A 121,896-nucleotide genomic window follows, 5' to 3' on the forward strand; every position below is an offset into this window, starting at 1 on the left:
TGTGTTGTACCGTCCACCAAACAGTGATGACTCCATCTACATCTCGCTGTCTGATGATATGGACCAACTTCTATCTACTCATCCCAACTCTCTCTTCCTCATATGTGGTGATTTCAACTGTCATCATGCCAGTTGGCTGGGTGTGGGTACCTCTCTCACCAGCCATGGCTCCTCAGCAAAGGACTTCTGCGACTCACTGGGACTGACACAATCTGTGAATTTCCCGACCCGGATCTCAGTCAACGGAACATCTTCTCTTCTGGACTTGGTTATGACTAACTTCCCTGAAAATGTCTGCTGCTCTTCTTCTGCTCCGATCGGATCATCTGATCATGTCCTTGTTAAAGTGGACATCTCTCTGACCATCCTCAGGGAGCCTGCTCAGCGTCGACGAGTCTGGCATTTCACTCAGGCCAACTGGCACGGTCTTCAAGCAGCCATCAATCATCTGGACTGGTCTCCCATCTCTACCACCTCTGACATCAACTCATCCTGGGAATTCTTCCAAAGTAAATTGCTCTCTCTCATGCACAGATTTATCCCATCTCGTCTTCAGTTGTCATACCCTTCCTCCCGTCCATGGTACATGGAATCTTATGGTGAGGCTGTTGCCCAGAAACAACTTGCCTTCGTCTCCTGGAAAGCAAATCCAACGGAAGGAAATCTCATTTCCTTTCACAAAGCCCGAAACAAGTGTGTGTCCACCCTCAGGAGAGCCAGGAAACAATATCTCTCCGTTCTCAAGACCGAACTCTCTTATCTGTCTCCCTCTTCCAAATCCTGGTGGCGTCTGGTCAAATCCGTTTCTGGTGTTTGTTCCCCCTCCATCCCCTCCCTTACCTCAAACGGCTACACAGCTGACTCCGCACGTGAAAAAGCTGAATGCCTCAACTCTGTGTTTGCCTCTAAATCTTGTGTCCCAAACCCATCCCTCTCTGTACCCACCATACCCAGTCGTACCCTGCTGCTCCTGGACTCCGTGTCCTTACCTCCTGACAAGGTGGAAAAGTTTCTGTCAACCCTCGACTCTGATTCTGCAACTGGACCCGACGGCATCAGCCCACGGGTCCTAAAATCCTGCTCTGCTGCTCTATCTCACCCTCTCTCTGTTCTCTTCACCCTCTCTTTTGCTCAAGGTCAACTGCCATCTGCTTGGAAATCAGCCAACATCACCGCTTTGCACAAAAAAGGTGCAAAAACAGATCCTAGCAACTACAGACCAATCAGCCTTCTCCCAATTATCAGCAAAGTCATGGAATCCATCATTGCTTCGGATATGAAATCTTTCCTCTTCTCCAATGGCTTGATCTCTGATCATCAATTTGGTTTCAGACCAGGTCACTCTACTCTGGACATGCTGCTTCTGCTGTCTCAACAATGGATGGAGGTCCTCAATGCCAAACAGGAAATTAGAGCTGTCTCCCTCGACATATCACGTGCCTTCGACACGGTCTGGCACCCCGCTCTGCTCACCAAACTCTCCTCCTTTGGTATCCATGGAAATCTCCACGCATGGCTGGCGGACTTCCTCTCTAGTCGTCGTCAACGTGTGGCCCTGAATGGGTTTCTCTCATCTCCTCTTCCTGTTCAGGCTGGAGTTCCCCAAGGCAGTGTTCTGGGCCCCGTGCTTTTTCTGGTCTTCATCAATGATCTCTCTGACTCTCTCGAAAATCCTCTCTATCTCTTTGCTGATGACTCCACTCTCTGCCGCTCCATTCCTCTTCCCTCAGATCGGCAGTCTGCTGCCTCCTCACTCTCTGAAGACCTGGACAAAATCACAGACTGGTCAAACAAGTGGAACATGTCTTTCAATCCTGACAAATCTCACACTCTTACTATGTCTCTCCGAAAAGATCGACTGGACAACCCTCCCATCTACTTTCTCAACAATCCTCTCCAAGAAGTTCTGTCGCTCAAGATTTTGGGTCTCACTATCTGCCATGATCTTTCTTGGGAAAACCACATTTCCAAGCTGGCCTCCAAAGCCAGTCGCCGACTGGGCATCCTCCGTCGTGCGAAGTCCTTCCTCGGCACACCTGAGCTCCTCACCACATACAAGGCTTTCATCCGCAGCTCAATGGAATACTGTTCTCCCCTATGGGCCGGTGCTCCTGCCTCACACCTAGCTCGGCTTCACGCTGTTGAAACCAAAGCTTTCAGAATTATTGGAATCTCCCGCGATGAAGCTATCTCTGAGGGCCTTTCACTCACTCACCGCAGGCAGGTAGGTGGTCTTTCTGTCTTCTACCGACTCCTCTCCGGCCTTGCACCCCCAGCTCTCTCTGTGCTCTGTCCCCCAAATATTCCTACAGGTCGCACAAGATATGCCAGCAACCCTCTGATGGTTAAACTGCCGAAATCTCGGCTCTCTGCTCACCTTCACTCTTTCATTCCTCTTTTCTCCCGCCTCTGGAACAAACTCCCTCACTCCCTTCAATCCCACTCCTCCCTCCAGGTCTTTAAAACAGCTGTTCACCACCATCTCTTATCTTCCCCCATCCAAAACCTTGATCTTTTCTACCCCCGCTAATTCATCCCAGATCCACCTTGTTTGAAATTCCAACTTCTTTCCTGGAAGTCCTGGCAGTGTCCATATGTTTTATACCTCTCCCACCGCCCCCTTCCCATGCCCCCCCCCCCAAAGCCCTCGCCCTCTCTCAGATCTCTCGATGTCTCCATGTCTCTCGGTCCCTGCTCTCAAATGTTGTGTTTGTGTCCTTCCCCCTCTCTCCCCATCTTGGCTACCGCTCCCGATGTTATATGTTTTATGTGTCGGTTTGTCTTTGTGTGTGATTAATGTTCGCTCTTTCACGAGCCTCGATCTTGTATAAAAAAAAAAAAAAAAAAAAAAAATTCCAAAGGGTAATTCTAAAGGGTGATTCTAAAGGGTGATTCTAAAGGGTAATTCTAAAGGGTAATTCTGAAGGGTGATTTTAAAGGGTGATTTTAATGGGTAATTTTAAAGGGTAATTCTAAAGGGTAATTCTAAAGGGTGATTTTAAAGGGGGATTTTAAAGGGTAATTCTAAAGGGTAGTTCTTAAGGGTAATTCTAAAGGGTAATTCTAAAGGGTGATTCTAAAGGGTAATTCCAAAGGGAATTCTAAAGGGTGATTCTAAAGGGTAGTTCTTAAGGGTAATTCTAAAGGGTGATTCTAAAGGGTGATTTTAAAGGGTAATTCCAAAGGGTAATTCTAAAGGGTAATTCTAAAGGGTGATTTTAAAGGGTGATTTTAAAGGGTGATTTTAAAGGGTAATTCCAAAGGGTAATTCTAAAGGGTAATTCTAAAGGGTGATTTTAAAGGGTGATTTTAAAGGGTGATTTTAAAGGGTAATTCTAAAGGGTAATTCTAAAGGGTGATTTTAAAGGGTAATTCTAAAGGGTAATTCTAAAGGGTAATTCTAAAGGGTAATTTTGAAGGGTAATTCTGAAGGGTAATTCTGAAGGGTAATTCTAAGGGGTAATTCTGAAGGGTGAATCTGAAGGGTAATTCTGAAGGGTAATTCTGAAGGGTAATTCTAAGGGGTGATTCTAAAGGGTGAATCTGAAGGGTAATTCTGAAGGGTAATTCTGATGGGTAATTCTAAAGGGTAATTCTAAAGGGTAATTCTGAAGGGTGATTCTAAAGGGTGATTCTGAAGGGTAATTCTAAAGGGTAATTCTAAAGGATGATTCTAAAGTGTAATTCTGAAGGGTAATTCTGAAGCGTGATTCTAAAGGGTGATTCTAAAGGGTGATTCTAAAGGGTGATTCTGAAGGGTAATTCTAAGGGGTAATTCTGAAGGGTGATTCTGAAGGGTATTTCTGAAGGGTAATTCTGAAGGGTAATTCTGAAGGGTAATTCTAAAGGGTAATTCTAAAGGATGATTCTAAAGGGTAATTCTGAAGGGTAATTCTAAAGGGTAATTCTAAAGGGTAATTCTAAGGGGTAATTCTGAAGGGTAATTCTGAAGGGTAATTCTGAAGGGTGATTCTGAAGGGTAATTCTAAAGGGTGATTCTAAAGGGTAATTCTAAAGGGTGATTCTAAAGGGTAATTCTAAAGGGTAATTCTAAACGATGATTCTAAAGGGTGATTCTAAAGGGTGATTCTAAAGGGTGATTCTGAAGGGTAGTTCTGAAGGGTATTTCTGAAGGGTAATTCTGAAGGGTAATTCTAAAGGGTAATTCTAAAGGGTAATTCTAAGGGGTAATTCTGAAGGGTAATTCTGAAGGGTAATTCTGAAGGGTGATTCTGAAGGGTGATTCTAAAGGGTAATTCTAAGGGGTAATTCTGAAGGGTAATTCTGAAGGGTAATTCTGAAGGGTAATTCTAAAGGGTAATTCTAAAGGGTAATTCTAAGGGGTAATTCTGAAGGGTAATTCTGAAGGGTAATTCTGAAGGGTAATTCTGAAGGGTAATTCTAAAGGGTAATTCTAAAGGGTAATTCTAAGGGGTAATTCTGAAGGGTAATTCTGAAGGGTATTTCTGAAGGGTAATTCTGAAGGGTGATTCTGAAGGGTAGTTCTGAAGGGTATTTCTGAAGGGTAATTCTGAAGGGTAATTCTAAAGGGTAATTCTAAAGGGTAATTCTAAGGGGTAATTCTGAAGGGTAATTCTGAAGGGTAATTCTGAAGGGTGATTCTGAAGGGTAATTCTAAAGGGTGATTCTAAAGGGTAATTCTAAAGGGTGATTCTGAAGGGTAATTCTAAAGGGTGATTCTAAAGGGTAATTCTAAAGGGTAATTCTAAACGATGATTCTAAAGGGTGATTCTAAAGGGTGATTCTAAAGGGTGATTCTGAAGGGTGATTCTGAAGGGTATTTCTGAAGGGTAATTCTAAGGGGTAATTCTGAAGGGTAATTCTGAAGGGTAATTCTGAAGGGTAATTCTGAAGGGTGATTCTAAAGGGTAATTCTAAAGGGTGATTCTAAAGGGTAATTCTGAAGGGTAATTCTAAAGGGTAATTCTAAAGGGTGATTCTGAAGGGTAATTCTGAAGGGTAATTCTAAAGGGTAATTCTAAAGGGTGATTCTAAAGGGTAATTCTGAAGGGTAATTCTAAAGGGTGATTCTAAAGGGTAATTCTAAAGGATGATTCTAAAGGGTAATTCTAAAGGGTAATTCTAAACGATGATTCTAAAGGGTGATTCTAAAGGGTGATTCTAAAGGGTGATTCTGAAGGGTGATTCTGAAGGGTATTTCTGAAGGGTAATTCTGAAGGGTAATTCTGAAGGGTAATTCTAAAGGGTGATTCTAAAGGGTAATTCTGAAGGGTAATTCTAAAGGGTGATTCTAAAGGGTAATTCTAAAGGGTGATTCTAAAGGGTAATTCTAAAGGGTAATTCTAAACGATGATTCTAAAGGGTGATTCTAAAGGGTGATTCTAAAGGGTGATTCTGAAGGGTAATTCTGAAGGGTAATTCTGAAGGGTAATTCTGAAGGGTGATTCTGAAGGGTAATTCTGAAGGGTAATTCTGAAGGGTAATTCTAAAGGGTAATTCTAAAGGGTAATTCTAAACGATGATTCTAAAGGGTGATTCTAAAGGGTGATTCTAAAGGGTAATTCTGAAGGGTAATTCTAAAGGGTGATTCTAAAGGGTAATTCTAAAGGGTGATTCTAAAGGGTAATTCTGAAGGGTAATTCTAAAGGGTAATTCTAAACGATGATTCTAAAGGGTGATTCTAAAGGGTGATTCTAAAGGGTGATTCTGAAGGGTAATTCTAAAGGGTAATTCTAAACGATGATTCTAAAGGGTGATTCTGAAGGGTAATTCTGAAGGGTAATTCTGAAGGGTAATTCTAAAGGGTAATTCTAAACGATGATTCTAAAGGGTGATTCTAAAGGGTGATTCTAAAGGGTAATTCTGAAGGGTAATTCTAAAGGGTGATTCTAAAGGGTAATTCTAAAGGGTGATTCTAAAGGGTAATTCTAAAGGGTAATTCTAAACGATGATTCTAAAGGGTGATTCTAAAGGGTGATTCTAAAGGGTGATTCTGAAGGGTAATTCTGAAGGGTAATTCTGAAGGGTAATTCTGAAGGGTGATTCTGAAGGGTAATTCTGAAGGGTAATTCTGAAGGGTAATTCTAAAGGGTAATTCTAAAGGGTAATTCTAAACGATGATTCTAAAGGGTGATTCTAAAGGGTGATTCTAAAGGGTAATTCTGAAGGGTAATTCTAAAGGGTGATTCTAAAGGGTAATTCTAAAGGGTGATTCTAAAGGGTAATTCTGAAGGGTAATTCTAAAGGGTAATTCTAAACGATGATTCTAAAGGGTGATTCTAAAGGGTGATTCTAAAGGGTGATTCTGAAGGGTAATTCTAAAGGGTAATTCTAAACGATGATTCTAAAGGGTGATTCTGAAGGGTAATTCTGAAGGGTAATTCTGAAGGGTAATTCTAAAGGGTAATTCTAAACGATGATTCTAAAGGGTGATTCTAAAGGGTGATTCTAAAGGGTGATTCTAAAGGGTAATTCTGAAGGGTGATTCTGAAGGGTAGTTCTGAAGGGTATTTCTGAAGGGTAATTCTGAAGGGTAATTCTAAAGGGTGATTCTAAAGGGTAATTCTAAAGGGTGATTCTAAAGGGTAATTCTAAAGGGTAATTCTAAACGATGATTCTAAAGGGTGATTCTAAAGGGTGATTCTAAAGGGTGATTCTAAAGGGTGATTCTAAAGGGTAATTCTGAAGGGTAATTCTAAAGGGTGATTCTAAAGGGTAATTCTAAAGGGTGATTCTAAAGGGTGATTCTAAAGGGTGATTCTAAAGGGTAATTCTAAAGGGTGATTCTAAAGGGTGATTCTGAAGGGTAATTCTGAAGGGTAATTCTAAAGGGTAATTCTAAAGGGTGATTCTAAAGGGTGATTCTAAAGGGTAATTCTAAAGGGTAATTCTAAAGGGTGATTCTGAAGGGTGATTCTAAAGGGTAATTCTAAAGGGTAATTCTAAAGGGTGATTCTAAAGGGTGATTCTAAAGGGTGATTCTAAAGGGTAATTCTAAAGGGTGATTCTAAAGGGTAATTCTAAAGGGTAATTCTGAAGGGTGATTCTAAAGGGTAATTCTAAAGGGTGATTCTAAAGGGTAATTCTAAAGGGTAATTCTAAACGATGATTCTAAAGGGTGATTCTAAAGGGTGATTCTAAAGGGTGATTCTGAAGGGTAATTCTGAAGGGTAATTCTAAAGGGTAATTCTGAAGGGTAATTCTGAAGGGTAATTCTGAAGGGTAATTCTGAAGGGTAATTCTAAAGGGTAATTCTAAAGGATGATTCTAAAGGGTAATTCTGAAGGGTAATTCTAAAGGGTGATTCTAAAGGGTAATTCTAAAGGGTGATTCTGAAGGGTGATTCTAAAGGGTGATTCTGAAGGGTAATTCTGAAGGGTAATTCTGAAGGGTAATTCTAAAGTGTAATTCTAAAGGGTAATTCTGAAGTGTAATTCTAAAGGGTAATTCTGAAGGGTAATTCTGAAGGGTAATTCTGAAGGGTAATTCTGAAGGGTAATTCTGAAGGGTAATTCTAAAGGGTAATTCTAAAGGATGATTCTAAAGGGTAATTCTGAAGGGTAATTCTGAAGGGTAATTCTGAAGGGTAATTCTGAAGGGTAATTCTAAAGGGTAATTCTAAAGGGTAATTCTGAAGGGTAATTCTGAAGGGTAATTCTGAAGTGTAATTCTGAAGGGTAATTCTAAAGGGTGATTCTGAAGGGTGATTCTGAAGGGTAATTCTGAAGGGTAATTCTGAAGGGTAATTCTAAAGGGTAATTCTGAAGTGTAATTCTAAAGGGTAATTCTGAAGGGTAATTCTGAAGGGTAATTCTGAAGGGTAATTCTGAAGGGTAATTCTGAAGGGTAATTCTAAAGGGTAATTCTAAAGGATGATTCTAAAGGGTAATTCTGAAGGGTAATTCTAAAGGGTGATTCTAAAGGGTAATTCTAAAGGGTAATTCTGAAGGGTAATTCTGAAGGGTGATTCTGAAGGGTAATTCTAAAGGGTGATTCTAAAGGGTAATTCTAAAGGGTAATTCTGAAGGGTAATTCTAAAGGGTGATTCTAAAGGGTAATTCTAAAGGGTGATTCTAAAGGGTAATTCTAAAGGGTAATTCTAAACGATGATTCTAAAGGGTGATTCTAAAGGGTGATTCTGAAGGGTAGTTCTGAAGGGTAATTCTGAAGGGTAATTCTAAAGGGTGATTCTAAAGGGTAATTCTAAAGGGTAATTCTGAAGGGTAATTCTAAAGGGTGATTCTAAAGGGTAATTCTAAAGGGTGATTCTAAAGGGTAATTCTAAAGGGTAATTCTAAACGATGATTCTAAAGGGTGATTCTAAAGGGTGATTCTGAAGGGTAGTTCTGAAGGGTAATTCTAAAGGGTAATTCTAAAGGGTGATTCTGAAGGGTAGTTCTGAAGGGTAGTTCTGAAGGGTAATTCTGAAGGGTAATTCTAAAGGGTAATTCTGAAGGGTAATTCTAAAGGGTGATTCTGAAGGGTAGTTCTGAAGGGTAATTCTGAAGGGTAATTCTGAAAGGTAATTCTAAAGGGTAATTCTGAAGGGTAATTCTAAAGGGTGATTCTGAAGGGTAGTTCTGAAGGGTAGTTCTGAAGGGTAATTCTGAAGGGTAATTCTAAAGGATGATTCTAAAGGGTAATTCTGAAGGGTAATTCTAAAGGGTGATTCTAAAGGGTAATTCTAAAGGGTAATTCTGAAGGGTAATTCTAAGGGGTAATTCTGAAGGGTAATTCTGAAGGGTGATTCTGAAGGGTGATTCTAAAGGGTAATTCTAAAGGGTAATTCTGAAGGGTAATTCTAAAGGGTAATTCTAAAGGGTAATTCTAAAGGGTAATTCTAAAGGGTAATTCTGAAGGGTAATTCTGAAGGGTGATTCTGAAGGGTAATTCTAAAGGGTGATTCTGAAGGGTAATTCTGAAGGGTAATTCTGAAGGGTAATTCTGAAGGGTAATTCTGAAGGGTAATTCTGAAGGGTAATTCTGAATGGTAATTCTAAAGGGTAATTCTGAAGGGTAATTCTAAAGGGTGATTCTAAAGGGTAATTCTGAAGGGTAATTCTAAAGGGTGATTATAAAGGGTGATTCTAAAGGGTAATTCTGAAGGGTAATTCTGAAGGGTAATTCTGAAGGGTAATTCTGAAGGGTAATTCTAAAGGGTAATTCTGAAGGGTAATTCTGAAGGGTAATTCTGAAGGGTAATTCTAAAGGGTAATTCTGAAGGGTGATTCTAAAGGGTAATTCTGAAGGGTAATTCTGAAGGGTAATTCTGAAGGGTAATTCTGAAGGGTAATTCTAAAGGGTAATTCTGAAGGGTAATTCTGAAGGGTAATTCTGAAGGGTAATTCTAAAGGGTAATTCTGAAGGGTAATTCTGAAGGGTAATTCTGAAGGGTAATTCTAAAGGGTAATTCTGAAGGGTGATTCTAAAGGGTAATTCTGAAGGGTAATTCTAAAGGGTGATTCTAAAGGGTAATTCTGAGAGGGTAATTCTGAAGGGTAATTCTGAAGGGTAATTCTGAAGGGTAATTCTAAAGGGTAATTCTGAAGGGTAATTCTGAAGGGTAATTCTGAAGGGTAATTCTAAAGGGTAATTCTGAAGGGTAATTCTGAAGGGTAATTCTGAAGGGTAATTCTAAAGGGTAATTCTGAAGGGTGATTCTGAAGGGTATTTCTGAAGGGTAATTCTAAGGGGTAATTCTGAAGGGTAATTCTGAAGGGTAATTCTGAAGGGTAATTCTGAAGGGTAATTCTGAAGGGTAATTCTGAAGGGTAATTCTAAAGGGTGATTCTAAAGGGTAATTCTAAAGGGTGATTCTAAAGGGTAATTCTAAAGGGTAATTCTAAACGATGATTCTAAAGGGTGATTCTAAAGGGTGATTCTAAAGGGTGATTCTGAAGGGTAGTTCAAAACGGTAATTATAAAAGGGTAATTCTAATGGGGTTTAAACGGTAATTCTAATGGGTTCTCAAGATTAATTATTAGGGTAATTATAATGGTTTTGAAAGGGTAATTCTCATGGGTTCTAAAGGGTAATTCTCATGGGTTCCAAGGGGTAATTCTCATGGGTTCCAAGGGGTAATTCTCATGGGTTCTAAAGGGTAATTCTCGTGGGTTCTAAGGGCTAATTCTCATGGGTTCTAAGGGGTAATTCTCATGGGTTCTTAGGGGTAATTCTCATGGGTTCTAAAGGGTAATTCTCGTGGGTTCTAAGGGGTAATTCTCATGGGTTCTAAGGTGTAATTCTCATGGGTTCTAAAGGGTAATTCTCGTGGGTTCTAAGGGGTAATTCTCATGGGTTCTAAGGAGTAATTCTCATGGGTTATAAGGGGTAATTCTCATGGGTTCTAAAGGGTAATTCTCATGGGTTCTAAGGGATCATTCTCATGGGTTCTAAGGGGTAATTCTCGTGGGTTCTAAGGGGTATTCTCATGGGTTCTAAAGGGTAATTCTCGTGGGTTCTAAAGGGTAATTCTCATGGGTTCTAAGGGGTAATTCTCATGGGTTCTAAAGGGTAATTCTCGTGGGTTCTAAAGGGTAATTCTCATAGGTTCTAAGGGGTCATTCTCATGGGTTCTAAAGGGTAATTCTCATGGGTTCTAAGGGGTAATTCTCATGGGTTCTAAAGGCTAATTTTCATGGGTTCTAAAGGGTAATTCTGAAGGGTAATTCGAAAGGGTAATTATAATGGTTTTGAAAGGGTAATTCTCATGGGTTCGAAAGAGTAATTCTGAAGGGTAAGTCTGAAGGGTAACTCATGGGTTCTAAAGGGTAATTCTCATGGGTTCTAAAGGGTAATTCTCGTGGGTGCTAAAGGGTAACTCTCATGGGTTCTAAAGGGTGATTCTCATGGGTTCTAAGGGGTAATTCTCATGGGTTTTAAGGGGTAATTCTCATGGGTTCTAAACGGTAACTCTCATGAGTTCTAAAGGGTAACTCTCATGGGTTCTAAAGGGTGATTCTCATGGATTCTAAGGGGTAATTCTCATGGGTTCTAAGGGGTAGTTATAATGGGTTCTAAGGGGTAATTATAATGGTTTTGAAAGGGTAATTCTGAAGAGTAATTCTAAAGGGTAATTATAATGGTTTCGAAAGGGTAATTGTCCCCCGTCGCACAGTGGAGCGAAAGGGGGACTATGGTTTTCCTGTCCGTCTGTCCGTCCGTCCGTCCGTCCGTGCGTGCGTGCGTAAGCGAAGGACCGCATTCGAATTTGATGTGTGGGTGCAACCCACGTCAAAATCCAAGATGGCCGCCGCCATGTATGTCTGATGCCATGTATGTCTGAACCTTGTGAGCGGAATATCTTGAAAAATAAGCGAAGTACCAACTTCTAATCTGGTGTGTAGGTGTATCTTGGCATAAGGAAGAAGGCCATTGAAAATTGGGTCGCCACGTCAAAATCCAAGATGGCCGCCTCCATGTATGTCTGAACCTTGTGAGCGAAATATCATATCATAGCATGTTTTCTGCGTCTTCCACTTTGTCAACTCACATCACTTACCCGACGGGGGACCTAGGCGTAACGCTTGTTCTCATGGATTCTAAAGAGTAATTCTGAAGGGTAAGTCTGAAGGGTAACTCATGGGTTCTGAAGGGTAAGTCTGAACGGTAATTCTCATGGGTAATTATAATGGTTTTGAAAGGGTAATTCTCATGGGTTCTAAAGAGTAATTCTGCAGGGTAAGTCTGAAGGGTAACTCATGGGTTCTGAAGGGTAATTCTGAAGTGTTCTAAAGAGTAATTCGAAAGGGTTTAGTTCGTTTCTCGGCTTTGCCAATTTCATATTAAAATGGCAAACTGAACCACTTCCTTCGGACACGGCTGTCATTTTATACTTTCCACCACTCAAACACCTTTGGTCGAGTGAGAGCTGGACGCACATCTCAGCCACCTGGGAATGCTCATCACCCTTGGACTTCATCTCGTTAATTTTCCTTCACAAGAGTCAAGACCCTTCATTTATACCCTCCATAGCACGTGACTCGCTATTTGCCACCATCTTGGAAATACCCAGAGAGCTTTGCGCCACTGTGACGCTCCTCACATAGGAATTGCTACACGTTTGTACAACAATCCACAAATTGTGATGGATCTTCCATCCTTGTAGTATAATATCTACACCAAAACGGGCATGAGATAGCTTCAACTACCCTTGTTGATGATTCGATGAGAATGTCAAACAGGCCACAACAACCTTGCCCTCAACCTTCCCTTTATATCCTCGTTTCCACCTCTATTGATATTGCTTTTTATACCCCCTATCATCTTACTCGAACGTGACCACGAGTGTCTCACCTGTACCTGTGACCTCTCCGGTAACGATCCACATTCATGTCAACTTGCACAATTGCAATGTTTTTACATTGTTTATTATTAGTTAATATTTACAATTGAATAGTGTGCCTATTGTTTGTAAATATTCATTACCTGCTTAAATAAAGGTAGTTTTATCCACCTAAGTATAATGGCTTGTTTATAACCTGCTGGTCATACACCCACCTGTAAAGAATGTTGTTGTCATGTCCTCCACCCTGGGCATTTTGAAGCTCCTTGCAAAAACTGCACAACAATTTCTGGTATGTGATTGATGATGTTACCTTTTGTGTTTTTATGTCCAAACGTAGACGTCACTCGAATAAATCTCATATTACAATTGATAATTCGTGATATGAATGATCTATTTAAGAGCATAATTAAACCAATCCTGTGGGCCTTTTATGAAATGCTGGTATTCTGAAATTTGAATGTAACAGGACTGTCGCGTGCTGATCGGCAGGTGTGGCCAGCCGCAGGCCCCAGGTAGCAGTTGGGCGCTTAAGAGATGATAACCACACCCCAGGTCAAAGAGCCGGTTATGGCCGGATTTGGAGTGGTTGCAGTAAACAAGCCGTTTCATCAAATACTAAAGGAACAGGAATCATGCCACGATTTTGGTGATGGTAAACTAAATGTATTTACAATTTACACATTTTAACCAAATTGCCCAAATTATCTTAAATGTATCCTAAATAAATGCGCAAAATCAACAGTACACCAAAATGCGTCAGCACACTCGGAATTCTGAAACCAGAGCATGGGTCACATAATGTAACATGTCAACATGTTCACACGTATTATCGATTGGAAGGTGCTGTGAGATGTGGAGGGAGTTGCATCTCACATCTAATGAAGCTGTGTATGGCTGACTTGACGGCGGAGTGAGCAGTAGACGCAATTGTTGTAACATAAGCAGGACTCCAATGTTAGGCCATCCGGTCCGTGCCGGAAGTCTGTTAATTTTTCTGGGTCCCTCGGGATAACCAACAACAACAACAACAACAACCAACAACAACAACCATATAGTTGCTCCTCAATTGCAGGCACTTCAAACATACGTCACTGTGAGCTGTGGAGGGAGTTGCAGCTCACAGCCAATTAAACTGTGTATGTTTGACTTGACGGTGGAGTGAGCAGTAGACGCAATTGTGACAAATTGATAACGAATGCAATTTTGAATGAGATGACAAACTACTAAAAGCAGATCTTACGATGTTAAAACGTTGTGCTTTATTTAGTTTCTCCTTGCAAAGTGTCCCGGTCTATATTGATCACCTCAGTCTCGCCACGGAGAGCCTCTTCAGCTGTGATGAGTCATCAAATCAATGTGATCAGTGGGCCAACATGAGCTTGAAAGCCTTGCAGAACACCATGAGACCAAACAAAGGATGCTCCAGACAGCCGAGTCCGTCCCACTGAGGCTCATGGAGCTTTGATGAATGCCGAACCTCCGAGACGGTTCCCGCTTTGAAAGCAGAACCCGCCCAAACGACACGCAATGCGATGGGATCCAGCAATGCAATATATATATATATATATATATATATATATATATATATATATATATATATATATATATATATATATATATATATATATATATATATGTATATATATATATAATATATATATATATATATATTGTTACGGATTTCCGACGTCGGCTCTCCCCTTATCAAGAGGGGGTTAGTCCCCTTGTCCTTTTATCTGGCCGACGCGAGTCCTGGAAGTTATAACGTTCCTTCCGGTCAGTGGTAAATAGGGTTGTTGGTCGATTTTTATTCCTATTACCTAATTACTACCACCGACCGTAAAGCAAGGGAATAACTCCCGCTCGAACCACGGATATTGATGGGATATGCCGAGCAGATAGCAATCCGCGATCCGAGCTGTTAACAGGTGACTAGACCCGATTCGAAGCGGTTGCGATCGTGCCACGCTTACCCAATTAGAGAAAAGACTAGGACGATCGGATAAGAGGAAACCAGGAAAATAGGAAGAACAGATGGGTTTATTAACAAATGTACAAGAAAAAGAGGAAACGAAAGAAATGTACATGAAAGAAAGAGGAAGGAGAAGTACACAGGGCAGTCTTAATTACAGTCTTATCTTACTCCCTGGACAAACGGGCCCGTCTCACACACAGTCACTCACATGGGGAATTGCAGATGGTAGGTTGGAAGGTCACCAGCGCGTCCAGGCTCCATTCCGGCTCCAGTCCAGGCGATGAAAAACCTGGCAGGCAGATCTTCGTATAGCGTAACGCAACGCGAACGGACAATTATATCACGGGGGAAGGCTGGTATATTGCGTAAGTACTCTGTGCACAACTCTCGCCAAACGCCGCCTCCCAATGTCCTGTACGCAAGCGCCAATTGTGCAAGTCCTGTCCTCTCCGCACCGTCCTAATGTCGACCTTCGCACCATCCTCTCATCAGCGCGCTTCCTGGCAGTCCTCTTTAACGAGCGCTCTTCTCATCAGTCCTTTGGTAATCAGCGCCAGCGAGTAAGTCCTTTTCACAAGCGTGCTTTCTTATAGTCCTCTTTAACGAGCGCCGCTGCATAAGTCCTGGACAGTCCTGTTTAACGAGCGCTCTTCTCATCAGTCCTGTGGTAATCAGCGCCAGCGAGTAAGTCCTCTTAGCAAGCGCGCTTCCTCATAGTTCTCTTTAACGAGCGCCACTGCATAAGTCCTCTAATCAGCGCACTTCCTTCCAACAAGTCCTGCAAAAGGGCTTTGTGCGCTGGCTTTTATAAGTGAAGCCAGCGAACGCTCCGCGAGCCCCAACCACGCCCTGTCAGGCGATGGCACTCCAGTCCTGGTTGGCTGGTTATCGCTTACCGGCCCCGCCCTGACGGCTGGGTGACGTGGCCACACCTTCTTCCTGGTGCTCCGCCCCCTTTTTCCGGGCTTCACCTCGTGGCTTATGGCGGCGTTTAGCGAGCTCACGCTCAAGGGCAGTGAACGCTGCTAACAAAGGCGCGTAACAAATTGGGAAGGGCCATGGGGCACAGACTGGAGCGCGCCTAATGGCGTCGCTTGGAGCGAGGCTGCAAAATGGACGGAAGGGCCTACTCTTATTTGATTGACGCAACGCAGATTCAACTTTTGGGAAAATGGCCTTATCTAACACATACTAAGGAATAACTGATGTCCTATGGTGACCTACGTGTTGCTTGTGGCCTATGTATGGGGTGCTACCTTTAACCTTTAATGATGTTATATTTATTTACAAGTGTGGGTTCTCAAACCCGCAACAATATTTTGAATGCAACATCGAGGCTCATGTAAGAGCTAATATTAATCATAAATAAACATAAACGAACACACAAAACATACAATAAAGGGAGCGGGAGACAAAATGGGGAGAGAGAGGGAAGCAAACAAGTACAACAGCAGAGAACAGGGACATCAGGAGATCTGTGGGAGGGAGAGGGCTTGAGGGGAGGGAGGAGGCATGCAAAGGGGGGAGGGGAGGGATGGGATGGGAAAGGTATCAAACACATGGCCACTGCTAGAACTTCCAGGAAAGAAAGAAGTCGGGATTTCAAAACAAATGGATCTGGGGTAAATTAACGGGGGTAGAAAAGATCAAGGTTTTGGATGGGGGAAGATAAGAGATGGTGGTGAACAGCTGTGCTAAAGACCTGGAGGGAGGAGTGGGATTGAAGAGAGTGAGGGAGTTTGTTCCAGAGGTGGGAGAAAAGGGGCATGAAAGAGTGAAGGTGAGCAGAGAGTCTTGATTTTGGCAGTTTAACCATAAGAGGGTTACTGGCAGATCTTGTGCGACCTGTAGGAATATTTGGGGGACAGAGCACAGAGAGAGCTGGGGGAGAAAGGCCGGAGAGGAGTCGGTAGAAGACAGAAAGACCACCAACCCGCCTGCGGTGAGTGAGTGAAAGGCCCTCGGAGTTAGCTTCATTTTACTGTCTTTGGTAAACTTCACTGTCTTTTAACTGTTTTCTGTCATTGTCATCTCTCTTCACCTCTGGTTCATGTTTTTTACCAACTGCATGCCACACCTCTCAAGGGACAATCACGTTGCTGCCCTGGTGTGCAAGGTCGCAACCTCTCAAGGGATAATCACGTTGCTGCCCTGGTGTGCAAGGTCGCAACCTCTCAAGGACCAATCACGTTGCTGCCCTGGTGTGCAAGGTCGCAACCTCTCAAGGGACAATCACATTGCTGCCCTGATGAGCTAAGGTCGCAACCTCTCAAGGACCAATCATGTTGCTGCCCTGGTGTGCAAGGTCGCAACCTATCAAGGGACAATCACGTTGCTGCCCTGGTGTGCAAGGTCGCAACCTATCAAGGACCAATTACGTCACTGCTCTGGTGTGTAAGGTCGCAACCTATCAAGGACCAATTACGTTTCTGCCCTGGTGTGCAAGGTCGCAACCTATCAAGGACCAATTACGTTGCTGCCCTGGTGTGCAAGGTCACAACCTATCAAGGGACAATCACGTTGCTGCCCTGGTGTGCAAGGTCGCAACCTATCAAGGGACAATCACGTTGCTGCCCTGGTGCACAAGGTCGCAACCTATCAAGGACCAATTACGTTGCTGCCCTGGTGTGCAAGGTCACAACCTCTGAAGAGACAATCAATGTTGCTGCCCTGGTGTGCAAGGTCGCAACCTATCAAGGGACAATCACGTTGCTGCCCTGGTGTGCAAGGTCGCAACCTATCAAGGACCAATTACGTTGCTGCCCTGGTGTGCAAGGTCGCAACCTATCAAGGGACAATCACGTTGCTGCCCTGGTGTGCAAGGTCGCAACCTATCAAGGACCGATTACGTTGCTGCCCTGGTGTGCAAGGTCGCAACCTATCAAGCAACAATCACGTTTCTGCCCTGGTGTGCAAGGTCGCAACCTATCAAGGACCAATTACGTTGCTGCCCTGGTGTGCAAGGTCGCAACCTATAAAGGACCAATTACGTTGCAGCCCTGATGTGCAAGGTCACGACCTATCAAGGACCCATCACCTTGCTGCCCTGGTGTCCAAGGTCACAACATATAAAGGGACAATCACGTTGCTGCCCTGGTGTGCAAGGTCGCAACATATCAAGGGACAATCACGTTGCTGCCCTGGTGTGCAAGGTCGCAACCTATCAAGGACCAATCATGTTGCTGCCCTGGTGTGCAACGTCGCAACCTATCAAGGACCAATCACGTTGCTGCCCTGGTGTGCAAGGTCGCAACCTATCAAGGACCAATTACGTTGCTGCCCTGGTGTGCAAGGTCGCAACCGATCAAGGACCAATTACATTGCTGCCCTGGTGTGCAAGGTCGCAACCTGTCAAGGGACAATCACGTTGCTGCCCTGGTGTGCAAGGTCGCAACCTGTCAAGGACCAATTACGTTGCTGCCCTGGTGTGCAAGGTCGCAACATATCAAGGGACAATCACGTTGCTGCCCTGGTGTGCAAGGTCGCAACCTATCAAGGGACAATCACGTTGCTGCCCTGGTGTGCAATGTCGCAACCTATCAAGGGACAATCACGTTGCTGCCCTGGTGTGCAAGGTCGCAACCTATCAAGGACCAATTACGTCACTGCTCTGGTGTGTAAGGTCGCAACCTATCAAGGACCAATTACGTTTCTGCCCTGGTGTGCAAGGTCGCAACCTATCAAGGACCAATTACGTTGCTGCCCTGGTGTGCAAGGTCGCAACCTATCAAGGGACAATCACGTTGCTGCCCTGGTGTGCAAGGTCGCAACCTATCAAGGGACAATCACGTTGCTGCCCTGGTGTGCAAGGTCGCAACCTATCAAGGGACAATCACGTTGCTGCCCTGGTGTGCAAGGTCGCAACCTATCAAGGACCAATTACGTTGCTGCCCTGGTGTGCAAGGTCGCAACCTATCAAGGGACAATCACGTTGCTGCCCTGGTGTGCAAGGTCGCAACCTATCAAGGACCGATTACGTTGCTGCCCTGGTGTGCAAGGTCGCAACCTATCAAGCAACAGTCACGTTTCTGCCCTGGTGTGCAAGGTCGCAACCTATCAAGGACCAATTACGTTGCTGCCCTGGTGTGCAAGGTCGCAACCTATAAAGGACCAATTACGTTGCAGCCCTGATGTGCAAGGTCACGACCTATCAAGGACCCATCACTTTGCTGCCATGGTGTCCAAGGTCACAACATATAAAGGGACAATCACGTTGCTGCCCTGGTGTGCAAGGTCGCAACATATCAAGGGACAATCACGTTACTGCCCTGGTGTGCAAGGTCGCAACCTATCAAGGACCAATCACGTTGCTGCCCTGGTGTCCAAGGTCACAACCTATCAAGGACCAATTACGTTGCTGCCCTGGTGTGCAAGGTCGCAACCTATCATGGACCAATCACGTTGCTGCCCTGATGTGCAAGGTCGCAACCTATCAAGGACCAATCACGTTGCTGCCCTGGTGTGCAAGGTCACAACCTATCAAGGGACAATCACGTTGCTGCCCTGGTCTCCAAGGTCGCAACCTTTCAAGGACCAATCACGTTGCTGCCCCGGTGTCCAAGGTCACAACCTATCAATGACCAATCACGTTGCTGCCCTGGTGTGCAAGGTCGCAACATATCAAGGGACAATCATGTTGCTGCCCTGGTGTGCAAGGTCGCAACCTCTCAAGGGACAATAATGTTGCTGCCCTGGTGTGCAAGGTCGCAACCTATCAAGGGACAATCACGTTGCTGCCCTGGTGTGCAAGGTCGCAACCTATCAAGGACCAATTACGTTGCTGCCCTGGTGTGCAAGGTCACAACCTATCAAGGGACAATCACATTTCTGCCCTGGTGTGCAAGGTCGCAACCTATCAAGGACCGATTACATTGCTGCCCTGGTGTGCAAGGTCGCAACCTATCAAGCAACAATCACGTTGCTGCCCTGGTGTGCAAGGTCGCAACCTATAAAGGACCAATTACGTTGCTGCCCTGGTGTGCAAGGTCGCAACCTATAAAGGACCAATTACGTTGCAGCCCTGATGTGCAAGGTCGCAATCTATCAAGGACCCATCACTTTGCTGCCCTGGTGTCCAAGGTCACAACATATCAAGGGACAATCACGTTGCTGCCCTGGTGTGCAAGGTCGCAACATATCAAGGGACAATCACGTTGCTGCTCTGGTGTCCAAGGTCGCAACCTATCAAGGACCAATTTCGTTGCTGCCCTGGTGTCCAAGGTTGCAACATATCAAGGGACAATCACGTTGCTGCCCTGGTGTCCAAGGTCACAGCATATCAAGGGACAATCACGTTGCTGCCCTGGTGTGCAAGGTCGCAACCTATCAAGGACCAATTATGTCGCTGCCCTGGTGTGCAAGGTCACAACGTATCAAGGAACAATAACGTTGCTGCCCTGGTGTGCAAGGGCGCAACCTATCAAGGACCAATCACGTTGCTGCCCTGGTGTCCAAGGTCGCAACCTATCAAGGACCAATCATGTTGCTGCCCTGGTGTCCAAGGTTGCAACCTATCAAGGACCAATCACGTTGCTGCCCTGGTGTGCAAGGTCGCAACCTATCAAGGACCAATTACGTTGCTGCCCTGGTGTGCGAGGTCGCAACCGATCAAGGACCAATTACGTTGCTTCCCTGGTGTGCAAGGTAGCAACATATCAAGGGACAATCACGTTGCTGCCCTGGTGTGTAAGGTCGCAACCTATCAAGGGACAATCACGTTGCTGCCCTGGTCTCCAAGGTCGCAACCTATCAAGGGACAATCACGTTGCTGCCCTGGTGTGCAAGGTCGCAACCTATAAAAGGACCAATTACGTTGCTGCCCTGGTGTGTAAGGTCGCAACCTATCAAGGGACAATCACGTTGCTGCCCTGGTGTGCAAGGTCGCAACCTATCAAGGACCAATTACGTTGCTGCCCTGGTGTGCAAGGGCGCAACCTATCAAGGACCAATCACGTTTCTGCCCTGGTGTCCAAGGTCGCAACCTATCAAGGACCAATCACGTTGCTGCCCTCGTGTGCAAGGTCGCAACCTCTCAATGTTCCAGTCAAGTTAGCTAAATTTTCACAAAACCCACCACTAATTGCAACAGAAACGAAACGTGTTGGAATTTGTTTAGTTTGGTACCCCAAATTATACATCAAAAGTCTTGTAAAGTCTTTGGAGTGGAACAGTATTTTTTTACACGTGAAGGTGGGATCATGATGTAATCACGATGTATTAAAAAAGCAAAGTACAAAAATAGCTTGCTCTGTCTGTTGCTCTGTCTGTCGTGAGGCAATCAAAATACTTCTGGTGCCCATACCTATGTTTTCAGGGTCTGCCTTCCACATGAAGATGTTTTTAAAGTGATGTAGGAGTTCCTTATGCCATATTTGGGGGGTGCACTACCCCTGACAATGCCTGCCCCCTTCATGGCCCTGTCCAAAGTATTAGGTTTCAATTTTAGATGAAGTGAGAAAATCTTGATGCTCCCCAGGATATCTTATTAATAAATGGCAGCACCTTCCTTTGAAGTGATCAACGAATTAGAAAAGATCATGATTGTCTAATTTTCAACAATTTCACTGACTAGCAAGAATGCAATTACGATGTAGACAATCTACACAAGGTAAGGGTCTCTAAGAATGATAAACACACACCTTTTATAATTGTAGTAGTAGCATAGGACACTTGATGGCAGGAAGAGGTCTTCAAGAGCTTCTGGAAGTGATCTTCGCTAGAAACACAGTTTCTCACATACTCAGTGGAACAGCTGTCGGACGTGCCATCCATGGTCACTTGCTTCTAGATTCCGTCCTTCATAAACTTTTGCTCAGCAATGTATTTGGAAAAGAGTTGTCCTTGTCAAGTGACAATGTTCCCTTGGAACTGGAAGCAATAGCGGACCTCTACGATGATCTGGTTTCTGGTAAAACTACGATGCAGGAAGTTGAATCATCTGTTGACTTACAGGCTCCACAAAGGAAACTTGAAACTTACACAGAAACACTCGAGTCGAAATACCCCACTGCCAAACTATGGCTGAATTACGTGGAAATGGTCGACATCATGAGGGCATTCATCTGATCTGAACGAGCAGGGGATTGATCTCTCAACCTGGGAACACTGCAAGAGATGCTATCGTACCTGGCAGCATCTGGCCATAACCTCTACACTAAGTCCCTGCACGTGTACCTACAACAGATGACCAGGTTGGAAGACACGTATCCCAATGTTCACAGGCAGTTCACTCAGAGACTGCATGTCGTCAGGAGCAGTGACCCATTTTGGGGAGGGTTATCCCCAGACCTTGTGATTGAACAGGAACTAATGAGGAGCCTGAAGACGAGTGGGGGTCTCATGAGAGGAAGGGGCATGACGGAAACCCAGCGACTTGTTTGGTGTTTGTCAAGGCCTGCCTGCGCGGAAGTGAACATTGCGATGCAGCAGGTGACATCAGTCACATATCAGATGAGTGAACAACCTAAAGACATATCACAGGCTCGGCAAACAAGGGATACTGCTGATTCAGAAAAGCTGATGTCCTTCATTGAATGAAGGCCTCCATTTGACGCAGATTCCTCACTTCGGAACAAAGTCAGTGGCATCACAGCTGGACCAGAAGTTAACGTTGATCATGCGAAACACATTTGAGAGGCCATTCTTAATGAAATGGTTGGACAACCTGTGCTCAAGCATTATTTCAAGAGGAAAGCCCAAGCTATAACCTTTGATTCAAAGGCGGCAGCCAAGGTTGGCGATGACGAAGTCCAGATAGATCCTCTACTTCTATTCCAACGGCTCATCATCTCAGGATCTCAGGAAAATTATCTGGCCAATGCTCTGACCTATGAACTCTGTAACTATCCTCCAGCATTGTTCGAAGGAAAGGACAGACTCTTAAAAGCCGTGAAGCCACAACTGGCTGATGCTATCTGGTCTAAAGTACCACTAGAACAACCACCAAGTCAGAATTTCAAATACGTACTTGATGGAGGCGCTCTTCTTCATCGCATTCCCTGGCAACTTGGTGACACATATGGCAAAGATATTACAGGACGACAGCAATTATGTGACAAAGCACTATGGTCAGGCAGTGGTCGTGTTTGATGGGTATGAGGTATTGAGGCAGGGCCTTCAACGAAGGACAGCACTCATCAGCGCTGAGTGGGATATGAGGGCCGGAAAGTGACGTTCAATCTTTCCATGAAATTGCAGATGAGAAAGAATGACTTTCTCTCTAATCAAGAGAACAAGCAACGGTTCCTTGGCCTTTTGGGAGAAGATCTAGCCACGCGTGGTTGTGAAATAGCCTATGCCACAGGGGACGCTGATTTACTTATTGTGCAAGCGGCAGTAAAAGTCTCAGAAACCTGTGAAGCAGGACTGGTGAGTGATGAGACTTAGACTACGGATTTTTATGTTAAGAAAATAGGCCTTTTATGTTTTGAAAAGCGGAATATATATTTTTTTAAGTGAAAAAATCCCGAAATATTTTTTTCCCCCGTTTTATTCATTTTTTATTATTACCAAGTTTTTCAGAAATCAGTCAAAAAAAGAACAAAAAATGGTAAGCTTTTTCCTGCACAACATTAAGCACTCTGGGCTAGTAAACAGGTAAAAAATGACGTTCAGGTACCTTTATTGCAACCGCATTGTTTGATAAGTAGAGGACTAGAAGAAATTGACAAAACCCTTTTAGGAACGGTTAAAGTAGGTGTTTGAAATCATTATCTTGGTAATGTTCTCCTTGGTGAGGCGGTGTCGGCGGTTGGTGAGGACGTTTCTGTAGACGGAGAAGGACCTTTCCACGTCGACGCTGACGATGGGGCAGTACCTCAAGAGGGGGATGTCGGCAAGCTTGACTCCAGCCGGCACACCAACCTCAGATCCGTGCTGATCTCCATCCAGGATCAAAGCCACTGTCCTCAGCACACCAATGTCGGGATTGCGCTGCAGCACCGCCTTGAACTTGGTGAGCAGGATCTCCTTACGGCAGCCTCGGATCTTTTCGAGCTCCTCCTTGGCCTGATCAAGGAGCTGGAAGGCCTTGGCCAGCTCCATGCCGGCCTCCTCCAGCTGCTTAAGGATCTTCGGGATGAACGACACATGGGCATTTAAGAAGACCAAACTGAGCTTGATTTCCGCCTTTCCGAACAGGTCCTTGGCACTCCGGATTGCCATCGCGTCATCATCGTTCAGCTGGTCCACAATGTCCTTGACGGCCTCGAAGTGCTCGGCGTAAAACACCGCGGCGTCGATCCACGTCCCCCACCGAGTCAGAATGGGCTCCGGGGGGAGAGAAAGATTGGGCTGCTGCTCCTTCCAAAAGACAACACGCGACGGGGCTTTGACGAACACCTTCTTCGTCGTGGCAATCAGGTCGTTGACGTCCTTGAACATTTCTCGGACTGTCTCACAGACACGGTGGAGCGCGTGGGCAACGCGAGTCACATGCAGCAAGTCCGGGAAGAGTTCCTTCAGGGCATGGCCGGCCTTGATCATATAGGCCGCGGCGTCGCTGACGAGGACCTTGAGGCACTCCGGCTTGAAATCAGGCCAAAGATAGCGCAGCGTGTCATTGACTGCACGCACGATCTCCCCGGAGTTGGTCTTCTCCAGAAACATGCACTGGACGAGGTGGGGACGAAAGTACCCCTCCTTGGACAAGCGTCCCGCGATGATGTTGGCCACATATCGACCTGCCGAATCGGTCGTCTCGTCGACGGACAGCCAGATGGGCTGCTGTCCGAGGTCGGCACGGATCCCCGCCAAGGCCTCGTCGTAGCACTTGTCGAGGTAGTGCTTTCGAATCCAGCTTTCATCGGCGATCTGGAGAGTGATGTGCTTCTCCAGGAACGACCGGAGGGCAGGGTTTTCCAATTTCGACCATGGGATGCCAGCGGCCAGCATGGCCTGGCACAGCTCCTGAGCCACGACGTCGCACTTGTGCCTCTTTTCGCCACCAAAGTCCTCCATGGTGGCTTGCGTGACCGTCCTCTTCTTCTTCAAGGCCAAGTTGCTCTTGTGGCGGTCTCCTCGGACATGTTGGGCCAGCTCAGACTTCTGCTTCGCCCGGAAAGTCTTTTCACAAGCTCGACAGAAAGCCGTGTCACTCGACACGTACTTGAAGGTGGCCCCATCGCCGCCAGCGTTGAATTCCTTCAGCCACTTGTCACGAAGAGCAGCACTCATCTTGATAGGAGACTTGTTCACACTTTGTGTACACTCTCTCACTGTAGTACACCGCCTCACTGCTGTACACGCTGGGGACGCAACGCACGCAAGTGGACGCAACGTTTTGTTTTTGAGATCGATCGCAGTTTAAAATTTCGATCGCAGTTTAAAATTTCGAAAAATTCCCTAATTTTTTTTAGCGTTGCCAGACATTTTCGACCAAAAAGGGCATTTTATTTTATTTTTCCCGAAAAAGGGCGAAATTCTTTTTTTCTCCGAAAATAGCAAAATAATTTTTTTGCGCGCAAAAAAGCCGTTTTATGTGAAAAAATATTTTTTATTTTTTCACATAAAAATCCGATGTGCAGTGATGACACTGACCTCCTTGTTCTCATGATTCATCTTGCTGATGAAAACAAGCATTATATCTACTTCTGACCCGAACCAAAGAAAGGAGAGCAGCCCTCGGGTGTATGGGAGTTAATTCGATAAGGAACAAACTTGGGGAGCACATCTGTTGGAATATCCATTTCGTACATGCCTTCCTTGGGTGTGATACTACATCCAGGTTATTTGTGATCAGGAAAGCAGCTGGATTGAAACTTGTAAAAGAGAATGAGACATCCCGTGAACAAGCTGAAGTATTCAGAAGTGTGAAGTCGTCGACGGATCAGGTCATTGCAGCTGGTGAGAAGGCCATGGCCATCGTGCAGAAAGGGAAGCAGACTGACCACCTTGATACCATGAGATATCACCGCTTCCAGGAGCTAGTCACCACCAGAAAAAGGCCATCCAACCCAACATGTTGCCACCAACATCTGCAGCAACGAAGTACCACAGCCTCAGAGTGTACCATTAGGTCCAACAGTGTAAGGGGAATGCTTTGCAGGCTGAAGATTGGGGTTGGAAGCTTTCTGAAGGGAGATTGAAACCAGTGAACTCGGACTTTGGCCCAGACCCTCAATCACTTCTGGAGCTTGTGAGATGCACCTGCAAGACTGGCTGTGGGACATTACGGTGTGGGTTTCCATTGAAAGGACTAATGCCAAAAACATTGGTAAAAACACTAGGTTGGGTGGATTATGATGAAATAATGAGAAGCTATGCCATATTGTAATTCTGGGGTGCTGGTCAAAGTTCGGGGGGGGGGGGGGTACCCTGAATGCGGGCATTAGAAGACTCTTAAAGTATTTTAAAATGTTTCCAAATGAAAGGTTGACTCCAGAAACATTGGTAAAGACACCAAGTTTTTGGGGGTATGATGATTGGTTGAGAAGTTATGACATTTGTAATTCTGAGTTGTGAAGCAACAGGTTTGGAGTAGGGGTACCCCCATATATGGCATAAGGAATCATCCAACATTACTTTTAGTAATTCCATATGAAAGATTGCCCCTGAAAACCTCGGGAAAGGTGTTGATTTTGTTGGTTCATCTTGAAAATTGACCGAGTTATGCCTATCTGAAAATTCGGCAATTTAATGGAAAATGAGTTAAAATTGACAACTTTCGTCCATGAAATTCATCATGTTCCACTCCAAAGACTTTAGAAGACTTTTTGTATGTTATAAGGTTGACTTATCTTAGACAGATACATGTGGTTTCATTTCTGTTGCAATTAGTGGTGGGTCTTGTATATTGACTGGACTACAAGGACCAATCACGTTGCTGCTCTGATGTCCAAGGTCGCAACCTATCAAGGACCAATCACGTTGCTGCCCTGATGTCCAAGGTCGCAACCTATCAAGGACCAATCACGTTGCTGCCCTGATGTCCAAGGTCGCAACCTATCAAGGACCAATCACGTTGCTGCCCTGATGTCCAAGGTCGCAACCTATCAAGGACCAATCACGTTGCTGCCCTGATGTCCAAGGTCGCAACCTATCAAGGACCAATCACGTTGCTGCCCTGATGTCCAAGGTCGCAACCTATCAAGGACCAATCACGTTGCTGCCCTGATGTCCAAGGTCGCAACCTATCAAGGACCAATCACGTTGCTGCCCTGATGTCCAAGGTCGCAACCTATCAAGGACCAATCACGTTGCTGCTCTGATGTCCAAGGTCGCAACCTATCAAGGACCAATCACGTTGCTGCCCTGATGTCCAAGGTCGCAACCTATCAAGGACCAATCACGTTGCTGCCCTGATGTCCAAGGTCGCAACCTATCAAGGACCAATCACGTTGCTGCTCTGATGTCCAAGGTCGCAATCTATCCGGGCTGGCCTCCACTTGCATGGGCAAACCTATACTATCGTCCCATATGACTGGTTGCCTCTGGCATGTGGTGTGTTGCTATAGTAATGACGTAACGTGACATTCATACAATGATTATCCACCGAGCTCACATATCTCTGCTTAAATAACATTGCAAAATGAGCGACTCCATTGATTAAACAACAATAATAATAATCATCATCATGCATATACAAGGGGACGTGGCAATTGGCACAGTGTGTATATATGTGTGTGTGTGTATTTGTGTGTATGTCTGTGTGTATTTATGTCTGTATGTGTATCTGTGTGTGTATTTGTGTCTGTGTGTGTGACTGTCTTTCTGTGTGTGTGACTGTCTTTCTGTGTGTGTGACTGTCTTTCTGTGTGTGTGACTGTCTTTCTGTGTGTGACTGTCTTTCTGTGTGTGTGACTGTCTTTCTGTGTGTGTGACTGTCTTTCTGTGTGTATGACTGTCTTTCTGTGTGTATGACTGTCTTTCTGTATGTGTGACTGTCTTTCTGTGTGTGTGACTGTCTTTCTGTGTGTGTGACTGTATTTCTGTGTGTGTGACTGTCTTTCTGTGTGTGTGACTGTCTTTCTGTGTGTGTGACTGTCTTTCTGTGTGTGTGACTGTCTTTCTGTGTGTGTGACTGTCTTTCTGTGTGTATGACTGTCTTTCTGTATGTGTGACTGTCTTTCTGTGTGTGTGACTGTCTTTCTGTGTGTGTGACTGTATTTCTGTGTGTGTGACTGTCTTTCTGTGTGTGACTGTCTTTCTGTGTGTGTGACTGTCTTTCTGTGTGTGTGACTGTCTTTCTGTGTGTGTGACTGTCTTTCTGTGTGTATGACTGTCTTTCTGTGTGTGTGACTGTCTTTCTGTGTGTATGACTGTCTTTCTGTGTGTATGACTGTCTTTCTGTATGTGTGACTGTCTTTCTGTGTGTGACTGTCTTTCTGTGTGTGTGACTGTCTTTCTGTGTGTGAGACTGTCTTTCTGTGTGTGAGACTGTCTTTCTGTGTGTATGACTGTCTTTCTGTATGTGTGACTGTCTTGCTGTGTGTGTGTGTGTGTGTGTGTGTGTGTGTGTGTGTGTCTGTGTCTGTGTGTCCGGTTTATTAATTTTTTCCAAAAGCCTAAACGCACAAATAAACTTCTGCTTGAATGAGAAAACACATGGAACTATAACCACGTGATTAAATTATATCTCCCATGTCAATAGGTGTGGTGTTTTTGGAAATGTCAGCAACATCAAACAGGACGGTACAGAGGTTGCACACTTACATTTAAGCTATCTGGCCTGGGTTCGATTCCCAACCTAACTATATAAACTATGGCACAACTGCTTTGCTTTCAGCAAGTTACATCTCAAGGTGCATCTTCCCTCGGATGGACTTTATATAAGCCAGGTGTCTGGCAGGGTTAGGTCGTGGACGTTCCAGATCTCAAGAGGTGCTTTGCGAAGAGTAGGCGAGTTATTACCGACAGCCTGAACAATTTAACTCCTGTCACCTGCAGTTGAACGTTTAGCCTGGCCAACAGGTTCTTGAAAGACTTGGACCAAACACGTTCCCCAGCCATTCCAAGGTGGGACTAACTGGGGCCATTAAAGTAGGAATATAACATATTATTGTCATAAAAAATAACAATTTTTTGTCAATCAATGTCTATTTTCAGTCACATTGATGAAATCCATCGCTGCGTGTAGGAGGAGTTCCAAGAGAATGGAAAGGACATCATTGAAACCTGTGGCCTTTCCCACAGCCAAATGAAGCAGGTGCCCTTCCCACAAAATGCATTAATTTCCAAACAAAAGGAGGTTTGGTCCACAAAGAAAACATTTCCCCTCCCACGTTTATCTCTTCACATACAGACAGGAAAACGCACACCCAAAGCCCAGAGGGCGGTCTTGACATCTTTACGATGAACACCTCAAGTTCTCAGCTGCTGCTGCTTCTTGCGGGTAAGGAGCATCGAGTGTGAGGGGCACTGTATGCTTGGGGCTACTGGGTGAATACTGGCAATGGGTGAGGAGACCTGGAACCTTCCATTGGGCACCGGGTAAAGGAACTTGCCAATGGACACTTGGTGATGGGACTTGCCAATGGACACTTGGTGATGGGACTTGCCAATGGACACTTGGTGATGGGACTTGCCAATGGGTACTTGGTCATGAGACTTCGCAATTGGTACTTGGTAATGGGACTTAGCAATTGGTACTTGGTGATGGGACTTGGCAATTGCTACTTGGTGATGGGACTTAGCAATTGGTACTTGGTGATGTGACTTAGCAATTGGTACTTGGTGATGTGACTTAGCAATTGGTACTTGGTGATGGGACTTAGCAATTGGTACTTGGTGATGGGACTTAGCAATTGGTACTTGGTGATGGGACTTAGCAATTGGTACTTGGTGATGGGACTTGCCAATGGCACTTTGTCATGAGACTTCGCAATTGGTACTTGGTTAAGGGACTTAGCACTTGGTACTTGGTGATGTGACTTAACAATTGGTACTTGGTCATGAGACTTCGCAATTGGTACTTGGTGATGGGACTTAGCAATTGGTACTTGATGATGGGACTTAGCAATTGGTACTTGGTGATGGGACTTGGCAATTGGTACTTGGTGATGGGACTTAGCAATTGGTACTTGGTGATGGGACTTAACAATTGGTACTTGGTAATTGGACTTAGCAATTGGTACTTGGTGATGGGACTTGCCAATGGGCACTTGGTCATGAGACTTCGCAATTGGTACTTGGTGATGGGACTTAGCAATTGGTACTTGGTGATGGGACTTAGCAATTGGTACTTGGTGATGTGACTTAGCAATTGGTACTTGGTGATGGGACTTAGCAATTGGTACTTGGTGATGGGACTTAGCAATTGGTACTTGGTGATGGGACTTAGCAATTGGTACTTGGTGATGAGACTTAGCAATTGGTACTTAGTGATGGGACTTAGCAATTGGTATTTGGTTATTGGACTTAGCAATTGGTACTTGGTGATGGGACTTGCCAATGGGCACTTTGTCATGAGACTTCGCAATTGGTACTTGGTTATGGGACTTAGCACTTGGTACTTGGTGATGTGACTTAACAATTGGTACTTGGTCATGAGACTTCGCAATTGGTACTTGGTGATGGGACTTAACAATTGGTACTTGGTCATGAGACTTCGCAATTGGTACTTGGTGATGGGACTTGCCAATGGGCACTTGGTCATGAGACTTCGCAATTGGTACTTGGTGATGGGACTTAGCAATTGGTACTTGATGATGGGACTTAGCAATTGGTACTTGATGATGGGACTTAGCAATTGGTACTTGGTTATTGGACTTATCAATTGGTACTTGGTGATGGGACTTAGCAATTGGTACTTGGCGATGGGACTTAGCAATTGGTACTTGGTGATGTGACTTAGCAATTGGTACTTGGTGATGGGACTTAGCAATTGGTACTTGGTGATGGGACTTGGCAATTGGCACTTGGTCATGAGACTTCGCAATTGGTACTTAGTGATGGGACTTAGCAATTGGTACTTGGTGATGGGACTTAGCAATTGGTACTTGGTGATGGGACTTAGCAATTGGTAATTGGTGATGTGACTTAGCAATTGGTACTTGGTGATGGGACTTGGCAATTGGCACTTGGTCATGAGACTTCGCAATTGGTACTTAGTGATGGGACTTAGCAATTGGTACTTGATGATGGGACTTAGCAATTGGTACTTGGTTATTGGACTTATCAATTGGTACTTGGTGATGGGACTTAGCAATTGGTACTTGGTGATGGGACTTGGCAATTGGCACTTGGTGATGAGACTTGCCAATGTCCAAGCGGACTTGCGGACTTGCCAAGCGGACTTGCCATTGGGCACTATTTGTGCCAACTGCTCTTTGTATCTTGCACTTGGAATGGCAAATGATGTAATAAATCTGTAATTGTGAAGTTAACCATGTTAACCAAGCGGTTTATGTGTATACTAGTATAAAGCCCGTTAAAAATGACGGGTTGGAACAGTTTATTTGACGGTGCAGGCACGTGAGCGTGCCAAAGTCTGAAGCCTGGGCCTCGTGTCAGGTGTGCTTATATCTTCTTTATTTATTAGATATCTTACAGACGTAAATGGACACTCTGTTTACTCTGCGCACTTTGCACATCATGTTCAGCGAATGTCATCTCCCTGGCCTTGTATTTATTGTGATTTAAATAAAAACGCTTCCATACACCGACCTTGAGGCTTGGTTTGCAAGCCACCATCTACAATTCCAATGTAAGAGACATAATTACTCTTCTTTTGGGTCTTCAGAGTCCTCGGGGTCTTTTGGGTCCTCTTGTTCATTTGGGACTTTTGGGTGTTCAAGTTTTTTTTGCATCCTTGGGATATTTTGGGTCTTTTGTGTCCTCAGGGTCTTTTGAGTCATTTGAATCTTTTGGGTCCTCTGGATTTTTGGGATCCTCAGGTAGTTTCGGTCATCTGGATCTTTGGGGGTATTTTGGGTCTTTGTGGTCCACTGCACCCTCAGGGTCTTTAAGGGTCTTTTTGTTGTTTTGTATTGACATCCTACAGATGTAAATGAACACTCAGTTTACTCTGAGCACTTTGCATGTCACGTTCAGAGAATTTCACCTCCCTACGTATTTATTGTAATTTAAAAAAACCACTTCCGTACACTGACCTTGAGGCTCGGTTTGCAAGCCACCGTCTACAATTCCAATGTAAGAGACATAATTACACTTCTTTTGGGTCTTCAGAATCCTAAGGGTCTTTTGGGTCCTCTGGTTAATTTGGGTATTTTGGGTGCTCAAGCTCTTTTGCATCCTTGGGATCTTCTGGTTCATTTGGGTCTTCGCGGTCTTTTAGGTCATTTGAGTCCTTTGGGGCCTCTGCATCTTTGGGGTCCTCTGGTCTTTTCAATCATCTAGGTATCTTGGGTCTTTAGAGTAATTTGGGTATTTCGGTTCCATGGGGTCCTCGGGGTCTTTAAGGGTCTTTTTGGTATTTTGGATTGTTTGGTTCTGTGGAGTTGTTAAGGGTCTTTGGGGTATTTTGGTTTTGCAGGGACTTTTTGGTCTTCTGGGTCTTTTCGATTTTTTTGGTCTTTGGGATATTTGGGGTCTCTGGGGTCTTTGTTGTCTTTTTGGTGTTTTGGGTCTTTGATGTATTTTGATTCTTTGGGGTATTTTGGGTCTTTGGGGTCTTTTGGGTTTTTGGGTCTTTGGGGTCTTTTCGGTCTTCTGGGTCTTTAAGAGTCTTTGAGATATTTTGGGTCCTTGAGGTATTTAAGGGTCTTCTGGGTCTTTTGGATCTTCAGGGTATTTTTTAGTCTTCAGGGTCTTTTGGGTCTTCTGGGTATTTAAAGGTCTTTGAGGTCTTTAGATCTTCAGGGTATTTTGGGTCTTGGTGGTATTTTGGGTATTTAAGAGCCTTGGGGTCTTTTCAGTGTTTTGGGTCTTCGGTGTCTTTATGAGTCTTTGGGGGAATTTTGGGTCTTCAGGGCCTTTTAGGTTTTTGTTGTCTTTTGGGTCTTTAAGGGTCTTGCAGTCTTTGGGGTATTTTGGGTCTTTTGGGTCTTCTGGATATTTAAGGGTCTTTGGGGTTTTTGGGGTCTTCATGGTCTTTTGGGTGTTCGTGGTCTTTTGGGCATTTAAGGGTCTTCGGGGTCTTTTGGGTCTTCGGGGTATTTTGGGTGTTTGGGGTCAATTGGGTTTTCAATGACTTTTCTGTCTTTTGCATCTTTGTGGTCTTTTGGGTCTTTAAGGATATTTGGTGTATTTTGGGTCTTTGGGGTCTGCGGGATATTTAAGGGTCTTTGGGGAATTTGGGGTCTTCAGTGTCTTTTGGGTTTTGTGGTCGTTTCGGTATTTAAGAGTCTTCGGGGTCTTTTGGGTCTTCGGGCTATTTTGGGTGTTTGGGGTCAATTGGGTTTTCAATGAATTTTCTGTCTTTTGGGACTTTGGGGACTTCTGGGTCTTCATGGTGTTTTGTGTCTTTAACAGTCTACAGGGTATTTTGGGTCTTCCGGTATGTTGGGTGTTCAGGGTCTATTTGGGATCCAGGGTCTTCTGGGTCATTGAGGTCTTAGGATCTTTTGGGTCTTTGGGTCTTACCAAAATTTTGGTATTTGGGGTCCATTTGGTCTTTCGGGTATTTTCAGTCTTTTGGGTCTTTGGGGTCTTTTGAGTCTTCAGCGTATTTTGGGTCTTTGGGGTCTTTTGGGTGTTTGGGGTTCATTGGGTCCTTGGGGTTGTTTGGGTATTTTGGGTTTTCAGGGTCTTTTGGGTCTTTTGGGTCCATTAGGTCTTCAGGGTCTTTTCAGTATTTTGAGTCTTTGGGGTCCTTTGGGTGTTTGGGGTATTTTGGGTCTTTGGGTTATTTTGGGTCTTCAAAGTCCTTGGGGTCTTCATTATATTTTGTGTCTTTAACAGCCTACAGGGTATTTTGGGTCTTTGGGTATTTTGGGTGTTTGTGGTCAATTGGGTCTTAGGGTCTTTGGGTCGTACCAAAATTTTGGGTCTTTGGGGTCCATTGGGTCTTCAGGGTCTTTTCAGTCTTTTGGGTCTTTTGTGTCTTTGGCGTATTTTTGGTTTTTGGGGTATTTTGGGTGTTTGGGGTTCATTGGGTCTTTTTGGTCTTTTGGGTCTTCGGGTTATTTTGGATCTTCAGAGTCCTTGGGGATCTTTTGGGTCCTTTTTGTCATTTGGGTCCTTGGGGTTGTTTGGGTCTTTTGGATCCTTGGGGTCTTTTGGGTCTTCAGGGTATTTTGGGTCTTTGGGGTCCTTTGGGGTCCTTTGGGTCTTTTGGGGTATTTTGGGTCTTTGGGGTAATTTGGGTCTTCAGAGTCCTTCGGGTCTTCTGGGTCCTTGGGGTCTTCTAGGTCTTCATTATCTTTTGTGTATTTAACAGTCTACAGGGTATTTTCGGTCTTTGGGTATTTTGAGTGTTTGGGGTCCATTGGGTCTTTGGGGTCTTCTGGGTCCTTGGGGTCTTTTGGGTCCTCAGAGTACGTTAGGTCTTTACCGGTGGACACGCAGTCGTGTTCAAAGATTGCCCCTTAAACCCCCAACTCAAATCCCTCCTCAAGCACTACTCAAAGCCTTTAAAACCGAGCCTTATGAACGGGGACAGACACACAAACACACACACATTGTGTTTTATATGGTAGAGATGTAATGTCGGGAACAGTTCATAATGGGAAATATAAAATTCAATATAACATGTTGATGGACTGAAGGATAATAACTAGAAAGAGCATTCAGAGATTGCAGACCCTCGCCAGGACGTGTTTTCAGTGGTTTTAAAGGCTTTTGTGTTAAAACCAATATGGCGCCGATCCACGTGACTGATGACGTCATCATTCAATTTTTTTTCTCCACCAATTTATTCCGAGATGACGCTCAAGAAAGTTCATCTTAATCAGATGAAGTTTTGTACTTGTCGGAGTTATGCATCGAATCAAGGTGACAATTAGGCGTAGTGTTAAACAGCAGTAGTGACTGTTTCAAAAAGGTAATAATATGTTTGTGGTTTTAATATATTTAAATCTTCCATCAACCATGAACACGGATCCATGTGCCATGCAGTAACTTGAAAGAGATTTTTGTTACAAAGAGCCCGTCGGCATCTGCTTTGTAATCTCGACTTCTTCTTCTTCCGTATCATAAACATGACGAAAACAGCTAAAAAAAAATACAAAAAGAATGCTGATTTTAGGCCACATTGACCATTTGACCTCGAAAGTAATAGGCTTAATTGAACCGGGATGCAAACCTTGCTCACATTTCAAGTCAATCTGATGAAATTGACGATTTTGTGACCTTGACCTTTGACCTTCTTTTAAAAAATCGGCTCAGCCTTTTAATGGTGAACCAATTCAATTACCTGATAATTTTTACCTGATACCTGATATGCAAACCCTGTTTAAATTTCAAGTCAATCAGATGAAATTGACGATTTTGTGACCTTTTGACCTCAAAACAATTGACTTCTACCTTTTGATAAGTGAACCAACTCAGTGAGGCAATATGCAAATTCTTAAAACTTCGGGTCAATTGGATGAAAAGTGGCAATTTTATGTGACTTTGATCTTTTGATTAGATTGTTAATTTATCTTCTCCATTTATTCTCATAATAATTGTCTTCTGCTGCGCGGGGGACGGGCTAATAAGCAAGTTGGAAAATCCTGACTCGATATCCGGCGTCATGACGTCATGCGTTAGTACTCGGCGTCATGACAGGGCGGCATCTTCAGAATGCATCCCATCGGTAAAACGTTTATAATTTGCTCCATAGCAGTAAAAGCGAGAAATTCTCCAAATATAAAAATCAGAACATCGAACTAATACCCCGATGAGGATGTGTTTGTAAAGCTCGCTTTGTCTTCTGCCGACTCCTCTCCGGCCTTGCTCCCCCAGCTCTTTCTGTGCTCCGTCCCCCAAATCCACCTCTTTCAATCTCCAACTTCTTCCTGAAATTCCTAGCAGTGTTCATTTGTTTTAAAGCGTGTACTCGTGATGGGAGAAACGAGGCTTTCTGAAGCTTTGAAACTCCGCACACTGGCGACCTCTGTTGGTCAAATGGGTGTAAATGCAACGGGAAGACCCCCCCAAAAAACACCTACAATCATTCAACGATTTGGAAGTTTCTTGCATATATTTTAATAAAATTTAATTAAAGAGTCTATAACATTCTGATATAAATAGACCTGGATGTATGTAGAATATGTAGGCCTTCATATATAAGTAGGCCTTTATATGGTTATATTTTAATCATTTTCATTAAATTATTTGTGTATAAATAAAGTATGTGTGATAATAGTATAGTTTATATACAATGTTTATGTTCTATTTGTAGACTTTCCTATATAAGAAGGCATTTATATGCTTATACCTTCATTCGTGTTTGAGGTTTTGAAGTGTTTCGAGTCCGCCCATCACTACCTTGTACCCATCACTACCTCCCCATCTCCCCCAAGTGTCAGAAGTTTGGCCAAACTGCTCCATCATGTAGAGGTGAATGTTCGAGTACTAAGATGTCCTGCGCCAACTGTGGCGGGGAGCACATTGCAGCCCATAGGGGGTGCTCCGAATTCCAGAGGGCATCCAGATCCAGCAAGTCAAAACAGCAGGGAAGCTATCTTATGCGGAGGCCGTTCTTAAGATCCCCAAGGTCAAGGCCTCTGCAAAAGGCGCCACCTCAGCCCCCATAATTGTCGCCCATGACAAAACCTCAACAAGGTCGGTGGGAGTCCAGAGCAAGACCAGTGACCAAGAATGCCAAACCGAGGGTCCAAGAATCAATGTGGGCATTTTCCAAAATGGGGTTCATTGGCTTCATTGCAGAAGTTGTCATTTGCGTAGCCCAAGCCAAAAGGAGAACAGAGAAAACAAAGGTAATCTCTTCCGCAACCCTGAAACATTTGGGCTGGGAGGGGATTTCTTCCAAGGAGATCAAACGTCCGGCGCTACGAGCAGCTCGAAGGAGCAAAAACAGTCACAGGGCCATGGAGTAATGGAGATAATTATTCAATGGAATGCAAAAGGTTTAGCAGCTCATGGTGATGAATTTAGAAAGTTCATCAATGACTTAGCACCCAAACCGGACATCAAATGTATATAGGAAACCTGGCTTAGAAGTCCCAAGCAATTTCGGATCCCTGGCTCTGCCTTCGTCCACAAGGATAGAGTGAGGGGGAGTGAAGGAGGTTGTGGGGCTTTGTCAAGCTCGGTGTTTCCTTCGAGGAAATAGAATGTGCTGCCGAACTGGAATTTATTGTTATCAGGATTCCTGCCTTTAGCAAAGGTTTATCAATTTTAAATCTCGATAATTCTGCAAGTTATTGAATCCCGGTCTGCTCCAGAAGGTGTTTAGGAAGTGTGAAGGAGTTGTTATCCAGCGTGGCGACCCCAATAGCCATAATTTTCTTTGGGGCTCCAATAACACAGACAAAAATGACGAGTGTATTGAAAATATATAATTTTTATAATGTTGTAAAAAAAAAAATTAGAATTATTTTATAATGATTTTTTTTTTTTTTTTTAACGGACGCGTTTACGATTTTTACGTAATTTTTATTTACGGACGTTTTTTTTCATTTACAGACATCATTGTCGTGTTTATTTCACAGTTTATAGTTATATCAATTACAATTTTCAAATACTAGCCATCAATTGGGGTTTTATTAATGTATGATTTTACGGTTATTTACGTAAATTTTCATTTGTGGACGCCTTTTCTTTTTTTCATTTATGGACATTATTGTCGTTGTTATTTCACAGTTTACAGTCATATAAATTACAATTTTCAAAAGCTAGCCATCGATTGAGATTTTATTACTGTATGATTTTACGGTTATTTATGTAAATTTTCATTTGTGGGCGCATTTTCTTTTTTTCATTTATGGACATTATTGTCGTTGTTATTTCACAGTTTACAGTTATATAAATTACAATTACCAAAAGCTAGCCATCGATTGAGGTTTTATTACTGTATGATTTTACGGTTATTTACGTAAATTTTCATTTGTGGACGCCTTTTCTTTTTTTCATTTATGGACATTATTGTCGTTGTTATTTCACAGTTTACAGTCATATAAATTACAATTTTCAAAAGCTAGCCATCGATTGAGGTTTTATTACTGTATGATTTTACGGTTATTTACGTAAATTTTCATTTGTGGGCGCATTTTCTTTTTTTCATTTATGGACATTATTGTCGTTGTTATTTCACAGTTTACAGTCATATAAATTACAATTTTCAAAAGCTAGCCATCGATTGAGGTTTTATTACTGTATGATTTTACGGTTATTTACGTAAATTTTCATTTGTGGGCGCATTTTCTTTTTTTCATTTATGGACATTATTGTCGTTGTTATTTCACAGTTTACAGTTATATAAATTACAATTTCAAATGCTAGCCATCGATTGAGGTTTTATTACTGTATGATTTTACGGTTATTTACGTAAATTTTCATTTGTGGGCGCATTTTATTTTTTTCATTTATGGACATTATTGTCGTTGTTATTTCACAGTTTACAGTTATATAAATTACAATTTCAAATGCTAGCCATCAATTGAGGTTTTATTACTGTATGATTTTACGGTTATTTATGTAAATTTTCATTTGTGGGCGCATTTTGTTTTTTTCATTTATGGACATTATTGTCGTTGTTATTTCACAGTTTACAGTTATATAAATTACAATTTTCAAAAGCTAGCCATCGATTGAGGTTTTATTACTGTATGATTTTACGGTTATTTACGTAAATTTTCATTTGTGGACGCCTTTTCTTTTTTTCATTTATGGACATTATTGTCGTTGTTATTTCACAGTTTACAGTCATATAAATTACAATTTTCAAAAGCTAGCCATCGATTGAGGTTTTATTACTGTATGATTTTACGGTTATTTACGTAAATTTTCATTTGTGGGCGCATTTTCTTTTTTTCATTTATGGACATTATTGTCGTTGTTATTTCACAGTTTACAGTCATATAAATTACAATTTTCAAAAGCTAGCCATCGATTGAGGTTTTATTACTGTATGATTTTACGGTTATTTACGTAAATTTTCATTTGTGGGCGCATTTTCTTTTTTTCATTTATGGACATTATTGTCGTTGTTATTTCACAGTTTACAGTTATATAAATTACAATTTCAAATGCTAGCCATCGATTGAGGTTTTATTACTGTATGATTTTACGGTTATTTACGTAAATTTTCATTTGTGGGCGCATTTTCTTTTTTTCATTTATGGACATTATTGTCGTTGTTATTTCACAGTTTACAGTTATATAAATTACAATTTCAAATGCTAGCCATCGATTGAGGTTTTATTACTGTATGATTTTACGGTTATTTACGTAAATTTTCATTTGTGGGCGCATTTTATTTTTTTCATTTATGGACATTATTGTCGTTGTTATTTCACAGTTTACAGTTATATAAATTACAATTTCAAATGCTAGCCATCAATTGAGGTTTTATTACTGTATGATTTTACGGTTATTTACGTAAATTTTCATTTGTGGGCGCATTTTATTTTTTTCATTTATGGACATTATTGTCGTTGTTATTTCACAGTTTACAGTTATATAAATTACAATTTCAAATGCTAGCCATCAATTGAGGTTTTATTACTGTATGATTTTACGGTTATTTATGTAAATTTTCATTTGTGGGCGCATTTTCTTTTTTTCATTTATGGACATTATTGTCGTTGTTATTTCACAGTTTACAGTTATATAAATTACAATTTTCAAAAGCTAGCCATCGATTGAGGTTTTATTACTGTATGATTTTACGGTTATTTACGTAAATTTTCATTTGTGGACGCCTTTTCTTTTTTTCATTTATGGACATTATTGTCGTTGTTATTTCACAGTTTACAGTCATATAAATTACAATTTTCAAAAGCTAGCCATCGATTGAGGTTTTATTACTGTATGATTTTACGGTTATTTACGTAAATTTTCATTTGTGGGCGCATTTTCTTTTTTTCATTTATGGACATTATTGTCGTTGTTATTTCACAGTTTACAGTCATATAAATTACAATTTTCAAAAGCTAGCCATCGATTGAGGTTTTATTACTGTATGATTTTACGGTTATTTACGTAAATTTTCATTTGTGGGCGCATTTTCTTTTTTTCATTTATGGACATTATTGTCGTTGTTATTTCACAGTTTACAGTTATATAAATTACAATTTCAAATGCTAGCCATCGATTGAGGTTTTATTACTGTATGATTTTACGGTTATTTACGTAAATTTTCATTTGTGGGCGCATTTTCTTTTTTTCATTTATGGACATTATTGTCGTTGTTATTTCACAGTTTACAGTTATATAAATTACAATTTCAAATGCTAGCCATCAATTGAGGTTTTATTACTGTATGATTTTACGGTTATTTACGTAAATTTTCATTTATGGGCGCTTTTTCTTTTTTTCATTTATGGCACAGCAAATTTCAGCTTTCTACGACACCGGAAGGTACCGAACATTAATATCAGTCAGTCAGTCAATGGTCAGAAAGAGGTTTATATATTAGATAATAAACTTTTTTTTTAATTCGATGTTAATTAATTTTATTACCTTGTCGATAATATATGAAAGTCCCATTAGTAATTCGGAATACAGACTTCTACCTATTTCGACGACAGAAGGCAGGCAGTGTGATTACGTCATCGTGTATACATTGCAGTGGCTGCTTGAAATGAAGAATCTGGTTTCTTCCTTGGTAGGCTACATGATACCCAGTGGCGTAGTGATGGTTTGTGACGCTCGGGGCGAAGGTCAAAAATATCGCCCCCTGCAGGTACTGACATAGTCAGAAATTCCTATTGGGGGGGGGGGGGGGGGGGGACATATGAAAGAGCTCGAAGCTTCCCCAGCGGGATCAGCAGCAGAGCCCTGGAACCTGTTCAAAATGAGAATATATTTAGTTATGATCTCCTGAGATGATTCGGCTAATTAACTACAAATAATCCGGAAAAATTCCTGTTTCTAAACACGCGCCATGTTAAGGTGTATAGAGCAGTTTAATAGGTTCTTCCATGACATGGTAATCCTATTACCAAATAAATAACAAATACAATGATAACATTGTAACAAAACATTTATTAATACTAATACTAATAACAACAATAATAATATTCGTACCATTTGGCAATAATAATACGAAGGAAAAATCCCCGACCTGGTCCAAGCATACCTGGACTTGGTAAAAGGCAAAATAGTGCTGAAGCAGTTCAGCAGGCAGGTATGCTCCAAGGCCGTTAACAAAAACTACATCAAACATGCATGCAGCAAGGTGTGGTATTTCTATGCAGCAAGGTGTGGTATTTATATGCAGCATGGTGTGGCATTTCCATTCAGCATGGTGTGGTATTTATATGCAGCATGGTGTGGCATTTCCATTCAGCATGGTGTGGCATTTCCATTCAGCATGGTGTGGCATTTCCATTCAGCATGGTGTGGCATTTCCATTCAGCATGGTGTGGTATTTATATGCAGCATGGTGTGGTATTTATATGCAGCATGGTGTGGCATTTCCATTCAGCATGGTGTGGCATTTGCATTCAGCATGGTGTGGCATTTATATGCAGCATGGTGTGGCATTTCCATTCAGCATGGTGTGGTATTTATATGCAGCAAGGTGTGGTATTTATATGCAGCATGGTGTGGTATTTATATGCAGCATGGTGTGGCATTTCCATTCTGCATGGTGTGGTATTTATATGCAGCAAGGTGTGGTATTTATATGCAGCATGGTGTGGCATTTCCATTCAGCATGGTGTGGCATTTCCATTCAGCATGGTGTGGCATTTCCATTCAGCATGGTGTGGCATTTCCATTCAGCATGGTGTGGCATTTCCATTCAGCATGGTGTGGTATTTATATGCAGCATGGTGTGGTATTTATATGCAGCATGGTGTGGCATTTCCATTCAGCATGGTGTGGCATTTGCATTCAGCATGGTGTGGCATTTATATGCAGCATGGTGTGGCATTTCCATTCAGCATGGTGTGGTATTTATATGCAGCAAGGTGTGGCATTTCCATTCAGCATGGTGTGGTATTTATATGCAGCAAGGTGTGGTATTTATATGCAGCATGGTGTGGCATTTCCATTCAGCATGGTGTGGTATTTATATGCAGCATGGTGTGGCATTTCCATTCAGCATGGTGTGGTATTTATATGCAGCAAGGTGTGGTATTTATATGCAGCATGGTGTGGCATTTCCATTCAGCATGGTGTGGTATTTATATGCAGCATGGTGTGGCATTTCCATTCAGCATGGTGTGGCATTTCCATTCAGCATGGTGTGGTATTTATATGCAGCAAGGTGTGGTATTTATATGCAGCATGGTGTGGTATTTATATGCAGCATGGTGTGGCATTTCCATTCAGCATGGTGTGGTATTTATATGCAGCAAGGTGTGGTATTTATATGCAGCAAGGTGTGGTATTTCTATGCAGCAAGGTGTGGTATTTATATGCAGCAAGGTGTGGTATTTATATGCAGCATGGTGTGGTATTTATATGCAGCAAGGTGTGGTATTTATATGCAGCATGGTGTGGTATTTATATGCAGCAAGGTGTGGTATTTATATGCAGCATGGTGTGGTATTTATATGCAGCAAGGTGTGGTATTTCTATGCAGCAAGGTGTGGTATTTCTATGCAGCAAGGTGTGGTATTTCTATGCAGCAAGGTGTGGTATTTATATGCAGCAAGGTGTGGTATTTATATGCAGCAAGGTGTGGTATTTATATGCAGCATGGTGTGGCATTTCCATTCAGCATGGTGTGGCATTTCCATTCAGCATGGTGTGGTATTTATATGCAGCAAGGTGTGGTATTTATATGCAGCAAGGTGTGGTATTTCTATGCAGCAAGGTGTGGTATTTATATGCAGCATGGTGTGGCATTTCCATTCAGCATGGTGTGGCATTTCCATTCAGCATGGTGTGGTATTTATATGCAGCATGGTGTGGTATTTCCATTCAGCATGGTGTGGTATTTCCATTCAGCATGGTGTGGTATTTCCATTCAGCATGGTGTGGTATTTCCATTCAGCATGGTGTGGTATTTCCATTCAGCATGGTGTGGTATGTCTATGGCCTAGAGACGAGCTGATAAGACCGAGCAGCAGAGGAAGACAAGGAAGTTAAATAACTCACTTGACACGTCATCATGGCCGTCGCGGATTGGGACATAACACCATAAGATATCTAGATTTGATCGACGTAATTACATAACAAACGTCCAACAGTTACACCCCTCCATCCCTTGGGCCAATGGGAAATCTCCATGTTACCGAGTGCATATTAAACCTCATTATACAAGATAAGAGATCTATGCAGCAGGCAGCCCGATCATTACTAACACCATAACACGGATTTATTTACTTTGACAGGTGATAGAAATAGGAATTTAGTCCGGCAGCTAAGCTAAATATAGCATAACAATTGTGCATTTTGTGAGGAAAGCACCAAATTTGGCACACTAGTAGACTATCATATTATGAAAAGATCTGGGTATTGGGCCATCTCAGATTCAGAGATTTGATTTTTGCAAGATTTGCATATTTTGCAGATTTGCAAGCTGAGATTGCAACGCCAGGGACGGCCGACTCCTTCCTGCGCGCTGCCCACGTCACCCGCACAAGAAGAGCTCATCAAATCACTGCAGCGGCACTGCACATCCTGCAACACCGTGCGTATGAATGCCACTGTATGACATATGCTGATGATGCAGAAGACCTGCCTGAGTTCGAAGACTGGTATCACCAGAGAGGAGAAGACATTCCCAACTTTCAGTACTGGGCAACTGTGCTGGAACTAGAGATGTTGGTACTGGTCTACGTGCGTTCTCTGCGGCAGGCTTCATTCACGATGTACCTTGATGCCCTGACGGAACTGGTCCCATGGTTCCATGCCTTAGACCACACACACTATGCCAGCTGGGTCCCTGTTCACCTGAGGGACATGGTTGCACTCCCAATGAAGCACCCAGATGGAGCCAGAGAATTCAGGGCTGGCAACTTCACTGTACAGAAGACGAAGAAGGTGTTCTCTTCGATCCCAATCGAATCGAAATCTTGCAAAAATCAAATCTCTGAATCTGAGATGGCCCAATATCCAGATCTTTTCATAATATGATAGTCTACAAGTGTGCCAAATTTGGTGCTTTCCTCAGAAAATGCACAATTGTTATGCTAAGTTGCCCCACTAATTATTGGGCGTAATATGTGGATGTTTCATAAATGTGTAATTATTTCATAAACTCCACGCTAACCACTGATTTCACTGATTTACTCACCTGCTTTAACCTCACTCAACATGTCAACTTTCCTACCCATAACCGTGGTCACATTTTGGACCTTGTCTGCTCTACTGGACTAATTTTGCACCATCTCTCTGGCTCCGACCTCACTCTCTCTGACCACCTAGCCATCACTCTGACCATCAACATCCCCACCCCAGCACCAAGGCATTATCGCACTATCAACTTCCGTAAGCTAAACGCTCTTTCACCTACCTCATTCTCATCGACCCTCTCTGAAAAAATGTCCACTTCTCCCTTCGTTGACCTCCACACCCCTTCTGACCTCACTGACTACTACAACCACACTCTCTCCTCCTGCCTTGACCAACTTGCGCCTATAAAAACCAAAACAGTTTCTTTCACCCATTCTGCTCCCTGGTTTACCCCTGAACTCCGCCTGATGAAAACTCACGCTCGCCAACTTGAAAGACTCCGCAATAAAACAGGTCTCACAGTTCACTCCCAGGCCTACAAGGACCACATACAACACCATAAAGATGCCCTCTCCCGCGCCCGCTCCGCCTACTACTCTCAAATTATCCACTCTGGCTCCGGAAACCCAAAAGCACTCTTCTCTACAATAAACAAACTCCTCAGCCCCCTGAACACCACCACCCAGTCATTCACAATAGACAACTGCATCTCCTTCCTTTCATTCTTCCAACGCAAAATTGAAAACATCTACAACAGCTTGACCACCGCCGCACCCGCTCCCCCTCAAACCACCTGCCCCCCCTTATCCTGCCATCTCCTGTCTCAATTCTCCCCAGTCTCCCCTACTGACCTCTCTGAACTCCTCATCGGAATGAAAACTGCCACCTGCACTCTTGACCCCATCCCCTCCAGCTTTGTCAAGGCCTCCCTTCCTGCTCTCTCTCCACTTATCATTGCAACAATAAACTCCTCCCTGTCTACAGGCATCGTCCCACCATCCCTCAAAATTGCTGCTGTTACCCCCATTCTGAAAAAACCTGGACTAAACCCTGACACCCTAAATAACTTCAGACCCATCTCCAACCTACCCTTTCTGTCAAAGGTTTTGGAACGCGCTGTAGCCACTCAACTCAAACATCACCTCTCTGCCAATAACCTGTATGAAACATTCCAATCCGGATTCCGCTCCAACCACAGTACTGAAACTGCTCTCCTCAAAATCACCAACGACCTTCTCCTCTCCTCTGACGCTGGCAACCTCAACATTCTCATCCTCCTCGACCTCAGCGCCGCCTTTGACACCATCGATCACACCATCCTCCTCACCCGACTTGAAACCACCTTTAACATTACCGGCACTGCCCTCTCTTGGATTAAATCATACCTCTCTGACAGACGTCAGTTCATCTCCATCAATAACTGCAAATCCCCCACTGCTCCCCTCCCCCAAGGTGTCCCCCAAGGTTCAGTTCTTGGCCCCCTCCTCTTCATCCTTTACCTGTCCCCCCTCGGTCACTTAATCCGCCGTCATAGTCTCCAATTCCACTGCTTCGCCGATGACATCCAGTTTTTCATCTCCACCAAGTCCATCTCCACCGCCACCCACTCTATCCTGACAAACTGCATCACTGAAATAAAATCCTGGCTTCAAATCAACTTCCTCAAACTTAACTGTGATAAATCTGAAATAATCATCATTGGCCCAAAAACGCTCACCAAGTCCACCCATAACTTTGCCCTCAACATCGACGGTTTCCCAGTATCCACCTCCCCTCACATCCGGAATCTTGGCATCATCTTTGACCAAACCCTCTCCTTCGACAAATACACTAAACAGATCACAAAGACAGCCTTCTTTCACCTGAAAAACATCGCCCATCTCCGTCCGTCCCTCTCCTCCGTGGCTGCAGAAACCCTCATCCACGCCTTCATCACTTCCCGTCTGGACTACTGCAATAGCCTCCTTTATGGTTCACCCTCAACAATCACCAATAAACTCCAATACATTCAGAACTCCGCTGCCCGTCTACTCACCCATTCCCGGACCCATGACCACATCACCCCCGTCCTTTACAAGCTTCACTGGCTCCCCATCCCCCAGAGAATCCAGTACAAAATCCTCCTCTTGACCTACAAAGCCCTCCATAACCTGGCCCCATCCTACCTGGCTGACCTCCTCTCCAGACACACTCCCACCCGCAACCTCCGCTCTGCTGGTACCAACCTCCTGACCCCCCCCCCCATCCGGACCAAATTTAGATCCTGGGGGGACAGGGCCTTCTCCATCGCTGCTCCCACCCTCTGGAACTCGCTACCTCACACCATCAGAGACTCCTCCTCACTCACCACATTCAAAACATTACTCAAGACCCACCTGTTCAACACTGCATTCAACATTTAACCCACAGCATCTAACCCCTGACTATCTCCTCTCCTTCTCCCTCCTTTGTGCTTTGAATATTTCCCTATTGATTCTTGTTTTTTTGCAATTGTTTTTATGTTTTGCTTTGCATTATGTTTTGCACTCTGTCAAAGCGTCTTTGGGCTTCCTGAAAAGCGCTATATAAAATAAATGCATTATCATTATTATTATTATTATAATTAGGAAAAAAGTGAATCCGGATGGAAAGGAGTTTGTAAACATCGACCTGACACATTGACACGTATCACGGAGTTTAAACTGTAAAACGTGGTAATGAAAGTTGCTTCTTGTTGTCTCACGAGTTATTTGTATAATAAATTATATACAATACAATCAAATGGAGCATGAAACGTTTTTTTGGAGGGTGTCATTTGGTGCCCCATCCGCTTCACGCCTGGTGTGGTCGCCCCCTCCCCACCCCCCCCCCCCCCCCATCCCTTACGCCACTGATGATACCATCGTGTGTTATGCTTTGTGTCTTGTTTCACTTTTGCAGGAATAATCAGCCGCTCAAAGTGACCTTCTCAATGAGTTTTCTTTCCACCTGCAGGTGTACTCGTGGGAGGAGCGATGGCCGGAGAGCCGACGTTGCTCGCTCGGCTGGCGAACACTCTCTTAGAGAACTACACCGTCAAGGTCCGACCAGTACGGAACTGGACGTCCACCACGCATGTTTTCCTGGACTTCTCCATCTACGCTATCCTCAAAGTGGTACGAGTGAGAAAGGCCAGGGGTGTGTTCTGTTAGCAAGCTCCCCAACAGATCGGACCACTCGACACCGCTTAACAATATGGCGGTTTCCATGGAAACATTGCTATTGTGGTACTCGAAGAAACGCTGTCCGGGCCGTCGTTTTTCAATTTTACTCGATCCCCTTGTGACAACTTCCCCAAACAAATTTATTCCGTGAGCAGCGGCTACAGAATACGAGGCCGAGGGAAAGAAAGACAAATAAATGGAGAGTCAGAAGGAGAAGCCCCCTGCCAAGCTTATCTATGGCGACTTACCACTGTGTATTTTGGGAAAGGTTTTGTATGTGTGCAGATCATAAAGAATTAGGTTAAAAAGTAGAAGTAACCAGAGCGTTCATAGATCACCTTACCCCACGCTGTTTTGAGAAATAGGGACATGGGCAGCAAATTCTACGGTCTACGAGCAGCAAATTAGATTCGTCATGATGACGTAAAATGCTGTAATATTTTGTCCAGGTACGGCTAAATGGAAGGGTATTGAAAGTGCCAACAAGGTGATTTCTGTTCTATAGTGTTCAAGTACATAATTCAATTTAAATAAAATAACGATTTTAAAGGGTGTTAAACAAATTCTGAAAAAGTTTACTGCCATTTAGGTTTTAAAAAATAATAATAAATTTTTAACGCTGTTGAAACGGCATCTTTTACATCACTTTATTAAATACGTTAAATTCGTTTTTCATGCCTGTTGTTTGTTTCCTTTATGACGTCCTTACAAATATCAAGTTTCCTGATTGGAATGAGTTTCAATTTTGTTTGACTGTCAGACAGGCAGACAGAATACAAATATTCTCACTGCCCATTTGCAATCGGGGAAAACTTCAGAACCAAAGTACTGTTGAACTGGCAGGTTCGTTTTCCGGTTGATGTTTCGATTCATGTTCAAAATATAACACTCAATTGAATTCTTCCTCGATCATAAACCGACGTTTGTAGATGGATAGCAGAAGTGAACCAATTGCTTAACCCTGCCATTTGCTTCCCGTGTGCAGGGTAACAATAAATGTATGAAATTCACGTTTTAATAATTAGAAACTCCCGTGCCCAACAGGAGCAACTGGGATGTGGGTACGGGAGGGGGAGTCGTGTGGGGGAAAGGGTAGAGGGAGGGGGGGGGGGTCACGTGGACGTGCACACCATGCGGACGGCAGTTTGGTAATATTCTTCTAACTCTTTCAGGCCACAATTATTCCCACATTAATGTGGGGTTGCATGGGGGAAGATTGGCCCAAGTCTTTCACGAACCGGCTGGCCAGGACTGTAGTCTAATAAGGTTAAGGCAGGGTTTCTATAATTTGTTCAGGGTGCCACCAGTGGCTCACATACTCTTTGTGAAGGACACCGTGGGATTTCTAACCCTAAAAAGACTGGACTTTTTCGGAGGCTCAAAAGACTGGGGGGGGGGGGAGGGGGGGAGTGGGTAACATACGATGTAGACATTTCTTACTGGCAGCCACAGCCGTGGGGGGTATCACCAGCTCCAGTACACGTTTGTGTAGTTCTGCGCCCTGAATGTCGCAATGTTCAGCTTCAGTGTCGCAATGTTCAGCGCAATGTTCAGCTCAATGTTCAGCTTCAGTGTCGCAATGTTCAGCGCAATGTTCAGCTTCAGTGTCGCAATGTTCAGCGCAATGTTCATCGCAATGTTCAGCGCAATGTTCAGCGCAATGTTCAGCGCAATGTTCAGCTTCAGTGTCGCAATGTTCAGCGCAATGTTCAGCTTCAGTGTCGCAATGATCAGCGCAATGTTCAGCGCAATGTTAAGTGCAATGTTCAGCTTCAGTGTCGCAATGTTCAGCGCAATGTTCATCGCAATGTTCAGCGCAATGTTCAGCGCAATGTTCAGCTTCAGTGTCGCAATGTTCAGCGCAATGTTCAGCTTCAGTGTCGCAATGATCAGCGCAATGTTCAGTGCAATGTTCAGCTTCAGTGCCGCAATGTTCAGCGCAATGTTCAGCTTCAGTGTTGCAATGTTCAGCGCAATGTTCAGCTTCAGTGTCGCAATGTTCAGCGCAATGTTCAGTGCAATGTTCAGCTTCAGTGCCGCAATGTTCAGCGCAATGTTCAGCTTCAGTGTCGCAATGATCAGCGCAATGTTCAGTGCAATGTTCAGCTTCAGTGCCGCAATGTTCAGCGCAATGTTCAGCTTCAGTGTTGCAATGTTCAGCGCAATGTTCAGCTTCAGTGTCGCAATGTTCAGCGCAATGTTCATCGCAATGTTCAGCGCAATGTTCAGCTTCAGTGTCGCAATGTTCAGCGCAATGTTCAGCTTCAGTGTCGCAATGATCAGCGCAATGTTCAGTGCAATGTTCAGCTTCAGTGCCGCAATGTTCAGCGCAATGTTCAGCTTCAGTGTTGCAATGTTCAGCGCAATGTTCAGCTTCAGTGTTGCAATGTTCAGCGCAATGTTCAGCGCATTGTTCAGCGCAATGTTCAGCACAATGTTCAGCTTCAGTGTCGCAATGTTCAGCGCAATGTTCAGCTTCAGTGTTGCAATGTTCAGCGCAATGTTCAGCTTCAGTGTTGCAATGTTCAGCTTCAGTGTCGCAATGTTCAGCTTCAGTGTCGCAATGTTCAGCTTCAGTGTCGCAATGTTCAGCGCAATGTTCAGTGCAATGTTCAGCTTCAGTGTTGCAATGTTCAGCGCAATGTTCAGCGCAATGTTCAGCTTCAGTGTCGCAATGTTCAGCGCAATGTGGAGATCTCGCCAGATCACGGCGAGGTCACGTCTTTTCAAAGCTGTCCCATGCGCTCACGCTTTCGAAGCTAAGTGATTTTTCTCAATTGTGTTTTTGTCGAGACTGTATCTATCTTTCGGTGTGTGTACCTATAGCGTATCTTTTGGAAAATTTTCGGTGCTAATTTTTCGTACATGTATACACAATCGTCGGTGAATGCGTATCGAGTATTCTGCGGCCTAGTTCTCGTAGGCTTGGCTACCGTACCGTCTCCGACCTTGTGGTTTTGTTTTTCTCTTAGCGATTCGTCGAATGCGCTGCAATTATTTTCGTTCTCTGTTTCGTCCCAGTCGTTCACCCCGAACCTCCTTGTTTAATATCTGTACTCACAAAAAAAAAAAAAACCCCAAAAAAATATTTCCTTCCCAGGTCTTATTCGTTTATTTGTTGTTCTTATATGTTCGTTCATTCTTCGTACGCGATCACGTGGTTATAAATGTATAATCTCTCCCCTGAACAACGATTTTCTCTCATATATTATAACACCCTTTTCTTCTTTTCCTACAAAAGGATGCTTTCGTCTTGCTCACCAAATCTATTCATTCCAAAAAATATATATAATACTGTGGCGGACACAAAAGCCCACTGGCGTGGTGACATCATTCCACGCACCAAGTGGGCGGTGGCCACGCCCGAGGGGTAGGCGTGGCCTCATGATATACACCGGGCGACCAGCCCGGAGCATTTCAGTGTTACAGTGTAGTCTTACAATAAAGACGTTTATATGTTACCGCTTGTCCGCTTCCTCCTTGCTCACAAGCAGCGCGCGTAACGCCGCGCTTTACTGGTGACCCTCGACGTTGGATCTGCCGTAGCGATCCTTCTGAACACGACGCCATTGCAATGGCCAACGACAAGGCAATGGCGATTAAACTTCCCGAATTTTGGGAGGCCCAGGCCGAAGTCTGGTTCGTTCAAGCCGAAGCCCAATTTCAGCTTCGGCGCCTCACCAACGACGACCCGACCTGCGCTACTGCCATGTCACCGCCTCCCTCGGACCCGGCACGGCCGCTCGAGTTGTGTCCGTCCTTCGCCACCCACCGGACGGCCACAAGTACGAGGCACTCAAGCGGCTACTCCTAGCCACGTTCGGCCTCTCGGACGACGCACGGGCCGACCGCCTCCTGGATCTCCCCGAGCTCGGTGAGACGCGCCCGTCGGTCCGAATGGACCATATGCTGTCACTGTTGGGCGACGAAGCCCCCGGTTCGCTATTCCGGGCGCTTTTCCGGCGCCAACTTCCAGCGCAGGTTCGCCTCGCGTTGGCCGGGACCGAGCTAACGGAACCCCGAGCATTGGCCGCCAAGGCGGACAGGTACTTCGCCGCTTCGGACATGCGGGCGAGCGTCGGCGTGGCCGTCACGGCCCTCGACGCTGATGTTCAGCAGCATGTTCCACAGCATCAGCTTCTACAGCGCGCTGATGTTCAGCAGCATGCTGATACGCACCTCGTGAACGCCGCCACGCCCCGCCCACCGCCGCGGCGAAAACCGCCACCGCGGGGAAACCCGCCAACTCCACCGGCCTGGCGGAGCCAGCCGCGCTCCTCCAGCTCCACCACCTGGTGCTGGTTCCACGCCAAGTTCGGCCACGAAGCTCGGCGGTGTCATCCGCCGTGCTCCTTCAACGGGTCGGGAAACGCCCGGGCCGGCGCTCAATAGTGGCGATGAGCGCCGGCCGTTCGAGCAGCCTGCTGTTCATAACGGACACCTTCTCCGGGCGCCATTACCTGTGCGACACGGGAGCGCAGGTGAGTGTCATTCCCGCCGGCACGTCAGACAAGCACGCCGCGGGTGGGGGCCCCGCACTGCTTGCCGCGAACGGGACGCCCATCCGTACGTACGGAAAACGCTGCCTCTCTCTGTGGTTTGGAGGGCAGGTTTTCCGATGGACGTTCGTCACCGCCGACGTGCCCATGGCACTGCTTGGCGCGGACTTCCTGTGCGCTAATGGGCTCCTGGTCGACGTCAAGCGCAGACGGCTTGTCCAGGCCGAGACGTTCAGCTCGCTCGCTTGTGCGTTGCCCAGCTCAACGAGCGGCTTGCCAAGCGGCTTGCCGAACGATTCGGTTCCGGCCACGTTGGTCTGTACGCTTCCGGCAGCGGACGCATTCACCCGCCTCCTCGCCGGCTTCCCGGCCCTCACGCGGCCCACCTTCTCAGCGGGGGCCGTCAAGCACGGGGTGGCCCATCACATCCCCACCGTCGGGCCACCGGTCTACGCCCGGGCACGCTGCCTCGAGCCGACGAAGCTGGCGGTGGCAAAAGCGGCGTTCGCTACCCTGGAGCGACTCGGCATCGTTCGGCGCTCAGAGAGCGCTTGGGCGTCGCCGCTGCACATCGTGCCGAAGCCCGGCGGGGGATGGCGACCGTGCGGGGACTATCGCCGTCTCAATGACGCCACGACTCCCGACCGCTACCCCGTCCCCCACATTCAGGACTTTTCCGCCCGTTTGGCGGGCAGGTCCTTCTTCTCGAAGGTGGACCTCATACGCGGCTACCATCAGGTCCCCGTCAGGCCGGAGGACGTCCCGAAGATGGCGGTCATCACGCCATTCGGACTCTTCGAGTTCCTGCGCATGCCCTTCGGTCTGAAGAATGCGGCTCAGGCGTTCCAGCGACTGATGGACAGCATCCTGCGCGACTTGGATTTTGTCTACGTCGACCTGGACGATATCCTCGTCGCCAGCGCGTCCCGCGAAGAGCACCTACGCCACCTCCGCACGCTCTTCGAATGCCTGGGCCCTCATGGCCTGATTGTGAACCCCGCAAAGTGCCGGTTCGGCGCCGCCACAATCGATTTTCTGGGGCACCGTGTCACCAGGCACGGAGCCGTCCCCCTGCCGGCCAAGGTGGAGGCGGTGAAGGGGTTTCTGCGCCCCCGCACGATCAGAGGGCTGCAGGAGTTCCTGGGCATGGTGAACTTTTACCATCGGTTCCTGCCCCGTATCGCCCAGCTCCTGCGCCCCCTGCACGAAGCTCTCCGAGGTAAGCCGGGCAAAGGCGACGTTACCTGGACCGAGCAGATGGACACGGCATTCACGGGCGCGAAGCTCGCCTTGGCTAACGCCACCATGCTCGCGCACCCGGCGCCCGATGCACCGATCGCCCTCACCACCGATGCCTCGGACTACGCGGTGGGCGCGGTGCACGAGCAATGGGTGCGTGGAGCTTGGCAACCGCTGGCGTTCTTTAGCCGGCAGCTTCGCCCACCCGAACGCCGTTACAGTACCTTCGACCGCGAGTTGCTCGGACTTCACTTGGCGGTCAGGCACTTCCGCCATCTGCTCGAGGGCCGGGCGTTCACTGCCTTCGTCGACCACAAGCCGCTGATCTTCGCGATGGGCAAGGTCACCGAGCCGTCGTCGGCCCGGCAGCAGCGTCACCTCTCGGCCGTGTCCGAGTACACGACGGACATCCAGCACGTCGCGGGGAAGGACAACCCGGTGGCGGATTGCCTTTCCCGGGCCGTCGCCCACGCAGTCCACCTCGGCATCGACTATGCCCGGATGGCAGCGGACCAGGCCGCTGACCCCGACGTCCAGGCCTTGCGGACCGCCGTCACGGGCCTCCGCATCACCGAGGTGCCGTTCGACGGCGCGGGCGTGGCCCTCTTGTGCGACGTCTCCCTCGGGCGTCCTCGCCCCATCGTGCCCGCGGGCTGGCAGCGCCAGGTGTTTGACGCCATCCACGGCCTGTCCCACCCGGGCGCGAGGGCCTCCCAAAGGCTGATCGCCGACAAGTTCGTCTGGCATGGCCTCCGGAAGGCCGTCCGCGGCTGGGCCAGGACGTGGCTCGCGTGCCAGCGTGCCAAGGTGCACCGGCACACCCAGGCCCCGTTGGCCCCGTTCACGGTGCCGGAACGCCGGTTTGACCACGTCCACGTGGACCTGGTGGGACCTCTGCCCCCCTCGCGAGGTTTCACCTACGTCCTCACCATGGTGCACCGCACCACCCGGTGGCTGGAGGCCGTGCCCTTGGCGTCGAAAACGGCGGCCGATGTCGCGCAGGCTTTCATCGCCACCTGGGTCGCCCGGTTCGGCGCCCCCTCAGACATCTCATCCGACCGCGGCCCCCAGTTCACCTCGGAGCTCTGGGGGGCGGTTGCGCAGGGGCTCGGGGTCCGGCTGCACCGAACCACGGCCTACCACCCCCAGGCTAATGGCCTGTGTGAGCGATTTCACCACTCATTGAAGGCCGCGCTCCGGGCCACCCTCCGTGACGGTGGCTGGGTCGACAGGCTCCCCTGGGTCCTGCTGGGCCTCCGGACGGCGCCCAAGGAGGACCTGAGCGCATCCGCGGTGGAGTTGGTCTTAGGGCAACCGCTGCGGGTGCCGGGCGAGTTCCTCCCCGACTCCACAGCACCATGGTCCGCGGCACAGCAGCGCTCCGCTCTGCAAGAGACCGCCCAGAGGTTCGCCCCGGTGCCAACGGCATGCCACGGGCACCCACCGCCGCACGTCGCCCCGGAGCTTCGCACGGCGGAGTACGTCTTCGTCCGCCACGATGCCCATCGGACACCACTGCGGCCCCCGTACGACGGGCCTTTCCGCGTGCTGGAGACCGGGGCGAAGCACTTCACCCTGGACATCGGCGGTACTCCTGACTGCGTTTCGGTAGACCGCCTCAAGCCGGCCCACCTCGATGTGGACCATCCACCGCCAGTGGCCCGACCCCCACGTCGGGGCCGCCCTCCTGCGGGCGGACCCCCGGCACCGCCCAGCCCCGCCGCCACGCCGCCCCCCGGTCCTGCACCCATCCCAGGGGCAGCCAGGGGCATCCCACCTGGCATCCCTGCACCCCGGACGCCGCCGATCGCCAGGGGGCGCTTCGGCCGGGTCATTCGTCTGCCCCGCAAACTGGCCCTCCAGGTGCGCGGGAATTCTGGGGGGGCGCGTGTGGCGGACACAAAAGCCCACTGGCGTGGTGACATCATTCCACGCACCAAGTGGGCGGTGGCCACGCCCAAGGGGTAGGCGTGGCCTCATGATATACACCGGGCGACCAGCCCGGAGCATTTCAGTGTTACAGTGTAGTCTTACAATAAAGACGTTTATATGTTACCGCTTGTCCGCTTCCTCCTTGCTCACAAGCAGCGCGTGTAACGCTGCGCTTTAATACCATCTCTTACAGTTCCTCCTTTCTACATTCCCTAAACTATCCAGAACTCCACCCCTCCTTCAGTGTCCTCAAACGTAGTTTTGACTCGAAGGTCTCAAACTCATTTTGCAAAAATTGTTCGTTTCCCATGAATCGTACACTTTCTAAAATCCAATCTCACCCCTCCCCTCCAAATCTTCCCCATCACCCCTTCCCTCAAAAACTTCCCCATCATCCCTCCCCTTCAAAACTTGCCCATCACCCCTCCCCTCCAAATCCACCCCCTTGCCCCTCCCCTCCAAATCTTCCCCATCACCCATCTCTTTCAAATATTCCTCCTTGCCCCTCCCCTCCAAATCTTCCCCATCACCCATCTCTTTCAAATCTTCCCCCTTGCCCCTTCCCTCCCCTCCCTCCTAAACTCCCCCCACACTCCTCCCCTCCGAGAATCTCCCTCGCTCCTCCCCTCCCCTCTCACCCCTCCTCAAAGCATCCTCCCTGCTTCTTCCCCCTTCCAACTTTCACCTTCATCTCCCCCAACCTTCTGCCTCGCTCTTCCCCCTCCTCAAATAACGCCTCACTGTGCCTCACCCAAACTCCATCAAACCTTTTGTCCGCCCCATTCTTCCCTTTCTCCAAGCTATTCTGAAATCTCTGAAATCTCTGACACACCTTCAACAGCTCTCCCTACCTCTTCCTCCTCTTCCACATCTTACCCTACCCCTACCCCCCCTGTTCTGGACCCGATGCTCCCCCTTCCTCTTCATTAACGGTATGGACCTCAAACATCCGGGGCCTCCGCTCAAACTTGACTGATCTCTCCATACAGGTTGCTTCTGACAAACCAGATGTGATCTGCTTAACAGAAACTTTCCTCCTTCATGATGTCTCTGATGCCTTGGTATCTCTCCCAGGTTACTCCCTCCTCCGGTATGATAGACCTGAGCCTCGTCCTGGAGGTGGGGTTGCTATCTTTATAAAAAACACTCTTCCTCACTCGCCCTCCACTGCCCTCTCTCCACCTCACCCCCAGGAATACCTTTGGCTACGGCTTCCCCTTCGCTCCCACCTTTTGTTCATATGTGTGTTGTACCGTCCACCAAACAGCGATGACTCCATCTACATCTCGCTGTCTGATAATATGGACCAACTTCTATCTACCCATCCCAACTCTCTCTTCCTCATATGTGGTGATTTCAATTGTCACCATGCCAGTTGGCTGGGTGTGGGTACCTCTCTCACCAGCCACGGCTCTTCAGCAAAGGACTTCTGCGACTCACTGGGACTGACACAATCTGTCAATTTCCCGACCCGGATCTCAGTCAATGGAGCATCTTCTCTTCTGGATTTGGTTATGACAAACTTACCTGAAAATGTCTGCTGCTCTTCTTCTGCTCCAATCGGCTCATCTGATCATGTGCTTGTCAAAGTGGACATCCCTCTGACCATTCTCAGAGAGCCTCCTCAGCGTCGACGAGTCTGGCATTTCACTCAGGCCAACTGGCACGGTCTTCAAGCAGCCATCAATCATCTGGACTGGTCTCCCATCTCTACCGCCTCTAACATCAACTCATCCTGGGAATTCTTTCAAAGTAAATTGCTCTCTCTCATGCACAGATGTATCCCATCTCGTCTTCAGTTGTCATACCCTTCCTCCCATCCATGGTACACGGAATCTTGTGGTGAGGCTGTTGCCCTGAAACAACTTGCTTTCGTCTCCTGGAAAGCAAATCCAACGGAAGGAAATCTCATTTCCTTTCACAAAGCCCGAAACAAGTGTGTCCACCCTCAGGAGAGCCAGGAAACAATATCTCACCGTTCTCAACACCGAACTCTCTTGTCTGTCTCCCTCTTCCAAATCCTGGTGGCGTCTGGTCAAATCTGTTTCTGGTGTTTGTTCCCCCTCCATCCCTTCCCTCACCTCAAACGGCTTAACGGCTGACTCCGCACGTGAAAAAGCTGAATGCCTCAACTCTGTGTTTGCCTCTAAATCTTGTGTCCCAAACCCATCCCTCTCTGTACCCACCATACCCAGTCGTACCCAGCTGCTCCTGGACTCTGTGTCCTTTCCTCCTGACAAGGTGGAAAAGTTTCTGTCAACCCTCGACTCTGATTCTGCAACTGGTCCTGACGGCATCAGCCCACGGGTCCTAAAATCATGTTCTTCCGCTCTTTCACTCCCTCTTTCTGTTCTCTTCACCCTCTCTTTTGCTCAAGGTCATCTGCCATCTGCTTGGAAATCAGCCAACATCACCGCTTTGCACAAAAAAGGTGCAAAAACAGATCCCAGCAACTACAGACCAATCAGCCTTCTCCCAATTATCAGCAAAGTCATGGAATCCATCATTGCTTCAGATATGAAATCTTTCCTCTTCTCCAATGGCTTGATCTCTGATCATCAATTTGGTTTCAGACCTGGTCACTCTATTCTGGACATGCTGCTTCTGCTTTCTCAACAATGGATGGAGGTCCTCAACGCCAAACAGGAAATTAGAGCTGTCTCCCTTGACATTTCAAGTGCCTTCGATACGGTCTGGCACCCTGCTCTGCTCACCAAACTCTCCTCCTTTGGTATCCATGGAAATCTCCACACATGGCTGGCGGACTTCCTCTCTGGTCGTAGTCAACGTGTGGCCCTGAATGGGTTTCTCTCATCTCCTCTTCCTGTTCAGGCTGGAGTTCCCCAAGGTAGTGTTCTGGGCCCTGTGCTTTTCCTGGTCTTCATCAATGATCTCTCTGACTCTCTTGAAAATCCTCTCTATCTCTTTGCTGACGACTCTACTCTCTGTCGCTCCATTCCTCATCCCTCATCCCTCAGATCGGCAGACTACAGCCTCCTCACTCTCTGCAGACCTGGACAAAATCACAGACTGGGCAAACAAATGGAACATGTCTTTCAATCCTGATAAATCTCACACTCTTACGATGTCTCTCCGAAAAGACCGACTGGAAAACCCTCCCATCCACTTTCTGAATAATCCTCTCCAAGAAGTTCTGTCACTCAAGCTTTTGGGTCTCACTATTTGCCATGATCTTTCCTGGGAAAACCACATTTCAAATCTGGCCTCCAAAGCCAGTCGCCGACTGGGCATCCTCCGTCGTGTGAAGTCCTTCCTTGACACACCTGAGCTCCTCACCACATACAAGGCTTTCATCCGCAGCTCTATGGAATACTGCTCTCCCCTCTGGTCTGGTGCTCCTGCCTCACACCTAGCCCGTCTTCACGCTGTTGAAACCAAAGCGTTCAGAATCATTGGAATCTCCCGCGATGAAGCTAACTCCAAGGGCCTTTCACTCACTCACCGCAGGCAGGTTGGTGGTCTTTCTGTCTTCTACCGACTCCTCTCTGGCCTTGCCCCCCCAGCCCTCTCTGGGCTCTGTCCCCCAAATATTCCTACAGGTCGCACAAGATCTGCCTGCAACCCTCTTATGGTTAAACTGCCAAAATCAAGACTTTCTGCTCACCTTCACTCCTTCATTCCTCTCTTCTCCCGCCTCTGGAACAAACTCCCTCACTCTCTTCAATCCCACTCTACCCTCCAGGTCTTTAAAACAGCTGTTCACCACCATCTCTTATCCTCCCCCATCCAAAACCTTGATCTTTTCTACCCCCGCTAATTTCTGTCCCCATGTGTTTTATACCTCTCCCCCCCGCCCCCCCCCCCTCCCCTTCTCACGCCTCCTGCCCCCAAGCCCTCTCCCTCCCACACTTCTCCCTGCTCTCAAATGTTGTGGTTGTGTGCTTCCCCTTCTCTCCCCATCTTGGCTTCCGCTCCCTCTTTTGTGTATTTTGTTTGTCTGGTTGATTTGTTTGTGAAATAAATGTTAGCTCTTTCACGAGCCTCGATTCAGTATACAAAAAAAAAAAAAAAAAAAAAAAAAGGTTCATCGCAATGTTCAGCACAATGTTCAGCGCAATGTTCAGCGCAATGTTCAGCGCAATGTTCAGCTTCAGTGTCGCAATGTTCAGCGCAATGTTCAGCTTCAGTGTCGCAATGATCAGCGCAATGTTCAGCGCAATGTTCAGCTTCAGTGTTGCAATGTTCAGCGCAATGTTCAGCTTCAGTGTCGCAATGTTCAGCATAATGTTCAGCTTCAGTGTTGCAATGTTCAGCTTCAGTGTCGCAATGTTCAGCGCAATGTTCAGCTTCAGTGTCGCAATGTTCAGCTTCAGTGTCGCAATGTTCAGCTTCAGTGTCGCAATGTTCAGCTTCAGTGTCGCAATGTTCAGCGCAATGTTCAGCTTCAGTGTCGCAATGTTCAGCGCAATGTTCAGGGCAATGTTCAGCGCAATGTTCAGCTTCAGTGTCGCAATGTTCAGCGCAATGTTCAGCGCAATGTTCTGCTTCAGTGTCACAATGTTCAGCGCAATGTTCAGCTTCAGTGTCGCAATGTTCAGCTTCAGTGTCGCAATGTTCAGCGCAATGTTCAGCTTCAGTGTCGCAATGTTCAGCTTCAGTGTCGCCATGTTCAGCGCAATGTTCAGCTTCAGTGTCGCAATGTTCAGCTTCAGTTTCGCAATGTTCAGCGCAATGTTCAGCACAATGTTCAGCTTCAGTGTTGCAATGTTCAGCGCAATATTCAGCTTCAGTGTCGCAATGTTCAACGCAATGTTCAGCTTCAGTGTCGCAATGTTCAGCGCAATGTTCAGCTTCAGTGTCGCAATGTTCAGCGCAATGTTCAGCTTCAGTGTCGCAATGTTCAGCGCAATGTTCAGCTTCAGTGTCGCAATGTTCAGCGCAATGTTCAGCGCAATGTTCAGCTTCAGTGTCGCAATGTTCAGCGCAATGTTCAGCGCAATGTTCAGCTTCATTGTCGCAATGTTCAGCGCAATGTCAGCTTCAGTGACAAACTCGTCCAATGTTTCACTAGTCTTTTGCCTGTATCGCATCAGCTCTAACCTATGATGTGTGAAATAACTTGAATCTGTAGTTGCCTCTCAAATAACATCCATAATTTGTTAGGATCATTTGGACCATCATCTGTTAAGATCGACAAATGTATTCTTTTATTTTTATTTTTTACTAGTAGAAGTACCCGGCATTGCTGGGCGGGGGAGGGGAGAGGAGGGGGAAGAGGAGGGTAGGGGAACGGGGGGGAGGGGAGGAGAGGGGGGGAGGGGCGGAGAGGGGGGGGAGGAAGGAGAGGGGGGGAGGGGAGAAGAGGGGGGGGAGGTACCCGGCATTCAGTGTATATGTTGGAACCCATCTGTGGATCGGTCCCATCGGCCGATGGGTCTGACCCATCTGTGGATGCACGAGAAATGACAATGCAGACCCATCGGCCGATGGGTCTGCGCCATCTGCGGATGTGTTGTTCACCTTGAAGGAATGTGTTGACAGAATGGTGCTCTTCAATCAGGTACACAGTCATTGGAAATACCATGATGTAGGAATTTAACAGAGATTATTTTTAAATGTTTTATTATCTATTTCTACCCATCTATTTATACATTTTGTCAATCCATTTTGTAATTAACAGATACATGGCAGTTTTAGTAAAGCTTTACATAACATACTCAACATTGGAATTACATTGGAATTACATGTGGTAGGAATTTTTAAATGGAGCGACATTATCTTATTTTTATCTTATCGACAAACGGTTATCGACAAACCACATGTCACGGACTGCTTTATAAACATTTATGACATCAATTGCTTATTTTTAGGTTCAAATAAACATACTCATCCACCATTGATGCATACACATTCCTTCAAGGTGAACAACACATCCGCAGATGGCGCAGACCCATCGGCCGATGGGTCTGCATTGTCATTTCTCGTGCATCCACAGATGGGTCAGACCCATCGGCCGATGGGACCGATCCACAGATGGGTTCCAACATCTAAACGTGAGGGAGAAGAGGGGGGAGTGGGAGGGGGAGGGGGAGGGGGAGGGGGGAGGAGAGGAGAGGGGGGGAGGGGGGAGGAGAGGGGGGAGGGGAGGAGAGGGGGAGGGGGAGGGGGGAGAGGAGGGGAGGGGAAGGGGGAGGGGGAGGAGGAGGGGGAGGGGGAGGGGGGAGGGGGAGGGGAGGGGAAGGGGAGGGGAGGGGGAGGGGGAGGGGAGGGGAAGGGGAGGGGAAGGGGAGGGGGAGGGGAAGGGGAGGCGTAAATAAATTCCTTACTCATGGCGTAAATAAATATACTGCCGTAAATATGGTACATTATTAAAAAATAAATGTACTACAATATTTTTGAAAATTTCGTTGGTTGCTAGGAGACGGCAGCATGTAAAAACCGTTTGAATATTTGAAATACAGTTTGATCCAGAGGTAAGTGGTATGGTCTTGCTGGTTGGTGGACACGATATGTGCAAGGGAAATTATTTTGGTGTCCTGTATCTGGTCGTGCTAGTTGGTGAACACGGTAAATTTAAGGGAAATGATTTTCTGTCATTCTTCTGAGTGGTTGCTTCTCCTTCCCCGTATTTTTGTTCATTTTATTGTTTTTTTCCACTCTCTTGAGTTGTGGGCCTTCCTTGAGTGGTATTACATTTATCATCATCATCATTGGAATGTCTGTTGTAAAGATACGGACATCAAGTCCGTATCTTGATGCAGAGAGCATCAAGCACCATCTTTTTATACCAGGCAACGGCAACGGCAACGCACGAACGCAGACCTCGCTCGGCCCCGCCCACAGCGACCTCTCTCGGCCCTGCCCATAGCTGCCTCGCTCGGTCCCACCCACAACGACCTCGCTCGGTCCCGCCCACAGCGACCTCGCCCGGCCCCGCCCACAGCGACCTCGCTCGGTCCCTCCCACAGTGGCATCACTCCGCCCTACACGGCACTATCGATATATTATTCGTACAATGCCGGGTAACTTCTGCTCGCTGAAAAAAAATCTATGTGAAACATGCTACTATCTATGCTAAATCATGCTAAATCATGCTAAATGCTAATCATGCAGAAGTACCCGGCAAGAAGGCAATTGCTTTTTGCTCTGAAATACGTGCGAACGCGTAACTGAGTTAATGGCGGCAACGAACATCACGTGATCGCTCTGAGCGAATCAGCGCGCTGCTCTGCTTCCGGTCAGATTCCGGTCATAATATTTCACGCTGAGGTAAAAATATGGTAAAAATATATTATGAAATCAATTTTTAGGTCGGCCATGTTCGTCCCAGGCTCAATGGCCATGACTGTGCCAAATATCAAGTACGTGAGCCTCTCCGTTTAGGAGTCTACCGGTAACATTACACACACACACACACACACACACACACACACACACACACACACACTGTTTTATATATATAGATTTTCAGCTAATTTAATTTTCACTGCTGTTTTCCTCTGGTCAGTTACATCATTGTCCACCAGGCACAGACATTCGCTACTTAAAAAGCTTCAATTAGAGAGAGATGAGACAGAGAGAGAGACAGAGACAGAGACAGAGACAGAGAGAGAGAGAGAGAGAGAGAGAGAGAGAGAGAGAGAGAGACAGAGAGACAGAGAGACAGAGAGAGAGAGAGAGAGAGAGAGACTTTGTGTCCTTTTATTATAAACAATGTAAAGCCATTTCACAAAGCAGTTGTAAAAAAAACAAAGCAACCAGTTTAAAGAAATTGCATAAGGATCATGAAGACACCACAAAAAGAGCAAAGGGTATTTAAAAGAAACCAGCAAATATACAAAAAAGATATATTTTACAAACCAAAGGTGAAGACACAAACAAAACCACAACCAATTTTAAAGGAAATGCTCATGCAAGAGCTATAAATACATCAAGAGCAAATTAAGCGAAAAAGTAAGAGAGAGAGAGAGAGAGAGAGAGAGAAATGTATTCAAGGACACAGGAAGAAACATATATGCAAGCAATCAGTTCCAAAGAAAAAAAGTCAAATCAATCAGGAATTATAAAGTAATTACCACTTTTGAATCATCGACTGAGCACAAAACATTGCCAATACACCACTTTCTCTCAAAAAGTTGGACGTTTCCATTACTGACAAAGAAATCAAATTCTAGCTTGAGTTGTGTTGAGACAAACCCTTTAAAAATAGAAATAGCATCAGAGCCATAGCCGTTATCTATTTTAATTTTCCGAGATTTATATATTGCATATTTTGCAACAGCAACCAAAAAATTGAGAAGAACACCCACATCTCTACATGTGGGCCTGAAAGACACACCAAATATAAACATATGCATATTGAAAGGGAAGGACAGTTGGTGAAAAAGATATTCAAGGAACAAGAAAAGCGATGTCAGTCTGCGACACTGTACATAAGCATGAAACAAATCCTCCTCCTGATCACAGAAAGGACAAGTTTCCGGCAGTGAGCTGTTAATACGGTGAACAAAAATATTGGAGGGAAGCGCCCAGTGTGCTAACCTCCATTGTATATCCGCTAACACACCATGTATTGGTAAGGTGTACATGTGAGGCCAAAGGGGGGTAGACGGAGACCCCGACCCTAACCGCTCTGACCACAAAGCTACTCGTGTTCTCCCAGAGAGGGGTACATTCTTATTTTGTCGAGAGAGATCACGGATTCCAATCTTAGTTACAAGATGAAAAGGGGGGGTATGTTCAATCTCCGGCTGAAGAGAAGACGAAAGGAGCACTTTGATTTCAGGGAAACCTAACCGAAAGTCCTCAATGTTACCAACACCTTCCCAGCCGATGTTTAGCTGTCTAAATTTTCTAATGACTATACGTACAACTTGGTCTACAAGTCAGACAGACCGAGATCCAACTGAGGTTGCCACCAAACCAGCAGGTTTCCACTTAACTCCAGATGAATCTCTCAGATCACATACTTTGTTAATCCCTCCTTGGATAAATTTTTTAATCAGGGCATGGCTATGAGGGATACCAGGAAAAAAGTTATTGAAGAAAAGGGGTTCTTGAAGGAACATTCGACAATTATAGCCCTCAAGGAAGCGGTGGACGTCAAACCTTTTCCAAGTGTCCAATAAACTCTGATAGAATCTCGGAAGAGAGGCAAAATTTATATGCTCGAGGTCTATCAAAAGAAGCTGCCGATCATATCTCAGTCTACCAGCCTGTTGTAACAGAAAAAATGCAAAGGGCCGCCAGGGCAGCTGTTCAGCGAACAGTAATCTCTGCAGAGACTGCAGCCGAAAGGCCACAACCCGACCAGAGATATCAACAATGCCCTGGCCACCTTCCTTCCGGGGGTAGTACAATATCTCAGGCCTCAGCCAATGGTAGCCACTCCAAAAGAAGTTTACTAGCATTCGCTGAGTAGCCATAATTAGTTGGTTTGATGGCTGTAAAGCAATAATTCTGTGCCATAATTTTGTTGCAACCAGATTGTTTATGACAAGGGTACGGCCTCGATAGGAGATGGACCTCAGCAGTCCTTCCCATGCTTTCAATCTGTGCATAATTTGTTCCAACACTCCTTCCCAATTTTTCATTTCTGTTTCACGATTACCGATATGCACTCCAAGATATTTAACCCCGTCCGTTCTCCAGACCAGGTTGTGTGGGAGTGAGGGTGGTGATACACAAGAGAGATTGCCTTTGCCACACCATAATGCTGTACTTTTATTCCAATTGATCCCACCGGAAGAGGCTGCAGAGAAATCTCGCATACAACGTTGTAAAGCAGAGACATCATTGGAGCTTCTAATCAAAACACAGACATCATCAGCATAGGCCGTCTGCACAAATTCTGCTCCTTCTATACTTCTCATTCCCTGAGGTATGTGCTGTCTAATAGACCGAAGGAGTGGTTCAAGGGCGACTATATATAAAAGCCCAGAGAGGGGGCAACCTTGGCGAATACCCCGTTGGAAAGGAAAGGGAGAGCATAACCTATTGTTGATCTTCATCATACATTGAGTATTAGTATACAGGAGTTTCACATAAGAGGTGAAAGTTTCACCAAACCCCATTCCTTTCAGGACAGAAAAAGGTACTTGTGGTCAACACGATCGAAGGCCTTAGTTTGATCAAGAAACAGCAATCCAAAATCGTCACGCAGGAAATTATTGCATGAAATAACATCTCTTACCAAAAAAATATTATCATAAATAGATTTTCCAGGCACACAGTAGGTCTGGTCCGGGTGTATAACTGAACTGATCACAGTCTTCATACGATTAGCAAGTACTTTAGAGAGAATCTTGTAATCAACACACAATAAGGAGACAGGTCGCCAGTTATCAACCAGTTGAAGATTCCCAGCTTTTGGTAGCAAACAAACGACTGCTCGTCTACAAGACATTGGAAGTTCTCCGACACGTATGCTTTCATCGAGTACATCGAGTAAGTCAGGTCCCACAAGGGCCCAGAAGGTCTTGTAGAATTCTGTGGGCAGGCCATCTATTCCAGAAGCTTTCCCATCTTTCAGGCTCCGCACAGCTGCTTCAAGTTCATCAGCCGAAATTGGGGAATCGAGCATGCATCGCTCATCCTCCTCGACACTCGGAAGCCCAGCAGTTAACTCTCGTATCACCTCATTGTCCACATTCTGAGGAGAATACAAGTTAGAATAGAACCCTTTCAGAGTACACCTGATAGCCTGCTGGGAGGTCACCAGCGACCCATTGGGAGTGAGTAAAGTATGAATTTGTTGTGACCTTTTGAGGGAAGACTCTAACTTAAAGAACTCTTTGTTTGGCATGTCCAGAGTTAAATAGCTCATTCGCATTCGGACCAAGGCACCCATCGCCCGTTGCCGTACCGCTTCCTCCAGCACTGCTTTCTTTGCCCATATTAGTTGGTCACGTGCACCTCTCCCAACCTCGTCAACATTCTGTTCTAACGATATAATTTCAGATTTTAACTGATCGATTGATATTGATTGGATTTTGGTGGTGTATGCACTATATTGTTGACAGAAATTCTTAATTTGGGATTTTGCAATGTCCCACCACAGCCGGAGACTATCATACTCAGGTCTAGAGGAGCGAATTTTCTCCCACACGACGTGAAAGGCCTCATTAAATTCCTTGTCATGTAAGAGACGAGTATTCAAAGACCAGTAAGCACTACCACCGGGTGGAAAGGGTAACTTAAAGGACATTGAGATTAAACTGTGGTCTGTGAATCCAGTTGGTAAAATTTTGGAGACAGACACCACATTCAACATTGGCTTGTTCACATAGAATCTGTCCAGCCTTGCCATTGACATAATACCATCATTGCATCTACACCATGTATAACACCGTGAGAGTGGGTGTTGTGATCTCCACACATCCATAAACCGAAAGATGTTGATGGTGTCCTCTAGAGCTTTTGTAGAGGCAACATGAGGCTCATGACCATTCCTATCAATCGACGGACAAATTGTGCAATTAAAATCTCCCACGATACAGATAAAGGCTGTTGGGTCCAGAGTTTTTACAAAATCCCGCAGAGTGGAAAAGAAAATTTTCCTCTCCATTGGGTCACAAGGTGCATAAACATTCACTACTATAATCTTTTGGGTATTATAAAGAAAATCTACGGAGATCAAATGCCCTTTATAGATTTCTTTAAATGAAACCTGTTGAGCACAAATCTTATGATTTAGGCAAATGGCAACACCGGCCCGAGGTATAGGGAACCCACTTAGCCACCATTGCCCTTTAAAAAGTTTCCCCCAATCGGCTACTTGAGCACTAGTAGCATGGGTCTCTTGTAAGAGAATAATGTCAGCCTTTTCTTTTCCAACCGCTTGAATGGTTTGCACCCTCCGTAAGGGGGCACGACCCCCATTTATATTTAAGGATACAACATTTAGTTCCATAGTTGATTCTTCTGGGGGGTGAAGTCCTCTTCCTCATTTAATTCCTTGTTTGCCTTCGTGATGGATTTCCTCAGCCGCTGAAATTCAGGTTCGGAGATTTCCACATGCTCGCTCCTTTGCAGCAAAGGTTTTGCGGCTGCAAGGAAGGCCTGGATATTAGGAAAATGATCCTTAATTCATACATGCCTTTGTCTGAAAGTTTCCTTCAAAAATCTGACAATATTTTCTTTTGAGATCTCCAAAGGCTGTTCTTCCTCCTGAGGGGGGAAAACCCTGTCAACCATTGCCACTGGCTCCTCATGGCCGATCAGTGTCTCGGTAGTTAGAATTCCCTCAGTGACGCTAGTAACGAGTTCCTCCTGAACCTGTACAGAAACACCTGTTCCATCCCCATCTACCTTAGGTTCTTCATCCTCTTTATCCTCATGCATCATTGCAATGGGGGGGGGGGGAGGAGTCGTTATTAGCAGTAATGGGTATTTTGCATTCCCCATTAGAATTGATATGGTCATCAGTAGGCTGTTCGGTTTCGCAGGTTAATTTACAAACTTCAGGAAAAGGTTCCCCTTCATCCTGAGCAGGTGGTATCATGTCAGCCATAGTTTCACCACCTTGCTGATCTTCATGTGAAGGACTGTCTGAATCGTTTAAACTGCTTCCTGTCTGCACCACCAACACTTTAACACCTTTGTCCTCATTCCTCGTACTTACAAGTGACCGTTTCAGATTTTTCCGAGACGCCGCATCTACAATCTGCTGCTCCTCGCAAATCATTCCCTCTACAGGTAGAGGCTTCTCCCTTACATTTGCTGACTCATCGGTTGCACGATGGCCAGCTGTACTGGATGACTCATCGCTTACACGTAGCACATCCGTATGGGTCTCATCGGCACCACTCTTAGCCGTACCTTGATGGTCCGATGTAGATTCCCATACTGAAGGCGAATCATCTATAGAATCCTCCGTAGTGGTCATGGGGGGAGCTGGTCCAGCTGCTGCAGCATACGTTTTCTCCCCATCAGGACAATACTGCCTGGTGTGTCCATGTGCACCACACCCGTAACAAATCAACCTCTCCGTTGCCGCAAAAATCCTGTGCTCACGTTTTGACGACTTAAAAATGAGAGAGACATTCAATTGCGTCAAACCATCCTTCAAAACAACATAACAAAACCGTCTAAACGTTTCGATATGCTTCAGCTTCCCGTCTGTGGTGCGAATGGAGGCTTGGATAATTCTCGACACCACAGTACCGGACTGACCGAGCTTCTGAAGAATCTCCTCATTAGACAGCGTCGGTAGAACGTTTGATAGTATTACCTTCGAGGCCGGAGTGTTCCATGGCGAAACCGGAACAAACTGGTCATTACCCAAGGTGAGTCCGTTCTGCACGACGATGCGCGCGAGACGGACACGTGAGACGAAAACAACCACCTTGTGGTGCATTCGGGACGCTGCCCGGATGTTCTCACAACCGATCAATTCTCCGATTGCGAGGAGCGTCTCCTCCAGCGAGACATCTTCCGGTGGGACAAAACACATGCCGTGTTCATCTGTTAACACCTCATCGGCGTCACGACCGGCATTACTTCGACTATTCTTGCTATAGTGAGGGCATTTTATGAGATATTTCACAAATCTGTTAACTAAATTGTTACCAAAAAATTTCTTCACCAATATGTTTGTAAAGGTGTGTAATAACATGTGTTAAGATGTTGAAGTTCAACTCCCGTGGGAAACCCAGAAAAAAAGCTGTTGAATTCGGGTACTGAAAAATTATTTTCGAGAATTTTTTTTTTTTTAAATCGGCCCTTAAGTAACTTATGAGGGGTCAAATAAGGGTTTTTCATGATTCTGAGTTGATTGTTAACATTTATATTTTCACTTTTACATTTACACACAAAGTAGCTTTTATTTCACATACATATATAATACTCAAGAGTTATTTCTCATTCACAATGTCAGAAGTTTCAACAGTCATTGTCTATGTCTTCTTCAGACTCAACAACATCATGACTGCAGTTTCTGCATGTAATGCCATTACAGACTCCACAGGCCGAGATGCACGTGACCCCATTCTTCTTGCAGCTGCATCGCCGGTTGCTGCAATCTCCATGACAATTACAGCTCGTGAACTGCAATAGCTCCTCAGGAGCCGTGGGGTCCAGTGTTGGAACTGGCTTCAATGGATTCTCTTCATCCAGCCATTCCAGTTGGAGTGTGGGAACTCAGGATCGTTGGCTTTGATCACCCACCCCGCTGCCCAGAGTGTGTCACCTGGAGTGAGGAGTGGCTGATCATGAGCCAGGGAGGACGAAAGCTCAGCGAGGGGGAGAAACATGATCGCGTTCGTTCCTATCTGTTTCCTGTTCGTAAATGGAATAATCTTTACTTCAGTTCCTCTCAGGATCTTAGCTTTGTCGAGTGCCTTCAACTTCACCCGGGGGAAAGCTGCTGTTGTCTGTGGATCTGGCAAAGGTGGTGCCGGAGAGGTGACTTCGATCCAACCCATTGAGTGAAAGGGAGTGTTTCCGTGAATAGAGACAATGTTTAAATCTATATTGTCTCCAACAAACTGAGTGACTGCATTGTTTGTTTCCCCAACCTCCATAAAGACCACCTGATCATTACTTGACAATTCACTTTCACTGGCTGGCACTTTGGCTGTCATCACTGATTGATCCTCGAGCGCAGCATCAACCGCAACCTCATCATTAATCTGTTCATCGGTTTCCTCCACAATGGTGTCAAGAGTGCCAGAAGTATCTGGAACATCATCTCCACTCCTACTATTAAGGAAGCAGTATTTGTAGTTTTGTGTCTCCGTGTAAGACTCAGTGTATCCCAGCCGGTGGAACTTGTTGAGCATCCATTTTGACCCAAATCTATGATCAAGTTGTATGGCAAGCCCCATTTGGTGTGGCAATACTCCAGACCGAGGTCGACAGGCCTTAATAAAATTCTGCCCCCAAACGGCAACTCTTTCGTCTGTCTTGACAATCGGTCTCAAGAACATCTGAAGGCTTGCAGGAACAAGTGTCAGCTGACTATCGATGTCAGTCATACTGTGTGTGGTGGGGTATGACTTTGGACCTAAATCAATCAAGGCAATATCATTGGATATGAACTTGAGTGCCGTCTTTATGATCTGAGTCTTCTCATCTCCATGGTCAAGATTAGCATGATGCTCTCGCAGAATATTGTCGGTGCCATCTTTGAGACAGAGTACATCTGCCCTTCTTTCCTGTGTTGTGTAATACAAGGTGTCTTCGTATTTCTCTAGAAGTTTTATCTTTAGCCAATGCTTTGAATAAGAAAGGCTCTTCTCTGGTGACTGATCAAACTCCTGCAGCTTTTCATGGACTTGGTCCATGTTCATTACCCCATGCTCTAATTCTGAGTCTAACCATTCGCAGAATTCAATAAAAACTGCCTCTCGCTCCTCATCAATACTCCTCTGTCCTCTCTTCCTTTTTCCTTCCTCATCAGTCTTGGACAAACTGTCACCTCTCGCAAACATAAGTTTGCATCGCAAATGGTACAGTGTTTCTTCTGCTACCAAGTCGTTGATCCCTTCCAGGCGTCCAGTGACTTCAGTGCCCCAGTCATCCCCGCGACTCCGTGCTGTCTTCAGCAAGCTTGCCTTCAGTGTATCTGCAGTCAAATTATCTGGCACTCTGTATTTCTTTCTAGCTTGTGCTGGATTATTTTTGTAGAGCTGGGCTGGTTGGTTGCAAAGAATGCATACATCCTTATACAGGAGGTCAACTGACTGTGATCTTCTAGAACTGCAGCCAGTTGATGAACTGAACTCACAAGTAGTGCGTCTTCTCTTCAACTTTGATGACTCTTTCTCTGCCTTTGATGCTTGAGCTGACTTCTTGGTGGTTGCAACAAAGTTGTTGTACAGATCATTTTTACACTTCTGGTGGTACCTCAGTTTTCCTTCCTTTTGAGCCTCCTTCATACGTTCCACAACAGTAACATTTTCGACAGTTTCTGCTTGTTTCAATAAAGTTGAGTATCCCTTTGGAGTTGCCTGTATGAGCCTTTCAGCTGGTGTATCCGAGCGTGCACAGATGAAGCAATTGAGCACAGGTGGAGTAACGTCTTCATCCATATTGCTAGACTCCATGTCCTGCAAAGTAGAAAATGAGATTTATTTAGAAATTATTTTTCCACAAAGGAGTGTCTGTGGTGAAATATAAATGTTAACAATCAACTCAGAATCATGAAAAACCCTTATTTGACCCCTCATAAGTTACTTAAGGGCCGATTAAAAAAAATAAAAATTCTCGAAAATAATTTTTCGGTACCCGAATTCAACAGCTTTTTTTCTGGGTTTCCCACGGGAGTTGACCTTCAACATTTTAACACATGTTATTACACACCTTTACAAACATATTGGTGAAGATTTTTTGGTAACAATTTAGTTAACAGATTTTCATATGTTTCCCTTACTACTAGCCATTTGAAGTAACTAAACGAAAAAATATAACCAATAAATGGTACAAAGGTTTATAAAGCCTAAATAAATGAAAAAAATAAACAACAACAACAATAACTGGGAAATAAATAAATAAATCCCGTTAACCACCTAAAGTGGATAACTTTAACCGCGCTGTCTCTCCCTCTCTCGCTCAGTAGACAAGACGATAGAAAGGGACACCGACACTCGGACAGCAGAAAGGACCAAAAGGTAGGAAGAAAGGAAAAAGCAACAAGAGACACAGCACGTACCGCCAGTGACTGAGCAACAGACCTGGCGCTCGCACGTGCGTGCTAAGCGAGCGGCAGCTGTGCAAAGTGGGAGGAGAGAGAGAGAGAGAGAGAGGAGACAGAGAGAGAGGAGACAGAGAGAGAGGAGACAGAGAGAGGGGAGACAGCGAGAGAGAGAGGAGACAGAGAGAGAGTAGACAGAGAGAGAAGAGAGAGAGAAGAGAGAGAGAGAGAGGGGAGAGAGAGAGAGGAGACAAAGAGAGAGAGAGAGAGAGAGAGGGAGAGAGGGAGAGAGGAGACAGAGAGAGAGAGCGGAGACAGAGAGAGAGAGAGGAGACAGAGAGAGAAGAGATAGAGAGAGAGAGAGAGAAAGGAGACAGAGAGAGAGAGAGAGGAGACAAAGAGAGAGAGAGAGAGAGAGAGAGAGAGAGAGAGAGAGAGAGCGAGGGAGAGAGACAGATAAGAGGGAAAGGGCTGGTCCATGGAGACTGATCGGCACTCTGACCGTGACCCCACTGCCCTGATACATCCGTGCAGCAGGGAAGAACGGGGAAGATTTAGATTTGGCCCCCAAGTTGTGTTGGGTGGGGGGGGGGGGGAGAGGGTGGGGGTGGGGGTACAACCATCATGAAGAGGCGTCCCTGATAGTTGTACAGGAATATGTTGACGGTATTGATGAAGAACAGTAAAAAATACCAATGAGAGTATCGGTGGTGCCCTCATTATATCAGTATACTGGTACAAACAACTATGCCAACTGAATGCTATAAATGCATAAGAGTTAATTCCATGTTTTCAAAAACACATTCCATAAAAGGCAAGATTTAGGTGTTGTTGATGAAAGTCACAGTCAAAGTTCACTTTTATCGACGGACTGGTACATCCGTGATCCCTGCGTTGTGGTTCTCTAACTCTGGAAGAGTTGAACTCCCAAAACTACATTGTTTTGGAGTTTTTCAGGTTCAGTTCTGCCACAGATTCCCTCTGATATGTCCTTTCACCACTGTTGCCATCTATGTAGTGATACATGTTAAGGTGAACAAAATAGAAACGGACAACCACAGACAGAGTCTGAGTGGTTTACTTCCAAATCCAGGAGTTACAAAGAGGTCCGCCTCGGACCCCCTTACAGCCATGTATAAAGGTGCATAACAGCCATGTTCAAGTAGTTCCTTGGCATCAGTACAACCACCAGTAGTTTGGCAAAACCAAGAAAACACCTGGCTTGAGGGAGAGTACCGATTCTGCGTTAGGAGTTAGAGGTCAAATATTTTGGTCTGCCCAAGAGATGAGGGTGAGAGGTCGAGGTTTCAGGGCCAAAACATCTCTAAGAGTTGATGAAACATGAGGAAAAGCGGATTTGGTCTTTTCAAAGAGACATTGTGGGATTATACCGAGAATAGCAAGTCGCAGGTATACAGTGTCAGGTATGATCAGCAAAAGGTGTGATTAACATTTGCAATCAACTACATTGTAGATGTTAGGATAGCGTTATAGAAAATTGTGTTGTTGACTTGTAGTCCACTAGAGATGGATGACTTCATCCAGCCCAGTCTGAGCGCTGTCCCATAAGCTGTTAGTGTTAAGCTTAAGTATGGATGATGAATACTGCCACGTTCAAAAGAAGCAAGAAATAGCGTTTCACCAGTAGGCTAATTCAGCGTCGCATCCACAAAATATGATTCACTCAGGCTTCATAAATGACCAGCGTCCGTGAAAATAAGCTGCTCGCCAAAAGATGCTCGATGACAGTCCCGCGGGTAAAAGGAGCGAACACCCACTGAAGATAGGGCTGCGAACGTGACACATGGTACGAAGCTCCGTGTGGGTAAAAGGAGCGAACACCGACTGCAGATAGGGCTGCGAACACGACACGTGGTACAAAGCTCTGCGGATAAAAGGAGCGAACACCCACTGAAGATAGGGCTGCGAACGTGACACATGGTACGAAGCTCCGTGTGGGTAAAAGGAGCGAACACCGACTGCAGATAGGGCTGCGAACGCGACACGTGGTACAAAGCTCCGCGGGTGAAGAGAGCGAAGACCCACTGAAGATAGAGCTGTGAACGTGACACGTGGTGCGAAGCTCCACTTGTAAAAGGAGCGAACACCCACTGAAGATAGGGCTGCGAACGCTACACGTGGTACAAAGCTCCGTGGGTAAAAGGAGCGAACACCCACTGAAGATAGGGCTACGAACGTGACACGTGGTACAAAGCTCTGCGGGTAAAAGGAGCGAAGACCCACTGAAGATAGGGCTGCGAACATGACACGTGGTGCGAAGTTCCGCGGGTAAAAGGAGCGAACACCCACTGAAGATAGGGCTGCGAACGCTACACGTGGTAAGAAGCTCCGTGGGTAAAAGGAGCGAACACCCACTGAAGATAGGGCTACGAACGTGACACGTGGTGCGAAGCTACGTGGGTAAAAGGAGCGAACACCCACTGAAGATAGGGCTGCGAACGTGACATGTGGTATGAAGCTCCGTGGGTAAAAGGAGCGAAGACCCACTGAAGATAGGGCTGCAAACGCGATGCGTGGTACGAAGCTCCGTAGGTGAAGAGAGCGAAGACCCACCAAAGATAGAGCTGCGAACGTAACACGTGGTACGAAGCTCCACGGGTAAAAGCAACGAAGACCCACTGAAGATAGGGCTGCAAACGCGACACGTGGTACGAAGCTCCACGGGTAAAAGCAACGAAGACCCACCAAAGATAGAGCTGCGAACGTAACACGTGGTATGAAGCTCCACGGGTAAAAGCAACGAAGACCCACCAAAGATAGAGCTGCGAACGTAACACGTGGTATGAAGCTCCACGGGTAAAAGCAACGAAGACCCACTGAAGATAGGGCTGCAAACGCGACACGTGGTACGAAGCTCCACGGGTAAAAGCAACGAAGACCCACCAAAGATAGAGCTGCGAACGTAACACGTGGTATGAAGCTCCACGGGTAAAAGCAACGAAGACCCACTGAAGATAGGGCTGCGAATGCGACACGTGGTACAAAGCTCCGCGGGTGAAGAGAGCGAAGACCCACTGAAGATAAGGCTGCGAACGCGATGCGTGGTACGAAGGTCCGTGGGTAAAAGTAGCAAACACCCACTGAAGATCGGGCTGCGAACACGACACGTGGTATGCAGCTCCGCGGGTAAAGGAGCAAACACCCACTGAAGATAGGGCTGCGAACGCGACACGTGGTAAGAAGCTTCGCGGGTGAAGAGAGCGAAGACCCACTGAAGATAGGGCTGTGAACGCAACACATGGTACAAAACTCCGCGGGTGAAGAGAGCGAAGTGCTGCTGAATAAAGGGTTGCAACAAGGTTTAACTCCAGTGAACTTTAGATTAACTCCAGCGAAGCTTGAGTCCGTGAGTTGTTTACACGTTGGTGTAAATAGCGAGCCGCCAGGCAAGAAGGTGTCCTCACTCCCGATGAAGCCTTTCTTCTGTCTGGCCCCCCTAAGGGGAAGGTCATCGAGCCCGGTAGTCAAGTGTGGGTCAAAACTATTGGTTAGAAACCAGACATAAACCACGCCTACACTACACTGCCATTGGTTGGACAAGTAAATGGAACAAAGTTCCTGATGGAAAAGTACTACCAAGTTGACACCGATGCAAAGTTCGCTACAGAGGCCTTGTGTTTTATTCTGAGTCAGGTTGACCATTGGTCTTGATTGATTAAAAGTTTTATTTGTGCCATTAACATTTTGGAGGATCTGCACCAATGTCAATATAAACATGATGAGTGTGACATGTGGATGTTGTCTTTGTGTAGATGGTCATGTACATGGCTCTTACGAACTCTCGTGAGCACATCGATGACATGCAAAGCAGGTAATAATGACGCACAAACACGATGTTTTGTCCATTTGCAGGACGTAAAGAACCAAATGTTGACAACCTACCTTTGGTACCGAGCGGTAAGCCTCAATTCATTCATTTTGAATCACCTCGTCACTTTCTCTTCCCTATAAAGTCTGAAGAGCAGACAGATAATGACATCATTGAGCTAGTTTTCTGTCTTTCTCGAATGACTTGCTTTCATACTTTTAATGATTCATTACTTGTACTAGCTATTTATTATCATTGAAAATTCGTGTTAACTGAATTCGGTTCCAGTACTATCTCGTTATTTGACGATGGACGGACCCAAGTGGTGCTCCAGCAATATAAGTGAGAAGCTTATCCATTGAATGCTCAATGAACATGAAAAGGGCAATCTTGATCCAGGGTCCTTCATTGAAGATGTTTATGGGCTCTTGGCATGATTGGTTGGATGGGGGCAGTGGTGTATATAGAATAACTACATTTGTACACATATGTGGAACACTGTCAAGGGAAAGCAGAGCATTTTCCATTAAAGAAACTAGTGGATTAGAAAGTCGAACGGTAGAAAAAGGGATTGGAGGCCTTCATATTGAGAGAATTGCAAACAGGGTAGGAAAATTCAGGCAGGTAAAAAGACAAGATAGAGAGATGTCGGGAGGGACAGAATGGGAAAGTTTGAGATGTTGGGAGGTACAGAATGGGAAAGTTGCAGAGATGTTAGGAGGGACAGAATGGGAAAGTTGGAGATGTCAGGAGGGACAGAATGGGAAAGTTGTAGAAATGTCGGAAGGGACAGAATGAGAAAGTTGGAGATGTTGGGAGGGACAGATGGGAAAGGTAGAGATGTCAGGAGGAACAGAATGGGAAAGGTAGAGATGTTGGGAGGGACAGAATTGGAAAGTTGGAGATGTCAGGAGGGACAGAATGGGAAAGGTAGAGATGGCAGGAGGGACACAATGGGAAAGTTTGAGATGTTGGGAGGGACAGAATGGGAAAGTTGGAGATGTCGAGAGGGACAGAATGGGAAAGTTTGAGATGTTGGGAGGGACAGAATGGGAAAGTTGGAGATGTCAGGAGGGACACAATGGGAAAGGTAGACATGTCAGGAGGGACAGAATGGGAAGGTTGGAGATGTTGGGAGGGACAGAATGGGAAAGGTAGAGATGTCAGGAGGGACACAATGGGAAAGGTAGAGATGTTCGGAGGGACAGAATGGGAAAGTTGGAGATGTCGAGAGGGACACAATGGGAAAGTTTGAGATGTCGGGAGGGACAGAATGGGAAAGATGGAGATGTCAGGAGGGACAGAATGGGAAAGGTAGAGATGGCAGGAGGGACAGAATGGGAAAGTTGGAGATGTTGGGAGGGACAGAATGGGAAAGTTGGAGATGCCAGGAGGGACAGAATGGGAAAGGTAGAGATGTCAGGAGGGACAGAATGGGAAAGTTGGAGATGTCAGGAGGAACAGAATGGGAAAGGTAGAGATGTCAAGAGGGACAGAATGGGAAAGTTGGAGATGTCAGGATGGACAGAATGGGAAAGGTAGAGATGTCAGGAGGGACAGAATGGGAAAGTTGGAGATGTCAGGAGGGACAGAATGGGAAAGTTGGAGATGTTAGGAGGGACAGAATGGGAAAGTTGGAGATGTCGAGAGGGACTGAATGGGAAAGTTAGAGATGTCAGGAGGGACAGAATGGGAAAGTTGGAGATGTCAGGATGAACAGAATGGGAAAGTTGGAGATGTCAGGAGGAACTGAATGGGAAAGTTGGAGATGTCAGGAGGAACAGAATGGGAAAGTTTGAGATGTCAGGAGGAACTGAATGGGAAAGTTGGAGATGTCGAGAGGGACAGAATGGGAAAGTTAGAGATGTCAGGAGGGACATAATGAGACAGTTGGAGATGTCAGGAGGAACAGAATGGGAAAGTTAGAGATGTCAGGAGGGACAGAATGGGAAAGTTGTAGATGTCAGGAGGAACAGTATAGGAAAGTTAGAGATGTCAGGAGGGACAGATTGGGAAAGTTGGAGATGTCAGGAGGGACAGAATGGGAAAGTTGGAGATGTCAGGAGGGACAGAATGGGAAAGTTGGAGATGTCAGGAGGGACAGAATGGGAAAGTTGGAGATGTCAGGAGGGACAGAATGGGAAAGTTGGAGATGCCAGGAGGGACAGAATGGGAAAGTTGGAGATGTCAGGAGGGACAGAATGGGAAAGTTGGAGATGTCAGGAGGGACAGAATGGGAAAGTTAGAGATGTCAGCAGGGACAGAATGGGAAAGTTGTAGATGTCGGGAGGGACAGAATGGGAAAGTGCATGCTAAATGAGCATTATTGCCATTATTGCGTCTTGTACGATCCTTACATAACTTCCTGACCTGTCATGTTACAAAGAGCAGACCCATCTCTATAAGTATTTGATGTATCTCACAGTTTTACTATGCGACACAGGAAGCACCAACACATCAATGACCTCAACAAGAACCCCACGTGATGTGTGATGTGAATAGAAAATGGTGCTTGCGCCCTTCATTTGGAATCTGATGGATAAGCTTCACCTTTTTGGGCCGGAGCACCTTTAAGCATGAGACGGTGAACAGGTCACCATGATCTACCAAGCCCGGTGGTGACTATTGAAGTTTTGCAATCAAACACCTTTCTCCAAGTTCATTTCACTGATCTTTTCTTCCTCCCACCAGGCCTGGTTTGATGAACGCCTGTCATGGGACCCTGCCAATTACGACAATGTGGAGAAAATTTCACTGCCAATCGAAAGCATCTGGACACCTGATATAGTCATCAACGAGGTGTAAGCAAAAGTCATTTTTACCCTTAAAGTAGTTTTTAACCAATCGAGCATGGTTTATATGAACACTGAAACAGCAAGTCACGTGATTTATAAGACACCTGGAGGCAAGTAACTTTATGAAGGAAACCTAAGCTGATGCAGGGAAATGTTGCTAATACAAGAAGAACTGGCCAACCCTCCCATCTACTTTCTCAACAATCCTCTCCAAGAAGTTCTGTCGCTCAAGCTTTTGGGTCTCACTATCTGCCATGATCTTTCTTGGGAAAACCACATTTCCAAGCTGGCCTCCAAAGCCAGTCGCCGACTGGGCATCCTCCGTCGTGCGAAGTCCTTCCTTGGCACACCTGAGCTCCTCACCACATACAAGGCTTTCATCCGCAGCTCAATGGAATACTGTTCCCCCCTCTGGGCTGGTGCTCCTGCCTCACACCTTGCTCGGCTTCACGCTGTTGAGGCCAAAGCTTTCAGAATCATTGGAATCTCCTGCGATGTAGTCAACACCGAGGGCCTTTCACTCACTCACCGCAGGCAGGTTGGTGGTCTTTCTGTCTTCTACCGACTCCTCTCCGGCCTTGCTCCCCCAGCTCTCTCTGTGCTCTGTCCCCCCAATATTCCTTCAGGTCGCACAAGATCTGCCTGCAACCGTCTTATGGTTAAACTGCCAAAGTCTAGGCTCTCTGCTCACCTTCACTCTTTCATTCCCCTTTTCTCCCGCCTCTGGAACAAACTCCCCCACAACCTTCAATCCCACTCCTCCCTCCAGGTCTTTAAAACAGCTGTTCACCACCATCTCTTATCTTCCCCCATCGAAAACCTTGATCTTTTCTACCCCCGGTAATTCACCCCAGAGTCCTTGCAGTGTTCATATGTTTTATTCCTCTCCCACCTCCCCCCAAGTCCTCCCGATGTCCCTGCTCTCAAATGTTGTGTTTGTGTCCTTCCCCCTCTTCCCCCTCTCTTTTGTGTCCTTCCCCCTCTCTCCCCATCTTGTCTGCCGCTCTCCTTGTTTTTTGTGTTTTGTGTGTCGGTTTGTCTTTTTGTGTGATTAATGTTAGCTCTTTCACGAGCCTCGATCTTGTATACAAAAAAAAAAAAAAAAAAAAAAAAAAACCTGCTTTGTTCAACTCGAACAAACCCGATGAACAAGCTCGAAACAATGCTCGAAACAACAAGCTCGAAACAACAAGCTCCAAACAACAAGCTCGAAACTATGCTCGAAACAACAAGCTCGAAACAATGCTCGAAACAACAAGCTCGAAACAATGCTCGAAACAACAAGCTCGAAACAATGCTCGAAACAACAAGCTCGAAACAATGCTCGAAACAACAAGCTCGAAACAATGCTCGAAACAACAAGCTCGAAACAATGCTCAAAACAACAAGCTGGAAACAACAAGCTCGAAACAACAAGCTCGAAACAATGCTCGAAACAACAAGCTCGAAATTATGCTCGAAACAACAAGCTCGAAACAATGCTCGAAACAACAAGCTCGAAACAATGCTCGAAACAACAAGCTGGAAACAACAAGCTCGAAACAACAAGCTCGAAACAATGCTCGAAACAACAAGCTCGAAATTATGCTCGAAACAACAAGCTCGAAACAATGCTCGAAACAACAAGCTCGAAACAATGCTCGAAACAACAAGCTCGAAACAATGCTTGAAACAACAATGCTCGAAACAACAAGCTCAAAGCAATGCTCGAAACAACAAGCTCGAAACAATGCTCGAAACAACAAGCTCGAAACACTGCTCGAAACAACAAGCTTGAAACAACAAGCTCGAAACAATGCTCAAAACAACAAGCTCGAAACAATGCTCGAAACGACAAGCTCGAAACAATGCTCGAATCAACAAGCTCGAAACAATGCTCGAAACAACAAGCTCAAAGCAATGCTCGAAACAACAAGCTCGAAACAATGCTTGAAACAACAATGCTCGAAACAATGCTCGAAACAACAAGCTCGAAACAACAAGCTCGAAACAACAAGCTCGAAACAATGCTCAAAACAACAAGCTCGAAACAATGCTCGAAACGACAAGCTCGAAACAATGCTCGAATCAACAAGCTCGAAACAATGCTCGAAACAACAAGATCGAAACAATGCTCGAAACAACAAGCTCGAAACAACAAGCTCAAAACAATGCTCGAAACAACAAGCTCGAAACAATGCTCAAAACAACAAGCTCGAAACAATGCTCGAAACAACAAGCTCGAAACAATGCTCGAAACAACAAGCGCGAAACAACAAGCTCGAAACAATGCTCGAAACAACAAGCTCGAAACAACATGCTCGAAATAACAAGCTCGAAACAATGCTCGAAACAACAAGCTCGAAACAACAAGCTCGAAACAACAAGCTCGAAACAACAAGCTCGAAACAATGCTCGAAACAACAAGCTCGAAACTATGCTCGAAACAACAAGCTCCAAACAATGCTCGAAACAACAAGCTCGAAACAACAAGCTCGAAACAACAAGCTCGAAACAATGCTCGAAACAACAAGCTCGAAACTATGCTCGAAACAACAAGCTCGAAACAATGCTCGAAACAACAAGCTCGAAACAATGCTCGAAACAACAAGCTCGAAACAATGCTCAAAATAACAAGCTCGAAACAATGCTCGAAACAACAAGCTCGAAACAATGCTCGAAACAACAAGCTCGAAACAATGCTTGAAACAACAATGCTCGAAGCAACAAGCTCAAAGCAATGCTCGAAACAACAAGCTCGAAACAATGCTCGAAACAACAAGCTCGAAACAATGCTCGAAACAACAAGCTTGAAACAACAAGCTCGAAACAATGCTCAAAACAACAAGCTCGAAACAATGCTCGAAACAACAAGCTCGAAACAATGCTTGAAACAACAATGCTCGAAGCAATGCTCGAAACAACAAGCTCGAAACAACAAGCTCGAAAAAATGCTCAAAACAACAAGCTCGAAACAATGCTCGAAACAACAAGCTCGAAACAATGCTCGAAACAACAAGCTCGAAACAATGCTCGAAACAACAAGCTCGAAACAATGCTCGAAACAACAAGCTCGAAACAATGCTCGAAACAACAAGCTCGAAACAATACTCGAAACAACAAGCTCGAAACAATGCTCGAAACAACAAGCTGGAAACAACAAGCTCGAAACAACAAGCTCGAAACAACATGCTCGAAATAACAAGCTCGAAACAATGCTCGAAACAACAAGCTCGAAACAATGCTCGAAACAACAAGCTCGAAACAATGCTCAAAATAACAGGCTCGAAACAATGCTCGAAACAACAAGCTCGAAACAATGCTCGAAACAACAAGCTCGAAAAAATGATCGAAGCAACAAGCTCGAAATAATACTCGAAACAACAAGCTCGAAACAATGCTCAAAACAACAAGCTCGAAACAACAAGCTCGAAACAATGCTCGAAATAACAAGCTCGAAACAATGCTCAAAACAACAAGCTCGAAACAATACTCGAAACAACAAGCTCGAAACAATGCTCGAAACAACAAGCTCGAAACAATGCTCGAAACAACAAGCTCGAAACAATGCTCGAAACAACAAGCTCGAAACCTCAAGCTCGAAACAATGCTCGAAACAAAAAGCTCGAAACAATGCTCGAAACAACAAGCTCGAAACAATGCTCGAAACAACAAGCTCGAAACAATGCTCGAAACAACAATGCTCGAAACAACAAGCTTGAAGAATGCGCAAAACAACAAGCTCGAAACAATGCTCGAAACAACAAGCTCGAAACAATGCTCCAAACAACAAGCTCGAAACAACAAGCTCGAAACAATGCTAAAAAAAACAAGCTCGAAACAATGCTCGAAACAACAAGCTCGAAACAATGCTCGAAACAACAAGCTTGAAACAATGCTCGAAACAACAAGCTCGAAACAATGCTCGAAACAACAAGCTCGAAACAATGCTCGAAACAACAGGCTCGAATCAACAAGCTCGAAACAATGCTCGAAACAAAAAGCTCGAAACAACAAGCTCGAAACAATGCTCGAAACAACAAGCTCGAAACAACAAGCTCGTACCAATGCTCGAAACAACAAGCTCGAAACAATGCTCGAAACAACAAGCTCGAAACAATCCTCGAAACAACAAGCTCGAAACTATGCTCGAAACAACAAGCTCGAAACAATGCTCGAAACAACAAGCTCCAAACAATGCTCGAAACAACAAGCTCGAAACAACAATCTCGAAACAATGCTCGAAACAACAAGCTCGAAACAATGCTCGAAACAACAAGCTCGAAACAACAAGCTCGAAACAATGCTCGAAACAACAAGCTCGAAACAATGCTCGAAACAACAAGCTCCAAACAACAAGCTCGAAACAACAAGCTCGAACCAATGCTCGAAACAATGCTCGAAACAACAAGCTCGAAACAACAAGCTCGAAACAATGCTCGAAACAACAAGCTCGAAACAACAAGCTCGAAACAACAAGCTCGGACGAATGCTCGAAACAATGCTCGAAACAACAAGCTCGAAACAACAAGCTCGAAACAACAAGCTCGAAACAACAAGCTCGAAACAATGCTCGAAACAACAAGCTCGAAACAACAAGCTCGAAACAATGCTCGAAACAACAAGCTCGAAACAACAAGCTCGAAACAACAAGCTCGAAACAATGCTCGAAACAACAAGCTCGAAACAATGCTCGAAACAACAAGCTCGAAACAACAAGCTCGAAACAACAAGCTCGAAACAATAAGCTCGAAACAACAAGCTCGAAACAACAAGCTCGGACGAATGCTCGAAACAACAAGCTCGAAACAACATGCTCGAAACAACAAGCTCGAAACCATCCTCAAAACAACAAGCTCGAAACAACAAGCTCGAAACAATGCTCGAAACAACAAGCTCGAAACAACAAGCTCGAAACAACAAGCTCGATGAACAAGCTTGAACAAGCCCGATGAGCTGATGCAGGGAAATGTTGCTAATCCAAGAAGAACCTGCTTTGTTCAACTCAAACAAGCCCGTGGCACGGAGATCTCCCAGGAGCGACTCACAGATTCCCCATAACCACAATGGCGGATCCCCTTCCTCTCCTTCCCCTCTCCCTGGAGATAGAGAGAGAGAGAGCTGCCCTGGCGAATCCGGGCAGCAGGGAAGAATGGGAAGGTTTGGCCTCCGACTAGCATTGGGGGACACAACCACCACGAAGAGGCGTACCCGATAGTTGTTGGGAAGAGGTAGTTCTGTTTGGCCTGTTCGCATGGAGCAATATCTTCATAGATGGGTAACTTGAACTGGGAAATGATGATGAGATGATGGGAAATGATGGGATTGGAAATGGGACCACGGTGGATGTGAAACCAAGAAGGTTGATTTTCTGATCACCTGCCACCAAGTAGTCATATCTCCTACCAGGACCAGCCACTGCCACTGTGAACGAAGTAATTTGATGCATTTACACCAACCAATACAGGACGTTCAAAAATGGCAGATGAATTCAAACGTGGCCTTTTCCACATGTGCTTTGTGCGCGTTTTGAGTGACCCACTTCTGCTAGCCGGGGCACTTTTAATCTGCCTTTGCTGGCACAAAATCTGTAAGTCAAATATTATTTTAACATACTTTTTCAGCATTTAAAAGAGTGCCAATTTCAAGATGGCTAACCGGAATTGTTGTGTTCCTGGACGCAAATCGGATTAACGGAAATATGGGAAATATCCGTGAATGACAAGGGTTGAAATTTTGTATTTTTTTTGGATACAAGATCGAGGCTTGTGTAAGATCTAACATTAATCACGAAAAAAAAATGGACACACAAAACATACAATAAAGGGAGCGGGAGACAAGATGGGAAGAGAGAGGGAAGCACACAAGTACAACAGCAGAGAATAGGGACATCGGGAGATCTGTGGGAGGGAGAGGGTTTGGGGGGAGGAGGCATGGGAAGGGGGGGGGAGGAGGCATGGGAAGGAGGGGGGTGGGAGAGGTATAAAAACACATGGACACTGCTTGGACTTCCAGAAAAGAAGTCGGTATTTCACAAAAGTGGATCTGGGGTGAATTAACGGGGGTAGAAAAGATCAAGGTTTTGGATGTACTTCTTATAGTCCTAATACTTCTTATAGGTGGCACCGTTCACATCCTATAAGGAAAACATGCGGACAGGATCATTGCATGGACAAGACGTGATGAACCTGAAACTTGGGGATTTGTCCAAAACCTTTCAGGAAGTAATCATTGATTAACAAACATGTTTCATATCTACACTGCTTTCTACTTGACGGTCATATTGATGATTATAAGGGTTCGGCGTGACTCTAATATTTAACCTACCTCTTTTCCAATATGTGCTTTCACCCCCATAGAGTTGAGGAGTATAAATCTGAGGAAGTGCCATATGTGTACGTCAACGCATCTGGTTATGTCAATCAGCTGCGACCTCTACGTGCTGTCACTGCATGCATCTTGAACATCTTGACTTTCCCTTTTGATAGACAGAACTGCTCCCTCACATTCGCACCTTGGACCTACAGTGGTATGATATTCGTTTTGTGGGAGAATGCCTAATGCTATAACGTCTAAATGCGCCTCGAGTAAACATATACAACTGCTCGGTGTACATTTCCTGCTAATGTGGCGGTTAGTTTTAGCTGCAGTCAGAACTTTTCAAAAGGACTTTGTACAGGGTGGCCTACAACATGATGACCGGATTGCCCCCTATTTCAAATTGCTTGCTCCGTACTTCGCATCATGTATATATATATATATATATATATATATATATATATATATATATATATATATATATATATATATATATATATATATATATATATATATATATATATACAGTATATATATATATATATATATATATATATATATACAGTCATGTGAAAAAGTAAGTACACCCCATGTAAAGTTTTGACTTTTTCAACATATTTCAACATACAGCTATTTGATCTTCATTTCAACAATATTGATAGATAAAGGTGATATAATATAACAAATATCATGAAACATTTACATTTTGTTGTGAAGCTATGCTCGCACGATAAAGCCGGACAAAATGGACGACACCAGGAACGAAGCTTCACTGAGCTATTTATTCTAGCTCAACTCGAAAGAACTCAAAAGCACTGAATAGCCCGTTAACACGGGCGGCAATTTATACACGGGCGGCAATGGAGCGGGGGCGCGGGAAACTTGTGACTGCCTCCACCTTGGTAGGCAGCGGGACGCCCCGCGCTTCGTGATGCGGTGCCCCAGGAAGTCGACGGCCGTTACGCCAAACTGGCATTTCGCCAGGTTGATGATGAGGCCTTGCTGGCCGAGGCGCTCAAAAAGCGTGCGCAGGTGGATGAGGTGCTCCGCCCAGGAAGTGCTGGCGACGAGAATGTCATCCAAGTAGACGAAAAGGAAGGTGAGGTCGCGCAGCACGCTGTGCATCAGCCGCTGGAAGGCCTGGGCCGCGTTCTTAAGGCCGAACGGCATGCGAAGGAACTCGAAGAGGCCAAAAGGTGTAATTACCGCCGTCTTCGGCACGTCGGCCGGCCGGAAGGGTACCTGGTGGTAGCCCCGAATGAGGTCGACCTTGGAAAAGATCACCCGCCCCGCCAAACGGGTGGAAAAGTCCTGTATGTGTGGTATCGGGTACCGGTCGGGGGTGTTGGCGTCGTTGAGGCGGCGGTAATCGCCGCATGGTTGCCATCCGCCACCCGGTTTGGGCACGATGTACAGGGGCGAGGCCCACGCGCTATTCGAGAGCCGCACAATGCCCAATCGCTCCAGCGCATCGAATTCCACCTTCGCCATTGCGAGTTTGGTCGGGTCGAGGCGACGAGCCCTGGCGTAGACCGGTGGACCTGTGGTCGGGATGTGGTGTTCGACGCCGTGTTTGACGGCGACGGCCGAAAACGTCGGCTGCGTGAGGGCGGGAAACTCGGTGAGCAGGCGGGTGAAATCGTCCGCGGCCGGGAGAGCGCAGGCTAGCTTGGTTGGTGCGGAGCCGCTCAATGAGCAAGCGAGCGAGCTGAAGGTTTCCGCGTTGATGAGCCGACGCCATTTGACATCCACCAAAAGCCCATGCGCGCACAGAAAATCTGCACCCAGCAAGGCCATGGGCACATTCGCCGTGATGATGTCCCACCTGAAGCGCTGGCCCCCGAAGCAGAGTGCGACACTGCGCGAACAGAAGGTGCGGATGGAGGAGCCGTTTGCGGCGACCAAGGCGGGGCCGCAAAGCCTGGCCTGTTTGTCCTGCACCGAGGCGGGTATCACGCTCAGCTGAGCGCCGGTGTCACACAAAAAACGACGCCCGGACGCTGTGTCCATGATAAACAGAAGGCTGCCTGAATGGCCGACGCTCATGGCAGGCAGCGAGCGCCGGCCTGGTCATTTCCCGACCTGTCGAAAGTGCACGGTGGGTGGCACGTTCTGGCCTTCTGCCCGAACCTGGCGTGGTAGTAGCACATGGTCCGGTCTGGTGGAGGCTCCGGCGGTCGCGTCGGGTTCGGTCGATGGGGCGTCGCGGCTGCCGCCAGTGGCGCTGACTTGGCCGGTGGTGGCGCCGGTCGTGGCGTGGGCGTTGCCTCGATCGGCCCAGGGTTCCAGGCGGCCGCTCCGACGTGTCGCCTGGCTGAGAAAAATTTATCGGACCCCTTGGCCAGGGCGCGAGGGTCCGTGATGGGCGAGTTAGCCAAAGCTAACCGTACCTGCCCGGGTAGTTGCCAGAGGAACAGCTCGCGAAGAGGAAATCCGGGCTGTGGTCGCCGAGTAGAGCCAGCATGTGGTCCATGCGCTCAGATGGATGGGCCTCACCCAGCTCCGGGAGGTCGAGCAGTTGTCGCGCGCATTCGGTCTCTGTGAGTCCAAACGCACCGAGGAGTAGGCCTTTGAGCGTGCCTTTTTTTTTTTTTTTTTTTTTTTTTTGTATACTGAATCGAGGCTCGTGAAAGAGCTAACATTTACTTCACAAACAAATCAACCAGACAAACAAAACACACAAAAAGAGGGAGCGGAAAACAAGATGGGGAGAGAAGGGGAAGCACACAAACACAACATTTGAGAGCAGGGAGATGTGTGGAAGGGAGAGGGCTTGGGGGGAGGAGGCGTGGGAAGGGGGGGGGGGAGGTGGAGGGAGAAGTATAAAACAGAAGGACACCAAGGACTTCCAGGACAGAAGTTGGTATTTCAAAAAAGTGGAATTGGGGTGAAATTAGCGGGGGTAGAAAAGATCAAGGTTTTGGATGGGGGAAGATAAGAGATGGTGGTGAACAGCAGTTTTGAAGACCTGGAGGGTGGAGTGGGATTGAAGAGAGTGAGGGAGTTTGTTCCAGAGGCGGGAGAAAAGAGGAATGAAGGAGTGAAGGTGAGCAGAGAGTCTTGATTTTGGCAGTTTGACCATAAGAGGGTTGCAGGCAGATCTTGTGCGACCTGTAGGAATATTTGCGGGACAGAGCCCAGAGAGAGCTGGGGGGGCAAGGCCAGAGAGGAGTCGGTAGAAGATGGAAAGACCACCAACCTGCCTGCGGTGAGTGAGTGAGAGGCCCTTGGAGTTAGCTTCATCGCGGGAGATTCCAAAGATTCTGAATGCTTTGGTTTCAACAGCGTGAAGACGAGCTAGGTGTGAGGCAGGAGCACCAGCCCAGAGGGGAGAGCAGTATTCCATTGAGCTGCAGATGAAAGCCTTGTATGTGGTGAGGAGCTCAGGTGTGCCAAGGAAGGACTTTGCACGACGGAGGATGCCCAGTCGGCGACTGGCTTTGGAGGCCAGATTTGAAATGTGGTTTTCCCAGGAAAGATCATGGCAGATAGTGAGACCCAAAAGCTTGAGTGACAGAACTTATTGGAGAGGATTATTCAGAAAGTGGATGGGAGGGTTGTCCAGTCGGTCTTTTCGGAGAGACATCGTAAGAGTGTGAGATTTGTCAGGATTGAAAGACATGTTCCACTTGTTTGCCCAGTCTGTGATTTTGTCCAGGTCTGCAGAGAGTGAGGAGGCAGCAGACTGCCGATCTGAGGGATGAAGAATGGAGCGACAGAGAGTAGAGTCATCAGCAAAGAGATAGAGAGGATTTTCAAGAGAGTCAGAGAGATCATTGATGAAGACCAGAAAAAGCACAGGGCCCAGAACACTGCCTTGTGGAACTCCAGCCTGAACAGGAAGAGGAGATGAGAGAAACCCATTCAGGGCCACACGTTGACTACGACCAGAGAGGAAGTCCGCCAGCCATGCGTGGAGATTTCCATTGATACCAAAAGAGGAGAGTTTGGTGAGCAGAGCGGGGTGCCAGACCGTATCGAAGGCACGTGATATGTCAAGGGAGGCTGCTCTAATTTCCTGTTTGGCATTGAGGACCTCCATCCATTGTTGAGAAAGCAGAAGCAGCATGTCCAGAGTAGAGTGTCCAGGTCTGAAACCAAATTGATGATCAGAGATCAAGCCATTGGAGAAGAGGAAAGATTTCATATCTGAAGCAATGATGGATTCCATGACTTTGCTGATAATTGGGAGAAGGCTGATTGGTCTGTAGTTGCTGGGATCTGTTTTTGCACCTTTTTTGTGCAAAGCGGTGATGTTGGCAGATTTCCAAGCAGATGGAAGATGACCTTGAGCAAAAGAGAGGGTGAAGAGAACAGAGAGAGGGAGTGAAAGAGCGGAAGAACAGGATTTTAGGACCCGTGGGCTGATGCCGTCAGGTCCAGTTGCAGAATCAGAGTCGAGGGTTGACAGAAACCTTTCCACCTTGTCAGGAGGAAAGGACACAGAGTCCAGGAGCATCTGGGTACGACTGGGTACGGTGGGTACAGAGAGGGATGGGTTTGGGACAGAAGATTTAGAGGCAAAGACAGAGTTGAGGCATTCAGCTTTTTCACGCGCGGAGTCAGCCGTGTGGCCATTTGAGGTGAGGGAGGGGATGGAGGGGGAACAAACACCAGAAACAGATTTGACCAGATGCCACCAGGATTTGGAAGAGACTTGCTTGTTGACACCAGGATTTGGAAGAGACACCAGGATTTGGAAGAGACTTGTTTGTCGGCGTTCGGCGGGTTCTGTAGGAAGCTCAGGACCCGGGCAGCAGTGGAGGCGTTGAGCGTGGAGACCACATGGTGGTAGCACGTCGTGTCCTCCATGATGTTCCGCAGGGCGAAGAGAGAATCTGCCTGGGCGAACCAGACGGCTGCGTGTGATTCCCAGAAGCCAGGGAGCTTCAAAGCTACAGATGACTCCATCGCCGTGTTCTCGAAAAGGAGTCACCAATTGTGGAGCTATGCTCGCACGATAAAGCCGGACAAAATGGACGACACCAGGAACGAAGTTTCACTGAGCTATTTATTCTAGCTCAACTCGAAAGAACTCAAAAGCACTGAAGAGCCCGTTAACACGGGCGGCAATTTATATCAAAAGTTCACCACACAAAAGCCACGCCACTCAGGCGGGGCGTGGTATGCAAATAAGTCAGCCACGCCTCTCAACGGGGCGTGGTATGCAAATCGAGAGTCCGCCCGGGCAAGGCAAGTCCGGACACGTCTGGGCGAGTCCGGGCAAGTAACCGCCCGCTGGTTACGTCATCGGCCGGTGCAAGGTGATTGTGTCATGCTTCCGGTAACCGCTACATTGTCGTCCATTGTATCATTTAAATAAACATAAATGCAAATTTCGCATGTGGAAAAAGTAAGTACACCCTTGGCTCTAATAGGTGGTATTGCCCCCTTTGGCAGAAACAACCTCAAGTAGGAACTTCTTACAACTGTCGACCAGTTTCTGACATCAACTGGGAGAAATTTTTGCCCACTCCTCCATGCAGAATTCTTTCAGCTGTGCAATGTTTGAGGGGTTTCTTGCATGCACAGCTCGTTTCAAATCCCCCCACAACATCTCGATGGGATTTAGATCCGGGCATTGACTTGGCCATTCCAGAACCCTCCATTTCTTTCTTTTCAGCCATTCCTTGGTGGATTTACTGGTATGTTTAGGGTCATTGTCATGTTGCAAGGTCCACCTTCGGTTGAGCTTCAACTTTCCGACAAATGGCCTCACATTATCCTCAAGCACCCTCTGGTACAATGAAGAATTCATAGGGGATTCTATGATGGTGAGCTGCCCAGGCCCTGATGCAGCAAAGCTGCCCCAAACCATAATATTTCCACCACCATGCTTTACAGTTGGTATCAGGTTCTTGTGGTCAAATGCTGTCTTTGGATTTCGCCAAACAAGTCTTCTGGTACTGTGGTAAAATAGCTCTACCTTTGACTCATCTGTCCAGAGCACATTGTTTCAGAAGTGCTGGTATTTGCCTAGGTGTTCATTGGCAATCTTTAGTCTTGCCCTGATGTTCTTTCTGGACAGCAAAGGTTTCCTCCTGGCACACCTCCCATGTAGATCAAATTTTAGCAGCCATTTAGCAGCAGGTCAATTCTAATGGTAGACTCGTGCACTTTGACGTCAACAGTGGCAAGAGCTACCTGTAGGTCCCGTGATGACATTCTGGGGTTCTTAGAGACTTCTTTCAGCATCTTGCGGTCTGCTCTCGGGCTGAACTTGCTGGGGCAGCCTGGCCTGAACAAGTTGGCAGTTGTTTGGAATCTTCTCCACTTGGAGATGATCTTCCGGACAGTCGAATGATTGATTTCAAATTGTTTGGAGATCTTTTTAAATCCCTTCCCAGACTCCTAGGCATCTATAACCTTCTTTCTGAAGGCCTCAGAGAGCTCTTTTGATCAAGGTATGGTGGCGCCACACACTTCAACAACAAAGAGCAAACCAAACTAAATGTCCGAGGTTTAAATAAGACAGGTTCCTCCAAGATCCTCTCTAATGATGTTTTAATCATTTGCACCTGAGCTGGTGCACCTGATTCTAATTTTAGGTATTTGAAGTAGTGATAAATGAAGGGGTGTACTTACTTTTTCCACATGCGAAATTTGCATTTATGTTTATTTAAATTATACAATGGACTACAAAATGTAAATGTTTCATGATATTTGTTATATTATATCACCTTTATCTATCAATATTGTTGAAATGAAGATCAAATAGCTGTATGTTGAAATATGTTGATAAGTCAAAACTTTACATGGGGTGTACTTACTTTTTCACTTGACTGTATATGTCTGAACCTTGTGAGCGAAATATCTTGAAAAATAAACATACATAGATACAGCAGATTTCAGTTGATGTAGAGTGTAGTGCATCACCTCAGCAGATTTCAGTTGATGTAGATCGTAGTGCATCACCGCAGCAGATTTCAGTTAATGTAGATCGTGGTGCATCACCACAGCAGATTTCAGTTGTAGATCATAGTGCATCACCACAGCAGATTTCAGTTGATGTAGATCGTAGTGCATCACGACAACAGATTTCAGTTGATGTAGATCGTAGTGCATCACCGCAGCAGATTTCAGTTGATGTAGATCATAGTGCATCACCACAGCAGATTTCAGTTGATGTAGATTGTAGTGCATCACCACAGCAGATTTCAGTTGATGTAGATCGTAGTGCATCACCGCAGCAGATTTCAGTTGATGTAGATCATACTGCATCACCACAGCAGATTTCAGTTGATGTAGATCGTAGTGCATCACGACAACAGATTTCAGTTGATGTAGACCATAGTCCATCACCACAGCAGATTTCAGTTGATGTAGATCATAGTGCATCACCACAGCAGATTTCAGTTGATGTCGATCGTAGTGCATCACCGCAGCAGATTTCAGTTGATGTAGATCGTAGTGCATCACCACAGCAGATTTCAGTTGATGTAGATCGTAGTGCATTACCACAGCAGATTTCAGTTGATGTCGATCGTAGTGCATCACCACAGCAGATTTCAGTTGATGTAGATCATAGTGCATCACCACAGCAGATTTCAGTTGATGTAGATCGTAGTGCATCACCACAGCAGATTTCAGTTGATGTCGATCGTAGTGCATCACCGCAGCAGATTTCAGTTGATGTAGATCGTAGTGCATTACCACAGCAGATTTCAGTTGATGTCGATCGTAGTGCATCACCACAGCAGATTTCAGTTGATGTAGTTCATAGTGCATTCTAAACTAAACTACCATCTAAACGGTGGTAGTTCATAGTGCATGTGGTGAGTGTGACTAGAGTGAGTGATAGGTTGTTAATGGTGAAAATGATGATTGGAAAGCTCTTGGTGAACGGCATTTCGGGATATGCTCCACAGGTTGGTCGGAGCGATGAAGAGAAGGACAAGTTCTGGTGTGCGATAGAGAAGCTGATGGAAAACGTGAAAGATGAGGAAGTTGTTGTGGTAGGAGGAGACCTAAATGGACATGTGGGAAGGAGTATGGACGGTTTTGAGGGAGTTAATGGGGTTATGGATATGGTGTGAGAAATGGAGAAGGTGAAAGGATTTTGGAGTTTGCTGATGGAGCTGATTTGTTGATTTGTAATACTCAGTTCCAGAAAGGGGATAATAAGCTTGTTACATCCACGTCAGGTGGGTCGACGACAACCGTTGACTACCTGCTGGTGCATAGGCGAGATAAGGGGCACCTCTGGGACACAAAGGTGATCCCGGGGGAGGAGGCTGTTTCACAGCACCACTTGGTTGTCTGCGACATGAGGGTGAAAGGTGCGAGGAGAGCTCGACGGGTGAAGTACCAACCGAGAATGAAGGTGTGGAGGTTGAAAGAGGTGACACTAAGGGAGGCATTAAAAGAGAGGCTGAGTAGGGTAGAGGATGATGTGGTTGAGCTTGAACGTGGTTGGATGTCAATGAAAGATAGTCTGTTGGGAGCCGTTGGTGAGGTATGTGGATGGACAAAAGGACCACCGAGGCACTCGGAAACATGGTGGTGGGATGATGAAGTTGAAAAGAGGATTGACAAGAAGAGGAAGAAGTTCAAGGAGTGGCAGAAGGCGAAGGGTACAGGAGCAGAAAAAGCAGAGCATGAAAGTTATAAGGCAGCCAAGAAGGCTGCAAAGAAAGAGGTAGCAAAGGCACAGGAGGCATGTAGGAAAATGTTCGGAGAACGCTTGGATTCGGAAGAGGGTCAGAGAGCGGTTTTCAGGATTGCAAAGCAGATAGCGAAAGAGAGGTGTGATGTGATGGGGGTGAGTTGCTTGAAGGATGAAGTGGGACAAATCGTTGTGGACCCAGATGGAATTAAAGCAAGATGGAAGGAAAATAAATATGGAAATGCTGTTGAATACAGAGAATGAATGGGATGGCAACATAGAGAGTAACCCAGTTTTAGGACCGGCAGAGAAGATAACTGAGAAGGAAGTTGAGGAAGCGATAAAAGCAATGAAGAGTAGAAAAGCGGGAGGGCCGACGGAGTTGTGGGAGATATGTTGAAGGCAGCAGGAAGTTGGGGTGTGAAGAGAATGACAGAGATCTGTAATCGGGTGGTGAAAGAAGGTCGCATTCCAGTGGATTGGGAACTGAGAACCCTCGTCCCTCTATACAAGGGGAAAGGTGACCCTCTGGAGTGTGGCTCGTACCGAGCGATAAAGTCATTGGAGCATGGAATGAAGGTATTGGAAAGGATGTTGGAGAGGAGGATAAGGAAGAAGGTGAAGATCGACGAAATGCAGTTTGGATTTATGCCAGGAAGAGGAACGACAGACGCGCTCTTTATTGTGAGGCAGTTGCAGGAGAAGTACATGGAGAAGAGGCAGAAGATGTTTCTTGGGTTTGTTGATCTGGAGAAAGCATTCGATGGGGTTCCACGTGAAGTATTGACATGGGCATTGAGGAAGTTAGAAGTGGAGGAATGGTTGATCAGAGTTGTGATGGCAATGTACAAAAGAGCGCGCACAGCTGTAACGACGAAGGACGGGAACAGTGGTGAGTTTGAGGTGAAGGTGGGAGTGCATCAGGGGTCGGTACTAAGTCCATTACTATTTGTAGCTGTGATGGAGGTGCTGGCTCAGAACGTAAAGGAGGGTTTACCGTGGGAGTTGTTGTATGCAGATGATCTGGTGTTGATTGCGGAAAGTATGGATGGGACTGAAGGAAAAGATGAACAAGTGGAAGGAATGTATGGAGACAAAAGGTCTGAAGGTGAATATGGGAAAGACAAAGGTGATGGCAAGTGGTAAAGCATGTGGTGAGGTGGAAAGAACTGGGAAGTGGCCATGTGCTGTGTGCAGGAAGGGTGTCGGAGTGAACTCCATTCAATGTACAATGTGCGCTGAGTGGGTTCATCAAAAATGTAGTGGTCTGACAGGGTCATTAACCTGTGTGGCAGCTACATTCAAATGTAAGGTGTGCACAGAGGGAGCTGCAGATGGAGGAAATGTTGAGTTGGATCTTGGAGACGGCGTGAAGCTGGAAGGTGTGAAAACATTTTGTTTCCTCGGAGACATGCTGAATGGTGAAGGTGGTTCAGACTCGGCAATGGTTGCTGGAGTGAGATGTGCATGGAAGAAGTTTCGGGAACTGAGTGGCGTGCTGATGAGCAGGGGAGTGTCGTTGAAGCTGAAGGGAAAGGTGTATGCTGCATGTGTGAGAAGTGTTATGATTTATGGGAGCGAGACATGGGTCATGAATGTAGAGCAGCAACGAAGGCTGGAAAGGGTGGAAATGCGAATGGTTCAGTGGATGTGCGGAGTATCGTTGAGAGAGAGGAAGACAAATGATGAATTGCGAAAGATGATGGGAATAGAGCCTGTGATTGATGCTGTGAAGAGGAACAGGTTGAGATGGTTTGGTCATGTGTTGAGGAAGGATGAAAGTGACTGGTTGAGAAGAGTGATTGAAATGAATGTCGAAGGAAGTAGAGGACGGGGAAGACCGGGAAAGACTTGGCTAAAGATAGTGGAAGAAGAAATGCGGGCAAGGGGGTTAACAAGGGGAGATGCAGAAAATAGGGCAAAATGGAGAAGATTGTCATGGGGACCGCAAGGCTAACCCCCGCTCTAGCAGGGAAAATGGCCTTAAAATGCATGTTGTTGTTGTGTTGTTGTAGTTCGTAGTGCATCACCGCAGCAGATTTCAGTTGATGTAGATCGTAGTGCATCACCACAGCAGATTTCAGTTGATGTAGATCGTCGTGCATCACCACAGCAGATTTCAGTTGATGTAGATCGTAGTGCATCACCACAGCAGATTTCAGTTGATGTAGATCGTAGTGCATCACCACAGCAGATTTCAGTTGATGTAGATCATAGTGCATCACCACAGGAGATTTCAGTTGATGTAGATCATAGTGCATCACCACAGGAGATTTCAGTTGATGTAGATCGTAGTGCATCACCACAGCAGATTTCAGTTGATGTAGATCGTCGTGCATCACCACAGCAGATTTCAGTTGATGTAGATCATAGTGCATCACCACAGGAGATTTCAGTTGATGTAGATCGTAGTGCATCACCACAGGAGATTTCAGTTGATGTAGATCGTCGTGCATCACCACAGCAGATTTCAGTTGATGTAGATCGTCGTGCATCACCACAGCAGATTTCAGTTGATGTAGATCGTCGTGCATCACCACAGCAGATTTCAGTTGATGTAGATCGTAGTGTATCACCACAGCAGATTTCAGTTGATGTAGATCGTAGTGCATCACCACAGCAGATTTCAGGTGATGTAGATCATAGTGCATCACCACAGGAGATTTCAGTTGATGTAGATCGTAGTGCATCACCACAGCAGATTTCAGTTGATGTAGATCGTAGTGCATCACCACAGCAGATTTCAGTTGATGTAGATCATAGTGCATCACCACAGGAGATTTCAGTTGATGTAGATCGTAGTGCATCACCACAGCAGATTTCAGTTGATGTAGATCGTCGTGCATCACCACAGCAGATTTCAGTTGATGTAGATCGTCGTGCATCACCACAGCAGATTTCAGTTGATGTAGATCGTAGTGCATCACCACAGCAGATTTCAGTTGATGTAGATCGTAGTGCATCACCACAGCAGATTTCAGTTGATGTCGATCGTAGTGCATCACCACAGGAGATTTCAGTTGATGTAGATCGTAGTGCATCACCACAGCAGATTTCAGTTGATGTAGATCGTCGTGCATCACCACAGCAGATTTCAGTTGATGTAGATCGTCGTGCATCACCACAGCAGATTTCAGTTGATGTAGATCGTAGTGCATCACCACAGGAGATTTCAGTTGATGTAGATCATAGTGCATCACCACAGCAGATTTCGGTTGATGTAGATCGTTGTGCATCACCACAGCAGATTTCAGTCGACCACCGACTATGACGACCGCGACACGAAAATCGAAATATTGCACTCCGCAGAGGGCGGGGCCCCCAGTCCATCGGGACGGGATGCAGCCGGCGAAAGGCAACGGGGAGGCAGTTAATTTTTGTTCATCGTGCGCTTTTTGCATAGTATTTTATATAGTATATGTACGAGGAGAATATTGTGGAAAACGTTTGGGTGCATATTATAAAACACTATGTTTCATTGGTGCACTCTCATTGATTCCAAATTAATGGAGAAGATACTTAATCCGACCTACTACCTTGCTTTGCTTCAAATCCACTTTGCATTGCGTTTGTAGAATGAGGACCTTGACAAGAACAAACAATAGTTCATCCAGGATGGTACGACTCTTAATAGTGCTGGAGCTGTCCTCGACTTTCTCCATTTTGAAACTCCAGAATGACAGTTTGTTGCTGGGTTGGGATTTTAATCCAGGTTAGTTGCAGGTTAGAGCGAGTGTGCATGCCACTAGGCCATCCTTTCAGTGCAGAATACAGGTGTGTGGGGGAAATAAACTTGGCAGAGGATTGAATGACACTGGACATCAAGGATTTAAATAACAGAGCAAAAACCTATAAATACCATATCAGAATAAAATTATATAGAATGTGAAATAGGTTTACCAAACCTTGGAGTTGTGGGAAGTCAGATATAATTGGAAGTCACCCAGTGACTATGGGCCTTATCTAAGTTATCTTGGAGTTGTGGGAAGTCAGATATAATTGGAAGTCACCCAGTGACTATGGGCCTTATCTAAGTTATCTTGGAGTTGTGGGAAGTCAGACATAATTGGAAGTCACCCAGTGACTATGGGCCTTATCTAAGTTATCTTGGAGTTGAGGGAAGTCAGATATAATTGGAAGTCACCCAGTGACTGTGGGCCTTATCTAAGCTATGTTGGAGTTGAGGGAAGGCAGACATAATTGGAAGTCACCCAGTGACTATGGGTCTTATCTAAGTTATCTTGGAGTTGTGGGAAGTCAGATATAATTGGCAGTCACCCAGTGACTATGGGCCTTATCTAAGCTATGTTGGAGTTGAGGGAAGGCAGACATAATTGGAAGTCACCCAGTGACTATGGGCCTTATCTAAGCTGTATTGGAGTTGAGGGAAGTCAGACATAATTGGAAGTCACCCAGTGACTGTAGGCCTTATCTAAGCTGTATTGGAGTTGAGGGAAGTCAGACATAATTGGAAGTCCCCCATTGACTATGGGCCTTATCTAAGCTATATTGGAGTTGTGGGAAGTCAGACATAATTGGAAGGCCCCCATTGACTATGGGCCTTATCTAAGCTATATTGGAGTTGAGGGAAGTCAGACATAATTGGAAGTCCCCCATTGACTATGGGCCTTATCTAAGCTATATTGGAGTTGAGGGAAGTCAGACATAATTGGAAGTCCCCCATTGACTATGGGCCTTATCTAAGCTATATTGGAGTTGAGGGAAGTCAGACATAATTGGGAGTCACCCAGTGACTGTGGGCCTTATCGAAGCTGGCTTGGAGTTGTGGGAAGTCAAATATAATTGGAAGTCCCCCATTGACTATGTGCTTTATCTAAGCTATATTGGATTTGTGGGAAGTCAGGTATAATTGCAAGTCACCAAGTGACTATGGGCCTAATCTAAGCTAGCTTGGAGTTGTGGGAAGTCAGACATAATTGGAAGTCACCCAGTGACTTTGTGCCTTATCTACGTTATCTTGGAGTTGTGGGAAGTCAGACATAATTGGAGTGTCACCCAGTGACTGTCGGCCTTATCGAAGCTATCTTGGAGTTGTGGGAAGTCAGACATAATTGGAGGTCACCCAGTGACTATGCGCCTTATCTAAGTTATCTTGGAGTTGTGGGAAGTCAGACATAATTGGAAGTCACCCAGTGACTATGGGCCTTATCTAAGCTAGCTTGGAGTTGTGGGAAGTCAGACATAATTGGAAGTCACCCAGTGACTGTGGGCCTTATCTAAGCTATCTTGGAGTTGTGGGAAGTCAGACATAATTGGAAGTCACCCAGTGACTGTGGGCCTTATCTAAGCTAGCTTGGAGTTGTGGGAAGTCAGACATAATTGGAAGTCACCAAGTGACTATGTGCCTTATCTAAGCTATCTTGGAGTTGTGGGAAGTCAGACATAATTGGAAGTCACCAAGTGACTATGTGCCTTATCTAAGCTATCTTGGAGTTGAGGGAAGTCAGACATAATTGGACCCAGTGACTATGGGCCTTATCTAAGCTATATTGGAGTTGTACATCATGCAAACTTGTGCATAAAGTGGCTCTTTCAAGAGCACCATTCCAATGACTACTCTTGTATCGTGCGGTTTTTAGCTACAGAGGTGAGTCTCGACCTGCAACGTTCGGTTGAGGAGCTCAAGAATGACCGCCTTGTGTTCGTGAGTGGAGGAGAATGGAGCCTTCTCGAGATCGAGCCATTCATGCATGAGGCTACAAACCAAAAGGGAACATCATTCTCATTTTACCGTTTCAATGTAAGTCCAACACTCATACTTCCGTCTCAAATGCATTCTGTTACATTCTGCTTTTGCAGGTCCTTTTCATGTTGATTATGGCCAAAATGGAGTTTAGGTGATTCTGGATAATGGCCTGCTTTGTCTCGCCTTCCCACTCAGATGATCATCAAGCGGAGACCCTTGTTCTATGTGGTCAACTTGTTGGTTCCAAGCTTGCTTCTCATGATAGTCGACCTGGCAGGGTTCATGCTGCCCCCGGAGTGTGGGGAGCGCGTTTCATTCAAAGTCACCATTTTGTTGGGCTACTTTGTCTTCCTCACGACTGTTGTTGGAATCCTCCCTGCAACTGCCCAGGGCACTCCGCTCCTCGGTACGTCTTACAACCCGACCCAAACATGTCCTTTCACCAGGCCAAACTCCAAATGTTAATGCTAGGGCGATTGCAATGTTATTCTTGGCTTGACACTTCTGTTGGAGAATTTGTACAAATGAAATAATAATTGTCCCATTTTCAGTTTCAGTCACAGTTAATATCACGCCCACATGGGTTGGCAGCATGGTGTGGAGGCAGCACGTTAGAGATCCCGAGTGACCGATGAAGGTTAAGTTAATCTATCAATTTCAATTGTTTAATGGAATTTCAAAAGGTTATTTGCATTGCACGCTTTATTTCATTCACAGCCAAAGCTCTGAACTACTTATACCGCGGCTACCACCCACCGCAAAATGGTGGTGCACCATCGGGCGGTGGAGGATTGTCTAAAAAGAGCAAAATATCCTGCTTGTGAAATTAAATTTGACATCAATATTATTCATGCCTGTTCTCCCGCCATTTAAAAACTGATGGTTGATCTTTTCAAAAGCAACGCAGGAAGCGGCCACTGTAAACAGGAGACAGACAAACGCACGGACATACACCACTGATCGCAATATATAATTAATAGATGTCTTCCCTGAACTTCAATACCGAAATAAACTATTGGACCCATCAAGCCTGCAGGAAACGTCTCCCCCTCTCCCCAACTTTCACCCTCCTCATATTTCTCCTACCTCCCTACCTCTCTCCCAACTAATGTCGGTAGACGGAACACCCCATTTAACGTCGATCATAGGGACAGCACACATTGATGATTCACCAAGTCTATCATACACCAGGATGACAGTTAATACCTTGGCAGAGATTCGAACTAGACAGCTTGGAAGCGAGTGTGCATACCTTGAAGCCATCCTATCATCCCAGGTCTTCTCTTAGGCACTGCTATAAACAAATTGTGAGTCCATGTTGCATTTATACATTTAAAATGTACCTCTTTTGGTGCAATGCATTTCTTCTGGTTGAACGTTGAGTTTTGCCCGAGTGCAGAGCTTTTCAAAAGCATCGCGAAAGCGGTCGCCGGAAACTGGAGGCAACCAAATGTGCGAACGCACGGACAAAAACCACACTTCGCATTATATTATAGAAAGAACCCGCACCGGTTCCAAAGCCCACACCGGTTTCAAAGCCCACACCGGTTCCATTGCCCACACTGGTTCCAAAGCCCGCACCGGTTCCAAAGCCCACACCAGTTCCAATTCCACCGCACCAATTGTTACGGATCTGGGACGACGGCGCTCCCCTTGCCAAGGGGGGTTAACCCCTTGTCCTTTATACTGGCCGTCGCCGATCCTGAGGGTATGATGTCATGCCCAGTCAGCGCTGGGTAGGGTATTAGGCCTATCCGTCCTATGACCTAAGTACCAGCGCCTTCCGGGACGCAAGGAAACACCCCCGCCATGCCGCAGTGTAATTTGGTTGGTTGCACCGAGCGAGCGAACTGCGGCGCGGGCCGTTAACAATGACTAACCCGATTGTGAAGCGCTGGCCGAAATCGCACCACAGGTACTCAATGGGGGAAATCACAAAGACGATCGGATGTGAATGAAGAAACCAAAGGTAAGAAATAACAGGGATTTATTACTATTTATACAAAACCAAAGAAGAAGAGAAGAAATAAAATAAGAGTAATATACAGGGAAATGGAAGGAGCAGAAGGACACAGAGCAATTCCTAGCTTATCTAGTTCTATAAATTATGTAATTCTTCGCATTACATAATTTATAGAATAGTTAATGTATTTTCTTTATTGCAATGATGCCATTGTACCTTTCAACAATTAATTTTATTACTTTCACAATGATTTGAAAAAATTAACTACATTGACTTTTGACAACAATAAATCCGGAGCTCATGAAGCAAAATACGACGATTTTCCTTCAATTATTCATCTCAAACAAAGACGATCGATCTATGCCTGTCCAACCTAGAGAATGTGCATGAACACCTGAACCGAACACCTGGACCAGGAATGAAACTTCACATCAAGCTAAAGGAAATCCAACGAACATGCGGCCAAAAATAGAATGTGAATCTTTTTGTCCCCAGTCGCACCGCGGGGCGAAAGGGGGACTATGGTTTTCCCCTCCGTCCGTGTGTGCGTGCATCCGTGCGTGCGTGCGTGCGTACGTGCGTGTGTACGTGCGTGCATGCATGCGTAAGTGAAGGACCGAATTCTAATTTAGTGTGTGGGTGCAACCCACGTCAAAATCCAAGATGGCCGCCGCCATGTATGTCTGAACCTTGTGAGCGGAATATCTTGAAAAATAAGCGAAGTACCAACTTCTAATCTGGTGTGTGGGTGTATCTAGGCATAAGGAAGAAGGCTATTGAAAATTGGGTCGCCACGTCAAAATCCAAGATGGCCGCCTTGCGTCTTCCACTTTGTCAACTCACATCACTTCACCGACGGGGGACCTTGGTGTCACGCTTGTTCTTCTTCTTTTTTCCGATACAATCTGGCATCCCGCCTTGTTCTCCAACCACTCTTCCTATGGCATCCAAGGCCAACTCTACACATGGGTCACTGACTTCCTCCACTCTCGTAGTCAACGTGTGGCACTCAACGGAATCCTTTCATCTCCTCTCCGAGTCAAGCCTGTAGTTCCCCAAGGCAGTGTTCTGGGCCCAGTCCTATTCCTAATCTCTCTGACTCTCTGGAAAATCCTCTTTATCTATTTGCTGATGACTCCACCCTCTGCCGTAACATCCCTCATCCTTCAGACAGGTATGCTGCAGCGTCTTCCCTCTCTTCAGACCTTGACATCATCACAAATTGGTCTCCAAAGCCAGCCGCCGACTGGGCATCCTCCGTTGTACAAATTCCTTCCTTGACGCACCTGAACGCCTACCCACCGACAAGGCCTTCATCTGCAGTTTGATTGAGTACTGGTCCCCCCTCTGTCCTGACTCCCCTGCCTCACATCTTACTCAGCATGATGGCGTAGAAACCAAGGCCTTTCATATTCGGACCAAACTGCTATTGGAATTCGATTTGGTGGTGGAGAAGACCCTATGAAGCAACACCTTTCCTCAGATCATCTGGCTGGTTGTTCGCAAACACAAAAAGGTAAATAATACCAATAACATCTTCACCTCTCTCTCTCTCTCTCTCTTGTGAAGTAAGTTGTCATATTGAACTGAAACTGGCCCTGCTCTATCCTACAGACCTTCACATAAACATCTGGTAATGTAATCCGACTGGGGTCCATTTTCTCAATGTCCATGACAGATGTAATTTTCAAATGCACCTTCTCTGATGTACTGCACGTTGAAATCTTGTTTTCCCCAAGGCAGTGTTTGAGACCTCTTCCTTTTTTGATGTAAATGACTCCTCCACTTCATCAACTCTTCCATTCACTAACGACTCAGATCTATGCAGTAAACATGTCTTCACCCCCACACAAGCTTCCACCCATGATCAGTTGATCTAGATATTACAATTTGTTCTGTTACCTATAACATTTTAGTTAGCCTCAGAGCATACCTGTGTACTTCCTTGATGTGTATTCCTGCTGGTGTGACCCACAGGTGTCTACTTCGTGGTGTGCATCGCCCTGCTCGTAATCAGCCTGCTGGAGACCGTGCTTGTTCTACGAGTGCTCTACGGACACCGCGGTAATCCAGAAGGTGGAGCGTGGGCCATGCTGTTCACTTCCCTTGGTCTGTCTTCCAGTACCACGAGCGATGATTCAAATCAGAACCCGAGTGGCGACAATGGTATGTTTGATAGAGCCAGGTAACTGGATGTATTCCCAAGGTACAGAAATTTAAATGATTTTGGTAGACATGGTTATTTATTACTCCCGCTAGGGAGTAATGCATTCGATCGTGTCCGTCCGTGTGTGTGTGTGTGTGTGTTCGTATGCTCATGTGTTCGTGTGTTTGTGAACAAGATATCTGGAAACGTTCTGAACGGATTTAGATGAAAGTTGGTGGGATGATTGTCCTTGGGATAAGGAAGAATTGATTAGTTTTTGGTGAAGCTCAGTGTCATGTATGAAGCTGCAAATATTCACCGTTGTATCCCTACACCGTGACCGCGTTGTATCCCTACGCCGCAGCTCGGATGGCGTTGCAGTTAATCGGGCCTGTATCAGCAGAGTCAATAAACGTGTGCTACAATCAATCGTAGTCTGTCGAGATACCTTACATGGCTATCCCACCATCGTCGCCAAGCGGTGTACAAGCGTCGCGGTGTACAAGTGGATACAGAGTCCGAGGTGATTCCTTTTGTCTCCACGAAGGGTGTCGCGTTCGCAGAGGTTTTCGGGCCATCCGAGCCGGCTGGAGCGGCCACGACGATCTCCGGCAGTGGCGGGTCGAACTGTTGTTCTGACTGTGACGATGCTGCAGGCTCTATCGACTCACAGTGACGGTAGGTTATGTGGTCCTGATGTCGACGAATTTCACGGCCATTCTGCAGGCGAATCACACAGGACAGTGGACCTGGCTTCTCGATAATGTCCCCCGGTAGCCACGTCGCACCTGCACCAAAATTTCGGGCAAACACTGGATCTCCGATGTTGATACAGCGACTGTTGGACGTCTTATCGTGCACCAACTTTTGATTAAGCTGGCTCTGATAAACATTCGATGATGTGTCTGGTTTGAGATTGTCAAGTGTCGATCTCACGTGTCGTTTCATCAATAACTCAGACGGAGCTGCACCGGTTGTTGATTGTGGCATGATGTGGTATTTGAACAGGAGACGAGAAAGCTTTGTTTCCAGGGTTCCCTCCTGAAGTTTCTACACTCCGGATTTGATGATTCCCAGGGATCGTTCGGCCAAGCCATTTGAAGACTGGTGATGTGGGCTGACAAACTTATGTTTGATGCCGTTCCGACGTGTGATCTCGGCCAACTCAGAACTGGAAAAACACGAACCGTTATCACTCACGATCATCCTGGGCAGACCATGAGTGGCGAAACAGCGTCTGAGTCTTTCGATGACAATGGCTGACGTAGTACCACGCGTCATATCGGCATCGATCCATTTTGTCCGTGATGATTAGAATCATGCTGCCGTTAATAGGCCCGGCATAATCGAGATGTCGGCGATGCCACAGTTCGCTGGGCCATTCCCAGGGATGCAGTGGCGCTTTCGCAGGTGTATTCCGGGTGCTCTGGCAGGGGTAACAATGTCGAACATGATGTTCGATATCAGCATCAAGATTCGGCCACCACACATAGTTTCTAGCGAGTGACTTCATCTTCACAATCCCAGGGTGACAGTCATGGATTTCATCCATGACCCTGGAACGCAGATTTTCCGGGATCACGACATGACATCCCCAGAGTAGGCAACCATTTTCCATGCTGAGTTCGTTTTTACGTGCTTTAAAAGCCGCAAAATCTGGGTCACCCTCAGGTAGCAAATGCCATCCAAGCTGTACAGCCGGGACAGTTCTGGACAGAACGGGGTCTCGTCGAGTATGAGTGCGGATCTGGCCGGAATCGACAGCACAATCTTCCAGATGATCCATCAGTGCGATAATGGATCCTGGTGTCGGCGAATCATCAACGGATTCTGGAAGGGGTAACCGACTCATGGCATCTGCATTTGTGATAGACGAACCGGGCTTATAACATATGGTGTAGTCATAAGCAGCGAGAAAGAGGGACCAGCGGATGATCCTGGGCGATAGTGTGTCAGATGTCGCCTTAGTTGGACCAAACAGACTGATCAGCGGCTTGTGATCAGTGCGAATCGTGAAATGATGTCCAAGAAGGTACTGGCGAAATTTGCTGACGCCGAAAACGATTCCCAATCCTTCCTTGTCAAGTTGGGAATAGTTCTTCTCTGCTGGGGACAACGTTCTGGATGCAAATGCAACAGGTCTTTCCGTACCATCAGGCATCACGTGTGATACTACACTCCCCACTCCATACCGACAGGCATCACATGTCAGCACAAGATCCTTCTATGGATCAAAATGAACGAGAACATTGGACGATTTGAGCAGATCCTTAGAGGTCTGGAATACTGATTGTTCAGTGGACCCCCAGCTCCAGGAGACTCCTTTCCTCAAAAGCCGATAAAGGGGGCCCAAAACGTCGGTCACATTCGGGATGTAACGACCATAGAACTGAAGCAAACCGAGGTATGACTTCAATTCGGTCACGTCTCGTGGAGCAGGAGCATCCTTGATAGCTCGGAATTTCTCATCTGTCGGGTGTAGACCCTCGGCATCAATCATATGACCCAGGTACGTGACTGATGGCACCATAAACTTGCACTTGTCTCGACGTAAACGTAGGCCGGAGTCCAAAATTTTCTTCAGAACTCTATCCAGGTTTTGTAGATGTTCCACATCCGCACGACCAGTAACCAGAATATCATCCTGGTAACAAACGACGTTGCGTTCAGCGGCAAAAAAACTGTCCGTGACACGCTGATAAATTGCAGTTGCAGATTTCACTCCAAAACTGAGTCGGTGGTACCTGTACAACCCATGATGTGTGTTGATGGTAAGATACTGTTTCGAATTCTCGTCCAAGTGGAGCTGTAGATAGGCGGATTTGAGATCGAGTTTCGTAAAAGTCTTGCCTCCCGTGAGACGAGCATGGAGGTCTTCGATCCTCGGGATTGGATATTTATCCAATGAAGAACACTTGTTCATGGTCATTTTATAATCTCCACATATGCGGATGGACTGGTCCGATTTGATGACCGGAACGATGGGCGCCGCCCATTCGGCATACTGGATTTGCTCGATGATGCCCAGATTTTCAAGATGATCCAGTTCCTTGTCAATCCGCTCCCGCAGGGCGAAAGGGACTGGGCGAGCTCTGCAAAATATAGGATTGGCATCCCGGTCAACACTGAGTTTAGCCGTATGTCCTTTCAAGGTTCCAAGCTCATCCTTGAAGACATCCGGGTACGGATCCAGCACATTTTTGAGTGTGTATGCTGCGGTAGGAGAAACGTTGGCTGCCCGGAGTTGATGAATGCTTTTCCACTTCAGTCGAATTATGCTCAACCAGTTCCTGCCTAGTAAGGAAGGGCCCTTTCCAGGAATGACGATCAGGGGTAGGTGAAACTCATGGTGATGGTAGCCCACCGTGACGTCACATGTACCGCAGGGAACAATCTTCTCACCTGTATAGGTGGAAAGTCCATAGGTAGTAGGTTTCAGATGGGGTCGGTCAGCATCACTCCACAGGTTTGTGAAAACAGCATGGCTGATGAGCGAGACGGCAGCACCAGTGTCGACCTCCATTTGCAATGGTCGATTGTTGACGACAACAGTGGCAAGAAGAGGGTCCCGCTTATGGTGAGAATCAATATGAAGCAGGTCATACGATTCTGAGTTGTCGGAAACAGAGCTCACCTGGTCAAACTCAGGTTCCTCCGAACCGATAAACTGATGAATCTTCTTGTCAGCAGCTTTCCCTTTTCCCGATTTGCGAGTGATGCAAGCTGGAGCAATATGGCCAGTTTTCGAACAGAAATGGCAGGTGGCATCTTTGAACCGACACGACTCCGGAGGGTGCTTTCCGTTGCACCGAAAACATTTGTTGTGTGTTTGAGACTGCACTGGCTTCTGACGAAGAGACTTGTTCCAACGTTTTGGCTGATTATGATCCAACCGATTCACAGCAGGGCTGGTACCAGATGAGCGAGTGGCACCGATGCTTGTAGCATTGCGTTCAGCACTTTCCATGGAAATGGCGGTGTCTCTGGCATTTTGGAACGTCAGTCTTCTCTCAGCAAACAGGCGTCTACGAGTGCGTTCATCGAACATGCCAACCACTAGCAAATCACGGAGCATGTCGTCAATCGTGTCCCCAAACTCACACAGATGTGACATTTTTTTGAGGTGTGCAATGAAGTCTGCGATCGACTGACCTTGCTGCTGTCTGCACATGGAAAAATTAAACCGACACAGGATGACTGAAGGAGATGGATTACAATGTTCCTTCAAAGCGGCCTTGAGCTCTGCATACGTGAGCTCCTGGATTGTCCGAGGCCGAATCAGGTTTTTAACGAGTGTGAACGTCTCACCTCCGCAAACGGACAGGAAGACGGCCTTCATCCGGGCTTCGGACAGGAAGACGGCCTTCATCCGGGCTTCGGACAGGAAGACGGCCTTCATCCGGGCTTCGGACAGGAAGACGGCCTTCATCCGGGCTTCGGACAGGAAGACGGCCTTCATCCGGGCTTCGGACAGGAAGACGGCCTTCATCCGGGCTTCGGTCGCGATGCCGTTCGCCTCGAAGTATAAAGACAACCGCTCAGAATACGTGTCAAAATCTCCCTCATGAGGGTCGAATTCATCGATATGGCCGAAAGAAGTCATGGTCTAGATGTTTATCCTCGTCGCCATGTAAGGTATCTCGACAAACTACGATCGATTGTAGCACACGTTTATTGACTCTCCCGAAACAGGCTCGATTTACTGCAGCGCCATCCGAGCTGGGGCGCAGGGATACAACGGTGAATATTTGCAGCTTCATACATGACAGTAGGATTGGCATCTGTGAAGGAAAAACTTCTTCTGAAGGAAGGAAAAACTAAGGAAAAACTTCCTTATCCCAAGATTGCACTTGGGATAAGGAAGAATTGATTAGTTTTTGGTGAAGCTCAGGAAATTATTCTGGATCCAGGAAGTTTTTGAGAATTTTTTGGGGAATTTTTTTTCTGTTTTCTTTAAAAACCATTTTCTCTGCAATAATAGGACTGATTGAGAGCAAATTTTTACCATAGGAGGGACTCGGTCTGCAGAATATTTTAATGGTAATTATGACGTCGCAGGTCACATGGTTCGGCCGCCATATTGTTTTGAGTGAAAAACATTAAAATCCACTCCAAAACGCCTGAACAGATCGAGGCCAAACTTTGCAGGCAGAATCGCATACCCATGACGAACAAAAAAGCCAGCGAGCATGACGTCATGCATCACATGGTTTCAGAGTTATGACGTGTTTAAGCACAAACATTAAAAACCTAGCTCCTCTCTCATTTGTGATACAATCGAGGGGAAACTTCACAAATCTGTTCAGCATATCAGTCTACTAAAATGACATTTTGGAATTTGCGATATGTCACGTGGTTTGGCAGATATCGTTAATTAAAGGCAAATAATAAAAACATTTATATCTCTTGAACCACTTCATTGATCGACGTGAAACTTCATAGTGTAGTAGAAGTCATGAAGAGTAACAAGTGTGCAAAAGTTGAAGATGATTGGATGTACAGTCTGGAAGCTGGAAGTTGTTATTGCGTGAAGAAGAGGAGTCTTCGACTGGGGACGATTAATTATTTATCACATGTTCAGACATGCAGGCATCGTTTGACACAATGTCCCGAGTTAATTTGAACCTCAAATAAAATTATAATTCCAGATTTGTCAATGGCTGAGGTATATTAACAAACAAATAAAACAGATTTGGCAAAATTCGAACTTAAAAAAAAAAGATCGCATATTCACCCAGGGTTGTGAGAGGCTGAAGAAGAAGAAACCTCGCATAGGCTTCCCAGACCAAAAAATAATTCTGGCTCAGCGATTTTCAGGTTTATTTATCTATATATCTACATATTTTGGCAGTGTCTGTTGTCACTGAACTAATCCCTGAAACTTTTGTTTCCGTGGTTGTGAAGTGTTTTTAATAACGTGATGGTGGTTTTGAATCACGTGGTGGTGAGGTATTTTGAATTATGTGGTGGTGAGGTGTTTTTAAATCACGTGGCTGTGAAGTGTTTTTAATTTCGTATTTTATGGCTGTGAGGTGTTTTTAATTTCATGTTTTGTGGCTGTGAAGTGTTTTTTATTTCGTGTTTTGTGGCTGTGAGGTGTTTTTAACTTCGTGTTTCGTGGCTGTGAGGTGTTTTTAACTACATATTTTGTGGCTGTGAAGTGTTTTTAACTTCATGTTTCGTGGCTGTGAGGTGTTTTTAACTTCGTGTTTCATGGCTGTGAGGTGTTTTTAATTACATATTTTGTGGCTGTGAGGTGTTTTTAACTTCATGTTTCGTGGCTGTGAGGTGTTTTTAACTTCGTGTTTCGTGGCTGTGAGGTGTTTTTAACTTCGTGTTTCGTGGCTGTGAGGTGTTTTTAATTTCGTGTTTTGTGGCTGTGAGGTGTTTTTAATTTCGTGTTTTGTCGCAGTGAAGTGTTTTTAATTACATATTTTGTGGCTGTGAAGTGTTTTTAATTTCGTGTTTTGTGGCTGTGAAGTGTTTTTAATTTCGTGTTTTGTGGCTGTGAAGTGTTTTTAATTTCATGTTTCGTGGCTGTGAAGTGTTTTTTATTTCGTGTTTTGTGGCTGTGAAGTGTTTTTAATTTCATGTTTCGTGGCTGTGAAGTGTTTTTAATTTCGTGTTTCGTGGCTATGAAGTGTTTTTAATTACATATTTTGTGGCTGTGAAGTGTTTTTAATTACATATTTTGTGGCTGTGAAGTGTTTTTAATTACATATTTTGTGGCTGTGAAGTGTTTTTAATTTCGTGTTTCGTGGCTATGAAGTGTTTTTAATTTCATGTTTCATGGCTGTGGTGTTTTTAATTTCATGTTTTGTGGCTGTGAAGTGTTTTTTATTTCGTGTTTTGTGGCTGTGTGGTGTTTTTAATTTCGTGTTTCGTGGCTATGAAGTGTTTTTAATTTCGTGTTTCGTGGCTGTGAGGTGTTTTTAATTACATATTTTGTGGCTGTGAAGTGTTTTTAATTACATATTTTGTGGCTGTGAAGTGTTTTTAATTACATATTTTGTGGCTGTGAAGTGTTTTTAATTACATATTTTGTGGCTGTGAAGTGTTTTTAATTTCGTGTTTCGTGGCTGTGAAGTGTTTTTCATTACATACTTTGTGGCTGTGAAGTGTTTTTAATTTCGTGTTTCGTGGCTGTGAAGTGTTTTTAATTACATATTTTGTGGCTGTGAAGTGTTTTTCATTACATACTTTGTGGCTGTGAAGTGTTTTTAATTTCGTGTTTCGTGGCTGTGAAGTGTTTTTAATTACATATTTTGTGGCTGTGAAGTGTTTTTAATTTCGTGTTTCGTGGCTGTGAAGTGTTTTTAATTACATATTTTGTGGCTGTGAAGTGTTTTTAATTACATATTTTGTGGCTGTGAAGTGTTTTTAATTTCATATTTTGTGGCTGTGAAGTGTTTTTAATTTCGTGTTTCGTGGCTGTGAAGTGTTTTTCATTACATATTTTGTGGCTGTGAAGTGTTTTTAATTTCGTGTTTCGTGGCTGTGAAGTGTTTTTAATTACATATTTTGTGGCTGTGAAGTGTTTTTAATTTCATATTTTGTGGCTGTGAAGTGTTTTTAATTTCGTGTTTCGTGGCTGTGAAGTGTTTTTAATTACATATTTTGTGGCTGTGAAGTGTTTTTAATTTCGTGTTTCGTGGCTGTGAAGTGTTTTTAATTACATATTTTGTGGCTGTGAAGTGTTTTTAATTACATATTTTGTGGCTGTGAAGTGTTTTTAATTACATATTTTGTGGCTGTGAAGTGTTTTTAATTACATACTTTGTGGCTGTGAGGTGTTTTTAATTACATATTTTGTGGCTGTGAAGTGTTTTTCATTACATATTTTGTGGCTGTGAGGTGTTTTTAATTACATATTTTGTGGCTGTGAAGTGTTTTTAATTACATATTTTGTGGCTGTGAAGTGTTTTTAATTACATATTTTGTGGCTGTGAAGTGTTTTTCATTACATATTTTGTGGCTGTGAAGTGTTTTTAATTACATACTTTGTGGCTGTGAAGTGTTTTTAATTTCGTGTTTCGTGGCTGTGAAGTGTTTTTAATTACATACTTTGTGGCTGTGAAGTGTTTTTAATTTCGTGTTTCGTGGCTGTGAAGTGTTTTTAATTACATACTTTGTGGCTGTGAAGTGTTTTTAATTTCGTGTTTCGTGGCTGTGAAGTGTTTTTAATTACATACTTTGTGGCTGTGAAGTGTTTTTAATTTCGTGTTTCGTGGCTGTGAAGTGTTTTTAATTACATATTTTGTGGCTATGAAGTGTTTTTAATTTCGTGTTTCATGGCTGTGAAGTGTTTTTAATTACATATTTTGTGGCTGTGAGGTGTTTTTAATTACATATTTTGTGGCTGTGAGATGTTTTTAATTTCGTGTTTTGTGGCTGTGAAGTGTTTTTAATTACATATTTCGTGGCTGTGAAGTGTTTTTAATTACATACTTTGTGGCTGTGAAGTGTTTTTAATTTCGTGTTTCGTGGCTGTGAAGTGTTTTTAATTACATATTTTGTGGCTATGAAGTGTTTTTAATTTCGTGTTTCATGGCTGTGAAGTGTTTTTAATTACATACTTTGTGGCTGTGAGGTGTTTTTAATTACATATTTTGTGGCTGTGAGGTGTTTTTAACTTCATGTTTCGTGGCTGTGAGGTGTTTTTAATTACATATTTTGTGGCTGTGAGGTGTTTTTAGCTTCGTGTTTCGTGGCTGTGAGGTGTTTTTAATTTCGTGTTTTGTGGCTGTGAAGTGTTTTTAACTTCATGTTTCGTGGCTGTGAGGTGTTTTTAATTACATATTTTGTGGCTGTGAGGTGTTTTTAATTTCGAGTTTTGTAGCTGTGAGGTGTTTTTAATTACATATTTTGCGGCTGTGAGGTGTTTTTAATTTCGTATTTTGTGGCTGTGAAGTGTTTTTAATTACATACTTTGTGGCTGTGAGGTGTTTTTAATTACATATTTTGTGGCTGTGAAGTGTTTTTCATTACATATTTTGTGGCTGTGAGGTGTTTTTAATTACATATTTTGTGGCTGTGAAGTGTTTTTAATTACATATTTTGTGGCTGTGAAGTGTTTTTAATTACATATTTTGTGGCTGTGAAGTGTTTTTCATTACATATTTTGTGGCTGTGAAGTGTTTTTAATTACATACTTTGTGGCTGTGAAGTGTTTTTAACTTCGTGTTTCATGGCTGTGAGGTGTTTTTAATTACATATTTTGTGGCTGTGAGGTGTTTTTAACTTCATGTTTCGTGGCTGTGAGGTGTTTTTAACTTCGTGTTTCGTGGCTGTGAGGTGTTTTTAACTTCGTGTTTCGTGGCTGTGAGGTGTTTTTAATTTCGTGTTTTGTCGCAGTGAAGTGTTTTTAATTACATATTTTGTGGCTGTGAAGTGTTTTTAATTTCGTGTTTTGTGGCTGTGAAGTGTTTTTAATTTCGTGTTTTGTGGCTGTGAAGTGTTTTTAATTTCATGTTTCGTGGCTGTGAAGTGTTTTTTATTTCGTGTTTTGTGGCTGTGAAGTGTTTTTAATTTCATGTTTCGTGGCTGTGAAGTGTTTTTAATTTCATGTTTCGTGGCTGTGAAGTGTTTTTAATTTCGTGTTTCGTGGCTATGAAGTGTTTTTAATTACATATTTTGTGGCTGTGAAGTGTTTTTAATTACATATTTTGTGGCTGTGAAGTGTTTTTAATTACATATTTTGTGGCTGTGAAGTGTTTTTAATTTCGTGTTTCGTGGCTATGAAGTGTTTTTAATTTCATGTTTCATGGCTGTGGTGTTTTTAATTTCATGTTTTGTGGCTGTGAAGTGTTTTTTATTTCGTGTTTTGTGGCTGTGTGGTGTTTTTAATTTCGTGTTTCGTGGCTATGAAGTGTTTTTAATTTCGTGTTTCGTGGCTGTGAGGTGTTTTTAATTACATATTTTGTGGCTGTGAAGTGTTTTTAATTACATATTTTGTGGCTGTGAAGTGTTTTTAATTACATATTTTGTGGCTGTGAAGTGTTTTTAATTACATATTTTGTGGCTGTGAAGTGTTTTTAATTTCGTGTTTCGTGGCTGTGAAGTGTTTTTCATTACATACTTTGTGGCTGTGAAGTGTTTTTAATTTCGTGTTTCGTGGCTGTGAAGTGTTTTTAATTACATATTTTGTGGCTGTGAAGTGTTTTTCATTACATACTTTGTGGCTGTGAAGTGTTTTTAATTTCGTGTTTCGTGGCTGTGAAGTGTTTTTAATTACATATTTTGTGGCTGTGAAGTGTTTTTAATTTCGTGTTTCGTGGCTGTGAAGTGTTTTTAATTACATATTTTGTGGCTGTGAAGTGTTTTTAATTACATATTTTGTGGCTGTGAAGTGTTTTTAATTTCATATTTTGTGGCTGTGAAGTGTTTTTAATTTCGTGTTTCGTGGCTGTGAAGTGTTTTTCATTACATATTTTGTGGCTGTGAAGTGTTTTTAATTTCGTGTTTCGTGGCTGTGAAGTGTTTTTAATTACATATTTTGTGGCTGTGAAGTGTTTTTAATTTCATATTTTGTGGCTGTGAAGTGTTTTTAATTTCGTGTTTCGTGGCTGTGAAGTGTTTTTAATTACATATTTTGTGGCTGTGAAGTGTTTTTAATTTCGTGTTTCGTGGCTGTGAAGTGTTTTTAATTACATATTTTGTGGCTGTGAAGTGTTTTTAATTACATATTTTGTGGCTGTGAAGTGTTTTTAATTACATATTTTGTGGCTGTGAAGTGTTTTTAATTACATACTTTGTGGCTGTGAGGTGTTTTTAATTACATATTTTGTGGCTGTGAAGTGTTTTTCATTACATATTTTGTGGCTGTGAGGTGTTTTTAATTACATATTTTGTGGCTGTGAAGTGTTTTTAATTACATATTTTGTGGCTGTGAAGTGTTTTTAATTACATATTTTGTGGCTGTGAAGTGTTTTTCATTACATATTTTGTGGCTGTGAAGTGTTTTTAATTACATACTTTGTGGCTGTGAAGTGTTTTTAATTTCGTGTTTCGTGGCTGTGAAGTGTTTTTAATTACATACTTTGTGGCTGTGAAGTGTTTTTAATTTCGTGTTTCGTGGCTGTGAAGTGTTTTTAATTACATACTTTGTGGCTGTGAAGTGTTTTTAATTTCGTGTTTCGTGGCTGTGAAGTGTTTTTAATTACATACTTTGTGGCTGTGAAGTGTTTTTAATTTCGTGTTTCGTGGCTGTGAAGTGTTTTTAATTACATATTTTGTGGCTATGAAGTGTTTTTAATTTCGTGTTTCATGGCTGTGAAGTGTTTTTAATTACATATTTTGTGGCTGTGAGGTGTTTTTAATTACATATTTTGTGGCTGTGAGATGTTTTTAATTTCGTGTTTTGTGGCTGTGAAGTGTTTTTAATTACATATTTCGTGGCTGTGAAGTGTTTTTAATTACATACTTTGTGGCTGTGAAGTGTTTTTAATTTCGTGTTTCGTGGCTGTGAAGTGTTTTTAATTACATATTTTGTGGCTATGAAGTGTTTTTAATTTCGTGTTTCATGGCTGTGAAGTGTTTTTAATTACATACTTTGTGGCTGTGAGGTGTTTTTAATTACATATTTTGTGGCTGTGAGGTGTTTTTAACTTCATGTTTCGTGGCTGTGAGGTGTTTTTAATTACATATTTTGTGGCTGTGAGGTGTTTTTAGCTTCGTGTTTCGTGGCTGTGAGGTGTTTTTAATTTCGTGTTTTGTGGCTGTGAAGTGTTTTTAACTTCATGTTTCGTGGCTGTGAGGTGTTTTTAATTACATATTTTGTGGCTGTGAGGTGTTTTTAATTTCGAGTTTTGTAGCTGTGAGGTGTTTTTAATTACATATTTTGTGGCTGTGAAGTGTTTTTAATTTCGTGTTTCGTGGCTGTGAAGTGTTTTTAATTACATATTTTGCGGCTGTGAGGTGTTTTTAATTTCGTATTTTGTGGCTGTGAAGTGTTTTTAATTACATACTTTGTGGCTGTGAGGTGTTTTTAATTACATATTTTGTGGCTGTGAAGTGTTTTTCATTACATATTTTGTGGCTGTGAGGTGTTTTTAATTACATATTTTGTGGCTGTGAAGTGTTTTTAATTACATATTTTGTGGCTGTGAAGTGTTTTTAATTACATATTTTGTGGCTGTGAAGTGTTTTTCATTACATATTTTGTGGCTGTGAAGTGTTTTTAATTACATACTTTGTGGCTGTGAAGTGTTTTTAACTTCGTGTTTCATGGCTGTGAGGTGTTTTTAATTACATATTTTGTGGCTGTGAGGTGTTTTTAACTTCATGTTTCGTGGCTGTGAGGTGTTTTTAACTTCGTGTTTCGTGGCTGTGAGGTGTTTTTAACTTCGTGTTTCGTGGCTGTGAGGTGTTTTTAATTTCGTGTTTTGTCGCAGTGAAGTGTTTTTAATTACATATTTTGTGGCTGTGAAGTGTTTTTAATTTCGTGTTTTGTGGCTGTGAAGTGTTTTTAATTTCGTGTTTTGTGGCTGTGAAGTGTTTTTAATTTCATGTTTCGTGGCTGTGAAGTGTTTTTTATTTCGTGTTTTGTGGCTGTGAAGTGTTTTTAATTTCATGTTTCGTGGCTGTGAAGTGTTTTTAATTTCATGTTTCGTGGCTGTGAAGTGTTTTTAATTTCGTGTTTCGTGGCTATGAAGTGTTTTTAATTACATATTTTGTGGCTGTGAAGTGTTTTTAATTACATATTTTGTGGCTGTGAAGTGTTTTTAATTACATATTTTGTGGCTGTGAAGTGTTTTTAATTTCGTGTTTCGTGGCTATGAAGTGTTTTTAATTTCATGTTTCATGGCTGTGGTGTTTTTAATTTCATGTTTTGTGGCTGTGAAGTGTTTTTTATTTCGTGTTTTGTGGCTGTGTGGTGTTTTTAATTTCGTGTTTCGTGGCTATGAAGTGTTTTTAATTTCGTGTTTCGTGGCTGTGAGGTGTTTTTAATTACATATTTTGTGGCTGTGAAGTGTTTTTAATTACATATTTTGTGGCTGTGAAGTGTTTTTAATTTCATATTTTGTGGCTGTGAAGTGTTTTTAATTACATATTTTGTGGCTGTGAAGTGTTTTTAATTTCGTGTTTCGTGGCTGTGAAGTGTTTTTCATTACATACTTTGTGGCTGTGAAGTGTTTTTAATTTCGTGTTTCGTGGCTGTGAAGTGTTTTTAATTACATATTTTGTGGCTGTGAAGTGTTTTTCATTACATACTTTGTGGCTGTGAAGTGTTTTTAATTTCGTGTTTCGTGGCTGTGAAGTGTTTTTAATTACATATTTTGTGGCTGTGAAGTGTTTTTAATTTCGTGTTTCGTGGCTGTGAAGTGTTTTTAATTACATATTTTGTGGCTGTGAAGTGTTTTTAATTACATATTTTGTGGCTGTGAAGTGTTTTTAATTTCATATTTTGTGGCTGTGAAGTGTTTTTAATTTCGTGTTTCGTGGCTGTGAAGTGTTTTTCATTACATATTTTGTGGCTGTGAAGTGTTTTTAATTTCGTGTTTCGTGGCTGTGAAGTGTTTTTAATTACATATTTTGTGGCTGTGAAGTGTTTTTAATTTCATATTTTGTGGCTGTGAAGTGTTTTTAATTTCGTGTTTCGTGGCTGTGAAGTGTTTTTAATTACATATTTTGTGGCTGTGAAGTGTTTTTAATTTCGTGTTTCGTGGCTGTGAAGTGTTTTTAATTACATATTTTGTGGCTGTGAAGTGTTTTTAATTACATATTTTGTGGCTGTGAAGTGTTTTTAATTACATATTTTGTGGCTGTGAAGTGTTTTTAATTACATACTTTGTGGCTGTGAGGTGTTTTTAATTACATATTTTGTGGCTGTGAAGTGTTTTTCATTACATATTTTGTGGCTGTGAGGTGTTTTTAATTACATATTTTGTGGCTGTGAAGTGTTTTTAATTACATATTTTGTGGCTGTGAAGTGTTTTTAATTACATATTTTGTGGCTGTGAAGTGTTTTTCATTACATATTTTGTGGCTGTGAAGTGTTTTTAATTACATACTTTGTGGCTGTGAAGTGTTTTTAATTTCGTGTTTCGTGGCTGTGAAGTGTTTTTAATTACATACTTTGTGGCTGTGAAGTGTTTTTAATTTCGTGTTTCGTGGCTGTGAAGTGTTTTTAATTACATACTTTGTGGCTGTGAAGTGTTTTTAATTTCGTGTTTCGTGGCTGTGAAGTGTTTTTAATTACATACTTTGTGGCTGTGAAGTGTTTTTAATTTCGTGTTTCGTGGCTGTGAAGTGTTTTTAATTACATATTTTGTGGCTATGAAGTGTTTTTAATTTCGTGTTTCATGGCTGTGAAGTGTTTTTAATTACATATTTTGTGGCTGTGAGGTGTTTTTAATTACATATTTTGTGGCTGTGAGATGTTTTTAATTTCGTGTTTTGTGGCTGTGAAGTGTTTTTAATTACATACTTTGTGGCTGTGAAGTGTTTTTAATTTCGTGTTTCGTGGCTGTGAAGTGTTTTTAATTACATACTTTGTGGCTGTGAAGTGTTTTTAATTTCGTGTTTCGTGGCTGTGAAGTGTTTTTAATTACATATTTTGTGGCTATGAAGTGTTTTTAATTTCGTGTTTCATGGCTGTGAAGTGTTTTTAATTACATACTTTGTGGCTGTGAGGTGTTTTTAATTACATATTTTGTGGCTGTGAGGTGTTTTTAACTTCATGTTTCGTGGCTGTGAGGTGTTTTTAATTACATATTTTGTGGCTGTGAGGTGTTTTTAGCTTCGTGTTTCGTGGCTGTGAGGTGTTTTTAATTTCGTGTTTTGTGGCTGTGAAGTGTTTTTAACTTCATGTTTCGTGGCTGTGAGGTGTTTTTAATTACATATTTTGTGGCTGTGAGGTGTTTTTAATTTCGAGTTTTGTAGCTGTGAGGTGTTTTTAATTACATATTTTGCGGCTGTGAGGTGTTTTTAATTTCGTATTTTGTGGCTGTGAAGTGTTTTTAATTACATACTTTGTGGCTGTGAGGTGTTTTTAATTACATATTTTGTGGCTGTGAAGTGTTTTTCATTACATATTTTGTGGCTGTGAGGTGTTTTTAATTACATATTTTGTGGCTGTGAAGTGTTTTTAATTACATATTTTGTGGCTGTGAAGTGTTTTTAATTACATATTTTGTGGCTGTGAAGTGTTTTTCATTACATATTTTGTGGCTGTGAAGTGTTTTTAATTACATACTTTGTGGCTGTGAAGTGTTTTTAATTTCGTGTTTCGTGGCTGTGAAGTGTTTTTAATTACATACTTTGTGGCTGTGAAGTGTTTTTAATTTCGTGTTTCGTGGCTGTGAAGTGTTTTTAATTACATACTTTGTGGCTGTGAAGTGTTTTTAATTTCGTGTTTCGTGGCTGTGAAGTGTTTTTAATTACATACTTTGTGGCTGTGAAGTGTTTTTAATTTCGTGTTTCGTGGCTGTGAAGTGTTTTTAATTACATATTTTGTGGCTATGAAGTGTTTTTAATTTCGTGTTTCATGGCTGTGAAGTGTTTTTAATTACATATTTTGTGGCTGTGAGGTGTTTTTAATTACATATTTTGTGGCTGTGAGATGTTTTTAATTTCGTGTTTTGTGGCTGTGAAGAGTTTTTAATTACATATTTCGTGGCTGTGAAGTGTTTTTAATTACATACTTTGTGGCTGTGAAGTGTTTTTAATTTCGTGTTTCGTGGCTGTGAAGTGTTTTTAATTACATATTTTGTGGCTATGAAGTGTTTTTAATTTCGTGTTTCATGGCTGTGAAGTGTTTTTAATTACATACTTTGTGGCTGTGAGGTGTTTTTAATTACATATTTTGTGGCTGTGAGGTGTTTTTAACTTCATGTTTCGTGGCTGTGAGGTGTTTTTAATTACATATTTTGTGGCTGTGAGGTGTTTTTAGCTTCGTGTTTCGTGGCTGTGAGGTGTTTTTAATTTCGTGTTTTGTGGCTGTGAAGTGTTTTTAACTTCATGTTTCGTGGCTGTGAGGTGTTTTTAATTACATATTTTGTGGCTGTGAGGTGTTTTTAATTTCGAGTTTTGTAGCTGTGAGGTGTTTTTAATTACATATTTTGCGGCTGTGAGGTGTTTTTAATTTCGTATTTTGTGGCTGTGAAGTGTTTTTAATTACATATTTTGTTCCTGAGAAGTGTTTTTAATTTCGTGTTTCGTGGCTGTGAAGTGTTTTTAATTTCCTGTTTTGTGGCTGTGAAGTGTTTTTAATTACATATTTTGTGGCTGAGAAGTGTCTTTAATTTCGTGTTTCGTGGCTGAGAAGTGTTTTTAATTTCGTGTTTCGTGGCTGTGAAGTGTTTTTAATTCCCTGTTTTGTGGCTGTGAAGTGTTTTTAATTACATATTTTGTGGCTGTGAAGTGTTTTTCATTACATATTTTGTGGCTGTGAGGTGTTTTTAATTACATATTTTGTGGCTGTGAGGTGTTTTTAATTACATATTTTGTGGCTGTGAGGTGTTTTTAATTACATATTTTGTGGCTGTGAAGTGTTTTTAATTTCGTGTTTAGTGGCTGTGAAGTGTTTTTAATTACATATTTTGTGGCTGTGAAGTGTTTTTCATTACATATTTTGTGGCTGTGAGGTGTTTTTAATTACATACTTTGTGGCTGTGAGGTGTTTTTAATTACATATTTTGTGGCTGTGAAGTGTTTTTAATTTCGTGTTTAGTGGCTGTGAAGTGTTTTTAATTACATACTTTGTGGCTGTGAAGTGTTTTTAATTACATATTTTGTGGCTGTGAAGTGTTTTTAATTACATATTTTGTGGCTGTGAAGTGGTTTTAATTACATATTTTGTGGCTGTGAAGTGTTTTTAATTACATATTTTGTGGCTGTGAAGTGTTTTTAATTTCGTGTTTCGTGGCTGTGAAGTGTTTTTAATTACATATTTTGTGGCTGTGAAGTGTTTTTAATTTCGTGTTTCGTGGCTGTGAAGTGTTTTTAATTAGATATTTTGTGGCTGTGAAGTGTTTTTAATTTCGTGTTTCGTGGCTGTGAAGTGTTTTTAATTACATATTTTGTGGCTGTGAAGTGTTTTTAATTTCGTGTTTCGTGGCTGTGAAGTGTTTTTAATTACATATTTTGTGGCTGTGAGGTGTTTTTAATTTCGTGTTTCGTGGCTGTGAAGTGTTTTTAATTGCACATTTTATGGCTGTGAGGTGTTTTTAATTTCGTGTTTTGTGGCTGTGAGGTGTTTTTAACTTCATGTTTCGTGGCTGTGAGGTGTTTTTAATTACATATTTTGTGGCTGTGAGGTGTTTTTAATTACATATTTCGTGGCTGTGAGGTGTTTTTAATTAGATATTTTGTGGCTGTGAGGTGTTTTTAATTTCGTGGCTGTGAGGTGTTTTTAATTCGTATTCTTAAATGATGTTTTTCTCTTCTAATTCCGAGATATATCAAAATAAATTATCTTTCTTCTTTCTTAATTAAAATTATTATTAATTTAAATAATTAAAAGAATTAAAATTCTTTCACAAATGGATTTTTTTTTTTTTTTTTTTTTTTTTTTTGTATACTGAATCGAGGCTCGTGAAAGAGCTAACATTTATTTCACAAACAAATCAACCAGACAAACAAAACATACAAAAAGAGGGAGCGGAAGACAAGATGGGGAGAGAAGGGGAAGCACACAACCACAACATTTGAGAGCAGGGAGAAGTGTGGGAGGTTAGAGGGCTTGGGGGCAGGAGGCGTGGGAAGGGGAGGGGGGAAGGGGGGAGAGGTATAAAACACAAGGGGACCGAAATTAGCGGGGGTAGAAAAGATCAAGGTTTTGGATGGGGGAGGATAAGAGATGGTGGTGAACAGCTGTTTTAAAGACCTGGAGGGTATGGGAGGGTGTTGTATGGGAGGGATTACGAAAATATTGTATGATCATTATTTGTTGATTTTAATTATGCAATTAATCAATCAATTAGTGTACACCTCTCCCTCCCAATGGTCTCTATGAGCTGCATGGCAGGATATTTATTTATTTGGCATGGGGCCGGTCTAGTTAAACATCAGAGGACATACAAACTGTTGTACCACACCTCATCAGTCATCACCTTTAACGCTGACACTTATCCATAATTGACAGGCAAGTTGTCTGGCCGAAGTACAAGTACAATTGTTAGGTAAGAGAGGTGTTCAGTAAATACCTCCGACAGGTGTCTGTACAAAGTTTCTCAGTTCATAATCTGTTCTGTACAAAGATAAAGAGCTCATCGTCGCAGCCACTAGATCATAATTGTGGTCCAAACAGGTCTTTGTGGATGGTGGTCCATGATTATTGTTCTAACATATTACCTTTTGTTTTTCAAATCCCCCAAGGCCCGAGAGAGGGTATGACCCTAATGGAGAAAGCATACCAACTGGACAAGGTCCTCACCATGTGCTACCTGGTGCTCATTACCTGCGTGGTTGTTGGCTTCGTGCTCGCATGGGCGTTGTCATAAGATCTCACTATTACGACACACTTTGGTTTCATGAACACATTCCCAAACCCACATGATTTATTCGCAGTGTTCCTTTTGAATGAAGCGTCCCTGGCACTTCCCTGTGGAGACCCATTTATTTTAGAAAAAATACCTTGATCCCTCTGAAAGGCCTTCTAAGTACATTTTCATTCTTCGTCATCCCTTATCAGTTTCTCATTCTCATAGATATTGAAACTGTGATGGTGGATTGGGATAATTACCTTTGGGAGTAACATTTAGTTAAAATGGGGGTTAACAGTTGGGAGGAGCTCTTCCCTTTCGGTTATCCCTTCAATCCCTATTGATTTATATCCTCGTACCAGACGTATGCAAACTATAGGTAGATTCTTTATTTGCATATTCCTGAACTTGTTTGGAATATGCAACTTCTTATTGGGACATAATATGTTTTCATTTAATAAATAATCTAGCTGGAGATTTCATATCAATAACACTTTAGCATTATCCACACTTCCCTCTATCCAAGTACACAATGACACATGACAACCATACACTGGGCATTAGGTTGGATTTGAGCTCACGAGGTAAAAACAGCAGGGCAGGATACTCAGGTTATGGGATTGACCCTAGTAGAGTTTAATCACAGGTTGGAGACCCAAAGGTCCTTGAGAACCTCACCCCTCAACACATAGTGGCTTCAGAAAGTATTCACACCCCTTGACTGTTTTCACACTTTGTTATGTCAAAGCCTGAATTTAAAATGGATTGAATTGATTTTTTTTGTCACTTACACACACATAATACCCCATAATGTCAAAGTAGAAATTGCTTTTTAGAATTTTATTGCAAAGTATTAAAAATGAAAAGCTGAAATGTCTCGAGTAAATAAGTATGCAAAACCTTTGCTATAACACTCCAACTTGAGCTCAGGTGCATCCAATTCCCTTTGATCATCCTTAAGATGTCTCTACAACTTGAGTTGAGTCCACCTGTGGCCAATTCAATTGATTAGACATGATGTAGAAAGAAGCACACCTTTCTATATAAGGTCCCACAGTTGACTGTGCATTTTGGAGCATAAACTCTACCATGAAGTTCAAGGAACTGTCTGTAGAACTCCGATATAGAATTGTGAGGGGGAATAGATCTGGGGAAGGGTGTAAAACAATTTCTAGAGTGTCGAAAGTTCCCAAGAGCACAGTGAGCTCCATCATTAGGAAATGGAAAGGACATGGAACGACCCAGACCCTTCCCAGAGCTGGATGTCCGACCAAACTGAGCAACCGGGCAAGAAGGACCTTCA

At 44.6% G+C, this 121,896-nt stretch overlaps 1 protein-coding gene across 1 annotated transcript; it reads left to right on the forward strand.

Moving 5' to 3' along the window:
• Positions 1-28,469: 28,469 nt before the first annotated feature.
• Positions 28,470-121,367, forward strand: LOC137434852 (5-hydroxytryptamine receptor 3A). The gene is made up of 9 exons (XM_068128002.2): positions 28,470-28,573; positions 46,354-46,514; positions 74,700-74,744; positions 77,347-77,456; positions 83,789-83,958; positions 97,953-98,113; positions 98,255-98,465; positions 102,000-102,188; positions 120,487-121,367. The coding sequence occupies exons 1-9, from the start codon at positions 28,534-28,536 to the stop codon at positions 120,609-120,611; spliced, it is 1,212 nt and encodes a 403-aa protein (XP_067984103.2). The 5' UTR covers positions 28,470-28,533; the 3' UTR covers positions 120,612-121,367.
• The last annotated feature ends 529 nt before the right edge of the window (positions 121,368-121,896 follow it).

The sequence above is a fragment of the Myxine glutinosa genome, chromosome 9 (genome assembly GCF_964187855.1).
Source record: "Myxine glutinosa chromosome 9, kmMyxGlut1.1, whole genome shotgun sequence".
NCBI classification, from domain to species: domain Eukaryota; kingdom Metazoa; phylum Chordata; class Myxini; order Myxiniformes; family Myxinidae; genus Myxine; species Myxine glutinosa.

Coding starts and splice junctions, on each gene's coding strand:
- LOC137434852 (XM_068128002.2), top strand. CDS start 28,534: ATGAACACCTCAAGTTCTCAGCTGCTGCTGCTTCTTGCGG. Junction 77,457..83,788: donor GATATAGTCATCAACGAGGT/GTAAGCAAAAGT, acceptor TCACCCCCATAG/AGTTGAGGAGTATAAATCTG. Junction 98,114..98,254: donor TCTCATTTTACCGTTTCAAT/GTAAGTCCAACA, acceptor CTTCCCACTCAG/ATGATCATCAAGCGGAGACC.